At 45.5% G+C, this 144179-nt stretch overlaps 1 protein-coding gene across 7 annotated transcripts; it reads right to left on the minus strand.

Annotated features, from left to right (window-relative positions):
- Window positions 1-7730: 7730 nt before the first annotated feature.
- On the minus strand, window positions 7731-79374 carry PHF21B (PHD finger protein 21B). Of its 7 annotated transcripts, none has more exons than XM_083181272.1 (13): window positions 78851-79374; window positions 41996-42280; window positions 30433-30525; window positions 23266-23610; window positions 22861-22992; window positions 21912-21963; window positions 20472-20548; window positions 17488-17539; window positions 15680-15702; window positions 13440-13598; window positions 11099-11171; window positions 9705-9808; window positions 7731-9077 (listed from the first exon to the last, which is right to left on the minus strand). In XM_083181272.1, the coding sequence occupies exons 1-13, from the start codon at window positions 78902-78904 to the stop codon at window positions 8853-8855; spliced, it is 1674 nt and encodes a 557-aa protein (XP_083037398.1). In that variant the 5' UTR covers window positions 78905-79374; the 3' UTR covers window positions 7731-8852. The 7 variants fall into 7 exon arrangements, with proteins under 7 accessions (XP_083037398.1, XP_083037396.1, XP_083037399.1 ...); XM_083181270.1 differs by having other exon boundaries at window positions 41996-42283; window positions 78851-79373; XM_083181273.1 differs by having other exon boundaries at window positions 22870-22992; window positions 41996-42283; window positions 78851-79368.
- Between the last annotated feature and the right edge of the window lie 64805 nt (window positions 79375-144179).

A 144179-nucleotide genomic window follows, 5' to 3' on the forward strand; every position in this document is an offset into this window, starting at 1 on the left:
CACCCACTTTACATGGGAAGTGGGCAGCTGAACAGCAGAGGGGCACCCTAATCCGGGAGCCTTGCCCACTTTGCCACATACCCCAGTTTCAGAGAGCCAGGCAGGGAGAGAACTGACTGCCGCTGCAGCAGCCTCTTTCCCCAGCCTAGCAACTACATAATTCTCCTTTCCTTTTAAAGGAGGATGTACGGTCATGCCCCTATTGGTCACCCCCATTTTACCAGGGCCCGGCATAACTGTCGGCATCCCTGTTTATTGTTCGTGGAAATTCATCCACATACTCCGCATGTTCAACATTCCACCCATAATTGCCGACACACGCGGCCCAGTTATCAGACTATGAAATTGGGTTCCCCACCGTCTATTTATAATACTGCTTTAGTAACTGCTCTCATAACCTGATTTGGTTTATATTTTATGCCGCTCATTATATACTCTGGGAAAACACTTCAAAGTTCGTTGAAGAGTGAGAGGGGAAGAACAAGAGAGCGTCTCGCTGTTCTATAATGACTGTTACTGCAGACACTGTACATATGCAGACTATTCCTTCATTATAAATACCACCATTGTAATCAGCGAGGTCGGCTATTTGGTGTTAGACTTTATTGTTACACTGCAATTTATTTCAGTTTGAGCACATCCCACCCAAATCTAACTCTCTGCACATGTTACATCTGCCCCCTGCAGTGCAGCACGGTAATGCCCGTTTTCTTGCCTTTTTGGTTTTGCTAACAAAACGGAATGAAGCCCGTAGACACTTAAGTTGCCAAAATCATACTACTCCATGTGGGCCAATGCATTGTGGGTATTTCCCATTCCTAGGATCTGCCTAAACATTCGAACGTAACGTTAGCTTCTGCCCTTTGGCGACTATTAATGGACCCGCATCTTTTCATTTAGTTTTAACTGACCAAAACCTGCAGCAAAACATGTGGAAAAGAGCTCATTAAGACCTAATTATAGGATGGTTAGCCTTAATGATCTAACACTAAACAAAAGCTGCAGAACCAGCGGGGGACAGATCTATAAATACCAGGACGTAACTGGTCAGAAAACACGTCCATGGCGTTTTATATTAATCTTAAAGATACCATTCCATTGTGATAAAGACCTTTAACCATGAATCAGGAGAATGGCTCCGTTTTCTGGTAGAATGTCACATCACAAAAGACCTTTTTTTCATCATCCGTTCGCGAAAGATATTCACAGATCTCTCCGGATGGGACACCCAGAAATAATTTAATGACCCGGCTGTCAGCACAAATCCACCAGATTAATACATAGATAATAACTATTTTAGGACTACATTTATTTTAGGAGTATTGCTGAGGTTAAATAAGAACGTATTTAATTAAAGGACTTTAGCTAACCCTGCAGCCAGGGCTTAAAGTGGTCCTGAAGAGGTGGCGGAACTCTTTCCACTGCCCCCTCCCCCCAATAAGGCGGAGCCAGGGCCAGGGATCTCGGCAACTCCCTGCAAACTAAAAAATTGGGCCCTACCTACTGTACTTTATAAAGGGACAGTGGTCTCACAACAAAGGGATGTGGTTACATAACAGTACCCCCAATTCAAGTTATGCCACACAGTAGCACAATCTTATTCACATTACACCATGGTTGCCTACCTGACCCTCTCCTTCAGGGAGAAAATGCTCTGTTCCTGGGCTTCCCTGGTAATGTAGGATTGCCATCACCTGTGGGGAGCTGGGTAATTGGTAAGAAAGGTGTTTCACCACAGGTGATGGCAATCATACATTACTAGGGAAGTCCAGGAACAGAGCATTTTCTCCCTGAAGGAGAGGGTCAGGTAGGCAACCATGCATTACACCTCATGTAGTGCACCTGATTCATATTACACCACATAGTAGTGCCCCTTATTCACGTTATGTCTCTGTACTGCCCCTTATTCTTGTTATGCCACTCCCCCAGAAGAACAGGCAGATCTCCTGCATCCTGCCCACACCCTTGTGAAGCAGACAGGATGTAGAGGTGATCACCGGTATTTGTGGGCCAGAGGTGGGCTAACATACCAACTTCATTTTCTTGAAGGGCAGGGGGTTGGGTTTGATGATGTCAGAGCAAGGTCCCACCCTCCCCTGCTGATTGGTTGCTACTGGCAACATCTTCACTTCTATAAATCCCTATTCACAGAACAGAGCGCTGCAGAGTGTACAGGTCCTGTGCAAATGTTAATAACAATATTATTATTATTATTATTATTATAAGTAATCACTTATCATATTTTCGAATTCTAACTCAAAAGCCACGAGCAACATCCAGGATCTGTGCACCAAATGCCATTAAAGGAACTGCAAAAATAAGTTTACGCTTAGAATGCAAAGTTGCATTGAGGTTACAGACTAATAAGCGTTAACGTCTAGAATCGGACAGCATTGGTAGCCAATTAACCTCAGCCGGATGCTGAAATTTTAATAAGTAGGGCGGAAAAAAAAAACAACCCTTTACAAAGGCGGCGGTAGACCGGCTCTTCAGAGCAAAAACAGAATTAGCATACTGTGTACATCACAGATAAAAAACAATTACTTTCAAAGCATCTAGGGAACGCATCAAGACATTCTGAAAAAGCCCCATCCATGCGCTTCCTACCTAATCATAAAAAGTGAACTAAAAAAAAAAAAAAAAAAAGGAATACAATATATTCTTCAAGCAGAAGGCACAATTAGCTCCTGCAAGTCCCAATTTTGAAGTTCCTTACAATAACCAGGATGATAAAACTCATGACTGTTGAAAGTAACTGACCCCTCCGGAGTGTAAGAAGAAAAAAATATGAAAATATTTCGGGAGATTAAAGCTCAGTAAATCTACATTTTCTTGAATCCACATTAATTATTGAGGCACCCTGCAGTGCAATGTAATTGGCTGCTGTCTGTTAGCGGAGTTGCTGAGTTTTTTAGGTTAACATTACAAATGTATTTTGATTTTCTTTAAAAAAACGACTTTGGTTTTAAAGAGATTATTTTAATGAACACACAAAGGTCCGCCCGGCAAGGCATCGACAGGCTCACAGCTGTCTTATTTTTTATCCTTTGGTCTCTGCTGGTCCAGCGTAAAAAAAAAAACACAAAGTGGTAAATTTGCTGCCACAGCTTCTGTAGGGCAGGCCCGGAAATGCTAAGCTTGGCAAAAGGAAAGCGAGATTTGCAGGCACATTTTCGTTTGTAGCTGTGATCAAAGCCTTGTTAAGTCCTGTTGGCAAGACAGGCTTCTTGTTTACCCTTCCAGGAACAATCATATATTGTTCATTTATGTGACTAGACATGCTGGTGTCCATAGCCACCGTGGGGGCGGCCATTTTGTGGCCTAAGAGGAAATTCACAGGGAACCAGCGACAACTTCATCGCTGAACTGGAGTCGTCCTATGAATTCATTTCTAGGGAACCGACAGGCTGTATACTCATCAAAATAATTTTAGGCCACAAGATGGCTGCCCCCGCTGTGTTTTTGTGGTGGGTATAATTTAAAGGAACAATAAGCCAAAAATCTTAAAATGTCAGAATTATCTATGAAAGCCTGATCTTTATTCCCTGCAATAGCTCAGATTTTCATGGGACGGTCACAATTTTCGTGAATGATAATCGGACGGGGAGTCAATAAATAGGGCGTGATAGAGAATTAAAAGTGAGTATAACTGAGTTGGAATAATAATTGCTCAACAAAACACAGGTGTAAATTGCATTAACTAAAAGCAAAAACAAATCTACCATTAAATGCAACTATGGCGAAACGCGTGCAGGCCAGCTCAGTAACCTCACAAAAAAATAAGAATAGTAGCAAAAACTCTGTCCATTGTATAAAAAAAATGCTTAAAAGACAAAGCAATGAAGAAATTGCCTATCAGCCTCATAACACACTCACAATCAATTTACTAGAAGTTGCGTCAGTCGTGATCAGCAACTCATTAGCACCTTATCCATGCAAAGAAATGGCTCTCAGGCATAATGAGACTCTATACAGGTCTGGATATGTTGGCAATTGTGCAAATGTCTACATTAAAACTCAACTAACATTCCCTGCTCCGATTCTCCAATCATCGGCTGGTATAGAAGTATGTTCGGGTTTCTCTACAAATGGATTGTGATTTCTCATAAGATATGAAAACATAAGTAGTTCTTAACCAGCATCCACCGACCCGTCATACCCAAAAAGATGTTGGTGATTTACGATTTTATGGATAAGCTTTACGAAGTATATATATATATATTAACTGGTTTGAAGGTTTATAAAATAGAATTACACCAATAAATTACACAATACTTTAGTATGAGCTCCAAGGGGTAACTTTGTACTGTTTAGCATTTTGGATGTGCATTTTAAGGGAGAAATAATAATAAACAAAAAAAAAAGGGGTTTGGTTTCATGCATTTAGTTTTTTATGCCCTTTAAATCAAGTGGCTTAAACAGTTGACAGACTGTTTTAAATCCACTTTTTAATAATTAATTCCCCCCCACCCCCTAAAAAAGAAAGTTTTGGAAGTGTTTTTTAGGTTGCTTGGAATTAAAATCCATATTGACCATAGAAAATTGGTTATGAAGAAAAAAAAAGATTTTTTTATGGTACTTTTTTAAACATCAATACAAAAATAAACTCTATTTTATTGATCTGGAGCCATAGTTTTCAACGAGAGACCATAAACACTACAGAAAAAACCACCGCAGTTCCTCCACAAGGGACATATATTAGAAGCATTAAGGAAGACCTGTCACTGCATTCATTTTTACGTAACAGAAGCTCGATCAGGCCTCTAGACTATACCAAGTTCCTACTGACTTTTAAATGCAGAGGCCCTTAGAAAAACACATTTACTTTGAAAGCATAAATATGGGCCAATTCGGACCCCTTCGTAATGGGCCGAATTCGTCCCTGTCCCCAGTTACCGGTACTGTTACTGTTGATGCGGTATAAATATTGCATTTTGGTTATTAAGTTACCTATTGGCAACGCTTAACTCTACCCTATGAAAAAGTTGCTTCTTGCAGCGGATGATTGGGTCTCCACCTGATATTATAATTTGGAAATGAAAATGTGTAGCAGTTTTAACAATCATTAATACTGGACATTTCAATAAAAATAATTATGCCAATCTCTAGTTATTACTGTGGAACACTTTTCATATATCTCCAAAAATACATAAAAAGTAATTTGTATGAGGAACCTGAAAATCAGCTCAATTGCTCCCTACAGACGGTTGAGGCGGCCATTTTGTGAACTGGACCAATATGCGAGAGAATGCAGCCCTTCGTTTCCAAGAGAACAAATAAAATCACTTGAGGCACGAGTCCACTAGTCCTTATTTCATTGAAAAACTGAAATTTCAGCGTACTAAATGTCTGCCTCTTCTGTGGGTTGGTGCTGGGTAAACATTAAATACACAGGGATGACATACAGTCGGATGCATCAAACATTATAAAATCCTGTACATATTCACATTTGTTACTGCTTTGGGACTTTTACCATACTTCGCCATTGCAGTCCAAGAAATATCCATGCTTGAGCACAGGTGAGGAAATGACTAGGTCAGTCAATTTGATTTAACCAACTGAACTCAAACATGGATATCTCTATCTGGACTGTTATGGCGGAGTTTGGGAAACTTACTTAAGGGCTTTCCAGAGAATATTTTTGCAATTAAATCTCTAGCAGAAACGTCATAAATAAAGTTGCTTTAAACGACCCGGATATGTCCTTCCTCAAGGAACTTTTCAGCAGCGCTGAGTGTTTCCCTTCTGATAATGAGAACTTTCCAAATATCCTATTTTAAAGTGTAACAGAACGATGACTCCCACAGATATATAAGATTTAAGTGCAAAATGGTGAAGTTGTGAAACGGATGTTGGCAAGAAAAAGGTATCCACGGCGAATGATTTAGTTCTCAATCAATGTTCAATAGGATAGTGTTCCCTACGTCACTGGCTAAAACTGTCCTCCGAGAAGATTTTGCTCCCAGAATCGGAAATCAGCAATAAAGCAATAGACTATTTGGGGAGACGGGAGACGGGGGCACTAGGTGATTCAAGTATTTGTTTTCCTTATTTTAATAAAGTCATTCCTTACAAAATTGTCTACTGATGTTTTTTTGCCACGCTTGTTTACATATCAAAATTAAGTGGGAGTTCCCTAAATGTTAAAATCCTATCAGAATTTTGTCAAGCAAACTTTAAATCATTAAAAAAAAATTATTATAATTATTATTAATAGTAAAGATTGGTTTAGAATCCTGCCAATCACATGGTTTGTCAAGATTCAGAAATAACCTAATTCTTAATCCGACACCTCCATATTTGTAACAGAAGATCTAGGTGCAGTTGTTATTAGGAATATAAAAAGGTACAGATGTTCCGTAAAGTCATTTTACAGCATTGTCGGATGTGAATAAAACAATATTTCATTAAAAAAAAAATTCTCTCCATTAACATACAATGATAAAATTAATATCAACAAAAGCAACACAAAATTGTCAATCAAGTTTTAATGCATCATAGAGAAGTAAAACTACATTGTAATATTTAGGACAAACACTTTTTTCTATGCACACTAAATGGACTGTCCCGTAAATTAAACCAAAATAAATAAAAACTACTTTTAACAGTCCAAATACATTTCTTCATATATCCCCTGACATGTTCTAGCTGCACATTTTAATTTTTTTTATTTAAGAATAAAATAAACTTAAAAAACCCTTTAAACCTAAAAAACTACATTGCAAGCCATATTTAGAATGTGTAATTGGTGTAAAATAACCAATGTATAACAATTGTGTTTTTAATCAAGTTTGCTTTGTTCATCAGTAAAAGAATATAAAAATCTTGGTCAACCCATTGTTAAGTGTATTAAAATAGATCTGTATAGTACTGCACAGTTTCTCCCGGAGTTGTGAAAATGGTGGATGGGACCATTAAATGCTAATAGTAACCAACCACCAAACCGTTTTGTAAGACATTCACAACCGTGTGATATGCAAATGTACAGTAGAGCTGCCTTGCGTTGTATACTCGGCGTCAATGTTAATGTACTCTCAATATGAGATTTTTTTGATATTTTCTTTTCAAGCAGCCTATAATGAACGAAGCATATATTTCAGTGTCAAAACTTTAAAAACAAAAAAATTAAAAATGATCATAACATGCTGAAATGGGCAAGGGAGCCGGGAACACGTGTGCATATCTCTTCGAGATACTTCGTTAAAAAATATAATAAAAAAAAAATCAAATTCTTACACTGAATAAAGTGAGCGATAACAGCCAACAATTTAGGTAAAGCTACTGTAGTTTTGATTTATAAAGCAAAAATAAATGGTTTCAGCAAAATACATTTCTGGAAGGTGCTTATATCTTTTGGATTTTTTTTTTAAATGACTTTGACCATTTCCAAGCTGTTAATGTCGTAAACAATTAACTATCACATAGGTCTTAATGAGGGGAACAAAACATGTATGTTAAAATTAAATATCAGACAAGTTGCCTATCTTTTGAAATCAAACCTAGTTCACGTTAGTCTGTGGCCTATTAAATAGCTAGGCTAGGCTGACCGCTATGGTATCAGGAAGACTAGCTGTTGAAAAATAGAGGAACTAAGAATAATTTTAGAAGCAGGCTTTTAAAATAATACAAATAATAATAAAACATTAAAAAAAAAAAAAGACTTCCTTGCCTGCACAATCCCATCTACCTAATAACACAAAGCATTAAAAATGATATTTTTTCTTTAAAAAAAAAAAAACATGATATTACATCAGATATGAGAAACTCCATTTGAGGCAGTTTTTTCTGTACCATATAAGCAGATACTTCTGCAAGCGTAAAAATAAAAAAAATGCATATTGTTCCTTTCACATTTTACTTATTTTATAATAAAAATGCAGTACAAAAAAAGGTAAAGTTTTTTGGCATATTGTCTGTACTGGCAAAAAAATAAAAATAAATAATATCAATTTAAAAAAAAAATCTGTTGAAAAAACAAATAAAATATTTTTTTCTTTTTTTTTTACCAAAACGTAAATATTTTGACCTACCAAAGTTACCCACTTTGTCATTGTTAAATCTTTCAAGATGAAAAAAAAAAATATCTTAATGAGAAAAATACATCAATAGCAAAATAAGTAAAAATTAAGGAGTTTTACAGTTGTACTTTGTTAAATAGTTCGGCACGCATATACACAAGCATGAAAATACTTCAATATCCCACTAGAAATGCTAAGTTTATACAGTTTTTTTCTTTAATATATCTGCAAACCTCAGCTGTATTAATACTGGAAAAAAGTCAGCTTTTGTATGAAGGCTCTGAGAAATTTCTAACATAACCCTTTCCAATGGCCCCTTTAAACAATTAACCTGAATACATGTGGCAGATTTGATACGAAAGGGCTGTAAAGTAGTCCAAAAAAAAAAAAAACATTCGTACAATTTTTGATACCTATTCAAGTCCCCCAAAACTGGGGGTCCGAAACCCCTTTCAAACTAATTGTACTATATTTCAATCTTCAGACAAACAAAAGGTGATTTTTGAGGGGAATCTGGCAATTCCTTATGCAGTTTTTTTATTTTTCTCCATCTCTTTTAATAATTCCGAAGTGTTTTAAGGCCAACGTAAAATGAAGTGAAAAAATAAATAAATTGATAAGCACTGAAGGTGTCGCGGCATTTGGCGCGGCAAACCGCAATCTCTCTTCACCAACGCCGCAGTTGGGTCTAACCAGACACGTTCATGTGTTTGCGAGCCCTCTTGTACATCAATGCAATGGGTACGGGCGTGTTAGAAAAAAAGACAGGCCGGTCTTTTGTGTTCTTTCCTTCTTGGCAAAATTTGCTCAAAGTTATTGTTCCGTCTGGCTGTGTCAATTGTTACTGTGAGACTGCTGCAGGCCTTTGTGTAGAGTAGGGGTGGCGGAGGAGGGTTTGATCCAAGGGACCGTCAGCAAGGAAGAGGAGGTGGTTGTAGTCATGGTAACCTGAAGCATCTGCTCGTTCTGAATCAGCCTAATGAGAGTTTTCAGACGTTCCAAAGATGACTGAGTCCCCCTCTGCTGGGCCATCAAGCTATTCTTTAGCTCTAAGCATTTCTGTCACACGGGGAGAGAATAAAATACGATGGTTATATTACAAATGGACTCTACGGACGAATGGATGACACTAAAATGGACGAGTGTAATATTTTTGTGTGGTGCAATACACCACACTCAAAGATTAAGTACATATTATAGATTATACGGATGAACCGCTGGAGTCCGCTCACATCTCTAGTTGTAGGTCAAACAGCAAAACCACATTTTTGGGGGGAAAAAAAGTAATGTACAATTATTATCAATTTGGGGTTAGGCACTAGAAGGGAAGTTTAAGGTCAGGGGGAAGGAACGTATACTTATCGGACCTTGTGGACTTATGAACAAGGAGGAAGCCACATAAATGGATTCGTCCAATAAAATCACAGAAGGCTTCCGCCACTGAAGCGGCCATGATTTCACATTTAGAACTTTTAGCGGGGTTAGAAGTCCCTTGTTGCCTAAAACGAATGAAACCGCTTTATAGCTGGTCACATCGCTATGGACAATACACAACCGCATGGGTATAGCGGATTTTGAATATGGTCACTCTGTACCCAGCTACATCACGCGCAATTACAGTATCTCTGCGGAACACAGCACTAACACCAAGGCAAGGAAGCCTAACATGGCGTTTAACGTTCTCACCTTCATGGCGTTGTTCAGGAGTCGCTCTTGATCTTCGAGCTGTCTCTGTTCGTGTTTCAGTTCATTGCCTTTCTTCAAAAGCTTCCGCTTCTCTTCTTCTTTCACTGTAAAAGAACGCAGCGGGTCAGCCGGGGCTCGCACTGTACAAATACATGCTGGGTAGTGACCTCCGGAACCGAGGTTACCCCCTACTTTCATGCTGCTAGGTCTACATCTCGCTTGTCATCGAAAATGCTTCTACATGGCAATGTAGGAAAACATAGGAAAACATAGGAAAAGATCATCCTTGAGGTTTTTTTTTTTTACTTTTTTTTGCAGTTTCGACCTGCTATGTCACACCCCTCCAACTGTCATTATTTAAACCCAGCCTGTAAAACGGCAGTAAGGAGCTGATTGGCTGGTAAGACTCTCCAAGTCTTAATGAATAGACCCCTTGATCTGTAAATATGTGGAAGGTGTAGATGTCAACCTCGAATGGTATCATTTTATTGTTTTGTAGGGTAAAATATATATTCTTTATGTTTTTGTCTTTAGAACCCTATATTACTCTATGGAAGCAATGCACTTTATTTTCCATGTCAAGTCAGCAATACAGTGTAACAAAAGCAGCAAAAGTTCAGTGTTTCTCACTCACGGGACACCAAGGGGTGGAGCCTGGGCGGGCACAAAGTGTCCCACTCCGCCACATGACATGGCCACACCTCCTTCATGTGCCTTTTTATTTTTTTATTAACCCGCTTAAACTCTATTATCTTGGAATCCTAACAGTTCAAGTTATTAAGATATCTTCTAATCGGCGCCGTCTGTAGATCTGTTCTTACATAGTTACATAGTAGGTGAGGCTGAATAAAGACTTGCGTCCATCTAGTTCAACCTATCCCTTGTTGTATAGTATGTTATGATATTTTAAAGACAGATTTTGATACTTATTCGTACCCATGGATGTTTTTAACCAATAAATGTTTATCCAATCTTATTTATTTGTTCTATTATGTTAGTCAAAAAGAACACGTGTTATAGCTAGAATATCTGGAAAACATGCACTGTTAGGGCTCCAGTAGGACAGAGTTTGAGAAACACTAAGTTAGTCAAAGATACTGGAAAAGGTACATGAAGGGGGTGTGGTCATGCCATATGGGAGGGACCGGTATCCGCCCTTCTTGTATCCTGGCACCGATTGGTTGCTACGAGTTACAGCGAATTAGGGCTCTTAACACTCGGACAGTAAATAAACCTCATAAGGGCTTACCTAATACCACAGTGCAAACAGCACCAATACAATATCAGCTTTGACCAGACGGACTGCGCCAGACTGCTAAAAGCCTCTATCTGATTGGCTGTTAAGCCCCATGGTCTCTTTATGTAGAAGTAATAAGAACAGAAAAGGGTCGCACCTGTTTTATGTGTCACGTAAGACTGGACAATGGCAAGTGCCCCACTCCATGGCACGGGTTCCTTCTTTAATACCTAATGGGAAGACCGGAAGAGCGATGTTACGGTTATATGGAATGTTATGTGTTTAATCTAAAACATAAAAGGAAAAGAAGAATTAGCAGAAACAAGGTACAAAGGGGAAAGGGAACCAGCTTCTCCTGTGATCGGTCTCAGTAGGAAGTGGGAGCGGATGAATGGGGTAGAACATACTGCAAGACGGGAGCGGATATACGTCAATTGGAAACATACAACTTTTTTCGCAGTTGCTACTAGGACTACTTTGTCAGTTTACCAGTAAATAACTTACGGTATATACCGCAAGAGTGACCATGGTTACCGCAAATACCACACTCCCCACTTGTCACAGAAACCAGAAGATTTACTAAAGCTTCTAAAACAGACCTAACGTGGTGTTGCCGTAGCAACCAGATTATTTTCTAGAATGCCACTGAGAAATGATAGAGCTAATTTGATCGGTTTGGTTGCTACAGGCAACATGCCCACTTGTTTGATTTAGAAGCTTAGTAAATCTATCCCCTTGTTGTTCTTTTGTACGGTGTGGATCGGGTGTCTGTCCTGTAAAAAACATCGCTGGACTGAGGAGGAAAGTAACAGGTGTGGGAGCGAAGCCCTCGGCAATCCCTTATTAGCAACGAACACCAAGAAAGTGACATCTGACCGACCTGTGATTTATCAAGAAGTCTCTAGATACAAACATGACAGTCAGAGGTCCATGACCAGTATCATAACATCCAGGAGGTAAGTACAGGAGTTCAGGTTAGAGTTAGACTATGGGAAGGGGAGGGTAAGAGTTAGGCTGTGGGATGAGTAAAGTTAGGGTTAGTTTGGGACATTAGGATTAGGCTGTGGGATGGGGAAGGGTAGGATTAGGCTGTGGGATGAGTACTGTTAGGGTTAGGCTTTGGCATTAGGATTAGGCTGTGGGATGGGGAAGGTTAGGATTAGGCTGTTGGATGAGGAAGGTTAGGGTTAGGCTGGGCGGATCAGGCTGTGGGATGAGGAAGGTTAGGATGGGGGAATTAGGATTAGGCTGTGGGATTGGGAGGGTAAGGGTTAGGCTGTGGGATGAGTAGGGTTAGGCTGGGGCATTAGGATTAGGCTGTAGGATGGGGAAGGTTAGAGTTAGGATGAGGAAGGTTAGGGTTAGGATGGGGGGATTAGGATTAGGCTGTGTGATGGGGAAGGTTAGGATTAGGCTGTGGGATGGGAAGGTTAGGATGGGGGAATTAGGATTAGGCAAGGTTAAGGTTAGGATGGGGGGAATTAGGATTAGACTCTTGGATGGGGAAGGTTAGGGTTTGGCTATAGGATGGGAAAGGTTATGGTTAGGCTGAAGGATATTACACTGTGGGATGGGAAGGTTAGGGTTAGGATGGGGGAATTAGGTTTAGGCAAGGTTAAGGTTAGGATGGGGAGAATTAGGATTAGGCAAGGTTAAGGTTAGGATGGGGGGAATTAGGATTAGACTCTTGAATGGGGAAGGTTAGGGTTTGGCTATGGGATGGGAAAGGTTATGGTTAGGCTGAAGGGGATTACACTGTGGGATGGGAAGGTTAGGGTTAGGATGGGGGAATTCGGATTAGGCAAGGTTAAGGTTAGGATGGGGAGAATTAGGATTGGACTTGTGGATGGGGAAGGTTAGGGTTAGGCTGAAGGGCTGAAGGGGATTACACTGTGGGATGGGAAGGTTAGGGTTAGGATGGGGGAATTAGGATTAGGCAAGGTTAAGGTTAGGATGGGGAGAATTAGGATTGGACTCTTGGATGGGGAAGGTTAGGGTTAGGCTGAAGGGGATTACGCTGTGGGATGGGGAAGATTAGGGTTTGGCTGAGATATAAGTGGGTTAGTGCTATTAGAGTTAGGGTAAATTTACATACTGGGATGTGTTGGGATTCTGGCCGTCGGCATCCCGCTGTTGGTCTTTTGCAGGAATGTTGAACCCAACCCAACCCCACTCTGTGTCTTACCTCGGAGGCCCAATGCAAAATCCTTTATGACACAAATGGCATCGGTTACAACCCAACCCTTGCTATGTGATGGTACGGTCACCATAGCAATGTTGGGTTGTGCATCCAGTCCGTACTGTTAGTGAAGGTGACAAGTCCTATCGAAAGTTGAGTCACAAACATTTAAAAAGGTGGCATGGAAAAGCCATTTCATTTTAGGGCTGAACTAAGGTGATACTTTTCCTATTTATGAACCCGACCCAGGGGGTGTAAACAGGTTTACAAATAATTTTAGTACAACAACAATGGAAGAATGTCGTACACCGCTTCTCACCTTTTGGTGGCACTTTGGGCACATCCAGACCCCCTTGGGTGCTATTTTCACCGGCGAGTCTAAGCAGTCTAAATGGTAAGCTCTTGGGCAAGTGCCGCAGGGCTGCAAGTTATTGGCACCTTTGCACGCTGAGCAGTGTTCGTCGTGGATGATGTCGCCCTGTTCAAAAAGGAGAGAGAACAATGAATAGATCGATCAGAGGACGAACTAGAACAGAGGAAATGAACACGGAACCTGGGGAGCCCAGTGGTGAGAGGAGATTATGGGGCCGATGAATGGTTTAGTCCTAATTGGTGGTCTATATGCAATGCTCTGTCCGAAAATGGCAGATTTTGGGGCGGGCACTGAAGTTATTTGACGGCAGCCGCTTGCCCCAAGCACTCATGGACACGCGTTCAAAGGGGTACGTCCAGTGTTTCTATGAAATAATGGGCGGTCCCCTGCGTCCGCCCACCTAAGGCGTTCGCTCCGGGGTTTTTGCACAGGAGCATATTCACATATACGCAAACACTAACAATCGGACAGGGTAGCAAATTCGTCTCACGACGAGTGGGTCTAATTAGCCCCCTTCGTGCCAAAAGCAAACACAGAACAGCAAGGACGGGGCACGAATTACATGCGGAGTATCTATGTGATGGGTTCCCGATTCCATGCAAACCACATACAATTCCGATGTTTGCGCACTTGAGAAACAGTTCTATACCGTGTATGCGCAAAATATACGGTAAACCCCCTGGCACAAGCCTTGCCCAAAGCATTTGCACAAAGGTGCCATTGCATATAGGGGAGCTGCTACTAGAGAGAGGAGGAGCAGGTGGATTTATCGACAGTATCAAAGATGGTGGATTGGAAGCACCGATGGTACTACTAAATGCCGGGGGTGTGTGTGTATCAGGGCTTGCATTCACGTGGAAGTATCGATAGTGCAACGATGGTGGACTGGAACCACAGATGGTGCTACTACATACTGGGGGCTATCTCAGGGCTTGCATTCACGTGGAAGTATTGATAGTGCAACGATGGTGGACTGGAAGCACCGATGGTGCTACTACATGCCGGGGGGTGTATCAGGGCTTGCATTTAGGCTCACTCTTGTACACCAGGGGAACGCTGACATCATTATTTACATAGTATCGCTAGTGTGTGTCTCCAATAATGGGCAGACGCAGCAGCACCGACCCCGCAATTAGGCACCAAGTGTGTACAGAACCTTAAATCGGACTTGTCTCCATCAGCGGCTCCCATTATCATTGCATTTTAGTATATTAGTTATTTTAGTTAACGCCAGATTATATTACATAAAGGTACTACAGCCACGACACGTTTAAAGGTCGATGATAGGAAACACAGGGGGGGAGGTATAACATTAAAGAGGCTTCCTAAAATCTTCACAAACATATACAGTGGCTACGTGAAGTCATCATTCCTTCGCCCCATTACATATTCTATTGTCTTACGTCCTGGAATCATGGCGGATTTGTTCTGCAATTTTCTGACTCTGGTCTTTTAATTTCTAATGGAAAAAAGCTTCTCCTCAGCTAACCACTAGCTAAATAAGAGAACAATTTACTGCATAAGCGCTTAAGGTTCATTGGCCAAGTAATTAATGGACTGCAATCCACTGATGTGCAATCAGAGTTGTAATTCATTTAAGATTTAATACACCTGACTAATAGAGGTCCACACCGGATCTCCATCATAACAACTGATGTTTGGGATCCACCGATTTCACCCAAATCCTAGGTCTGTCTCAGGTTTCTGGTTATGGTCAGATTGTTTACGCTGCACCTTGGACACGGGTTATTCCCGATTCAGCCTTATTTAAACTGAACCAATGTCTGTCCTGCATGCCACTCCCTTGAGGCGGAGCTCTGCAGACAGCCAATCAGAAGCTTCTAAGCGTAAATGGGCCGGATAACCCAGTTCGAGCGGTATACACTGCACTCGTGCATGGGTCCAACCCTGGTAGCTAGATAGATAATCTCAAAACTGGGCCTGTAATGTAGGAGTTTGGGAACCTCTGCTTCCCCCAGACCACATTATGGCAAAGACCTTCTATTGGGTAAAACCCTTGACACTGTGAACTAGCGAATGGCCTCCGATACCAGCCTCGATTTTCCTGGGAGACCTTTAAACATGTTCTTGGCCGTGTTAATAACAGGGGGACGTAACATAAGAAGCACGTATAAGATATTTTCCCTAAAGACAGAAGGGTCTGGACAAATGCTGACAACACATACCTTAGTGCAGGGATCCAAATTCGCTAGCACAAGGAAGGGCAGAAAGACGTTAGTGGTCAAAGTAAAAAAAATATAAACTAAATGCAACAAAACTAGTACAGACATGTATTACACTTAACCCTTTGAGTGCCAAGTGAATTTGTCAAAACGGGAGTGGAAATAAATTGCCAAGCCAACATTTTGATTCATCCTAATGACCTGTTATTTTTACCTTGTATAGGATATAATATAATCTTTTTTTTTTTTTTTTACGCAACATTTTTTATTTGAATTTATATAACAAATGTGAACGACGCTGGGATTTTTATGGAGATTTTGGCATTCACAGGGTTAAGCAGTAAGTACTGAGAGATTAGTCCATTAACAAGTGTTTTAGCGTAATACACGGACACAATTCTGATTAAATCGTATGCGGCAGAGGTTTAAGGGTGGGTGAACGCTAGTGGCTCGGTCATATCGATGGTTGCGGACTATTGTGTCCACGCATAAATATAATGGGGGATAGGAATTTTCTTGAAGCCAGTTGGGGGGTTGTGCACGAAAGATTTACCTGTCAGATTCTACCATTTTCTAGGATGCAATATTTTTAGAAGCGTGATTGAATCTAGCCCTAGGAATCTGTGACATCACTGAGGCTAATTGGGGCCGTGACATCACAGGAAGTCAACACGAAGCGTTCCCAGCGCCGTACTCTACGGATCTTGGGAGCATTTGACTTCCCCCGACATTTAACTAGGAATTTCAAATTAAAATTTCCAATTTTCTGATTAGCTCCTAATCAATTAGGTCACAAAAACAGCCGCAGGTGCATTAATCATCCCACGTATTTCTCGTGTGAAGCACCCGATCATACTGCAATATTAATTAATGCCGTTACTGCTTAGAATGCAGAATATAGTTCATGAGAATATCACTCCGCTAGAACGAGTGAGAGCGTTCCCCCGAGGCACGGAGAGGTGTCTTGGAGCAAATTTCTAGGGCTGGATATAATGCAGAACAAGTCCGGTGGCTTTGGAGGATGTCGGCCAAACTCGTTTTAATAAAGGGGCGATCTTTCACAAAGCAAAACCATGCGGTGTAAATGATTGCCCTTTTTAAAACGAAACACCTGAGAGTTAGGCAAGGATCCCTCAGGACCAACGGACTCTGACAGCGCTATGTCCCGCCCCTATTCTGTATTCAGTACTGGCTGCTATTTTGTGGTGTGAACCAATGGGAGGTGCCTTAGTGAGGGGTGTGGTATAAAAGGTCAACAATGAAAAGGTCGACGGTGTTTAGGCACAAGGTCGAAGTAGACAAAAGGTGAACACAAGCATAAAAGATTTTGGTGTCAATCTGTACATTTCTTGAAATTCCAGCTTCGTGCGCCATGCTTCGGACAAGGTGCTACGCTAGGCACTCTTTACCGTTCCTTGCCAGATTATTAGGGTGCACCTGGAGAATGTGTATTATAAGGAATAACACAACGCCTACTGATGTCAGACAACAGCTCTTTAAATAGTCACCTGACCTCTTCTGGGACTTCCTCTCTCCCTTTAATGATAATAATGATTCCTTCTTTAATTAAGAGCTTTTAATTGCAAATTTCTGAGTTGGCTTTCTACATGTGACACATCATTAGGGTCAAGTTATTAAGGCAAAGTAAAATATAATAACGGGACGTGTATAGGACACTTGTCAGCTACAAGTAATGTACTGTACTGTAATAACCTGTGAGGGGGCAGTGACTGGGGGTACAGTAATGACAATGAGGTACAGTGGTTACACGAACAGTGATAGGTTCCCAGAGGGGGGGGGGGGCGACTTACCTCTCCCTGATATGAACGGATTGCTCAGATAGTGGGACGCCAGGCGTTTCCGCTGGAGACACAAAGAGAGAACGATCAAGACACAGAAATGACACATCCGCCATTGTGCTAAAAAATGCTCAGGTACACATGAATCTCAGCGGCCGGTTGGGTGAGATAATTGACCAGGATAAATATCAGGAACATAACAAGTAAAAAAAAAAAAAAAGTTCTGTGTATAATTTATACAACTCAATGAGCCTGATTCTGGTTTCCCGATGCATTGGACAATGAGCCTGATTCTGGTTTCCCGACGCATTGGACAATGAGCCTGATTCTGGTTTCCCGACGCATTGGACAATGAGCCTGATTCTGGTTTCCCGACGCATTTCACAAAGTATCGATGCTCCGTACTTTGAAAATGCGCCAGGCCCAAACTGTGCATGTGCACTCCGGGTCCTGTGTCATCGCCCGCATTACGGCTGGTGTCGTCAAGAGATTGACCATCTGCAAGTGTTTGCGGATCAGGGAAGGGTGAATCAATGACAGCCGTTTCCGGTGTCCCCATTAGATTTGCGGGAGTGCTGAGACCAGGATCTCAGTCTTATGACAGAGATTTCCCAACCTATTGGACGGAGCTGCGGCGGCCGCCGTGCGTTGGCCCCATAAGTCACCCGGGATATGGTCATTAGGTCAACAAGCATTGGGTCGACATGGGTCTAGGTCGACATGGGTATAGGTCGACATGTCATTAGGTCGATATGGGTAAGGTCAACAGTCGAAAGGTCGACATTGGGTTTTTCACTGTTTTTTGAGCCGACATGTGCCGACAGGCGGTATTTCATGCTACCCTACCATCCACCAGGGGATGGTGGGAGAATAAAATGGTGTCCCCGAAGCATGGGGAGCACAGCGAGCCATGCGAGGGGATGCGGTGCTACATTTCAGTGTCCATGTCGACTGTGTTGACATTTGGGTAAAAAAACAGTGAAAAAACTCCATGTCGACCTTTCTGCATGTCAACTTAATGGTGTCGACCAAATGCTTGTCAACCTAACTGTTGGAGACCTAATGATCCATTCCCAGTCACCCAGCCGGCCTGAAGGCGCTGCAGTGGATCACACATGCCAGTAGGAGGCGTCTAACTTATAGCAAACACCATTAGGATGCTTCCAAATAAGCACCAATAGTTTCTCCAACCGCATCTAAATCAGCCCCAGTGTGAAATTGGGTACTTGTGAGTTATCTGGGCGTCCGATTTTGGATCCGATATCGTATGCGATATCGTATGCGATATCGCATGCAAATCGCATGCAAATCGTAAGTACAAAATCGGGAGCCTCACAAGTACCGATTTGCTATTCATTTCATTACCCCACTATCCCCAAAGTGTGTCTATCAACGTGAACCCGAAGCGTGGCGAGCGCAGCGAGCCCGCGAGGGGCGGCGGTACGCGTCCTCCGACCTTTTCATGCCCTACTATCCACTAGGGCGTGGAGTGAGAATAGAATAGTGTGGCGAGCGCAGCGAGCCACCGAGCCCGAAGCGTGGCGAGCGCAGCGAGCCCCGCGAGGGGACGCGGACACCTTCACAGGTATCCGCGTGCCCTTGCGGGCTTCACAGGTGTCCGCGTCCCCTCGCGGGGCTCGCTGCGCTCGCCACGCTTCGGGCTCGGTGGCTCGCTGCGCTCGCCACACTATTCTATTCTCACTCCACGCCCTAGTGGATAGTAGGGCATGAAAAGGTCGGAGGACGCGTACCGCCGCCCCTCGCGGGCTCGCTGCGCTCGCCACGCTTCGGGTTCACGTTGATAGACACACTTTGGGGATAGTGGGGTAATGAAATGAATAGCAAATCTGATGCAAATCGCATGCTAAATCGCATGTAAATCGCATGTAAATCGCAAATCGGATCCGATATCGTATGCGATATCGTATGCGATATCGCATGCAAATCGCATGCAAATCGTAAGTACAAAATCGGACGCCCGGATAACTCACAAGTACCTGAAATTGTATTTGACCACCATAATTCCCTGTTAGACCAAAACCGACGCGAGGAGGAGAAATCTAAATTTGCTCCGACTTCAAGAGAAAAAGGAAGACGAGACTGTCCCAGCGCTGATAATAATACTCTGTTAAATAATTATTAATAGATAAATACAGGATTTTGGACCATTAATACAAAAGACCAGCCACTGACTGTCTTATAATTATGTCCACGACCCCTTATTTGCAGGGGATGCAGTTAATATCCCGGCGGTCGGGATCCCGGCGTTCAGAATCCCGACGCCGGAATCCCGACCGCCGAAATACCGACATATTCTCCCTCCGTGGGTGTCCACGACACCCCTGGAGGGAGAATAAATTAGTGTGCCGAGCGTAGCGAGGCACCGGGCCCGCTGCGTGGCGAGCGCAGCGAGCCCGCAAGGGGGGGCGATCCACGTCCCCCCCTTGTCGGCATTTCGGCTGTCGGGATTCCGGCGTCGGGATTCTGAACGCCGGGATCCCGACCGCCGGGATTCAGTACTGAATCCATTTGCAGTCAGGCCTGTATTTCCATACTCGTCAGTGGTTTTCTGTTCACAATTGCACAAGTTTTTATCCTCCATCCCTTACAATAGGAGAAGACTCAATCTGATTATTCAGCAGTTCATGTTGAAGGGGGTAAAATTGCTCTACGCAGTAATCTTGCAAGTACTGAATAAACGACGGCGAACATTACACATCATAGCTGACTGTCACAAAACACAAAGCAATTACATCGACTTCTATTCATTTGCCAATTTATTTTCCAAACATGAGAAGTCCCCCAGCTTGCGCCTCTGAATATGCATGAACGGATCATTCGATTTATCCCACAGTCAGCCCCCCTCCCTCCCCTGTACGCAGGACGCAGCACGGAGCTGCTGGCTCATTGTACTGTGTATTCCGCGTCTCTGCCTTAGCTGGGAAGCACTCTAACATTGGGTAAGACATGGAAACTTTCTCCTTATTGGTTCATACCTCTGGTTCTAGTAGGCCGCTGTACGCTGGATTGGCCGTGCTTCTCCTCTTCCGCTCATGCCGCTTGCTTTGGATTTCTGTGGACGCGGAAACACACGGTCATTGGTATTTTATATATATATGTGTGTGTGTGGCCAGGGAGAGGTATATGTGTGACACTGGCTGTTAAAACGTTTTTGTCGGATCTGACACCAACTCGATAGTCGGAATTCAATGTTCCGACTGTCAAGTGTTGGAAAGTCCGTAAATGGTCAGAAACGGATTCGGATTGTCGGAAAACGGACGTGAATTCATCAATCCACGGATGTCTCCAACAAAACAGATTAGATTTTAAAAGAGTAGGATTGGACAGCCTCCAATGCCGTCGTTATCGGCAGCATTGAATAGGTGAGTGCGGATATTTCTCACCTGTCGGGAAATATCGCCAAAGATTGAATTGCCACCAAAGTCTGTTTGTTTGTCTGATTGTGATAAACTCTGAGATCCCTGAACAGATTGCGATGCTGTTTTCATCATTGTTAATTATCCCAGGCAGGTTTTAGGCTAAGAATAATCACAATAGGGGGGGCTGTGGGCGGAGCCCTATGGGGAGGGGCCCCAGGCCCTATTCTCGGCAAGTTGGAAGTGACCGGCAGTCGCTCCTCAATAGCGACCGATGTATATATTACCAAATATCCTTGGTGCAAGAGAGAAGTCTGATATTGGGCGGAAATCTGCATTGGCGTAGACAAATGGCGTACAAACCGCTCGTAATGCCACATACATGCCCGCGGCCCGCGTGCCCTACGCGTAAATGCCCAGTCACAATATACAGCATGGCAAAAAAGTGAACGCTCAGCAAAATATCTTAAACGAGCTGTTGCATCAAACACGTAACGAGGGTAGGAAGCCTTGATAGATGTAAATATTATGCTAATTAAATGGAGTGTGGAAAGAGACGTAGAAGACCGTGAAATGGAAGGCATCTACGTACCGGGACATTGTGCTAGCGGGAGAACGTCAATGTAAGCAGATAACGGAGTTTATTACAGGCGCAAAAAACAGATGGAAGTGCCGCTGCCGTTATGGGAATAGCCTGAGCGTTAATACCGTTTACTGCAGATTAACGCATCTTTGTTTTTGTTTTTTCCTTTAGAAGTGGAGTGTTTGTTCTAAGTGGACAAAGGACTAATGAATTGCTCCCCAGGTAATGACGAGTATTGACAGTAGTCGTGCTTGCAGCAGATGTAGACTGTCAGCAATCATTACAAGTGTAGAACCCTCACACACACATACAGAGAACCACCACCCACCCAACCACCACGGACGCAGGGCACTTAAGATAGGGGGCCCTGTTCTCAGTCTATCGGTGAATTGGTCGGACCTGTTTGTAAAGGTGAAGTTCCAGGTGGTGGAACCGGGCGGTGGCCTGCTGAGAAGTTCATGTTTTATCCAACTCACCTTCCAAATGTTCCGTAGTGACGAGGCCTAGTGCTACCATGAAGGCGATTTTCTGGGGAAAGAGAGTGAAAACCATGGCGTGATATCACTGTGAAGATCATACAAATGCAGCCGCATGCACAGTGTTTGAATCGCAAAACTAACCAGTGGTGCCGACAGGTCAGACGGGCCCGGGAGAAATTGTGGGGGTGTGGCTACTGCGAGGAGGAGAGGCCTCTGGGGGGGGGCGTGGCCACATCCCATAAATAAATAAACAAGAGAGAGAGAGATGACAGGCTGCCACTGCTGTAGCTCTCCCCACACAGCACTCAGAAGCATGTGATGAGCTTCGGAGAGAGGCTGTGCTGCAGCTGGTCATCTCTCTCCCCCACCCGGCTCCCCCCTCCCTGAGGAAGCGCCCCCCCCCCCCCCCCCTCGATGGCCCTGCTTATAACTACCTGGACACAGTTATAGTACTGCTGGTACGTCTGTGTACATGTAGCACACTTACAGACCCTCTTGGGATGTTTGGGAGACCTGCGAATCTCTATGTAAAAAGAGGAATCCCTTTTAACCTTTTGCGTGCCACCATCTATATGAGAGATGTTCAAAACATCTGCTAAAAATCCCAGCGTCGCTCACATTTGTTATATTAACTCAAATATAATATAAAGAGTAAAAACAGATTCTATTTCCTATATAAGGGTAACATTACAAGTCATTACAATGGATAGAAAAGGTGTGCTCGGCAAACATCCTCTGCTGAGTTTTTACATTGGGAAGCTGTGATTGGCTGAATTATATCCCCTCCCTCTTCTAACGTGCCAATCGGGTGGAATTCAAGGTAGGGCTGAGCATATGCAGGGCCTCGTGTCGACCTTTTGACCTTTCCATTGTCAACTTAATGCAAAAACAATACAATGCTGCTACTGAAGGGTCCCAGATCCTTCTAAGCTACATGGAATGTTACCTTTCTTACCTCTGGATTCTCCTCCTTTCTCTTTTTGGAAGCTGGGGGTCCCTGAGGCGGTTGTTCATAAGGTTTGGAGCGGTCGGCCTTGCTGTCCGGCTTGCTTTGAACTTGCGGCTGTATAATGATTACCTAGGACACATATAAAGTCGGCATGACAACAGTTAAATGATCTGCACCAGTCTTTTCACATCGTGAATGAAACATGGCTGACTGAGCTGAGGCCTACCGTATTCAATGTGGGATTTCCCAGAATGCATCAGTGAGGCGCTACAGGAATCTGGTACACCACCCCCTCTACTACACTATTACATAGTACAACCACATTCCTTACAACTACAGTGCATGTCAACCGTGCCACTGATCGATAAAGATATTGTTGTTGATGTTAATCTCTCCACCCACCTTGCTGTCAGCGCTGATTAGGAGCGGTTGAACTTTGATAGAGTCGTTAACCACCGACATAGTGCTGGTGCTCAAGGGGGTTGCATTGCTGGGTGAGGTTGATATGATGGCGTAGGCCACTCCTGCGCCGCTCAGGGGCGAGGAGATCATTGGTTCCGCGGTGCTCTTCGTCTGCCCGTTGGAAGCCTGGAGGTGGCTGACTGTGTTGTTGGCGGTCGGGAGGGCCGGGCTGGGGTTTTTGATGCTGACGACTGTGGCCTTTTGAAATGTAGGGGGTTGTTTAGAAGGCTTGTCTCTGCATGGGGAGATGGGGAGGCTGTCTGGAATCAGAGTCTTTGGCCTAACCTGCAATCAAATAGATAGGTACACATGTATGTATTAAATAATGTAACATTAATCTGTTATAAGAGAAGACAATTAGTATTAATTAAAAGCAGAGACTAATTTTATTATAAGCTAGAACACAGGAGGCTGGCAGAGCATGCTGGGAGCTGTAGTTCCACAGACTGCCGCAGAGAAATCTAGAAACAAATTTGACAAAGTTGTGGGTATTTTTGAGCCCTTTGGGCGTTAAACGTAAAGCGGCTCCCACATCTCTGCCACCTGGTGGCATAATGAGTAATGTCAGGCGGCTTCAGTATTTATGAACTAGATGGTGTCAGGTCAAAGATCTAAAGACATCATTTCTGCTGGACGATCCAGCAAATATGCTGAATCATTAAGCAAGCGCGTGCTTCGAGGTGACGCTGGCTGCAGTGATTTGCTGATGTTTGTCACAGCCATGGAGGCTGCTGGGGGAAGAGGAGCGCTGGCAAACTAGCTGCCTGCAAGACTCAGGAAGAGTCCGGAGTAAATGTATGCCTTTGGGTTAACCAACCCAATTCTCATAATCACTCACACTGCGGGGGTCAAGAGGGCGGAAATGAAGCTGTCGGACCAGCGAAGCGCTTGCCAGATGCATTTTTGGGAGGTCCTGTGGAAGAACCGTAAATAAATCATGCCACAGGTTCCACGAGGAATTATTATTCTATCTAGTACAGCAGTACGGATGGTGTAATGGTTAGCATTACTGCCTCACAGCACTGAGGTCATGGGTTCTATTCCCACCATGTGTTATATATACAGGGCAGTACGGATGGTGTAATGGTTAGCATTACTGCCTCACAGCACTGAGGTCATGGGTTCTATTCCCACCATGTGTTATATATACAGGGCAGTACGGACGGTGTAATGGTTAGCCTTACTGCCTCACAGCGCTGAGGTCACGGGTTCTATTCCCACCATGTGTTATATATACGGGGCAGTATGGACGGTGTAATGGTTAGCATTACTGCCTCACAGCACTGAGGTCATGGGTTCTATCCCCACCAAGTGTTATATATATGGGGCAGTACGGATGGTGTAATGGTTAGCATTACTGCCTCACAGCGCTGAGGTCACGGGTTCCATTCCCACCATGTGTTATATATAAGGGGCAGTACGGATGGTGTAATGGTTACATTACTGCCTCACAGCGCTGAGGTCACGGGTTCCATTCCCACCATGTGTTATATATACCGGGCAGTACGGATTGTGTAATGGTTAGCATTACTGCCTCACAGCGCTGAGGTCATGGGTTCTATCCCCACCATGTGTTATATATACGGGGCAGTACGGATGGTGTAATGGTTAGCATTACTGCCTCACAGCACTGAGGTCATGGGTTCTATCCCCACCATGTGTTATATATACGGGGCAGTACGGACAGTGTAATGGTTAGCATTACTGCTCACAGCACTGAGGTAATGGGTTCTATCCCCACCATGTGTTATATATACGGGGCTGTACGGACGGTGTAATGGTCAGCATTACTGCCTCACAGCGCTGAGGTCACGGGTTCCATTCCCACCATGTGTTATATATACGGGGCAGTACGGATGGTGTAATGGTTAGCATTACTGCCTCACAGCACTGAGGTCATGGGTTCTATTCCCACCATGTGTTATATATACGGGGCAGTACGGATGGTGTAATGGTTAGCATTACTGCCTCACAGCGCTGAGGTCATGGGTTCTATCCCCACCATGTGTTATATATACGGGGGCAGTATGGATGGTGTAATGGTTAGCATTACTGCCTCACAGCGCTGAGGTCACGGGTTCCATTCCCACCATGTGTTATATATACCAGGCAGCACGGATGGTGTAATGGTTAGCATTACTGCCTCACAGCACTGAGGTCATGGGTTCTATCCCCACCATGTTTTATATATATACGGGGCAGTGCGGATGATGTAATGGTTACATTACTGCTTCACAGCACTGAGGTCATATGTTCTATCCCGACCATGTGTTATATATACGGGGCAGTACGGATGGTGTAATGGTTAGCATTACTGCCTCGCAGCGCTGAGGTCATGGGTTCTATTCCCACCATGTGTTATATATACGGGGCAGTACGGATGGTGTAATGGTTAGCATTACCGCCTCGCGGCACTGATGTCATGGGTTCTATTCCCACCATGCGTTATATATACGGGGCAGTACGGACGGTGTAATGGTTACATTACTGCCTCACAGCACTGAGGTCATGGGTTCTATCCCTACCATGTGTTATATATACGGGGTAGTACGGATGGTGTAATGGTTAGCATTACTGCCTCACAGCACTGAGGTCATGGGTTCTATTCCCACCATGTGTTATATATACGGGGCAATACGGATGGTGTGATGGTTAGCATTACTGCCTCACAGCGCTGAGGTCATGGGTTCTATCCCCACCATGTGTTATATATACGGGGCAGTACAAATGGTGTAATAGTTAGCATTACTGCCTCACAGCACTGAGGTCATGGGTTCTATTCCCACCATGGCCCTAACTGTGCGGAGTTTGTATATTCTCCCTGTGCTTGCGTGGGTTTCCTCCGGGTACTCCGGTTTCCTCCCACAATCCAAAAATATACTGGTAGGTTCATGGTCTCCCAATAAAAATTAACCCTAGAATGTCTGTGTGTGCGTGTACATGTGGTAGGGAATATAGAGTGTAAGCAGCGGAATATGTGTGCGCTATCAAAGCAATGTGTGTGTGTGTGTGTATAAATATATATTTATTTATATATATAATAAACCCGACCATCGAGGCTGGGGACTAATGCAGATCATTGCCGGTGATCCTGAATCGGCCCCACTATAAGAATCGTCCTATGAGCCACTGCTTTCATTAAATTCCCACTTGGGTCGATACGTGCGCTGGGTCTCAGCTGTATTACATGCGATCATTCCCCCTCCCCCCTCCCATGACGAACGCTATTCTGTATGGTCTGGGATTTACGTTATGCAGATAAACTGCCCAGAATTCAGTGATGTAATAAGTGGAATCTTCTAGGATGTTGTTTTGAAGAATAGAGAAAACCACCTGGCAGGATCCACAAGTGATAAGCAGCATTTAAGGGATTAATTATCTGCAGCAGGGATTAGGCCTGGAAGGAGGAAATACCTCGCGCTCACAATGATTGTTCTGATTATCAGTATCTCAGTGCTTACAGCGTGCACCTGCATTTTCTTCTTCACACTACAAGTCCCAGCTTAGCCTTCTCTAACTGTGAATACAGAGGTGTCCACAGTCATGCGAAACAGCCATTCTTGGTGCACAGGGTCACGTGAGAATCTTCTGGTCTTTAGGACAAAAATGCACCTTTGTCGCAGCGCACAAGAAGACTGTTCTGATTAATGTGTGATATGACCTTCGCATATTGTGTGCGACCGAGTCTCTAGATCCTAGTCGCACTGTGTTGCGTTTTCAGTGAAAGAGGACAGACATCGGCAGAGTTGCCCAGGACTCAGTCCAGGAACCTCTCACTGCATGACACATTGAGACTAATGCTGGGGACACACCAGAACGACTTGGCCTCAATTCCCCCAATTTCGACCGATTGTATGTACATTGGGCATGTTTTGGCATGTTTTAGATCCGACTCCGTTCCGATGCGCTGGTCGTTTGGCTGCAGTCAGGATTTGAAAATGATCCCGTCAACTGGGTACAGATCGTGATCAGATCATGTGCAGATCGCGCGACCATCGTATGATCCTCTCACGATCATGATCGTACTGGGGTGTACCCTACATAAGGGGGAAATTTACTAAAGCTTCTAAAAATGAAGAGAGGTGATCACGATGCTGATAGAAACCAATCAGCTTCTGTCTACCGATTCTTTATTGTATCCTAGACAGGATCTGATTGGTTGCATCCTAGACAGAATCTGATTGGCTGCGAGCTGAAATGCTGGTGTCTGGCAGCCGACAGTGTCAGAGCTGAGCAACAATTGAATCGCTCCACGGCGCCATCTGCTGGCGGCCAGAGCGCTGACAACTGAATTCTCCCGTAGAGCTATGAGTGGGTAGCTGGATGGTTGACAGTCAATAGGACCAGGCCGTATGGTCTTAATTTTTCGGGACACTTTCATACTTAACCGTTACCGATCCAAGTTCACATGGATGATAAAGTGTGCAGAGCCATTAACATGATGGCTACTTTAGCTTTGACTTTGAGCTGTGACAGTTCTTTGGCCACAAACTCTCCACCCCTCCCCCCAGTCCCTATCCACTCCTACCTCCAATCTCTGTATCCACAGCTCCCTCTCTCCATATCCATCAAGTTTGAAAAAAAGACCAGTGTCCCTGCAAAATTTGCTTTCACTTTTTATTATGACATCTTTTAGCACACAAAGGAGTAACTTGGTCTGTCGAGTGGTCAGTGGTGGTACTTCACCTCATAAAGGTGAGGAGTAGTTAGCTATATATATTTATATATATTAGAATTGCTGGATGCATGGTTTGCCTTTGGTAGTGTATGGCTCAGGACAAACGATGTGATATTGTGAGTTCTAGAACAGGAACCTTTGATATTAGGATGCACAGTATGAGAGTATAATCTCGCACGTACCTTCCAGTGTCAGCTTAATGACTAGGCTTCCCTACCGCAGTCCTGTCTGATATTGTTAACTCTTCATTAAAGCAGTAAAGTCTTTGTTCGAGAAATTTGCAATGTTGGCAAGCAAGTCATTAGGAAGCCGCAGCTCTCGTCCTTGTGAATCTGCCGAAGTGCCTGACTGCTTACATGAGGAGCCCCCGTAATAATCGTCTGTGCACATTCATTTGAATTTAGATGCAATGAACCTAGCAATTATACAGGGGGGGGGGGGGGGTGTTTCACCTCCATGCGAGGGTTCCGGTGAGACCCTCTAAAAGGATAAAACTCCACATCGCATCTCTGAAAGCAGCAATAGTGCACTGATATATAGAGCTGTGTGTAGTCAAGGCCATGGCCAAATCTATCATACTTCTAGGAACAAAGACGTAGGCACAGACATGTACAGGCACTGTGCTTTCTGTCACAGCCACCTCCATCACTATAAGCCTGAACCACCACCCTATGGGGAGAAGTCAGCCACTGGTGACCAGTCGTACAGCAGCACTGCGATACCCAACTGTGCGCACACCAGGCCGTTATAGAAGACCCAGCATCGCATGTTCTCCTACACATCTCAATAGGGTGTCAGGGAAAACTTCTATGTCCATTTCCCTGAAATGAGTTTACTACCCAGAATATCAGCTCATAGCCCCTTCATCGGTCTTACTAATTGGTTCCCTGACTCACTGGTGTCCCTGCACACAGATCCAATGCTCCCCCTCTATAAGCACTGGGTACACATTTCTGTGCAGAGATGGTCAGGGACAATCTATTGCATCTGGATCTACTATAAAGTCCTTATTCCCCTTTCACACCTGGGATTCGAAAACTAACTTTTGCAATGCAAGGTCCCCTACAGTGAGCCGGCAATAAGACATCATGGGGGGGCAGGGGCAGCGCTTGGAGCAGACGCTGCCTCCTCACTAGCGTGACCGGGACCCGGGTTACACGTTCACACTGCATAGCAACCTGGTTCTAACCCGGAATTAACCCTTCTTTTAACCCGGGTCAGAATGCCGAGTTGCTGTTTTTTATTTTATTTTAACTAGGTGTATGATCCACTGTCAAACATCACATGTGATCACTTACAGGATAATATTTATCAAAGCTTTGAAGAGAGATAAACTGGAAAGAGATAACGTACCAACTTGTGCATGTTACAGGCTGTGTCATGTTAAATGCAAGTTAGCAGATTATTGGTTGGTTCCTTGGAAGACAGAAACCATCAACCAGTCAGCTCCTGTTTTTTTTCCAACCGCTTGTTAAATGACAGGAGGGCGCTGGTTGGTACTTTATCTCTTCTCTATCACTCTCCAAGCTTAGTACATCTCTCCCATAATCTCTCTCCAAACTTTGATACATCTCTCCCGAGCAGAAACTTGGGAAATGTTTTACAATGTGATGATGTCACAGGAAGTTTCTCATGTGCCCAGTAAGCACCAGTAAATGGGTTGTTCCCAGTCTTAATAAAGGCCTGATTCAGACCCGCCCGCTAAGCAGCGTTCTATCGCTGCTTAGCGAGCGGGGAAAACGCTGCCCGCCGGGGTAGCGAACCAAATGCCGGCAGTTTTACGTGAATGGAGGTGTACACTCATCCATCACGTACGGCCGATGGATGTACGGCCTCAACATCGATCCCCGGACCAAAATTGCTAAATAGCGAGTAAACCTGAATCACCCCAAGTGCTCCTGAATATTTACTCCTGCCCATAAGGCAGCTGTAACACACAGTAAATGCAATTGAGGGTTACATACAGTATATGAGATATCTCTGTCAGTTGAGTGCGAGTCACTGGTCCTCCTTATAACACAATTAAAACTACATACAATAAAATCCCATGTAATATTTCAGACATACAAATCCAATATACAAATAATGGATGAAGCTTATGTTCTTGTCATGATGTCATATTTAGCCAATAACGGCCTAACAAAGGCATGTCCAAACTGTGGCCCTCCAGCTGTTGTGAAACTACACCTCCCAGCATGCCTTGCCAAAGTTTTCGCATTCCCTAATAGCAGAACTTTGGCAATGCATGATGGGACTTGTAGTTACACAACAGCTGGAGGGCCACATTTTGTCCATGCCTGGTCTAACACATACAGCGCATTTATTTTCCTGCAACGCACACATGGGCAATAAGGAGACACCCAGAACCCATCTGTGATGACAGCGGAGAAGCTGTGTATTATACATATTCCTGTGAGCGGGCGGATTACCTGAGGTAGCGCGGCTGGTCTGTGTCCTGCCAGTCTGTGCAAGGAGTGGACCTGAGGGACTTTAATTGGCACTGCAGTAATGGTGCCCAGCGTCTGTGCACAGAAACAACAAAAGAGCCTGGTTAAATCACACGGTGCTTAGCGGAGTGCAGGAACTACAATGGAACGCCATATGAAACAGTTACATTCGTCAGAATAATAATACCAGTAAGCAATGCATGGAAGCACAAAAACACAATAAGTCTTAAAGCTAAAATGGAAAAATACTAAAACGAAATTTGGGAGTGTACCCCTGGGAAGGCTTAGATAGTGCTGCTTAGCGCGTCAGCTTTCACATGCATGCAGCTAGGGTGGAAAGCCTACCCTTACTGCAAACTATGGCCCTCCAGCTGTTGTGAAACTACAAGTCCCATCATGCCTTGCCAAAGTTTTGCTATTAGGGAAGGCTAAAGCTATGGCAAGGCATGCTGGGATGTGTAGTTTCACAACAGCTGGTGGGCCGCAGTTTGGCTTGCACCTTTGTGATGCCGCTCGCACGGATGACAAGGGACTGTTTGGACAGGTAACAGAAAGTGGCAGCAAGAACGTACCCATGTCAAACCCGTTTTCGGGGCGTGCATCTGCATTCAGCTGTGAACATGTACGTAGAGAAAAATGGCGTTTACATTTCTAATGCCGCAACCGGTCTGCAAGACCATATGCTCAGTCCTGAAGTTGACACTCCTCGTTACCGACTATAACAGTGGCTGAGGCATCCGCACGGAGGGGGGGGGGGGGAGACACCCGCAGGCGGCCAGGGGGTGGCACATAGGGGTTGCCAGTATTTCCTGGTGTGCACACAAAAACGGTGGGTAAACGCAGACGTCAGCGCCGCCCCCTGTTCGCCCATCTCCGGCCCAGATAAAAGTCAGATCACCTGTATGGCCACATCCATTCGCATGCAAATGTGGCAATGCACTCGGCAAAGGGGGGCGGGCATTCGCTGATGGGCGGGCGGCGTTTAACCGCTCGGTAAGCAGCGAATTTACACTGCTGACCGAGCCATGCTGAATCGCCTCCTATGAAAAGTTTGTGCCTGAAAAGAGTAAAGTGAATTAGCGGCAGTAGCAACTTGCAAGGTCCCTGCACCGGCAGAACGCATAATAAATGAGACTCGATACTACAATGGCTGCTTAAAGCATATTAATAAAAACTTGGAGTAATGTAGACATAGAAGATACATTTGTTATTGATCTCATCTATGTTGATCACTGGAAGGGGAAGAAAAGACAGCGGACAGCCCGCACAGTCACCCTACATCACTGATATAACCATCTTCTGTACAGAAAGCTGTGTGACCACATACCAATACAATCTGGCTCATTTGTATATGATAATTAACAGACACGCCCACATTACATATTAGACAAGACACAGCGATAGATGCACAGTGACAGGCTGGTCTTTAACCTTAAACTCCCAAATAGAAATAGCTTTATTTATAAGTGACAGCAGGTACAAAAAGCGATCAGGGTCTGTAATGCCACAACCTAATGGGGTATAGTGACTTGTATTGGAGACTAAAGGTGCGCCGGCGATCTGAGAGAACGCAGTAGCTAATCTGCTTATCTGTAATACACTTCCATTGAGGCCGCTTCCCTATATGTCCCCGTGAGTTATTCCAGCGCCGTGACAGCAACACGCGTGACGGGCAACTGTACATGAAGTGCAGTTTTATTTACTGTAGCTGTTGTTTATTCAATATTGGCTGTGTGAGAGTAGTAATGCAAGCAGGGCAGCGCTGCCATGGCAACCGCTAAGACGACAATACGGGATATGAATGGATATTTACTAAAGTCATTTCAACATTCATTTCCATGCCGGAGCGTAGTGTTTAACCTTGAGCTGCAGCTACAATGGCATTCCGCATATGCCACATTTTCCTTCGTTTTAGATATTTTATGCACAAGGCTGATAGGAATAGCAAATAAAGTGATATATTCGTGTAATAACGCAGAGGCGGCTGAGGGAATACAGATTTCGGGAGAGCGTTCCAATTCCCATCTGTCATATACGCTGCATAGTGGCAGATGCTGGTGTTGCAGTAACTGCTTGCCCTATCCCTGGCAAGAAGACGTTACGTTGCCCATAACAACCAGATTCTGTCTATCATTTCTCTATTACTTCCTAGAAAATGATAGACCGCATCGGATTGGTTGCTGTGGGCAACATCTCTTCTTTTAATTTTTAGACGTTTTAAAATTGACCCATTGGGTTCACCCTCCTATCTGTTTTATAAAGCAGTGAGCGAGAAGGGGCGTGACCCTCAATGGATTTTGACACCATGGCCACGCCCAACTGCGCAATACTAAGACGCACCCCCGCACAGGTCACCTGCTCCAGCCCTCGGACCTCCTATTGCTCATCCCTCTTCTATAGAACACAAGCCCAAATAATTCCCGGTCAATCTTAAACAATTTCTAACGAGGTTATTCATGAATGAAAAGTTCCAGGACGTGTAACTCTGGCCCTCGGGAAGCTGTGAGACTTAGCCAGAAATGTTTTCCCAACGCCCTATACCCTCAGCCAGAAATGTTTTCCCTATATGTGATTTGTGTTTATACAAATGACCCCCTCCTTTATATATTGGGAAAGCTTGTGTTCCATGTAAATGCATTGCTTAGATTCAGAAAATGACATTGTGAATAGAATAGAATAGATAGAATTCCTTTATTCGTCTCACAATGGAGAAATTTCTCATGTTAAGGCGAACACTCCGTTTTATAATATCAGTGCAATCAAAAGGTCAATAAACATGAAATGCATTTATCACTTGGATAAATCTGGCCTTTAAAATTAGAATTGCTCACGTGGGTTTAGTGAACGGAGTGAAGGTGGCTTATCTGTATACTGCCATTGCTATGTTTGTATATATGCCTTGGGGGGGGGGGGGGGGGGGGCATGAAAAGATTAAATAATGTAAAAAAAATATATAGTACAGAATATTAATATGCAAATACTGTGACGTACAGAAACGGATGATCATCGTCAAATTATACAGTGCTTATCTTTCACGGATAAACCTACACTGACGTTTGTGATGCTGTTTGTCATCTTGCTGCGATGTGCAGCCTCACTTAGAATCAAGTGCCACTGATGCTGTTCCCAACATGCGAATGAATAAATGGAATGTGGAAGATCTCGGAGCATAAAGATCAGCAGCTGTGCTGCAGCACATTGCTCTGCTGAACCTGTCACTGGACCGATGTTGTATGAGTGGCTTCCAAGAACCACTGAAGGTTCTGAAGGTTCTGAAGTGTTCTAAACAGAACGTTAAAGCCTGGACCCATAATTGCCACACAGAGGTCTCTTTATACTGCACCATTGTATGAATAGATCCCACAGCAGTAACAGTAGGACTGTGGACTGCTGTCGGTGTGAGTCCTACAGCAGAGAAATGGCGGACTTTCACTCACCGGCAGAGCTTCACGCATACATACAAGATGCATCTATGTGGGTGTCATATGCCATATCTGTGGATGTCCTTGGCTCATGCCATTCCTCTGGATGTTCTTGGGTGATGCCATTCCTCTGGATGTCCTTGGGTCATGCCATTCCTCTGGATGTCCTTGGGTCATGCCATTCCTCTGGATGTCCTTGGGTCATGCCATTCCTCTGGATGTCCTTGGGTCATGCCATTCCCATGGATGTTCTTGGATCATGCCATACCCGTGAATGTTCTTGGGTCATGCCATTCCCATGGATGTTCTTGGGTCATGCCATTCCCATGGATGTTACCTCGACACGTTCCAGGTCCCTATACATTGTTGCAGACCAAGTGCAAAAGTATTCCGTTATGGCAGTGGCGCCATCCAGCAGGATAATGTGCCCGGACACAATGCAAACATTGCTAAGGACAAGGTGTTAACTTGGCCACCGTCCTCCCCGGATCTCAATCGGATCGAGCATTTATGGGATGTGCTGGAAAAACAAGTCCAAGCCACGAAGACCCCACCTCACGGCTAAGAGGACTTGGTACCAGATACCACAGGACACCATCAGAGGTCTTGTAAGGTCCATACGTTGAGGGTCACAACTGTTTTATATAGGAGAGAAAGCTGCAATTATTCCAATTGAAGTATCCACAGCAAAAAACACGGCATCACTGAACTCTATGTATCACCGGAGGGAATGTGCTTTTTGTTTACAGCTTAATTTTGTTTTTGTAAACATAGGAATGAGGAGTTTTATCAAAAAGCTGTCATTTGGTTTCATTTGTTCACAGGAAATTCTCCCGGAAGCATTTTGGCGTGTCCCAATGTGTGCGATTTGTTGTTGTTATTTCAGATTTCTTTTAGGCAAACTCCAAATTGCGCTTCCTTGTGTGTGTCCCAGCAGTAAAGGCTTCCTGCCCCTTTCCTGGGGTTGACAGCAGATGGTGCTAGCCGAACCGATGCCTGAATCGGATGAAGGCGCGGCCTCCACCATCCGACCAATCCTGCGCTGCAATAGTCAAAACAAGGTTTTTTCTCCCCTTCTTGTGGCAGCAGCCATGTCCCGGGATATTTGCCTACAGTAACTTGGGCTTTAAACATCTTACTATTCCATGCGGTGATAATGTGATTATCATTGTGTACATGCTGCTCACAATCGGCCCCTATATGTATGCAATATAGTACATTAGCATTGATATTATCCAGCACGAGGCGATACATGCTGCTCTGGTTTCCAGTAAAGCAAATGCGCTCTTCAAATACAAATATGTTACCGGGTTTCATTTGACATTATTGAATGATCCTTTTAATTTTCTTGGCTCGAAGACCGGTTTTCATACTCAGCAGTCGGCGTGGCAGGAATAAGGCAAGATATCAAATGAGTCTCCATCAGGCAGATTCCGCAGTGAGATTACAGCGATGGAAGTCACCGTCGGCTGGGAGTTACATGGAAAGTGCTCAGCAGGCCTGATAAGTACAGTGCCCTACTGGCAGCAGAGATAAGGCCTCGTTAGTCTGGAGGATGTGGATTATTAGATCGACAGGCCCAAATGTAATAGGGTGTGAGAATCAGAAAGCGAGAGATTTTGGGAGAGTTTTCCCATTTAAAGCGGCAATCAATGGCCTGGCAAAATCAACCTGGTTTTGCGGTGTAAATGATTGCCGCTTTAAAAAAATGGGAAAACTCTCCCAAAATCTCTCACTTTCTGATTCCCGCACCCTATTACATTTGTTTTCACGTTTTTTTACCTGAATGTTGACACAGTTGACATAGAAATGACACCAAGTGTTCTGCATCCCCTCACATGGCTCGCTGAGCTCGGTACACTGTTTTTTTCTCCCACCACGCCATAGTTGATGGTAGGGCATGAAATACCGCCTGTCGGCACATGTCGGCTAAGAAAAAAAATTTAAACTCATGTCGACCTTTTAACTGTCAATTTCTCCATGTCGATCTATTTCATTTGTTGACCTGAGTCTTCATAGTGCCGAACTAGGGGCCGTATCCCGTCCAATGTTAGTCCCCATTGATAATAGCTGGGACCAATAGTTATCCTTTGCAGGAGAGATCTGGGAGAACACTCAGTACATAGCAGCCATACATAACATTATGTAAACGCTGTAGTTTCTGCATAATTCTATGGATAACGGCCTTGATAAATAGGCCTTGGATGTGCAAATAGCTGCAGAGAGAACGAGAGACCTGAACAAGCGCTCTGTCTTATTAATGACAACGGTCCCACAAAGATTAATGTGACAGAGACAGTTGGCTTCCCCCCAATCACCGTCCTTTCCTGCATTAGGGATTTTTGTTAAGTGCTTCTTTTTTATATGTACATAAAGGTCTAATCTCTTTAAAGTTTTAGTAAAAGCATTTCTCGCTTACAGAAAATGACTTGTTCCTGAAAGAGAGCAGCCACCCTGGAACATGCTAAAATGGAACAACCGCTGCCCAATAACAGCTCCACTTATACATAGACTATTAAGATACATCGCATATAATAGTCGTCTTCTGATCGCTAAATATAATTACACTAGGTGATTCATCGCGCCCTACAGGCGCTCTGCACACCGTCGTAAGGGGCTGCGCCCCCTTAATTTGTGAACATTTGCATATGAGAAAGATGGTTAGAATTGTATGAAAGATGGCCTGTATTGCAACTTGAGTTATAGGTGAAATGTGTTAAATAGAGAGCATATGATGTGGAAGGGGGTGTGTATAGTAATGTTTAATTAAAAAGCGGTTACAGAGTAAGATGTGCATTGATAGTGTGGTTGGTACAGTGACATTTGTGGGTGTGGGTGTGGGGGGGGGGGGCTGTGTGTGCGTGTTGTTTAGGTGTGTGTGTGTGCAATAGTATAGTAGGGTGTTTTTGAGTCAGCGGCTCCCCACTGGCGGAGGTCACGACACAGGAAAACAGGAGGCTGGGTAGTGATAGGGGTGTGTGGGCATAAGGGGGACTAAAGAGGAGGGTGGGAGACACTGTGCAGCTTCTGCCAGTGGGTGGGGGTCCAGTGTGACAGTACAGGACGGTGGCCCTGAGTCAGTGTCTACTCCTACTGGGTGGGAGTTAGGGTGCATGAGAGCAGGAGGCTGGGCTATGAGGCATGATAGGGGTAGGTGGGCAACACAGCGTCAGCGACTCCCCAGTGGTGGAAGTTACGGTTCAGGAGAGCAGGAAGCTGGGTAGTGATAGGGATGTGTGGGCATACTGGGGGGTGCCGCGAATCGCGGGAGGGGGCGTGGTGGGTTGCCGCGAATCGCGGTAGGGGGGGGGTCGCCGCAAATCGTGGGGGGGGGGGCGCGGTGCCGAGAATCGTGGGAGGGGGGTCGCGGGGGGTGTGTGTGTGTGTCGCGAATCGCCACAAGAGGTCACGGGAGGGGGGGTAGCGGGGGGGGGGGGTGTGCAGCGAATTGCGGGAGGGGAGGTGGGTGCGAATCGTTGGAGGGGGGGTCACGGGGCGGGGTTGCCGCGAATCGTGGGAGGGGTCGTGGGGGGGTGTAGCGAATCGGGGGGGGGGGGGGGGTCATGGGGTGGGTGCGCAGAGAATTGCGGGAGGGAGGGTCGCGGGGGGTTGCCGCGAATCACGGGAGGGGGGGTCGTGGGGTGGGCCTGAATTGTGGGAGGGGCGTTGCAGGGGGGTGTGCCGCGAATTGCGTGGGGGGGGGTGTGTGTGCTGCAAATCGCGGGAGGGGTGGCGGGGGGCGCTCACCTGGTGGCTGTGGAGTAGGTTCCTGGGTAACATGGGGAGGCAGAGGGTGTCTGGCACTGTGGGCTCACTGGGCTGGTTCTCTGTCATGTGAGAGTCAGTCATGTGAGTCAGAGGCTCCACCCAGCGTTACAGACACACTCACACACTTTGAGTGACAGATGTAGCCAAATATATAAGAATTAGTTGTATAAAGGTGTAAAGAAAATACGTTGTGGACGTAAATCGAAGCCACCTGTTCAAATCTACACTGAACACTTAAGTACCACATGCATCAATCTTCAAAAAGTGATAAATAAGAGTGATAAACAAGCAGCCAATCAGCTCCTACCTGCCATATTACAGGCTGGGTTTGAAAAATGACAGGTAGCGGCTGATTGACTGGTTGTTTATCACTGTCCAAATTATCACTTTTTAGAAGCTTGATACATCTGGATCTTAGAGATAAATTAAAAATGTAGGACAGCTATTAGGCCACACCCTTAATACACACAGGCCACACCCCCTCATAGCTCAAGCAAGGATACATTTCCAAAAGCCATTACGCTCCCACCGATTTATCAAACGAGTTCCAGATTTTGCTTTAAGCGGCCTTCGAGGTTGCATTTTATAGCACAAATATAGGGCCTGATTCATCTTTGTTGACAAAGAACACATATGGGCAAAACCGTGCTGCACTGCAGGTGGGGTAGATGTAACAAGTGCAGAGAGAGTTAGATTTGGGTGGCGTGTGTTCAAAGTGAAATCTAAATTGCAGTGTACAAATAAAGCTACGTTCTGTGAGCTACATGCAAAAGCAGCCTGTATTTACCCTGCACAGAAACAATATCAATGCACTTGCTCCCCTCTCGCATTGCAACATGGTTTGTTCAGATATAAAATTAAAGTATGTCGTGTAAAATAAATAATCCACGTGATGTACGCTCATATTATTACCTAATAACATACAAACGGCGCAAAGAAAATAAATACATACGTTTTCAACCATGACGAGCAAACTTAAGCGCTTCACAGAGGTGCCTGAAAATCGGTGCAGGAAAATCCCGCTTCTCATTTCTTCATTAACAATTTCCTCCCTTCACGGCAGAGGCGGAATCTCCCATTCACTATCCCTGCAGGGGGGGGCCAGGGTCACACTTTATGAAAGGATGACAGCATGGCAAGTAGTGACATCACTTCCTTTATGTGATTATCAATCGGCGTCTTACTGGGGGGGGAGGTTATCAATGCTTCTTATACCCTGCGCTAGGTCTCCACGGGGCCAGGAAAGGGTTAAACAAGCAGCTTCCTCTGAGCCTTCAGCCTCCGAACAGCACAATAGAGGAAACGAATGCTCAGATGCCGGCAGAATATTGACTTCAAATGTCATTAGTCTTGTTAATGAAAAGCTTGTAATTAAGTCCTGTCTTGTCTGTTACACTGAACTCTAGGAGCTGGAAGTGGCCTTGTTTTCTGAGCAGCCTAAAAATAAGTCTGAAGGTTTCTGTCGCTGTATGAATCCATCTTGGTCTCATTAAATGATACATAGTGAGTGAGTATTACACTGCAGTGAGGCAGCCTCCGTTCCAGGGAGCGATTCTGCTGCCCCCTCACTATCACTAAGGGGGGGTCTCAACAATGGAGAAGTTTCATTAACTGAAGTACAAGTAGTGACACAACATTCAAATGTGAAGACTTATATCTCATATATATATATATATATATATATATATATATAATGCTTGTGTCGATCTTCCATATGGGTCGAACTCATGGCGTTATACCACTTCATACATGCACACAGGCATTTGGAATAAGTTTGATAGCATATGCTAATTGCTAGTTTAATTACATAGTCTCGTTCGATACAAAATGTTACAATCCTACAATCTGCTCGGAAACACTTGCGCAGAGATTTTCTATCTGGCAGAACCCTAAAAAATATGGATTTGATGACCCGCAGCCAAAAAATTGTGAATCACTGGGTCTGTGCTTAATTCGCAGGCTCAGCTCCAGTGAGTCGTTCAGCAATCTGAGATGCGAACACCTCCTCACGCGTTCTTCCCGCTGTCCCCCATTCTCTCCGCCATCGTCTCAACTGTGCCCCAGCATCTTAACAAGGAAAGCCGGGGCGTGTGTTCTCATATGCACAAAACGCTAACATGGTAATAAGTACGGCGTTCCCTATCTCCCGGGACGTGAGGCACAAGGGACGCTCATCGCTGATCAAACAAATCTCATTGCTCTCACTAGAAAACGAATCAGCAGCGAAATGGAATTAATTTGCAGAAAAATAATCCCATGCATTCTTATATATATAAATATATCAAGTGTTCTATTTGCTGTAAATCATTTATGCAATCAATAGGAGCCGTTCTTATTTGGGATTCCAATTTCACTGTCTGGTCGAGTGCTTGGTGATAATGGTATCCATTAACTAGCAGATGGGACAGATCACAAGTACCAGCTGACGGCACAATGGGTTTGTATGAACACAACTAGTCGTCCTGAATGTTCATGAGATTCCGGGAAGAGGGATATTCACTCGTAATGAGAACAGAAGAAAATAGATCACACTTTACATGTATTAATGGAGTGGCTGCAATTGTACAATGTCACCTCTGGTGGTGGCACACGATGGAAATGTTTAATGCATTGGGTAGAGAAAAGTGCGCTGAATCAAGAGAATGATGAATTAAATGCTGAAAAACCATGTATCACATAGTGAATATTAAATTAAGGAAACAATTTACTCACTTGTGGAATATATACACATACATACATACATACACACACATATACTATGGCCCTTATTCTGGTTCAATCGCAAAGGCAACTGCCTTCTCAAATGGACAAAACCATGCTGCACTGCAGGGGGGCAGATGTAACTTGTGCAGAGAGAGTTAGATTTGGGTGAGTTATTTTGTTTCTGTGCAGGGAAAATACTGGCTGCTTTATTTTTACACTGCAGTATAGATCTCACTTTGAAGTAAAACCCCACCCAAATCTTATTCTTTCTGCACAAGTAACATCTGCCCCACCTGCAGTGCACATGGTTTTGTCCATTTGAGAAGGCATTTGCCTTCGCGAGTGAACCAGAATAAGGGCCTATATGTACTAGAGCACCCTTAAAACGAACACTTTGTTTTCATACATTGTATTTTGTACTTCTGTCTTAAATGAATGGTTCGAAGCACTTTTCAAATTAACTTAACCATTTGAGTGCCAAGTGAATTTGTCAAAATAGGTGTGAAAGCAAACATTTTAACTCGCAGATGTATGAAGCCTTAACAAGAGATAAATGCAAGGGTGATAAGGAGAGATAAACGTCCAGCCAATCAGCTCCTTGCTGACTTTTTTCAAACACAGCCTGTAACATGGCAGTTAGCAGGTGATTGGCTGGACGTTTATCTCTCCTTATCACCCTTGCGTTTATCTCTTGTTAAGGCTTAATACATCTGCCCCAATGACCCGTATTGTTTGTCTTACATAGGAAATATAATCTATTTTTACACTTTTTTCATTTGAATTTATATAACAAATGTGAGCGACGCCGGCAATTTTTAGCGGATATTTTGCACATCTCTCACAGAGTCGTTGGCACTCAAAGGGTTAAACATCCAACTAAAACGGTTTTGGGATGCTGTATAAAGCAGTGGGTCCCAATCTGTGTGCCTAGACACCCTGGGGTGCCTCCGGTTGGTGGTCCAGGACCAAAAACAAATCAAGGGTCAAAGTGATAGGCAGAACCAGTGTTAGTGGTTGCCGATCGTAAACCACGTGGGGCAACTACAAGTCGCCGCATAACTGACGCAGACATTTTTTCAAAATGTATCGATTTAAAAAAAATAATTTCACAGCACCTAGGGGTGCTGTGAAAAATGCTAGAACCGATAGAACGCCATGATTCAAGAAAGTTTGAGAACCACAGGTCTAACGCGAGGAGGGTGCGAGCAGAAATCCACGATGAGTCATAGATGCCCCCCCACAAATGTGAATAGCTCCTGGTTACTTTAGACAGGAGCATGAGAAAAAATGTTTTAATGTCTTAAAAATAAAAAGAGGTGGTGTTGCCCATGGCAACCAATCAGATCATGTCTACCATTTTCTAGGATGTGATAGAGAAATGATCGACATTATCTGATTGGTTGCTAAAGGCAACATCCTATCTTTAATAGAACTACCATCCCAGTAAATAACTCCCCTAATCTTTGAGAAATGTTCTCGTTTTAACCTGCTGACCTCTGAACCGGCTGACCTCTGAACCTGCTAACACATAACCTCCTTATCCTGATACGTACAAAGATGAATCGGCCGGAAAGGTGAGTATCAAGAGTGTACCTAACAAAGACGTACATTAATCATGGCTTTTGCAAATATAAGCTGAAGTTGGCACCTACCTGGGCACGGGGAATCTCGGACACTCTCCTTGCTGTCATGTTTAAGGCGCCCCCCACCAGCCTGCTGGTTGTCTGTAGGTTGATCGGGGAGGTCTGCGGGGGCTCTGCGCCGCTCGCGGTGGACCCTGCGGAGGCCGTAGCTGTTTTCTGGCCATTGAGGTGTGCAGTCACCATAGTGACAGGTGCTTTGGCCGGGACGACAGAGATGGCAATGCCCTGACTGCTTGGTGCCTTGATGAGCGGGATGGGCTTGGCACTCCCCACAGGACAGGTCCGGACCGCCAGCTTCTACCAGAGAAACAGAGGGAAAAAAAAAAAGTGGTGAGTTCAAATTGCTACAGACACAAACCCAGAGACCTCCTACCAGTCTCCACGCACCTCCTCCTGCACCACCTACAACAACGGGCGCAGGCACAAAAGGGACATCTCTGCTGCAAAGATTCCCAGTGCACCATCTGGCTGCGTTATGCATTAAGCTTCATGCTCAGAACAGAGGAGACATGATTCAGACAGCTCGTCACACACAGAAGGGAGCTGAGACCAACAGCGTGCATACTCCTGATGAAACGACTCCAGCCGGGATAGCTAAGGTGGCCGTTTTGAGTCTGGTGCATGGAAATTGCTACATTTATTCCTAACTACAAGGCTCCCTCTAGGTCTCTGTGCGAATCCAGCTGAGCTGCCTGCGGAGTGCACCGGATAACAACCAGGAGGATGCATTTCCCTCGTCCCGGTGATTTGGAAATAAATAAGGAACATTTACTTGGTCTCTTCGTTTTAGGGCTGCTATAGAGGCAAATGTTGTAATGGGGCAATTTTGGGAGATTTCTGTAAAAAAATTTTTAAGGGGGGGGGGGGGGAGTTTGAGAATAATGCAGTTCCCTTTGCAAACATTTTTCATGCATTGGATATAAACCACGGTGCAAAAAATAGCATTTAAAGCCAAGCTGTGCTTGTTTCATCACCAACGTCTTGCAAACGTGAGCCTAGATTAAGTGGATTCATTATTCAAATGAACGACCGCCAAAGATCTGGATTTGTATTTTTATGGTAACATAAATGTCTGGCCTGCGTTCTTATTGTGCATGAGTGTATGATATTTCTCTTGGCGGCATGCCGCGTAAAATCCAGGTCTTTTCTGTCCCCTGACTTGGACGGTACAGATGATTATTACTGTATACAGGGCATATTTTACAGACTGTACACAGCAGCAGAAGAGTCGCACGCCTGATTACACGCCGGCTGACCGCAAGCTTTCCTGCTGACCGCCGACAATTCAGAAACAGTGAGAAATTACTACTGGATCCCTTTGATGCGTCTATATGTAAAATAAATGAAGTTCCAGCATCCCCGGCTACCTTGAAGGTCTCATTTTTATGTATGGTTAAGATTGGAATCTATATAAACCTAGTAGGTAGCAAAATGGTCCAGGAAGATCTCAATAAATAGATTATATAATAGAATTTTTTATTAAAAGGCTTGAAGATTTATTGTGATCTTCATCCTCTTTTTACTCTCTTTATTTTGCTACCTCATTGGAAACCCCCCTCCATACTCATAGAACGGAATGTGTTCCCGGGAGGATAAATTCGAACAGGTCCGTGAATTCCGGGCATTCTATAAAATACGACTTGGGATGTTCCAATATTTAATTCTTCCTACTGATATCCTAGACTGGATCCCTCAACCCGATACTTAAAATCAGGGCTGAGGAGCAACACTGGCAACCACACCGTACATGGTACAAATGAGGTCAGGAAAGGTCCTTTTTGGACCGGCTCGAAGATAGTGCCACCAACAGCCCAGTAAGGCTGTTGAGACAAGTTCTGGGGGAACCAGGGTTATTTAAAGCAGGAATTGAGTTCTTACAGATGGGGAGATGTATCAAAACCGTTGAGAACGGTAAAGTGGAGTAGGCGCCCACAGCAACCAATCAGTATCGGTCATTTCAAATGAAAGAAGGTGATTGGTTGCGCTGGGCAACTTCTGCACATGATCGTTCACTCTTTAAGTCTTGATACTACATCTTTAAAATCACAACACAATTTTCCACTATACTCTCGCCCACAGCCATCTTCAACTAATCCCATACCAATATGGCCACGTCCACTCCCCCCCCCCCCCCCACCCCATCTGCATTATTGTACCCCTGAACATGTGTAAGACAAGCATAGCTGCTAATACATATATATAAGTCCTTCCTGACTGAATGCCAGTGGGGGGGTGGACAAGCGATTGCTTCTTAATTAAGATTTAATTCTTACAATACTAGGAGCTTATTTAATGAAACCAGATTAGGAGAAGAAGAACGTGCGAGTGAAAGTCTGATAACAGCTGCCCGTCATAGATGAAGAGGACATATACACTAACCTATAGCTTGGTCTAGATCAGGCATGTCCAGACTGTGGCCCTCCAGCTGTTTTGAAACTACACATCCCAGCATGCCTTAACATAGTTTTAGCATTCCCTAATAGCAAAACTGTGGCAAGGCATGATGGGGCTTGTAGTTTCACAACAGCTGGAGGGCCATAGTTTGGACATGCCTGGTCTAGAGTCCTCTGGGGGTCACCACACTGCTGCGGATGGAATGCCACCGCCAAAACTATAGAAGCGAATCCTCCTATAGATAATGTATAGCGTGCTCTGCTGGTAAACGGGAAACTCAAACACACCCGGTCGACATGTCTCGACACATGAAATAAGTCGACATGGCTAAGGTCAACAGGGTTGGTAGGCCGACACAAGCATTAGGTCGACAATGGCTAGGTTGGCAGCCAAAAGGTCGACATGAGTTTTCACGTGGACTGCAGAGCCAGCAGCCCGGGCACAGTACAGAGATAGATCATGGTGCACGCATTGTATTATATGTTACAGATTCCATTGCCAATGACAACTTAGAGGACTGCAGAGCTAGCAGCCCGGGCACAGTACAGAGATGATCATGATTCATGCATTGTATTATTTGTTACAGATTCCAGTGCCAATGACAACTTAGAGGACTGCAGAGCTAGCAGCCCGGGCACAGTACAGAGATGATCATGGTTCATGCATTTTATTATTTGTTACAGATTCCAGTGCCAATGACAACCAAGTGGACTGCAAAGACTGCAGCCCGGGCACCTTACGGCGACGATCATGGTGAACGCATTGTATATTTGCTTCAGATTCCAGTGCCAATGACAACCAAGAGGACTGCAGAGACTGCAGCCCGGGCACAGTACAGAGATATATCATTACTAATCAGTCTATGTATGCTTTTGCTGCCAATTTATGTAAATATATACACAGAAGTTGCTTTAATTAATAAAACAAGAAGTCAAACACTTTATTTATATTTAACTATAAACCTGCAGCATGAACCTATGCATATATTAAATAATTGGGAAAATAGATAAAACAACAATTACAGTGGTTGGATTTCAATTCTAGAGACCCAAAAGCCAATAAATATAACAAAGGCGACAGTCAGGTGCCGCATACATTACGTATGCAATACAGTGATAGCTTCACAACACGGCTCATACAATATGTTGGATATAGGAACTTTGTGTCACATAAAACCACAACCGACACAACAATTGTTCTGCGTGAGTTGCACAGAAGCATTAAACAATTAATAAAACTCCCACTTTACATTTATACTCCCCCCCCCCCCCCCCCCCCCCGATGGCTGTCACTAGTGGGTGGCCAATGGAGCAATTGCTGTTTCGTTCAGGTGCGGTGTGACACATTTCTCCCCGCAGCCTCCTGAGGCGGCAAGCGCAGATCTGGGAGAACTCTGTGGTTTGAGCACCCTAATCAGGTGTTTAGACTGGTTTGGCTGCTATACACAGTTAAAATCTAGTCTATTTGGAAGCAATGGGTGTAATCATTAATGGGTGCCTGGATCAACTGAATTGCTCCATCAAGTGCCCATAAAACAATTGAAATCCTCCAAACCTATGGGGGTGGAATCAATCAGCCACTAAACAAATACACTAAGCAACAAAACCTTTATACCCAGAATTCGAACCCATGACCTTTCATATTGCAGTCAGACACCTTTCTCAGAACTAAGCAACAATGCCAAACTTCTACCACTTGGACAAAACAGCGATGGTGAACAGCACAAGTCATACTTATCAGTATTTCAAGAGACTTACGGGCACTGATTGAGTGAGAGATTACTTATGACCATCACAACCGTATTAGCCAATCACAGCTTTATCTGTACTGGTATCCCTCTCATAACCAGCCCTTGTACCGCTACCTTCTAAATAGGAAACAAAAAAGTTTTATTACTTAAGTAAATTATGTCTGGAATAGCATTAACGGCAGCACGGATGGTGTAATGGTTAGCGTTACTGCCTCACAGTGCTGAGGTCATTGGTTCCATTTCCACCAGGCGGAGTTTGTACATTCTCCCCGTGCTTGCGTGGGTTTCCTCGGGGTACTCCTGTTTCCTCCCACAATCCAAAAACATACTGGTAAATTAAATTGGCTTCCAACAAAATTAATCCTAGAATGTCTGTGTGCGCGTGTACATGTGGTAGGGAATATAGATTGTAAGCTCCACTGGGGCAGGGACTGATGTGAGTGTTCAACTTTACTCTGTACATCGCTGCGGAATATGTGTGCGCTATATAAGAAACTGTAAATCAATAAATAAAACAGCGTGAAACATTCTGAATTAGGTATCGCATGATTCAATAATGCAGAGATTATCTGGCTGCTTTACAGCACTGAGGTGCAGGGTTTCCGCCAATGGCATTATCTGTGTGGAGTTTGTATAGTCTCCCATGTTTGCGAGGGTTTCCTCCCACAATCCAAAAGATTTACACTGACTGCGCCGCAACCGCATCGTACTACATTACGCAAAGGCCGCAGGAATGACCGATGCCGGCTTCAATGATCCGATGGCTGCATCCTAAGACACACCCCATGTGAAATAGAACTGTGGCAAGGCATGATGGGACTTGTAGTTTCACAACAGCCGGAGGGCCATAGTTTGGACGTGCCTGGCTTAGAAGGAAACACTTTTTTTTACGGTCAGGGCAATGAAATGATGGAACTCTCTTCCTGGAGAAGTGGTGTCGGCAGGCACAATAAATACATTTAAGATAAGCTTGGACAAACATTTATTGGTTAAAAACATCCAGAGGTACAAACAACAAGCATCATTTGTCCAAAATGAAATATAAAAATACAAAATACACAACTTATATATAGGGATAAAACAAATAGACCAAACCCTATAACTAAAGTTTGACCTTGATGGACAGACGTCTATTTTTAGTCTCGACGGTACTTATATGTTAGTTGGGTGCCCACTATAGTTAGTACGCTCAAACCCCCACTATCCATGTTGGCGTGGAGCTGACTTTATATAGTGCGGCGAGCGCAGCGAGCCACCGAGCCCGAAGCACGGCGAGCATAGCGAGCCCCGTGAGGGGTCGCGGAAAACTAAGCAAATAGCTCAGTGGGCGCCCAACTAACATATAAGTACCGTCTAGACTACTATGTAAAGCTGGCCATACACTAGAATGACCTGATTGTATGCAGGTCATAACAGTGAGCGACAATGGTGATGCCAACTGCCAGCCCCCCACGCCCACGTCACGGCCTCAGTAGCAAGAAAACGCCCAGCGTTCTAACGGGAACGACCATGAAACGCTGGGCGTTACAATATGATAATTGGGCCGCCCGCCGTCACTCTCCGCCCCCCTACCCGCTGTCCAGTCTGCACATGCACAGAAATGGGCATGCGGAGAACAAAAACATAGGTCCCCATGGGAATGGAGAATAACCCCCCCGGTTCTGCACGTGCTAAAATCATTGAACAACAGAGATTTGCATAAACCTGAAATCGGGCCAGGTGTGGACGATGATGTAAGTGGCGAAAAATAAATACATTTACATTTCAAGCTACTAGATGCTTTTATTTTCAGGATCCGAGCACTGGCCTGCTCCTTACTGCGATAATACCGGCACCAGCTTATTGCTGAGTGTTCATTATTCTTGTAAGTAACACACACACACACACACACACACATACATACATACATACATTCATTCATACATACACACGGAGGAGTGAACGAGAGCAGATTTCTATAGATATGAAAGAAAATCGCACACGCTGTAAACTGCAGGATAATTGCAGCATCTTCTGTATTATTACACTATGATCTGTCAGCCACATTATGCAGTGTAGTGTAATATGCTGATTATCAATAAATAAAGGCACACGGTAATAACCGCTGCTCCAGCATGTACGTCTCCCCCACGTGTGCACAGCACAACAATGGAATAAAAAGTGAATGACTTAGTGGTAATTACAACTGTGCCTTTCCTGCCTTACTGTAGTGCCTGGTAATTGGGAGCAGAGGTCCATCTGCCATAAAACCATTGTACAACCGGCCAGCTGTTTCTCCTCTGACTCCTTCCCCCCAATTAGGGTCTAGAGTGGGCCGCTTGAGAGAGAAAGAGACCAGGGTATAACCGTCCCCTTGATAATATACTCTGTCCTCCATCTTTATTCATACGCAGCAACGAATGGTAAAAATAAACAAATCTGGGACAGCATAAAAAACTACCATAGGTTGAACGACACAAACAGGAAGCGATTAGTATTCCAACCGCGTAAACCGGGTTTAATTGCAAACGAAACATTCCAGCAGGTTCGGAACACACAGAATTATTCCACGCTAGAAAATCCCATCAACCGGTAAACGACCATAAAACTCCGCTGTAACAGAAACATTTTTATAACTTTCTTTAGCGCGGCCGTCTCTGGCGCTGCTCCGCGGCGGACCTAATTGCCTTGAAAAATAAAAACGACGACGCACTATGTTTATTTAATGTAATTACAAATTATCATCGTGTTTCTCAGGAGACTTCCTCCCAGGCGATTCACAGCGCGGCTTCCAGTGAACGGGGGGGGGGGGGGGGGGGTTAAACGGTTTTTCGCAAACAAAAACAGTTTAAAAAAAATAAACATCGAATGTATTTATTTCAGAGATCAAAGCGATCGTTCCTAACTCTGTAACGGGGGGCTATTACCCTGAATATAACAACTCAGCCATAAACCAGTTAGAGGCCAGATCAACTTAAGTCCAGTAAAAAGGAAGTCTGTTCGCAAAGCACAAATACAAACATAAAACATGATCTGCTGTACAACGTGTCATACAGAGGAGGGCAGACCTAGCATTCAGTAATGAGCATCCTTATATACAGTATATTTAATTGATTCAGTAACACGGTGCTAATAGGAAACACTTTTACCACAACAAACACTCTTGGCAAGCTATTATACACTGTATAATTATAATATGATACATACATGTAAGGCACCGGAGAGCACGTGTCTAACGTGACCGCAAATAATAAGGACCATTGTACCTGGCTGGGATGTTCCCTGTGAAGCCTACGCACCCTTATAACATAACTGTTACAATAAATAAAAAACAGTGTTACATAAGCAATCTGGGAGACAGTAAAGGTCCATTCACATTAGGCTAGGAAGGACGTGGGCACGGGGGGGGGGGGGGGGGGGGGGGTAGTTATCAGTTACAAGCGAAACGTGGACCTCCCACTATACGTAAACCACTAAATAAAATGTTAGGAGCTCGTCTGTAATACTTGATCAACTCTGCCCTCTACTGGTGCGGAACAGACCTACAGCACGTTCACTTCACACTATAAGTAATAGTACCTGTACTGAGTGGCAAAAGTGATCTAGTCACTGCCCGTGGCACGGCACTTTGCCAGTCCCAAGTGGTTTCATATGTGTTAATGAGGAGGCAGAACGGAAGTGTCGGGAATGACATTCAGATACCAGAGATGGGTGATTCTCTCTTGTGTCTTTAACCTGCTACATTTTTGCAGCCAGGATCAAGGTCTCCTGACCCATATCCAAATGTATTCTGCAAAATGTGCAAATGTGTAACCAGCAACGGTTCTTGCCATGACATAATACATTATTATTAACAGTTTCTTATATAGCGCATACATATTCCGCAGCGCTGTGCTGATTATAGTTGAACATTCACATCAGTCCCTGCCCCAGTGGAGCTTACAATCTATGTTCCCTACCACAAGTACAGGCACACACAGACATTCTAGGGTTAATTTTGTTGGGAGACAATTAAGCTACCAGTATATTTTTGGAGTGTGGGAGGAAACAGGAGTACCTGGAGGAAACCCACGCAAGTACGGGGAGAAAATATAAACTCCACACAGTTAGGGCCAATGCGGGAATCGAACCCATGACCTCAGTGCTGTGAGCCAGTAATATATATATATTTAGAGAGAGATATATGATAGATAGATAGATAGATAGATAGATAGATAGATAGATAGATAGATAGATAGATTTGTTAACAGATACTAAAACAAGTTTATATAGCTATTTATGCAATTTAATTATTTAAACAAACTTTGGAAACATATTTGGAAAAAATAGATTTATCGCATGTAAAAATCATAGGACACTCTTACGTGGAATTCAATTGTGGCTTTATGCCCAATATGAGCTATTCAATTGTTTGCTGATGAGACTCTCAACCTTCAGTGCTGGCAAGCATAAATCTGCCAAGAGTCGACTGTTTGGGTAGGTAGACCAGGACATTTACAAGAGGGTAGTCACTTTATTAATCTCGCTTGTTCATCCAGATGCATAATGAGTTTGCACCTGGTTGGCAAAACAATTGAATTGCGTCATTGGGTGCGCATTACCTTAGCACCGCTTAAAAAAAAAATGACTGTATTCCTCTATCTCAATTCTTTTAAACACTGTTTTAAAGCTTAGGGTTTTGAAAAAAAATCAAGGTACTTGTTTCCTAGCACGGCCACACCGATTAAGATCGGGGTGGTCGTGCTGAAAAAAATCGGATCGATCACATCGCATGCGATTTGGTCGCATGCGATGCGATCGACGCGACCGACCGATTTTTGACCCGATTTTTTTCATTGAATCCAATGTAAATTGGGTCCCTGGGACCCAATTTTACATTGGATTCAATGAAAAAAATTCCCAACCCCCCCAAATTGAAGCGCGTAAACAGCAGCCCACGATAGACGCATACCCGAAGCGTGGCGAGCGCAGCGAGCCCGCGAGGGGCGGCGGTACGCGTCCTCCGACCTTTTCATGCCCTACTATCCACTAGGGCGTGGAGTGAGAATAGAATAGTGTGGCGAGCGCAGCGAGCCACCGAGCCCGAAGCGTGGCGAGCGCAGCGAGCCCCGCGAGGGGACGCGGATACCTTCACAGGTAAACGCGTCCCTTCGCGGGCTTCACAGGTGTCCGCGTCGCCACGGACACCTGTGAAGCCCGCAAGGGGACGCGTATAACTGTGAAGGTATCCGCGTCCCCTCGCGGGGCTCGCTGCGCTCGCCACGCTTCGGGCTCGGTGGCTCGCTGCGCTCGCCACACTATTCTATTCTCACTCCACGCCCTAGTGGATAGTAGGGCATGAAAAGGTCGGAGGACGCGTACCGCCGCCCCTCGCGGGCTCGCTGCGCTCGCCACGCTTCGGGTTGGCGTCTATCGTGGGGCGACGACGGGGACATCTATAATGTGAAATGGGTCATATGGACCCATTTCACATTTTTTGACATTTTTACACCATTTCAATGTTAAAAAATTTTTTAACATTGAATCCTATGCAAAAATCGGGGGCATCGCGTCGGGACCAATGTTAATGGTCCCGACCGACGCGATGCCCCCGATATTTTACCTTTCCCGACAAGATTTAAATGTTAAAATATTTTTTAACATTGAAGTCTATGGAAATATCGGGGGCATCGCGTCGGTCGCGTCGGGACCAATGTTAATGGTCCCGACCGACGCGATGCCCCCGATATTTAATCCTAGCCGGCAAAATGGACCTGATTTCAAAAGAAATCGGGTCCATCGTGGGTAATCGTGTCCCTTAAGTAAGGGACACGATTACTCACGATTGTGGCCGTGCTAGGAAACAAGTACCAAAATCAACTAAAAAAGTTAATTACTATACTAGCAACAAGATACTGTATTTGAAATTCAAAAAATAAAAAGACCCTATTTTGTTGGATTGCAAGGAAGAAGCAAAACCACCGCACATGAAAATATCAATGCAATCGTCTAACTTAACAAATTAACAGATGTGTCTTGTACAGGGCAAAGGGGAAAGGTCATTAAAGGGCAGATCAGCAAATGTCATTTTAACTCTGGAGGGGGACTGTACACAGCACTCAATTTTGTTAAGGCCGGACAAAAACACAGTATGGGGGAACAGTTTGGATACAGGGTCCTGATTCAGTATTTAATTCCACCTGTGAACGGATCTTGCAATTTTTAGCAGTCTGTCCAAAATGACAGCCATTATGGCGAATTAGAGTGGTACAATCCGCACCTGCGGCTGGCTGGGTACAACCAGGTGGAAATGGGGCATTTGCACATAGGATAAATATTTCAGGGGCCTGTGACGGAACGTGTTGACTATTCGGAGATCCGTCCGACTTCACACAGACAGATCTCTTGCACCAAGATAAAGATGATGCAACTTTTGCTGCTGATGACCCCAACTGCGCACGTATTCATTCCCAAACATGCACAGCGGACGCAATTGTAGCTGAGGTATGCCCCTTACCCAATAGATTTGTGCCTGTGGCACTACAAAGATGCTAAAGCATTGTACTGTACATATGATACCCCTTTCAGACCGCACATATGAACCGGTATTTTGCCATTTTTTTACCGTTTCAAAACGGTAATATGTGCGGTCTGAAAGGTCCAGAGTGAATTTACCGTTTTAAAATAACTGGTATTTTAAAACGGTAAAAAAGCAGGGTCCTACCAGTTTCAGACCCGTTTTTTTCTGCGGTCTGAACGGGTCTGAAAAGGTACCCAGCAGCAGTGAGCACTATTGGTCCCCAGCGCTGTGCATATTTAGTGAGCCGGCCGCTAATTACATATGCGCATATGTAATGAACGGCCGGCATGACACTGGGGACCAATAGTGCATCTCCAGGATGCTCCTGCCATTGCCCCTGCTGTCACATCCATGCACATGACATGTAAGACGCCTGGGTGGCACAGTCCCCCTGCGCATGGCACTGGCCGGTGCTGCAGGTGAAGTGTAAGGTCTTGGGTCCGCCTGGTGCAGGACTCAGGACGAGCTATTATAGCTGGGATGGGCACACGCTGGCAGCACCGGGGGCATGCACGGCACAGGCTGGAGGGCGCCGGCAGACTTTACCGTAACATGCTGCATCTCGGTCCGGGCACCCTTACAGCTGCTGGCACACAGCAGCAGCGGCATAGTCAGGGGGTAGAGGGCGCTGCAAGGTAACACGCCCGGAGCCCTGGGATGCGTCGCGTACCCGACGCATCAGCAGCGGCCGCACATTCCACCCCAGTGTAGCCGGCACAGGACCACAACTTCCCTGCAGAGAGAGAGGGAGCGCTCATCTGCCCCTCACCATCCAGGAGCCGATTCCTGCTCACTGTGCCCAGGATGCCACAGCCAGGAGTGCACGGAGCCCCCACACACAAGTGGCTGAGACTGCAAGTGGAAGAGAGCCCTACAGAGAATGCGTTAAGAGGGAGTGGACCACCCAGGCTGGCACTGCCCACCTGCTCCTCAGCCAGGTGGGTTGATGATGCGTAGATGTACTGGTGGTCCTGACCACTGGCTTTGACCCTGTATTTGAAAATGTTTTTAAAAACGGGTCTGCCAGTGTAAAAAAACGGCATTTAAACTGTAATATACCGTTTAATAGATGCGGTGTGAAAGGGGTTTTAACTTGGCAGACCCTTTTTTAAAACGTTTTGAAATACAGGGTCAAAGCCAGTTTGCGGTCTGAAAGCAGCATGAGTGTAACATATTCTCCCACCATGCCGTAGTGGATGGTAGGGCATTAAATACCGCCTGTCAGCACATGTCAACTTAAGAAAAAGTCGACCCTTCCCGTGTCAACCTGTTTCAATGTGGGGCCTATGGCGGGACATAGATTGGGTGATAGGGAGTCCAAAGACTTTAGATTGGGAGTAGGGATGGTAGGGAAATTAGTTTAGAACCTGCAAATGTATAATTCTTGGGGCCTGCAGACATGTCTGGTTAGGGGTGGGAGGGCAGTTGGGAGCAGCGGAACAGGAGGTTTGAAGGTGAGAGTGGGACAAGAGGAGGCTGCGATCGGTGGAGCAACAGAACGGTTGTGGGATTGAGCTGCTCACTAACTACAACGCAGCCTGGATCTTGGTTGAACAAACACGATAAAACAATATTGGTCACAGCTCATTTCAGCTCAAGTCCAGTCACTGATATAAAGTTTTTATCCACGGCTTGCAGAAAACCAGGATCTCACCGCCAAGGTAGCCACCGAATAAGAACAGCCCATGTCACGGTAGAGTGTCTAGTGGAAACAAAACACAACGATACCTGAAAACAATTGAATTCCCCCCATAAGGACACTTGCAAAACTGGGGCAGATTTTGCTGCACATCCGCAGTGGTTTACAGAGGAGATTCAATGAACCGGTCTGATTGTATAATGCGCTTTAACTGTACATTTGCACCTTTACGCGGGTGTGGATCGTATTGTTGACCTAACCCGACTTAGGTCGACAGTCATTAGGTCGGCAGGCAACTAGGTCGACATGTGTGAAGATCGACAGGTGTCTAGGTCAACACGGGACAAGGTCGACATGGGGTTAGGTCGACATGGGTTAGGTCGACAGGTCGCGAGGTCAACATGGGTTTTTTCACTGTTGTTTTTTTAACCCGAGTGTCGACACAGTCGACATGGACACAGTTGGAAGTCAACCGTAGCCCCTAGCGATGGTGCGCTCGGCACACTATTTTATTCTCCCACCACGCCCTAGTGGATGGTAGGGCATGAAATACCGCCTGTCGGCACGTCGGCTCAAAAAACTGTGAAAAAACCCATGTCGACCTAATCCATGTCGACCTAACGCATTTGTCGACCTAAAACCATGTCGACCTTGTTCCAGGTCAACCTAGACACCTGTCGACCTTCATCCATGTCGACCTACAACCCTGTCGACCTTGTTGCCTGTCGACCCCACAGTGTCGACCTAATGTCTGTCGACCTAAGTCGGGTCAACAATACGACCGTATCCCCTTTACGCTTGCTACCTGCAATAAAATAGGGTTCCTAGCTAGGATCATAACCACAGAGTCAAACCGGGCCTATACAAGTTTTACTATTATTTATTTGAGCAAATAGCTTTTCCAGATCATGTAACGAATGGAAGCCGAACTACAAAATAACGTGTGCCTCCCCGGACTACAGAGCTTGCCCTTGATTCTCCTGTACAGAGACGGCAGTCTATATGACAGGCTGTGCTGTGTAGCTTTACCAGGTAGAAATAACGCGCTGCGCAGAGATTCAGCCCGTTAGTGTTAGCCCACTAACTGGGCACTCAGTCGCCATAGAATACTTTCGGCAGGAGGCGAGAAAAAAAATGAATTACTCTGCTCAACTCCATCTGCAAAACGGCTTCTCCTGTTCTGCGCTGTAATAATATGTGTTGCTAAGCTACAAGCTGTTAGCGAAGTTCATTAAAGGACGTTTTAAACAAAGCTGGCAGACATCGGAAACTAAAGACGGAGTATTTGGATCTATTCTGAAGAAGTGTTAAGACCGATTGAAGGGGAGAACTCCACAGCGACGGTTCCTTTCCGCTCTAGTCCGAAGTAATGTTTGTTTATTCGATGACGTCTCTTGGTAAACGTGTAACGGTGCCAACTTGCCGGAGTGCGCTACCTGAGAGAGTGCATTCAACAGAGAGGGCGCAAGATGATTTATGGGAGCTAAAGATAGACCACTTAGGATTTTATACAGGCATCTATCGTATCGTTCTGTTCTCCGTAGCCCAGGTTTACTCTGGAGAAAAGACTATCACCTGTCATTGATAAAAAACAATGTGCGTGGATCCCACAATCGGTCACATGACGGTGTTTACGTGCCGAGGGAAGCGGAGAATAATAGACAACATTCTGTATGGCGGGGGGGGGGGGAGACGGAACGGGTCGCGGATGGAAGTGTTAATGAAAAACAAGGCTAATAAAGCTATAAAAAGGAACAAGGTTTATTTTTGACGCCTGAGTCGTGTAGCACTTCATTTTCACATTTACACAATGAATCGGTAGGCTTAGGGCGACAATAAGCCACAATGGTGTGTAGTACAGGATTAGTGATCCACTGTCAGCACACTAGACAATGTTTAAGCAGGGCACTGCGCACCCCGCTATAACAGCCTGCCCGGGAGCGGTACCACCGGAAGGCCGCAGTGTCCTGCAGATTTACATGGCACCTGCGACCATGTTGCCCAACCATCATGCAGTGTATATTCCCAATCTATCGTTTACACACAATGGCCCTGCAGGTGGGGCAGATGTAACATAGTGTTCACTCTAGAAATTTTGTCAGGCAGGGCACCGGGGGGAGGGGGGGGGGCGGTCCGGGGCCGCCGACGTCACACTTGCGGGCGGCTCCAGGCTGCCGACGTCACTAAAGTGGGCGGGGCGGGCCGCCGACGTCACTAAAGTGGGCGGGGCGGTGACGTCACTAAAGTGGGCGGGCCGGCGACGTCACTAAAGTGGGCGGGCCCGGCCCCGCCGAAGATGTCGCCAAGATGCAGAGGAAGCGCCAGGCATCGCCGTCTAAGGCAGCGCTGGGCTTCCCCGTGCAAGCTGCACCAGGCTGTTTTAGCGGGGCACTGCGAGAGGGGCAGGGCGCATTTTGCCCTTAAAATATCGGGCAGGGCGCAGCGCTAAAACAGCCTAGCGGGAACACTATAATATGTGCAGAGAGAGTTAGTTTTGGGTGAGTTATTTTGTTTCTGCGCAGGGTAAATACTGACTGCATTATTTTTACACTGCAATTTAGATTTCAGTTTCAACACACCCCACTCAAATGTAACTCTCTCTGCACATGTTACATCTGCCCCACCTGCAGTGCACATGGTTTTCCCCATTTTGAGAACAAATTTGTACTGCGATCAGATCTGAATAAGGGCCTATGCTCATCGTATCGCCCTATGTGATGTGCTGTACTTACGACGGGACTAGGCCAGGTATAATGCCGTAACGCAACCACCCCAGCACCACGCAATGTGCCTTATTCTGGTTCACTCACTCGGATACACATTCGCACGTATCCGAGCGTACGCCTCACTCAGATAGCGAAAGCACACCCGTGAAGCCACCAAACGTCGGTCGCACAAGCAAAGGGGAGTGGCGTGCAAATGCGCGTAAGCTACTGTGCTCAGACGGATCTAATTTTTACCGCTCGGAGACTGGATAGCTATGAATGCACATTATTTTCTTCAAAAAGTCTGTGATTAACTAAATGAACCCAAGCACTGGGTTAGTATTGTGTGCAGCTGGGAGTATTTTCGCTACGGTGCGCCCAAGCGAATGCGGTGCCGATTAACTGGGTGGGTGGTGCGAGGCATGAAACCTGCTTTTTTTCAAATGTTTTGGGGCTGTAGCCGTGAGCAGACCGAGGCCACCGCCCTGCAGTTTTGGTCCACACCCATGTGTACGCCCCGGTATACGCCCAGTTTTGTCCACTTTTCAGACCGCGCCCAACGATATGCCCTCATTATGCCCATATTGACCGGGCGTGCTCGGTGGAGAATTTTTATTCACAGAGTTCCATCCGAGTGCGGTGTGCCGACATTGCACATGAGCATTGCGTACGGTACGCATGCGCACTCAGCAGAAAAACGCACTCCGGATGTGTATCCGAGTGAGTCAACCAGAATAAGGCCCATTGTGTCATTGTATGGCAGATTTTGACAGCTGGTGATGTCGCACAGCACAGTGCGTCTGCTGGGTGAACCACAAAACATGTGGAACGCGGGCCTGCATCACAAAATTCATCATGAATGACAAAAAACATTTGCTCCTGTGGAAGTCTAGTTGCACACACGCCATTTTAGGATAGTATGGCCGCCATTTTGGTTCGCAGAGTTGCGCAAATAAAGTTTCCATACCCGAGTATGTGTGACAAAGTGGACCAGAAGAGTAGCCATACTATCACACATAAATTCATAAATACATACTGACACTAAGTGAAATGTAGTTAAAGGTTTAGAACGCCACACATAGCTTAGTTAGCCCTGCATACATCTGTCTGTATCATGTTTAGTACCGTTCCGTTCCGTTCATTGTGCGAAGTATTCCGGTCATTGCGAATATTTCGCAATATACACGGCCCGATAGTTATGGACATAATCCATATTCCAGGGACAGTTTCTGTTGAAAGTATGTAACAAAGGAATCTAGATGAAACCGGTTCCTATCACTGCTGACGCCGAAACCATCAAACAAAGGACTCCTAAAGTTCACTCCCCTGGACCTAGCCAAACCAGGTGTATCATCTTACCCCCCAATCACAGCTGACCTGACATACGACCTCTGACCAATGAGAACGGCCTTTGACCTCCCCTTTCTGACCCTATAAGATAGGAGACCCAGAGCAGCCAAAGTCTCTTCGGCACATTTACCTTTCCCTGACTTTCTACCGGGCTATAGTTCATCCCTGAACGATAGCGAGCTCTGACCGGACTGCGCTTCGCATATTTGATGAGACGGTAAACGGTTGCATTTAACGGTATTTATCCTTAGTGTATTGTTGGCTGATTGTGTCTTGTATCTGTTTTTCTTCCCTTAGTAGAGCCTGTATAGTATATACTTTGTTAGACTATTGTATAACTTGTTATACCTGTATTTTCTATTTCTGTAACCCCCTTTTGTCCATTAGGGACTTAAATACATCTTTTTGTGGAGTTCCTATCTCCTTACTTCTATACCGTGGTTGTGTCTGTTATTCGCATTTAGCGATAAAGGTTTATTACGGACTCTGTCCTTAAAAGGTATATTCGCAGATCAGAGTCAAAGTACTGCGAAAGGATCTCTTATTAAGGTATTGGTTCTTTGGTGTATAATACACGAAAAAGGTACGCTACGCTGCGCTACGTTTTGTTCGCACGTAGCTAGGCATAAAGGGTACGCTGGTTACGGACTTAATACGTAACTCGCGCTTTTCACTTATTGTTTCTTTGGTCATATTTAATCGCCATTAACACTCCATAATGGGCGGACAGGGGGCGGGCACAGGGGTACTCCCTCCCAGCATTTCACAAAAACAGTGGGTGCGGTGCGCCCATGAAAACGCTGGTCATACCCCTGCTAACTACCAAGGGACGTGGAGTCTAAATTCATTTTGGATGGAATCAGAAGAAATGTACCGATTCCAGCTTCAAGATCACTCTCGTAATCAAAAACCAGCACAGCAGTGTTTGTCTTGTTCTGAAATCAATAAAGTTTTGTTCAAAACAGGAAAAAACAAGCAGTATAGTGAAGTCGAAAGATGCCCTTTCCAGAATGACCTGTATAAGTGTCAAGTCATAGAAACATAGAAACATAGAATTTGACGGCAGATAAGAACCATTTGGCCCATCTAGTCTGCCCCTTTTTTACCCTTCAGGTAAACTCAACCCTTTTTAATCCTTATTTCTTTGTAAGGATATTCATATGCCTATCCCAAGCATGTTTAAATTGTTCTACTGTCTTAGCCTCTACCACCTCTGATGGGAGGCTATTCCACTTATCCACTACCCTTTCTGTGAAGTAATTCTTTCTAACATTTCCCCTGAACCTACCTCCCTCCAGTTTCAGTGCATGTCCTCGTGTTTTATTACTTGTTTTCCTTTGAAGAAAATTTCCCACCTGTACTATGTTAAAACCCTTGATATATTTGAAGATTTCTATCATGTCCCCCCTTTCCCTTCTCTGCTCCAAACTATACATGTTAAGATCTTTTAGTCTATCCAGGTAAGTTTTGTGATGTAGGCCATGAACCATTTTAGTTGCCCTTCTTTGTACACTCTCCAATGTATTTATATCCTTCTGAAGATATGGCCTCCAGAACTGGACACAGTATTCCAGATGAGGTCGTACCAATGACCTATAAAGTGGCATTATTACGTCTTTTTTTCTGCTACTGATTCCTCTCCCTATGCAACCAAGCATCTGACTAGCCTTCCTCATTGCTTTGTTACATTGCCTCCCTGCCTTTAAGTCACTTGAAATAGTGACTCCTAGATCTCTTTCCTCCTCAGTAGTTTCCATTATAGTGCCATTTATACTATATTGAGCCTTTGGGTTTTTGAGTCCCAAGTGCATAATTTTGCATTTTTTAGCATTAAACTGTAGTTGCCATTCTCTTGACCAATTCTCAAGTTTACTTAGATCATCAGTCATTTGATTTACCCCTCCTGGTGTGTCTACTCTGTTGCATATCTTTGTATCATCTGCAAAAAGGCATACTTTCCCTTCAATACCATTTGCAATGTCACTGACAAAGATATTAAAGAGCACTGGTCCAAGTACAGATCCCTGGGGTACTCCACTGGTAACATGTCCCTCCATAGAATGCACTCCATTTACGACAACTGTCTGTTTCCTATCCTGCAACCAGGTTCTTATCCATTTAATTGTTTTATAATCCAATCCCACACTACCTGGGGGTCGAGCAAGCAGGCTGTAGGCGACGAGAGATTTCTTGTGGAGGACCCCCCCACTTCAGGATTGTAGGATACGGTTCTGTCTTTTTTTTCCTTTTATTTTATTTCTGAAATTTGCATTTAAAACTTGTGTGTACTTTTAAAATCATTGTAAAAAAGTCAGGTACACACTAGGCAAAAAGTGTGCACCAATCCGATATATGGCTTTGAACTACACGTCCCATCATGCCTTGCCACTGTTTTACTATTAGAGAATGCTAAAACGATGGCAAGGCATGCTGAGATGTGTAGTTTCACAACAGCTGGAGGGTCAGCAAACACGTGAATCAGCGAATTATTGGCCGATCCATCTGTTTTTGACGAAAATGGACGCATTTTCAAAAATTTTGCGGCTGTGATTGTAACCGTAAGTCCAGATTTTTCAGCTAGTTGAAAATTCCATACAAGATTGAATACACCCCCCCCCCCCCCCCCCCCCAATAATAATAAAAAGTGGTGGCATTTCCCATAGCAACCAAATTCTGTCTATCATGTTCTAGGTTGCAATAGTGATTTCGTAACTGGAATCGGATTGGTCGTTATGGGCAACACCATCACTGTTGATTTTTAAAGCTTTCGTAAATCTCCCCCCCCCCCAGCCAAAACATCTCAAGCATTTTGCTTCCCCAGATTCATGGACGCAGCCTCAGCAGGACAGAATTCGGGCTAGCTGGGCTTTGTACGCTGCTTATTAGGGAGATGTTGTCCTTGTGTCCGCTGTAAACTGCATCAGTTTAGAAGGAACTTAGACTTGTGTGGAAAACGTAACGGAATCTACATTATGCAGGGGAAGCTGATGAGTTTGCAGAATATATGCATATTATATTTCAATGGCCTGAAGAGGTTGTATTTAACTGTAACATCAGCGATTTTGCAGTGTCAAGTGATTATTGTGACTACAAAATAGGGACGTAAACAAAACCATTAAGTCGGTTATATCAGACCAAGATCTCCGTACTTCCTGCATAGTAAGAATGTGACAACATGGTAACATTGTAAGGAAGGTAATAACAAAAGGACAGGCAAAGGGACCTGTGGCCACAAACTAAATAATTGTTGTATTATCCTGTGGATTATTACATAGGGCCTTATTCTGGTTATGTCGTTGCAACGTACGTACGGTCCGTTTCACCGTCCGTTTCCCGTACGCGGATGGTGAGCGTAAGTCCGCCCACAAAACATCTGCACACAGACGGTCACAAACACCGACAAAGGGGAGTGGCGTACACTTGAGCGTACGCCACCGTACACGGACGAATCTCCTCTTAGCCACCGATAACTGGCGTACAACAGAGCGTACGGCACCGTATACAGACGGGTACCGTCCGTTTCCCCACCGACATCTTGCATATATCTAAGCGTACGCCACAGTGCAAGTAGAAATTGAGTCCAAAAACATCCTTGTTGCTCTTAGATGTGGTTTATGTGTCTTTTTCCTAATAAAAAACTGGTATGTTTGTGTTACAGTGAAAAAGTTGACACATGTCGACTTCTGTAAATTGAGTGTCCTGCTTTTTAAAGTATATAAAAACACTTACTGAATGGGTGTAGATGGCTATAAACTAACTACCTTGCCATATATGAGAATGAATCTTACCTAAAATGAAACCAACCTTTACATGTAGAGAAGTGTAGAAAGATATGCTTCCAATGTGTTTGAGGGCTGTGTGTGGCTTGCAGGTAGTGAAATAATGGTTGTGACTTAATAGGCTGCAGCATTGCTTATTACATTCAGGTGTATGTGTTTGACTAGTCATCAGCGTTAATTAGCAGACCCAGGCGTCCGCTCTCATACGGTATCTCTAGGGGTGGTCTGGAGCTATCTTTGACGTCCGCCTGTTTTTGGCCCAAAATGCACGGTGCGTTCGCCGATCGAGCGGTTGTAGCACCGTACATTTTTGGTGCACACCCCCATGTACGCCCATGTTTACGCCCAGTTTCCCTCATTATTCCAGCCTCTCCCCTAAAAACACCCCCATGCCGCCCACAATGTCCGTACTCTTGCGGACAGGTTTTTTCGCACGGAGAGACCCGTCCGTGAGGGGTGTGAGGTCGCCGCGCCTGCGCATTGCGAAAGGTAAGCATGCGCAGATGAAAAAAACCCCGATCCGCCCGTTTACGGTCCCACCGTTGCGAGCAGAATAACCCCCATAATACTGTAATAAATATTAGTATTGCAGCAGGGTTTGTCTAGCGTTATTCCTGGAACAGGAGGATATGTAACATGAAGGTAGAACACTCAGGGGGGGAAGGAACATGATCAGTCTCCGTGACTGCTAAGGATTTCCATTGAAAATTACTTGCAAAATGAGTAAGGTGACGGAATGGGACAACATCTGCTTACTGACAAGGAACAAGAAAAGTGGTTCATGCCTCTGGCAAATTGCACGGAACTAGCAAAGCCATTATAGGACACCATTATACATGATGCGCAGGTTCACATTTACTCGGTTCTTAGCACCAAATCAGTGCAAACGGGCTAAAAAAATGCATCTGTGAATGGAGTATGAGTGACTGATATGAGGTTACACTCATATGATCTAGAATGAGTGACTGACAGCCGGACAGACTTGCTCTCCAGAAATTCTCACTTTACTTTAGATTTATACAAAGGGGCGGGACCAGTGACATCACAGCAGCAGAAATGACTGCAGCTCTTTAAGGCCCTCACACACTTGTCCGACTTGTGGCTCAAAAAAGTCGGACCGGATTCCCCTTGAGCTCCCCCGGCAGCTCCCCGGAGTGCTTCCATCCGATTTGGCACTTGATGTGCCATTTTTTTAACATGCGATAAATCGCATGCAAGTATCGCATGTAAAAGTACTGCTGGAGAGCTGCTGGGGGAGTTCAAGGGAAATCGGATGCAATACATCGCGGGTGCTAAAAAGCTGCACATACGATTTATCTTATGTGAAGCACGTCTGATCTCCGACTTTGGACAGATGTGTACGGGACCACACATCGAGTCAATTCGGTTGTCAAACACTTGTGAGTTCGCCCGATTTCACCCAATCCGTTGGCATCAGGCCAAATCACACAAGTGTATTGGGGACTTAAGTCTGTTTCAAATCCTGAGTCTTATTAAAAGGTTTGCTCGTTTTTATTTGCACTTATTACCTATCAGCAGTGTTTATCAATAAAATAATACCGGGGTCTTCAATCTGGGGATAAATTGTCACTATCTTCAGACCTGTCTGATGGGGCTAGGAGCAGGGACCGGAATTCAGTTTCAAAAAGAAAATATAGTAATAGAGGGTGGGTGAGAAACTTTTTTTTGTCTAATCACAACATTTTTTCATTGATTTTGTTATCCCCACTTTGTGTTAATGAAATCAGGACAAGGACGGTAGTGCAACTTGTACAGATGTGAACGTTATAAAATAGGCTTACATTTATTTATTAACAGTATAGCGCACACATATACCGCAGCGATGTACAGAGAATATTTGAACATTCACTTCAGTCCCTGCCCCAGTGGAGCTTACAATCTATATTCCCTACCACATGTACACGCACACACAGACATTCTAGGGTTAATTTTGTTGGGAGCCAATTAGCCTACCAGTATATTTTGGGACTGTGGGAGGAAACCGGAGTACCCGGAGGAAACCCACGCAAGTACGGGGAAAATATACTAACTCCACATAGTTAGAGGCACCGTGGGAATTGAACCTCTCACCTTAGTGCTGTGAGAATATACAAACTCCACACAGTTAGGGCCATGGTGGGAATAGAACCCATGACCTCAGTACTGTGAGACAGTAATGCTAACCATTACACCATCCGTGCCGCCCCGTATATATGACACATGGTGGGGATAGAACCCATGACCTCAGCACTGTGAGACAGTAATGCTAACCATTACACCATCCGTACTGCCCAGTATATATAACACATGGTGGGAATAGAACCCATGACCTCAGCACTGTGAGACAGTAATGCTAACCATTACACCGTCCGTGCTGCTCTCAGATTACATTAGGACATTCTCCTGTGTAATACTTGCTGCAGAACAGAAAATTAATAAATTGCAATGAAATCAAATGACTGCCATATGTCCTCCCATAAGCTGACAAGAAGCACCTATTGCTAGTCTCTGAGCCATATGGCTTGTATGTACATCGTATAGAGTCATCTTTCATTTACACCCCCTGGCATTAAGACTCTCCGAGTGTCAGGCAGCCAGGTGCAGCTCAGATACCTCTGGAGAGGCCACAAGCTATCGCCAGGAAAACCACTGCAGAGGTGACATTATCACAGATGAAAATCACCAGCCTTCGCTTTCCTTATATCCTCATCACTTGGATTAGTTAAATGACATCAGTTTCCCAAACTCACCCATTACAGTCCAGGTTTTAAGTTTTTTTTTACTGTTGGATCAATCAAAATGACTTAAATAAGAATTAAGCCACCTGTTCTCAAGCATGGATATCCTCAAAACCAACATTAGCTAAGAACCTACAGTATCTCCATGTATTAAATATCACCTACGCAATTGTAGCAGCAGTTTTGAAGTTGGTACCAATTTTAGTAGGAATGTAGCCCACTAATGGGCAAGAAGATGGCACGAAGACCATGGGTAATTGATAGAAACCCCCCCCCCCCCCCCCCTCAAGCTACTTCTTGCTTAATGCCCCCACAGTCCTCTTCATGCGTTTATGCACTGCTGGCCCCCATAACAACTTTATTACCCCAAAAAATTCTCCCCTTGGTTCAGTTCTTATTGAGTAAGCGATGGGACAAAGGGTTAAACTGAGTCATAACGAAGAGACTGAATTTCATTGTAATATTATTGATCTCCAACTATAAAGACTTACTATGCATATAGCCTGGAATTGAAGAAACTGCATATAATACGCAGGTGTAAATTCACTAAAGGTGCGTACACATGGGGGAGATAGGTGCTATAATCGCTGGGAATATGGTCGCAGGCGACCATATTGCCAGTGATTGGGAGTGTGCCCCGGCGATAAATCGCCGGGTGCGCGCTCCCGTTTTCTGCCCCATTGTAATCGCTGGTGCTAATTACCTCTGCGGCACCCCCAGCAGAGGTTCGTTTTCAACAGCGACCATCTCTGGTCGCTTGTTGAAAAAGAGACACTGAGCAATATATTGCTCAGCAATATATTGCAAGCAATATATTGCTAGCAATATATCTCCCCCCGTGTGTACACAGCATTAGATGGAAGTTATATTGAAGGTGTGATGTTGCTCATAGAAACCAATGAGATTATATCTATTATTTTCTAGACCAGGGGAGGCCAAACCTGTCCTCAAGATCTAATAACAGTTCATGTTTTTCAGGCAACCTGTGGCTCTATAGTAGGAATGAATGCAGCAGGTTTGAAAATGTGACAGTTAGTAATGACTGCACCTGTGCACCAGCTACGTGGTCTGGGAAATGTGACAGTTAGTAATGACTGCACCAGTGCACCAGCTAGGTGGTCTGGGAAATGTGTAAGTTAGTAATGACTGCACCAGTGCACCAGCTAGTTGGTCTGGGAAATGTGACAGTTAGTAATGACTACAGCTGTGCACCAGCTAGGTGGTCTGGGGAATGTGACAGCTAGTAATGACCACACCTGTGCACCAGCTAGGTGGTCTGGGAAATGTGACAGTTAGTAATTACTTCAACTGTGCACCAGCTATGTGGTCTGGGAAATGTGACAGTTAGTAATGACTGCAGCTGTGCACCAGCTAGGTGGTCTGGGAAATGTGACAGTAATGACTGCAGCTGTGCACCAGCTAGGTGGTCTGGGAAATATGACATTTAGTAATGACTGCACCTGTGCACCAGCTAGGTGGTCTGGGAAATGTGACATTTAGTAATGACTGCACCTGTGCACCAGCTAGGTGGTCTGGGAAATGTGACAGTAATGACTTTACCTGTGCACCAGCTAGGTGGTCTGGGAAATGTGACAGTTAGTAATGACTACAGCTGTGCACCAGCTAGCGAGTCAGGGAAATGTAACATTTAGTAATGACTTCACCTGTGCACCAGCTAGGCGGTCTGGGAAATGTGACAGTTAGTAATGACTACAGCTGTGCACCAGCTAGCGAGTCAGGGAAATGTAACATTTAGTAATGACTACACCTGTGCACCAGCTAGGTGGTTTGGAAAACATGGACCGTTGGTATATCTTGAGGACCGGTTTGGCCACCCCTGTTTTAGAAGGTACTAAATAAATCAGAAGTAGAATCTGACTGGTTGCTATGGGCAACATCACATCTTTAATAGAACTCCCAACTTAGTAAATTTACTTCAAGTTTCTAGCCAAATCATGGGATATGAGTCATTGGGTCAAAGAGGAGATGCTAGAACAACCAAGACTGTTTATCCAGATAAAGTCATTTCCAGTTCTCAAGTCATTGAAAAACGAAAAAATATATTTCACACCAAAACGCTGTTCCATGTGGTACAGTTCAACACGATCATTTCTGGCAAACAAAATAATGTCTGCACACACGACGTCCTCTGAGACGGCATTCCGCCGCTGTGCGGTTCCTGCAGCATTAGGTGTTCATGGACCACGGATGATTACTAAGTCACCAAAAATAATATAAATGAGATATTAGCTCATCTCTCCGGACGGATTGGCATCTGACATTACAAACTCGGCAGCAATTTCATTTTATATAGTACGGCCATCCCAGCATCTGCCAGCGGACAAGACTTCATTTTTGGCTTCCATTTCCTTGTGGACATTTTCCAATCTCTAAATGCATGCCAGGATATCTTCATCACTCTGTAGGTTGTGCAAATATGCAGGCTGAATGCAAAGCATTTAAAAAGAATATATATATATATATCCTGTATTATCAATCGGGTCTCTCAATGGCCCTTATTCTGATTGATTCGGGCTGCTGCGTGTGCGGCCGGACGGCCGATGTTTGGTATTTGCGAATGTGCGGAGGCGTATCTTCGCATGTGCGAACGCCTCGCACGTCTGAACACGGAGTGAGGTCCGTGCAGAGAACGATCGTACAGAACCATCCGAGCAGGGGGTGGAGAGGGGCGTGAAGGGCTGTTTGGGCTCATTACCATATGCATACGCCCCGCGTTTCATGGGCGTTCCCATGCAAACGCTGGGCGTACGTATGGTAATGCGGCCGTGACGCACGTGTGGGGGGCGGACATATGACATAGCCGGATGCCAGCTACCCGCCCATATCCCTGCTTTTGCATGGAGAAATGTCAGAGTGGTCTGGAGCACTCGGTGCTGCCTGACCGCTCGGTCCAGCATTCGATGCTCAGCGACCATCGGAGGTTAGGGGAGGTTCCCACAGATGGGGGAGGTGTTCACATGAAACATCCACTCGCGGTCCGTACGCTCGGCGTCTTACCGCATTCGGACGGTGTGAGCGATCCGTAAGGTAGGCGGGGCTAATAACACTCGTTTCCTGTCCGAAATATGGCGTGCTGGGTACACATTAGCGTGGCGTTGACCCTATATGTCGGTTCCGGGAGATTCAGACCGCGATGTCACTGTGTGTACCGGTAATTTGTGATTGCACCCGCTCCCTAATGACGGCACTAGTTTTTATGTTCTTGAGTAGGCGGTGTCATTATCTATTGTACATATTTTGGGGGGATGTACACATAAGTATTGCAAAGCAGTGACTGTTAGGAGCATAGATATTGCCGTTTGCGTGGTTTGTACTTGTACAAGCTAGGTCAATGCTTCCCAAACACGGTTCTCAAAGCACCCTAACATTCCAGGTTTTAAGGATATTGACGGCTGAGCACAGATGGTTAAATCAAAATGACTAAGTAAGCCGTGCTCAAGAATGGATATCACAAAAACATGGATTTAAAAAAAAAAAAACCACACACCATATTTTGTTATGACAGTGCCCCTTTAAGACCCTGACAATGGAACACAATGGAATGATTAATGGGGAGAAGAATGTGTATATCATTAGAGAACAGTTGTACGAAGTACAAGGATTACTGCGGCTGTAAAGCAGTTTGTACAGGAAGTTGTAGACGAGAGAGAGGTAATGCTGTACGAGGGATGCTGTCGCTGCACGGGAGCTCGTGTTACCCCACGCTGTGTTACTCCGCTACGGCTTATACAGTACAAGGCGATGGGAGACGGAGCAGTGAGTCAGCCACATGGCATTCAGATAAATATCTATAGGATAGGTATACGAGAAACAGATCATAAAATAGGGAAACATTAAATAATAAACACACACACACACGGGGGGGTGTTTGCTGGCAGACCCACTCGCGGGTGGGTGGAGTGCAGGCAGACCTGCTTGGGGTGGCGGGGGGGCCAGACCCACTCGCGGGTGGTGAGGGCCGTTTGGGTGCCCTAACAGCACTTTTTCCATCACGCCCTTTAATTTAGTTGGGTTTGGCCACTTTAGGCATCTGTAAATGGCCGACAAGGCCAAAACCTACAAGATTGACCCAAGTTTTCACGGTTATTGGTGTCCACGTGCACTTACTGCGCTCGGCACACTGTTATATTCTCACTCTATGCCCACTTGGATATTAAAGTATGAAACGAGTCTGTCTACACCCAAAAAAAAACTCTTAAAAAAACTCACACCGACTTTGTGGATGTCGACCTTAAGCTTGTGTCGACAACTATCTGTGCCGACTTATGGTACCATTTCCAGGTGTAGACCATTAGTGGTCGACTTAGTGACTGTTGACATAGACATTGTCAATCCAGGGACCGCATAACATAATTAAAGGGCACCAAAACAATTGACCGGCAACACTGGGTGCCCATTATTACGACTTACCAAACAACTGAACCCCCCCCCCTCCCCCCCCAGTCTGTGCCTTTATATATTAAATTATACTGAAAAATAAAGTGCTGTTTAACCCGAACAGTAAACCAAAATAGTCTATTTGTGACAGGTAATGAAAGCGTACAGATTACCATATTACGCCATCGTTGATTGGAAAACAAACTGATTCCGGTTCATAGGTCAAAGGTGTCTAGGTCAACCCTTATTGGTCGACAGGGAAAAATTTGACACATGAAAAAAGTGGACAGTTTGTCAAAGCATAGCGAGCCGATCGAAACAAGGGGACGTATTACACTAATTCGGGGTCCATGTCGACAAATGCCAACATAGACAAAAAAAACCATGAGAAACTTGTGTTGATCTTTTCTGGGTCAGTAAACAAACTACTGTAATACGGGAGAGACACTATTTGTTTAATATAATTAATGAATTTTCTTTATTATTATTTTCTTTATACAGGTTGAGTATCCCGTATCCGAATTATTCCAAAAACCGTGTTTTTTTGGAACAATTTGAATTTTTTTTTTTCCCCTAACCAGGCAGGCCATCAGCATCCTCTCCGGTGTCTCCAGCGGTCCCAGGAGTGTTTTGCGTGAATGCGCGCGCCGGTGAGGTCACCGGCTCGCCTGGGAACTCACGCAAAGCACTCCTGGGACCGCTGGAGACTCCGGAGACTGTGCTGAAGGCGTGCTGTGGACTCCGGGGGACAACGTGGACGCCGAGGGACCACCGGGCACCACCAGGGGACAGTTAAGTATGCCTAAAAAAAATTATTCCAAAAACCGGAAAATTCCCTTATCCGGAATGCTCGTGGTCCCGAGCATTTCAGATAAGGGATACTCAACCTGTATTAAAATGTAATTTTTATTTGCCCTAAAGAATAAAAAGTATTTCTGAATTTATAAATAGAAACAATTTTTTTTTATTTGTTTGTCAAAAAAAAAAACAATCGCACAGAAGTAAAGATTCCGAATGAGACAAGTCATCGGTGCCCTACTTGTGTACAATATTCTTCTTTGGCCTTTTAATGTCACAACAAAGGGATTACAGCAATGAATTCAAGAATACAAATTCATGTTAGAGAGCTATTTTGGTACCATATACAGTATAAAAAATGGATAATGTCCTTGGAAATACAGAATACAAATGCATTTCACTTGTTACTTGTTTACAGTGATAGTTTGTACTGTTGATCTGTAGAAACACGCAGAGGTAAAGCAACACCGGCCTCAACTACTGGAACAAACTTAAACTCAGTATCAAAACTCTAACATGAAATACTGAAACCAGTCCAAGAGGAGTCACTGCCGGGAGATTTGTATAACTTGTTCATCTTATACTTTACTCATGTCTTCAATGCACTCTCAGCCAATCAGCGGCCTCCCTTCTGAGCGGCCGCTGATTGGCTGAGAGAGCTCTCAACCATTCAGAGGCTTGCCAGTCATTTGACAGGTTATTTTAAAAATCTAATACCCGCCGCTGCCTGTCCTGCTGAACACCCGCTAGTGCTCAGCACCTCACTGCCCGTTGCAGCTCCAGCACCCACCGCCAGCCCCACTTCTCCTCACCGCCCGCTGCAGCGCCAGCTCCCGCAGCAGCGCCAGCACCCAAGGTCAGACATGGTCATATGTGCAGGCTGTCTGACCACCTAATCTGGTCCAATGCGCATTGTATCGGATGTCACACACATGCGATTTGGGGCCGATTTCACACGATTTATCGGCTTAAAGTGACGAAAACGGGCGACATAGTATATGGGCACCTTTAGTTTGGCTAAGTCACTTACAAAATGACCCAACATCGGTGTGTGTGTGTGGCGGCTATAACGACAGCAATACGCGTACCCGTGCGTCGCTGGCCGAGATTGATGGGCAGTGTCCATCAATCTCGATGGTCGCCAGTGTTCTCCAGTCTGTGTGTGGGCTGCCAGCGCTGTGTGCTGAGCGACAGCGGCGCAGCAGTGCCCAACGTAGCATAGCTAGGTCACCCTACACACATTGCTATGTGTGTGGGGCCCATTAGAGCCCTCTCGCTCCTCCTAGGAGCAGAGGAAGTGCATATGATAAAGCAGTGGGATAGATTTTGTATACCGACGGAACAGAAACAACCATAAGACACAAATACAAACCACACAAAAGTAAAACATAAAAATCTCAGCATATTTGTCTAGGATGATCCAAAACACAACTTTAAGGAAATCAAAATGATATAGGCACTAATTAGAGATACGGGGGTGAAATTTACTAAGATGTGAAATACACTTCACAGTTCATATTGCTATAGGCAACCAATCAGAATCTACTTCTTATTTATTTACCACCCTCTAGAAGATAGTACACAGGATGTGATTGGTTGCCCACAGCAACATGACCTGTGAAGTGTATTTCACATCTTAGGCAATTTCACCCACGGTCTCTGGGTCGACTCTAAAAAGGTTGACATACATTAGCTCGACCACTGAAGGTCGACAGTGAAAAGGTCGACATAAGTTTTCAAGTTTTTTATATATTTTTCAGCCGACATGTGCCGACAGGTGGTATTTCATACCCTACCGTCCACTATGGTGCTGTGGAAAAATGTAATAGTGCGCCGAGCGTTGCGAGGGGTCATGGTACACTCAGATGGTGTCCGTGTCGACTACGTCGACATTCAGGACAAAATAACAGCGAAAAACTTGTATAGACCTTCTGACTGTAAACCTAATGCTATTTCAGGTGTCGACTTCAGCCCTGTCGACCTTCATTGAGTCGACCCCATGACTCTTACCCAATTAAACATGGTTTAATTACAAGGAATCACAACCCTACCGGAGATACCATGAAGTTAATCAGCTGACCATGGCGTATGAAGGCCCGTGGCACTAGCAGGAATGTATACAGCAGTCACATAACTGTAGCGCTGACAATGGCGTATGACGGCCCGTGGCACTAGCAGGAATGTATACAGCCGTCACATAACTGTCGCACTGGCCATCATTTAACGACCAGGAACTTTCAGTGGATTTCCAAAAACATGACTTTGGTTCATAGAGTAAAGAACCACGAGAGACCCAACAAAGATCAGCATCCATTCATCAAGGTACAAGTTCTTTATCTGGCTGATAAAGTCCAAACACTAATAAACTGTGAAGGTGACAATCAACACAGGAAAAACTCATATAACAACAACAATAATAATAATAATATACTTTATATAACGCAGCGAAGGGATCCGCATCGCAAAATTACAGAGTACATAAACGAATAAGCAAAACAGGAAACCGCTGAATACAATAAAGGACAACAGCGTACACAACTATAGCTGCATCAACAGACGACACTGACATAAGTATTAGCTCGTGAGATCTTACATTCTAATATATGTATAACTCCATGTATAACTGAACATGTGGAGTCAGCTGTGTCAGTGCTGAAAGGCTGGTGTAGACTACAATCATGGTCTAGATCAGGCATGTCCAACCTGCGGCCCTCCAGCTGTTGTGAAACTACACATCCCAGAAGGCCTTGCCACAGTTTTGATATTAGGGCATCCTAAAACTATGGCAAGGCATGCTGGGATGTGTAGTTTCACAACAGCTGGAGGGCCGCAGGTTGGACATGCCTAATCTAGATCTACAATCTCACCTTTTATAAAAAACCATCATCATTCCCAATCAACAAATCTGTTTCATATTGCCATAGATCACATACACATTAAAGGGACAGCAAGTTGACGTATGGGTTAATTCAATTAGGTCCTGCGAGCCGTTCTCACTGTGATCTGTGCATAAGCGCGGGCGTTCCATTCCAGCCCTGCGAATGGATCTGAATCAGACCCAAAATCTATTCGCAAACTCACTCCAGACTGAATTGATCCCATGGGGTGAACTTTCCAAAAAATCTGGCAGCATGCACTGATCATCTAACAAACATTACATAAATACATCTCATTCAACATATGCAAAAAAAATAAAACGCCGAAACCATATATAGGGTCTTTATGGGAATACAATTTAGGGACTGAAAAATAATCCCAATGTTTTCATCTGAATGCATTTACACACTTCTCCCACGATACCATCTTCTTAGGCACAGGAAAACACTACAGTCAGGAAAATCTATGAGCTAGCCGGATCTTTTTAGGCTCATGGGATATTTTCAAAAAGTGCAGCGACTACAGAACTAATCTTCCAAATGTTTTGGGCAAGTTTAAACTAGGTTTGGAAACTATGGGCCTTATTCTAGTTCACTCTTTCTGACAAAATCCTCCTTAGAAGGACGAAACCATGTGCACTGCAGGGGGGCAGATGTAAAATGCGCAGAGATAATTAGATTTGGGTGAGTTATTTTGTTTCTGTGCAGGGTAAATACTGGCTGCTTTATTTTTACACTGCAATATAGATCTCACTCTGAAGTAAAACCCCACCCAAATCTAATTCTCTCTGCACAAGTTAAATCTGCCCCACCTGCAGTGCACATGGTTTTGTCCATCTAAGAAGGATTTTGTCAGAAAGAGTGAACTAGAATAAGGCCCTATGTTTCCACACACTTCTGTTGGAACTAACAGCCCAGCATGCCCTGTCATTGAGGTTGCCTACATTACATTTTTATTACAGTATCATCTTCAGTAATTAAGAGTTCCCTGCGTTCAGCAAAGTCTCAAGACTGTATTTCTCCTCTAAACAGTGGGAACAACACCAGAAAGAGTCATTCATTGCGTGCTGTAAACATTTTCTGAATGGCTTAGTATTAGTTGGAAGGAGGCTCCAGGCAGCGGCCATTTTGCTGCACTGTAGACCAATGACAACACTACAAAGCTTTTGAAAAGAATCCAGTACCACAGATGTTACATTTTCTATGCAATCAGTGCCACTAACGTAAACTGCTACTACCGGCATCGTGTTTCAAATACAGTTTATGTGGTTGGTCTCATTATTTGACAATTATATACTTTGGGGGGGGGGTGTGATTTAATTAGGAGTGGATCGGCTCACCATGTGAGTAAGCGTACGCCTATGCAGCACATGCTGTACCCCAAACTTGCTGATTTTTGTTTGCAACCCTGTAGGCCCGTGTAAGTAAATCTGAGAGTCCTGGGCAAGGACTGGCAGCGCCACGCGCTATGGCAGCGCCAAATCTCATCTAATTAGAGGGGCCCATTTGGTTCGAACTTCCACAAAACACTGCTGCAGAGGTGAAAAAACAAGGAACCACGCAGGATATGTACTAGACAGGAGAAATGTCACATTTGTACACTGCTATATACATCAATAACATGCTCGTGATAATGTAAAAACAGCAATAAAGATTTAACATTCAAACTGTTTTAAAAATAAGTTCCAACAAGAACCATAACAGAAGGAAGAGCACAGCTTGAACACCATGTACAGAGAGCCATCTGCAATCTTGCAAACATAGACCTTGCCGATGATTTAATAAACTTAAAAGCTCCTAAATATCCACAACTTTCAATATTTGGTATTTGTTAAGCTTTCTCAGCATATCCAACCCAAAACCACACAATAATATATGAGGTTAAAACGAAAAACAAAACAAAGGGACACTAAAGACAATCGAAGCAAAATTTAATGCAAACAAGCAGCTGGGCTTTAAATCCCCGAAGAACGCTGCAGCAACTTGTTCTTTCCCAAGCTCCATATGTAAATAGCCGTGTGTTGTGTGACAAGAATGAAGTCAGGGCTGGGGTGGGATGACAACACAAATCAGATTATTAGACCTTCGCCCGGGAAGATTAATAGAGCAATGATAGAAAAAAATGTAGCAATGAAGTGAATAGAAATGGGCGACAATAAATCACTTCCTCAGAGTGCAGTTTATGAAGCGGTTTTATCAACTGGCGCAGATAATGACACGGGCGATGTACACAGTGCAGGCACTCTACAGTCGAAAAAATACCATGAAAGCGAGATGTTTTTACTTAGCATCCATGGTGATCTAGGCTTGTTGTATAGCGTGCGTGCACAGTGCATTACACGTATGTGCGTGCTGCAACGGTACACCTCCAACCAACGTAAGCACAGCTAATCTTCATGGTCACTAGAAGATGGGTTTTAATAAGCAAGTACCACTAAACTTATACGAGGGATGTTTATTTTGGGTGCTGAGCCTGATGCACTTTTTATAAAGCAGAAAAAAAAATACAGGTTTAAACTCCCAACTAACAAATGTGTCTAATGAATTTATTCAGTTTTTCTGCAGAATATATCAAAAATTCAATATGTGCGTGCAACTGTGCCAGCGTCACGGCCAAGTCTGAAGTATTTATGTACTTATTTTAATACCGGTGAAATGACTGCAGCTGCTCTCTTTAAAAAAAAAATGTTCTTAAAGCAGAATATAAAACGCGCAGCCTGCATTGCATTGTTGCAGTCAAGGAAAGGGAACTGGAGTCAACAGCTTGCTTCTCTTTTACTCCATTAAAGGACTGACAGCCTTAGGTATCAGGCAGGGGAAGATTTGCTTGGCTGAAAGAAAGTATCTGGTTTCTGATTCCATGCAGTGATTAAACATCTTTGTGTGTTGTGTGAGTGTGTGCATGGGGGGGTGGTTGTTTTCCCCTCCCCCCTTTAAAAATGGCATCAAAGCAATCAAAATGGTAATGTTCAGCATGAATGGGGGCCCCATCCCCCATCTCAAACTCTGCAGACTTTTCTCCATGTTAGGAAGAAACCAACACCCCCTTCCCTTACAAAATGGAAGCTTCCACTACCAAACTGAGAGTGCTGACAAGCCCTCATTAACGTGACGAGGCTTCTCCAAACTCCTACAGAAGTGGGAGCTGAGCCTTTAATCGTGCACCCAATGGGTTAAGGGGGTAGCAGATGCAGTGCCTGGGGAGAGGTGCACGGGTTTTTTTTATAGAGGAGCTGTCCCCAAGTTTGGTGCTGAAATGCTTCTGCATTCCAGAGGAAGCGCGATCGATGCATTCATTGCAAAAGGGGGGGAGGAAGAAAATCAAATCAGCACAAATTCGCCCTAGGGTGTTGCAAAAACACCACCCAGGAACGCGTCCCTTTTGCAAAACACACATAACACACTCAGGGTTACAAACACAGCTCTTTGCGCATTTCACTACACTAGGAGATGGGGAAGAGGGGGGAGGTGGAGTTACAGAAGCTTTCAATGGCATCTGTCCGTGGTGCTGAAAGGCGAACGGCCACATAACACTCCTGTGCCTGCCCCCCACCCCCCTTCTTTTCGTCGTTCCATTTCCGGCATAACACAACCAGGGACCTGGGGGGGGGGGGGGTGCGCTGCACTGCTGGCAAACAGAGAGTTAACTTTGTGATGCCAAGAGAGTAAAAGTGCCTCCATAGAGAAAGTGCTGAATGGATGGGCTCAGGCTGCTGCAGAAATCTGCAACAAAGGGCGCACTCCAACACCCATCTGCTGACCCCCCCCCCCCCCCCTCTAATCAAAGTCACCCGAAGAGGGTGCACTTTGCTACCCGTGTCCAAAATGGACGCCTTGGACGATTACAAATAAATAAATGAAAGCAAAGAAAATTGAGTGCAAGTAAAAGTCCTCTGTACACAAGTCTCTGTGGGTGGGGGGTGGGGGAATGCTGCACAGAAAGCACTAACCTGGTTGACTTTTACAGAGAGAGGGGGGGGGGGGGGGTTTGGAAAGTATGGCGTGAGCAGAAAGGGAAAGACACAGATGAGTGGGGATACAATGTAACAAATGTGTTCCTAGGAGAGGAGAACTTGAAACAGATCATGCAGCACCCTAGATAAAGTGCATCTGCTACATGCACAACAGCTTCCAGAAGAGATGGGAGTCAAGAGAGTCAAAACACATTAATGCCAATCATCGGGTGTAACATTAAGGGCGATAGGAAGGGCTTCTTTACACCCCCCTCCCTTTCCCCAATCTTTGTTTTTTGTTTGTTTTTTAATACATATACACACAAAAATAACCAACTGGGGTGTCATTTCTCTCCATGGGGGGGATCTGAGCATTCTAGATGCGAGCCGATAAAGTTTCCTATACTCCCTCCTCACAGCTTGCACTCCATCACAACACAACAAATCCCAGGGAACCGCACGAACTACAAAGGGGTTTATTTTTTTTGCCAAAAAGAATCAACCTACAAATCTGCAATTTACCTGTGGATCTTGCTTCATCCGTGCAAGTAGTTTATGAGGGGTGGAATAACAAAAAATAATGCTATTTATTTCAAGGTGGGGGGGGGGGGGGATTAGGAAGAAAAAAAAAAGAAAAACAAGAAGAAGAAGAAAAAGAAGTGTCACATGAGGAGGAGGAAGGAGAAAGTGCTTCAAGTTTGATGGAAATGGGGAGGAACAAAGAGGCAAGTAAACACAGGGAGAGTGCCAGGCAATTTCCCCCAAGCCAGCTCATAAATATTCAGGTCTCGTCCTAATCTCCACGCAGCAGCACCGCAATATTACTTCCAAATCCTTGTTGCTTGCTCCAGCAAAAGACAAGGGAGGGGGCGGGGAGGAGAGGAGGGAGGGGAGGAAGAAGAAGTAGTGTGAGAGAGAGAGAGGGGGGAGAAAATGGGGAGGGGGGATAAGTGGGGAGTAGGGGGAAGGAGGGGGATAGGGTAGGGGAGGAGGGAGGGGAAGAAGTAGAGTGAGAAGGGAGAAAATGGGGGGCTAAGGGGGAGTGAAAGATGGGGAAAGGAGGGGGATGGGGAGGGAGGAGGAGGAGAGGAAGAGGGGGAGAAAAAGGGGGGGCTAAGGGGGGAGTGAAAGATGGGGAAAGGAGAGGATGGTGGGGAGGAAGAAGTAACAGAGAGGCAGTATGGGGAGGGGGGTTATGTGGGGAGTAGGGAAAGGAGGGGGAGTAAAAGACGGGGAAAGGAGGGGGATAGGAGAGTTGGAAAATATGGAAGAGTAGGGAAATAGGGGGTGGGATATGGGAAAGTTGGAGGAATGAGTGAATGGTGGGGAATTAGGGAAGAGGAGGGGTGCAACATGGGGTGATTAGGGGTGAGGATAAGAGGGGGGATAAGGAAGAGGAGGAGAAAAGTGAAAGTGAGCACAGAAGTGAAGGAGAAAGTAGGAGACGTCAGGGTGGGGGCAGCTGGAGACATGAAGTTGTCAGAGAGGGCAGAATGGGTGGAAGAATGTGACAGAATGAAACATGACAACAAAGTAAAAGTGACGCTTGGCACAAGAGCAGGCTGGCAGCAGAACATGGGGCAGATGGGAGTGTGCATGGGGGCAGATGGGAGTGTGCATGGGGGGGGAGGGGGTAAGAACAGAACTAAAGTGATGGAATAAATCACTGATGGGGCAGAGACAAGATACTGAATTATGAGACGGATAAATAAAGCTGCTGACATGAGGGAGAATGTGGGGAGGGGGTAGATGAGTGGAGGAGGGGGCAGTACACTGGGGCAGGTGTGATGCATAGTGGGAAGGGGGTAACTAGAGGGGGTGGAGGTAACTGGAGGGGGGGGCTGGAATATAGGGGGGGGGGGCATAGACAATAGAGCAGGGGACTCATGTGGAGCTGGGAAAGTAGTTGCAGAAGATGCCCCGGGCCGGGGCAGTTGGGGCATTACCTGGTGGCACTGGATCTCCACTTGGATGGCCTCCTGCAGGCTCTGCACCTCCATGCCGCGCACTTTCCCCACCGCAGATCCCAGCCGCCAACTTTCCGGAGACAAATCCAAACCCGCAGCCGGTCCTCGTCCTGTCCCCGGCCGGCGGGACACCCCGGTCCCCGGGCGGCAGGGTGAGATGACCGGGTAAGGAGGAGGAGAACTACTCGGAGCGAGCAAGTTGTGAGAGGACCGGACTCATCACTCACACTCACACACCGGCTCGCCTCCACTCAGGGGAGTGATGCCCCGGGGCTCCTCTGCCCGCCGCCGGTCCCCGCTCTCCGTGCCTAAGCCGCCCGGCTGCCCGGAGTTTGGAGCGATCGCGGAGGAGGGACTACTTCCACAGACCGGAGCAGCGCGGAGTGATACAGCCGAGGCGCAGTGAAAGCTTGAGGAGGAGAAAAAGTTGGTCCCACCACGGTGCTTGATGATGCTGCTGCTGCTAGAAGCGCGCCCCCGGCGCCTCGCTTGCGATGCCCGGATGCGAAGGCAAGGTGGGGAGGGGGGCGCGCTCCCGCCGGCCGGGGAGTTCGCGGGAGGGAGCGTATGGTGTGCGCGCACGCGAGAGAGAGAGAGAGAGAGAGAGAGAGAGAGAGAGAGAGAGAGAGAGAGTGAGTGACGTCTGGACGGTGGGAGGAGCCCTGCCCGGGGGAGGGGGGAAGGGAAAGAGAGCGGCGCATGCGCACATTGTCGGCGTCCCTAGTTGGGGATGCTGAGGAGAGGGAGGGAGAGGGGATGCTGCTGCACTCATGTGGGCGGGATGCAGAGAGTGAGGGGCCGGCCACTGGCTCCTGCATGCATCCCATATTACAGCACAGTAGTGGGAGAGGAAAGATGGAAGTTATGAAGTGTTGTGCACACACAAGTGCAGCATTGTTACTGTATTATACACTGACAGATACATAGCCCATAAATAAATACATACATGCTTGTAACACTTATAGGAGGGGTGTGCGCGTTTTAGGGTCTGCTTGCATTGCATGGTGCATTAATGTTCTATCTATATAAAAACACTGTCATCTGTTGGCAGCAAGTGAAACTACATCTACTAGCTTTCGAAGCATTTGCTTCAAGCAGGCTTACTATTCTATCTCTCTCTCTCTCTGTATATATATATATATTTATATATATATATATATCACACATGCGCAAACACAGAGGAAATCACAAGGTAGCAGATTAGCTTTCGAAACATGTGCTTCGAGCGGGCTTAAGCAGCCCATACACGCTGCGATCCTGGTGGGTCCGATGTGTGCTTTGAGGTGCGCGCTCCCGCGGCACCTCATCGCACAGTACAAAAAGTATGTGCTTGCACATACTTTTTGTACTTAGTTTTTATCACATTGCATGCATAAGGCATGCACAGGCAATGCGATGTGATCTGTGCTAGTTAAGCACGGAACGCACGCCCGTATCGGGACGTGTATGGGCGGCATTACTTTTCTATCATCTTTAGTCCTGTCAATCTTTAATTCCTGTCAACCTTGCAGCTTTCCGTCCTGCTAGATATCTCATAGAACATCTCAGATGTCGGTCAGGGACCACTGCTAGCAGTTCCTAGCATATGCAGCCAGTTAGGACAGTCGAATTCAGGGCTGTGCAACAGTGGCCCTCCAGATGTTGATGAACTACACACCCCAGGATGCTTTGCATTAGTTTTGCTGTGTGGCCATGCTGAAACTGATGCAAGGCATGCTGGGATGTGTAGTTCATCAACATCTGGAGGGCCGCTGTTGCCCAGATCTGGTCTAATTGGTTGTCATTGTCACAGAGTGTCTAGCCACCTTTAGAATATTTGTGGCTCTGGCCAACACCTGTCATGCTTTCCTATATTCCCAGAACAGCCGGGTGGCTCCCAAAAATCGTCCAGCTCTGCCAGTCCCCTGGAAGAGTTGCCAAGTCTCCCGGAGATGGCTGAAGTTACTTTACTTGCAAATTTTTTTTATCCTATCGAAGAACATCAAAGGGACTTTGGGAGTGTGGGCGGGTCTAGGTGATGTCATGATGTCACGCAGTAGGCGCGCAATGCTTCTCTGGGCACATTTTAAATGGCCAGGATACCTTTATGGGGCCCTTTGGCACCTGCTGGGCCCTAGGCAGACGCCTAGGTTGACTTGTGGAAAATCCACATCTGCTCTAGACCGGAATGGGGAACCTTTGGCCCTCCAGCTGTTGTTGAACTACACATCCCAGCATGCCCTGCTACAGTTTTGCTATTTGGCCATGCTAAAACTGTTGCAGGGCATGCTGGGATGTGTAGTTCAACAACAGCTGGAGGTTTCTGCTCTAGACCATGGCTAGATTAAGAGGGGAATGGGACGCAGGGGATACAGTACCATGGGCCCCCATCTGGCTGGGGCCCCTTATCCAGAGCACAGTGACATCACTAGCTCTCCTGGCTCCCAATGTGTAAGTCAGGCATGTCCAAACTGTGGCCCTCCAGCTGTTGTGAAACTACACATCCCAGCATGCCTTGCCATAGTTTTAGCATTCCCAAATAGCAAAACTGTGGCAAGGCATGATGGGGCTTGTAGTTTCACAACAGCTGGAGGGCCATAGTTTGGACATGCCTGGTGTAAGTAGTACAGAGGCTGCTGCCATTCTTGCATGTCTGTCAATTAGGGGAGGTTATAAACAGTTCCCAGCCATTATTAAACAAATTCATTTAAATCTAATATAATCCAGGCCCCCAAATGCCTTAAATTGGCCCTGCTCCAGACAGTGTGGATGGTGCTTTATATTAGGTATAATTGTGACACTATTCCTGACATTCCCTTGTAGCAGGAGCAGGTGTAACTTGTCTGTGCTCTCCCTCTTTTCTTCCTTCTTTAAGTTAATATACATGATGTTGCTAAGAGACACTGCACCGATAAGGAAGGCTTGTGACATATATGAGTGATGTGACATTGAATTCTGCAAGAGACATATACTATTTACTGCAATCCGAAAGGATACAAACTCTCAATTATTAATCCATTTAAGATTTGTGTATTTAATTTTTTCCAGCAGACTCCCGCAAGTAACTCACATTGTCATATTGTGGGTTGGATATCTTACCGGCTGAGGGAAGAATAATCTGGGCATATACACGTAGAAATGAAACTCTTCAAGGGACTTTTTTTTTTGAGGGGATGAAAGTTTGGAATGGCTGAGAATTGAGAGGTGAAGGGCCTGAGGCGGATGGGGTGTACTGCTGTGTGCTCGCTTGTGTACTTCCATGCAGCTGAATGTGCAAGGACTGAGATTCCCATCTTTAGCGCACGTACACACAATGACACCGATCGGTGCATCTTTGTACACCACTCTTGGTCACACCATCGGAACGTGCTGCAGCGCTATGGCAGGGAAGTTCATTTGTCTGGCCTCCTATGCAGTGGCGTAGCTACAGGGGTCGCAGCGGTCGCACCTGCGACCGGGCCCCTGAGCCAGGGGGCCCAACCCCCGCCACTGTAACCCCCGCCACTATAATAGGGCAGCCGAGCGTAAACACGCTTCTCACCAAAGACGTCACTACTAAACGACGCCCCTGTGCGCGGCGACGTAACTGTACAGAAGCACGCTCCTTTGCGCGGCAACGTCACTGCACAGAGCCCAGTACGTTTGCTAGGCAACGGCCGCTGCGAGTGCGTACTACATGTTTCCGCCCCCTCCGCCGTGCAACGGCCGTCTCTGAGCCCCGCCCTCCACACAAAGAGCACACCCCCTATATTTGAACTTATTCTGTGGCGCGTTTACGTACAAGGTGAGTCTGAGTCATGCTCCCCTCCCTCTCCCGCCGCTCTGGCCCTGCCCCCCCCCCACTTCCTCCCCTCAACCGCCGCCTTGTCCCCTGTTCCACCCACCCATCCCTCACCTTCTGCTCCGTCCCCAGCTCCCTCCTCACCATACATGCCTTCCTCTGACCCTCTCCATGCGGGAGAAAATGCTCTGTTCCTGGGCTTCCCTGGTAATGTATGATTGCCATCACCTGTAGTGAAACACCTTTACCTAGCTCCCCACAGGTGATGGCAATCATACATTACCAGGGAAGTCCAGAGACCTGGGCCTCTCCAGTTTTATCATCTTTGTTCTTTTAATATTTTATTTAAATAAACTACTATCCTATGTTTAAATGTTAGTTCTATTATTAACATAATATACTTGATGTATTAAAATATAAACAGACCGAGATTTTAATTTTGTTGTATGTAGGGGGGGCCCCAAGCTGACCTTTCGCACCAGGGCCCATGAACCCTTAGCTACGCCCCTGCTCCTATGCCAGTGGTTGTGCGGCTAGGAAAGCCGCCACATAAACTAATACGGCCCTGACGTTCCTATCGCCCACTGAACAGCCCAGTTTTTCTTGCCTTTCTTCCTACCTACCAGTCAACACTCAGGAACGGCCATCACTTTTCCACGATAACTCTAATATGACCGTCTCGATGGCAACAGTGTTGGGGTTGACTCGCGAGTCTGCCAAGTCCACCAAGGGCAGTCCGCCACCCGAACCCTCGCAGGCATTCAAATGGTTAATTTGCATAATCAGCCATTCGCAGCCTCGGGTGCGGGGTAGAAATCATTCGACTATCGAATGATTTCTTCAGCGCTCGCAGATCTGAGACACCTCTATGGCGTCTCAGACATGCGGGAGCCCTGTGCGAGGACAGGTAGCTGACATCCACTGACGTCAGCTGCTCGCACACCGCACCCGCGTCACCAGGCAATATGCAAGGGAACGCCCAGCGTTCTAATGGTAGCGCCCATGAGACACTGGGCGTTCCCATATGCAAATTGCCTGGCCCTCCCCGCCCCCCCCCCCCCCCCCGCCCAGACTTCTGTGTGTGTGTGAGCGCTGTGGGTGTGAGCACACAGCAGCTGCACATGCACATAAAAACCGCAAACACGCGGGGGACCGAATGAATCTGGATAACCCCCATAATGTAATACTACTACTCCTAAAGATGGTTGAGGACAGTAGTCCCCTCTTAAATTTTAATTTGAATCTTGAATTTTTCCGTTTTTATAATAAAAATTTAGGTTTAACAACTACTTTTTGTTGTTGTTGTTGTTGTTGTTGCCGGGGTGTTTTACATTGTCATTTCATTTGACAGTTCTTTGTTCAGAGACAATAAAGTTGGACTGTATATATCAGTGTCAGGTTTAGAGAAGGGTTCGGGCTCTGTCAACATACAGAGTATCAACATTACAACCATCTCCCCATTCTCTGGAGCATTTGTAGCAAAGTATGGAGAGAGATAAAGTGGAGAGAAAGAAAATACCAACCAAGCTGCTCCTAACTGTCATGTTACAGGCTGTTTTTAAAAAAATGACAGGATTTGATTGGTTGGTAATTGGAGATAAACTCTTCCCACTTTGGGGGGTATTAATAGCCGCCGTCGCCTATTCAATTCTGCCATTTCCAACAGCGTTGAAGGCAGTTTCCGACAAAACAGATCCAACTTTAAAACAAGTCGGACCTGTTTTGTCAGAAACGGACTCGGATTCGCAGCCATTTTCGACAATCATCGGACTTTCGGACACCCGACAGTCGGAATATTGAATTCTGACTGTCGAGTTGCGGTTGAGAGAAGCAGCCTGGGATTCCGACTGTTGGGACGTTCCGACGATCAAAATCCCGGAATGAATACCCCTACTTTATCTCTCACAAAGTTTTTATACATAAAGTATGCCACTGAGAGTTATAAGCTCAGAGAGGAGACTGTCAGCAGCACTTCAGGGGGTGGGGCCTGATGCATCAAGCCCCGCCCTCAGCACTACAATTTCAGGAAGGGGTTGGGGCTAAATGACACAATTTGCATATTTAGCCCCGCCCCTCCCCAGAAAGCTGCGAATCGCAGAATTTTACCGCTGCGGCTTGGGATATTCGGGCGGGAGGTGGGGGAGCGTGCTTCCGGTATCTGGGAGGGGGACCCGATTTTTGGGAACCTCCAGGCCATTTCGGGAGGGTAGGCAACCCTGTCTTAAACACCTAAACAAACCTAACAGGTTAGGGTATTTGGTTTCCTATACCAGAGCTCCACTGGGGGGAGTTTGATACATTTCCGTAAGGAAAGCGCGCTACTTTCACTGTGTCTTGTTTTGCTACTTGCGTCAAAAATCCGCTTTGTAATCCGTCCTTCTAGCATCTGAGATTCATTGCAGACTGAGAACAAAAGGGAAATGACGTTGACCTGATATGTACCACACATTTTGTGTAGCAGCTTAGTGTCAGACATTGCCGCACTACCTTGCTCTGTAATGCATCAGAGGCTGCTCTGGAACTAACGGATTCAGTTGTCCTCCCATTTGTCATGTCTACTGGCAAAGTATTCCAGCAAACTGTCCTCCCCCCTTCCTCCGAGAGGGAGTAAGCTGTTCTTCCACTTTACAAAACAGCACAATGGGTCTGGGAGAGAAAGATTGAGCCTTTGATTCGGGTTCCCTACATTTAACTCTGAAAACTAAGAAGATAGAAAGAGAGGGAGCGTTGGACACATTGCAATCTCCTGGAGTGCCATCTATGCCTCGGATTACATATTACCCTTTTATTTCGGCACCTGGGGGAAATGTACTAACAATCATGAATGTATTCAATTTCTCGGGAGTCTTTAGACTTTTTTTCAAACTCGGATATTCAGTCACCGTCAAATGATTTGCCAGTCTGTGCAAGTGCGCTGAACTCTGACACCGGACACTCCCAGACACCGGCCTGGCTCCACCCAGAAATGGCGCTTCCTCTCAGTCATGTTGCGAGGAGGTTGCGAAAATTTTTTGTCATTGTTTGGCCTCGCTGTTCGATTATCGAACAGACATCAGCACTGAATAAACCCCCATATAATAAGTCATTGTACCGTGGAACTAGCTCACATGTACTGCCAAAGAAAAGAATACAGCAAAAACATTACTAATAATAGTATTTATACATAGAAAACTGGACACTAAGGGGCCAATTCAGAAACATTTGTTTACCTGTCACAGCCACTATCGCACCCCTGGCCTGGCAGCCGGCGACAGATGACCCCCCCGGCTGCCGTTGAGGGGTGCAGCCGCAGCCAACATCCGAACCTCCCCCGTAGAGGGGAGACACGACACGGGGACAGGGGAGGGGAGAGACAAAGCAACCCTTCCATTAGCTTAGTTGACAGGGGCTGCTGTGATTGGACTGCAGCCCCGTCAATGAAGCACTTCAAGAACTGCCGCTTTTGCCTTCATTTGCTTTACCCTTATAGTACACTTGTTTGGGAGGCACACTTATCAGTGCCTCCCAAACTATTTTAAATATTAAAAATCCTAATAGAATATAAAGAAAAAACTATGACACAGAATATGTGTCATACTGTAGGTATATTCTTTGTATTATTTTAAACTAAATGACAGGGGAAGCACTGCCTCCCTGAATGCACGCCCCTGCTACATCACACTCCCCGAAGAGGAGACTGTCAGCAGCACTTCTGGGGAGTGCCTGATGTAGACGTCATCCAACCAAGGCCCCCCCCCCCCCCCCCCCCCCCAGTAACGCAAATCCCACAATTTGTGTCTCTTTGAGGAGGAGGTGGAGCTAAAATGGTGTAATTTGCATTTATAGCCTCGCCCCTCTCCCCAAAATCCTGCAAATCCATGTAGCATGTGAAAACACATTATTAAACATATATTTACAGTACATGGCACCTAGCGGCGATTCATCCATTCAAAACCGGGCGAATGTGCCACGAGTTTGCCACAGTTTTCTTGGTGCCCTTGTTATTGGTGATGGCTGCAACGAGGCAAGTACGGTATTACCATTGATAAATATTCAATCTGCTCTAGGCCCAGGGCTGTAGAAATTGTTATAATGTAATGATCCTAATCCTGATTTCTAGCACTTTATACGCTAAACAAGACAGAAGCCTGAATTTCACCAAAAAAAAACATGCAAAATTAACATTTTAACAAGTTAAGCCGTCCACGGATGCTGATCTGTTTTTATTAAGGTATAAATTTTTAATCTGACTCCACTGACGGGCTGATTGCTTTCTTTAGCTTAAGTTCATTATAGATACTGAGAAGTGCATTAAGCAGCCAGACTGCCAACTGTTTGCACTGGTTTCTACGGTTCCCCCCATTGATATTATCACTCCGGAGGCCTGTGTATTATGGAGAGCATCGGGGATCTCGTGTAGCAATAATCAGGAACAAATGTGACTAGGGAAATAAATACTTGTTAATGAACCCGTCAGACGTTTTCTGCTCAGAAGGATTCAGCCTATCAATGTGGTGGGAGTTAAAAGAGGTCATGTGATTGGCTGTCAGGTGGCAGCCAATCGTATGCCACTCTGCTCAGCCAGGACTTGTAAAAAGCCTGTATTTATGGTTGTGGCTTGTGGCCTTTCTGCATATCATTAATGGAGGCCAGAGAGAGGGGGTGAGGATACTAATTACCTGGGCCCGGGTCTACATTTTTTTTTATGATGCATGGCCACGCCTCCTGCAATTAGGCTACGCCCCTTGAAAAGTACCGGTGTCCAGAAAGGCTCTTTTCTGCCCTGCATATCTGTTCTTCTGTATGTGTCCTGGACAACAAATTTGTGGGGGCCCCCCCACAGATCACGCCGACGATGCCCCCTGTGCCCCCCCCCCCAGATTACGCCGACGATGCCCCCCCCCCCAGGGGCAGACATCAGTGGGAGCAGGGCAGACAGGAGCGGGCGGGTGATGCGTGCCGGCAACAGCAGCAGCAGAGCCAGCCGGAGGGCGGGCGGCCGCACCTGCAACAGTACTGGTGAGGTCTGAGGGATCGCTCTGGAGTGGATATGGGCGGTGCGGCCTGCGCAGAGTTACGGTCAGAGGTCACGCTGCGCAGGTCGGGCTGCCTATACCCGCTTCAGACGCGGGCCGGGGACCGAGAACTCCTGGGCAGCGTCTGAGCACTCGCTCAGATGCTGCCCGGCATCATTTGGCAGCGGCGCCGTGAGTGTGGGGGCCCCCTGATGTGTGGAGGCCCCTGGGCGACCGCCCCTAGGCCCAAGGGTTTATCAAGGGGAAGATCTGGGCAGGCCGCTATTCTTCCTGAATTACAGTCGTAAATTGGCCTTAGATCTTTTGGGCTCCAAATGGAATGAAAGAAGTAATAAACAGGCCCTGGAATCCAAGGACACGATCGTCACTGGCCCCGCCCAGAAAAGACATCATATTTATTATTTCTTTATTAACATTTTCTTATATAGCGCATACATATTCCGCAGCGCTGTACAGAGAATATTTGAACATTCACATCAGTCCCTGCCCCAGTGGAGCTTACAATCTATATTCCCTACACACAGACATTCTAGGGTTAATTTTTGTTGGAAGCCAATTAACCTATCTGTATATTTTTGGATCATATCAATATAGCTCAGCCCTAGGTCCCGCCCCTTTCCCCCTCCCCGTCAGCTGCCCCCTGTCTCAAGAAACTTTCTGCCCTCTCCCGGAGAGGGGCGCATAAAAGTAGACAACCCTGATAAAGGTGCCTTTTGTTAGTATTTCCAGTCTCTCAAATAACTCACTGCAAAGTGCTCTTACTGTGAGCCGTAGCATTTTATACCCTCTTCTTGGGAGTTTTATTTTATTTGAAACTAAACATTTTTCTGTTGATCGGTATAAAAATTCCAGGAAAGAAAGAGGTTTAAACAGGGGTCAGTACAAATAAGCATTCCGGTCAGAGGCAGCTCTGTGTACACATTCGGCATAGCACACACAGACATCAGAGGCAAAGTGATGATCCAGCTGAACTTTTGGGGCTTAGTCATAATGAACTGTACAAAGGGTAAAATTAGCTCATCCCGGGGACGGCAATTACAGCTCTGTGCACTGTTTTATTTATGTATTGCGACATATTAGCATTTTCCCGGTTGGTTGAAGGGATAGGCATACTGTAGGTGTTTTGTTTTATGCTGGGCACACATGCAGAGACATGACTGCCAATATTGGCACAGTTAGCTCCATGGCCAAGAAAAGTCTGGTAAAAATTGATCGGATTATTATTGGGGACGAATTTACTAAGGTGAGAGTTTTCAGAAGTGTGAGAAGTTGCCCCTAGCAACCAATTCTTTATTTATCTTGCACCTTCTAGAGCAGTGATTTTCAACCACTGTGCCGTGGCTCACTAGTGGGCCTTGAGATGTTCTCCAGTGCACCCCCAGATTTAGAGATGCCCAAACCAGTTTACAGCCACCACCAGTTAAACTGTTATATACTGGTATCTTCTTTTCATGTAAAGGGACAATAAATGTGTTTTATTTTTTACCTGTGGGGACCAGTGTGATTGTTTTTATGTGGGGTCCGATTGGTTTGGTTTTTTCCTGTGGGGACCAATGTGTTTTGCTCTGTGGGGATCTCATGGTGTGCCTTGGCAATTTTAAAATCTTATTTAAGGCCCATACACACTTGCAGACTTTGAGCTGAAAAGCGCTCAAAACAGCAGTTTTGAGCGATTTTCAGCTGAAAATCGCCTAGTGTGTATGACCCCCAGATTGCCGACTAGCGATGATGCGCGCTCCCGCATCATCGCTAGCAAGGTGGTTCATCTGCTGGTTTTACCAGCAGATGTAGCTATGATGGATGGTTTACCATCCATCATCGCTGTGTGTGTACTCTGCCGGGCTGAAAGATTAACCACTTTCAGCCCGGCGGACCACCCCGCCCCGCGCCGCCCCCCCGCCCCCGCCTGTCATAATACTCACCCTGTCCAAGTGCTGCTGCGCCGGCTCCACGCATCCTGCTCCGAGTCCCTGTCTGCTTGTCCCGCCCTCCTGCTCAGTGCTCACCACGGAGCACTTCTCCCTCACCCGGCAACACACTCTGCTGGTCCCGGCCCCCCCTGCTATGCTTAACACAGAGCACCGAGAGCAGGGGGCACTGCTGGCCACCAATGTTTAATGTTTAAGGCAGTAATATATACATTGCTGGCATATGCCAGCAATGTATATATTGCTGGAACCACTGGGCACCAATGTTACATTTTTAAGGCAGTAATATATACATTGCTGGTATATGCCAGCAATATATATATATTGCTGGTACCACTTGCCACCAATGTAATGTTACTTATAAGCCAGTAATATATACATTGCTGGCACAGGCCAGCAATGTATATATTATTGGCACCAATGGGCACCAATGATTATTAATTTGCTTGCCCACAAATAATTATGAATTAGCCAGTAATATATACATTGCTGGCACATGCCAGCAATGTATATTTTACTGGCATCACTGCCCACCAATGTTACTTACAAGCCAGTAATATATACATTGTTGACACAGGCCAGCAATGTATATATTATGGGCACCACTGCCCACCAGGGTTAAAGTGAGCAGGAACGGGGCGGAACTGCGTTCCATCTGTTCCATTTTGGAGGTGGAATGGTTCCGCCTCCGTCCGCATCGCTAAACAGCTGACAGCCGGGCAGAGCGGTGGGAAATCCGGATGTCTCAGAGCAGGTCCATCCGTCCGTGGCGCAGCTATTTTAAAATGATGTGCCAACTCACGGCTCGTGAGCCAATCAGAGCTTGTGGGACGGCAACAAATGAGCAGCTGCTGGGCCGCGAGCACCGATTGGCTCGCGAGTCATTTGAAATAGCCGCACCACGGACAGATGGACCTGCTCTGTGACATCCGGGTTTCCCACCGCTCTGCCCTGCTGTCTCCTTTCCCACACAGTGCACACCTCTGGCACTGGGCATGTTACCCCTGGCACTGAGAATGTAATATCTGGCAATGAGCATGTATTTACATGCGGCACTTATGTGGCATAATAAAAAATGGGCATTACCATGTTTGGCATATTGTGAAATGGGCATTACCATGTTTGGCATATAGTATAATGGGCATTACGGTGTGTGGCATAATGTGTAATTGGCATTACTTTCTGTGTCCCTGTCCCATAAAGCCATGCCCTAAATTTTTTGGCACAAAATGTTCCGTTTTTATTAGGTGTTGGGTTGTTTTGCACTGTGGGGCATCATTTGAATCAGGGAAGGTATTATGTGGCCCACATTATTATTTTCCTGACTGTGTGGCTGTGACATAATGGGGGGGGAGAGTCAGGGAAGCGAATTTCACCACCTCACCAGGACCAGGATTGCTGGTCACCAATGTATAGTGATAATAGTTATTAATGTAAACACTGCTAGAGCAGACCAGCAATGTATATGATACCGCTGCCACTGGCCATCAATGTATATTTTTATGGCGTTAATGTATACACTGCCGACGCAGGTCAACAATGTATATGTTACCACCGCCACTGCCCCCCAATGTATATTTTGTTGTGGCAGTAATGTATACATTGCTGGGGCAGGTGAACGGATTTCTCCCTACGTGCACGGTGGCAAATTAAATCGTAGTTGTGCACATGGGTGGGATTTTGCCCAGTCGGAGAAGAGTCAGGTAGCGTTTACCTGTTTGCTGGCCTCCGAATATAAGCCCAGCGATCAGTTCTGAATCAGGCCCCTAGAACACAAATGCACTGAATAAAATGGCCCCTGCTTCCACCCTTGGAATTCAAACCCCGCCCATTATGTAAATAGCCTTTTATATGAAAGATTTTCAGCAAAGTCTTTCGCCTCATGAAAATCTCTTGCTCTTTGGGGAAAGTAGCTCAGTGTGTACGCACTACTTTGGTGACAGATATATCTTTCACAGATTTTGGCAAAGTCTTTTGAAATGAAAATCTTCTAGTGTGTATGGGCCTTTAGTGTGCCACGAGGTGAAAAAACTGATCTAGAGAATAATACGATGGGCAACATTTCACTCTTCTAAAAACTCTCACCTTAGTAAATTTATCCTGGTAGCGGCTGGTCAATACTGCTGCTTTCGTCTTTGACCACCGGGGCCTTCTACTGCCCTTGACACATTCGCACTTCTTCCCTCCGCTTCTAAACCCCACCTGGCACCGGCTGTCAGCGGTGGTTGCTAGGTGACTGCTCTCTTCCTGTGAATTAGGTGCCACCGGTTGTTCCTGATGAAGCTCATTCACTTAGCAGGATCATGCGATAAGGAGGCTGGTTCCCAAGAACTCTTCTTGTTGGCACTTTATACTCTCTGTTGAGCTGGTGGCAGTTATGTGTGACATAAGGCATGATTCAGATACTGACACGTGTACATCACATGCCGCTAAGTACCAATATACCCAGTGTAGCGAGGAGCTTATATGCCGGTACTTTATCTCTCTCCACTTTATCACATTCCAAGGTTTGAAGCCCGGGTAATATCTGAGCCTCACAGAAGAACCCACGGCTGCCTGGGCAGGAATTTACATTCTATAAAATGATTGCTCCATTTTGAATGGTTGTTATTGGCAACATCACCTGTCTTCTTTTGAAGGTTTGATAAATATGCACATTTTTCATTCAGGGCAAACACAGGATTTGCTAAAGCTTTTTTTATATATTTATTTTACTTCCAGAGGCAACAGCTATTTTCGGGTTCAGGACCAGATAAATTGTGTCATTGTGGGTGTATGGGAGGGGGGCAGAGTCTACATGACACACGCAAATCACAGCATTGCTCTGTAAGGGGGTGGGAGGGATTATGATTGTGGCCAATCAGGAGAGTTGTTCCTCCTGCCCCTCACTCAGTCTAGCCCCACCCTCTATTTGTTCACCCACATCTCTGATGCACTGTCCCACCCACACTGAACCCTTCACTACTACCCCCTGTCATACCCTCCAATTCCAATCCTCCCTACTCTGTACCATTCCCCTGGGGAGGAGCAGGTACAGTTTACCCGGGCCCAGGCCTGTCAGGGGGGGTCTGGACACACAGTTTTTTTATTTGGTGGCGAGTGCGCTGGGTCTGAGAGCGCCGTAGTCAACTTTTCAGCGGAGGCATTGGGAGTGCGGAAGTGGGCGGATGTGGATCGGCATGGGGGCAGCAGCATCACAGGGGTCCATCCACTCTCCGACTACAGGGCCTGCTGAGAGCCCACCACGTGATTTGGAAGTTTACTCCTGGCAGAGCATGTAACCCCTGGCAGAGCAAGTAAACCCCTGGCAGAGCAGGTTAATCCCATGGCAGAGCATGTATCTCCGGGCAGAGCATGTAAACCCCTGGCAGAGCATGTAAACCCATGGCAACGAGCATGTTAACCCCTGGCAGAGCATGTTTACCCCTGGTAGAGCATGTTAATCCCTGGCATCAAGCATGAAGCACATAGCAATGAGCATTTAGGCAAGTGAAACTTACAGGGGTCAACAGAGTGTGCGGGGAGCTCCGTCCATGGGGGGCCCCAGGAAGTTGTTGTACCGGGGCCCAGGATTTCTCTTGGCGGCCCTGTTCCTGCATTGCGATGTTTCTGTTTTATATTCTGAGTAACGCTCACGTAGGATATAATAATTGTATTTCTTTCTGGTTTAATCAGCTGCGAATGCAAACTAAAAGGACTTAAACTAAAACACATCAACGTGAACCAGTTTTCTCTACAAAAAGAACATATTTTATATAATATGGTTCGTTAATTTTTTTATTACTCTTTACAGTTTAAATTGAATCCAAAGCTTAATTTGTTTTATACATTTTGGTTGTAAAGGTGTCCGCAAAACTGATACTTGGAGATGAATGACTTTTACTAAGTAAATTGGCAGCACGGTGACAAGGAACGATGCCATCTCAGTTTGATGTGCAGCGGGCAACAAAGCATTATGGGGATAACGCAGGTATGACCGGATCGTTTTCGGTGCGGCTGTGTGATGTCACATAAACATAAAAATGTCAATGGATAGTTATCTTCCATCCGCCGGCTTCGGGATACCAACTCCATACAGACAATTTAATAATTTAGCTTGCCATTCAGGGGCAGCTATACTAAGGATTGGAGAGGGATAAAGTGGAGAGGTTTATATTATCAACCAATCAGCTCCCATCTGTCCTGTTACAGGGTGTGCTTGAAAAATGTGTTCTATTACCTGACGGCCATGTTTTACCGTGCGACCGTACTATTTGGTTGGGATGGCGAATCATACCTGAAACTGAAGGTTAGAATAATAAAGTTTCAATGAGCGTCAACGTCTCTACTGTAATTTGATGTTTGCTGTTCAAATATTTGAATTTTAAAATGTTGTTTTTCACCAATTCGTCTGTTTCTGTTGCAGGCAAACCGTATGTTATGCTAATTCCGGTACTCTTTACCTAGCACGGCGCCCACGATTTTGATCGTGGGCATCGCAGGTAAAAAAATCGCGGGCATTGAATGCACTAAAAATCGGGTGCGACGCGACCGACGCGATGCCCGCGATTTCCCATAGGGATCAATGTTAAATTTCTCAATTGACCCGATTTTACTGTTCAATGCCTCAATTGACCCGATTTTTCCATAGGAAACAATGTTAAATGGCCCACAGAGGCCAAATAGCCACCCTGAAGTGTGAAATGGCCCCCACAATTGTTAACGCCACCCCACGATCAACGTCAACCCGAAGCGTGGCGAGCGCAGCGAGCCCGCGAGGGGCGTCGGTACGCGTCCTACGACCTTTTCATACCCCCACTATCCACGTCGGCGTGGAGTTGAGAATAGAATAGTGTGGCGAGCGCACGCGGATACCTTCACAGGTAAACGCGTCCCTTCGCGGGCTTCACAGGTATCCGCGTCCCCTCGCGGGGCTCGCTGTGCTCGCCACACTATTCTATTCTCAACTCCACGCCGACATGGATAGTGGGGGTATGAAAAGGTCGTAGGACGCGTACCGCCGCCCCTCGCGGGCTCGCTGCGCTCGCCACGCTTCGGGTTCACGTTGATCGTGGGGTGGCGTTAACAATTGTGGGGGCCATTTCACACTTTAGGGTGCCTATTTGGCCTCTGTGGGCCATTTAACATTGTTTCCTATGGTAAAATGGGGTCAATTGAGGCATTGAACAGAAAAATCGGGTCAATTGAGACATTTAACATTGTTCCCTATGGGAAATCGCGGGCATCGCGTCGGTCGCGTCGCACCCGATATTTTAGTGCATTCAATGCCCGCGATGGCCGCGATGGGCGCCGTGCTAGGTAAAGAGTACCCTAATTCCCAGTATGTACATTCATTTTAGGGATCCATACAGGGGTAATGGGATAATACAGTAGTTATTCCTAATGTTGTAGGTGTTATGAATTTATTTATTATTTATTTATTACCAGTTTCTTATATAGCGCACACATATTCCGCAGCGCTTTATAGAGTATAGTTGAACATTCACATCAGTCCCTGCCCCAGTGGAGCTTACAATCTATATTCCCTACCACATGTACACGCACACATAGACATTCTAGGGTTAATTTGTTGGGAGCCAAATAACCTACCAGTATATTTTTGGATTGTGGGAGGAAACCGGAGTACCCGGAGGAAACCCACGCAAGCACGGGGAGAATATACAAACCCCACACAGTTAGGGCTATGGTGGGTATGGAACCCATGACCTCAGCGCTGTGAGGCAGTAATGCTAACCATTACACCATCTGTACTGCCCCGTATATATAACACATGGGGGGGATAGAACCCATGACCTCAGCGCTGTGAGGCAGTAATGCCAACCATTACACCATCCGTACTGCCCCGTATATATAACACATGGTGGGAATAGAACCCATGACCTCAGCGCTGTGAGGCAGTAATGCTAACCATTACACCGTCCGTACTGCCCCGTATATATAACACATGGTGGGGATATAACCCATGACCTCAGCGCTGTGAGGCAGTAATGCTAACCATTACACCATCAGTACTGCCCCGTATATATAACACATGGGGGGGATAGAACCCATGACCTCAGCGCTGTGAGGCAGTAATGCTAACCATTACACCATCCGTACTGCCCCGTATATATAACACATGGTGGGGATAGAACCCATGACCTCAGCGCTGTGAGGCAGTAATGCTAACCATTACACCGTCCGTACTGCCCTGTATATATAACACATGGTGGGGATAGAACCCATGATCTCAGTGCTGTGAGGCAGTAATGCTAACCATTACACCATCCGTGCTGCCCATACTGTTCATTAATATCCAAAACTCCCAAGTAGTAACAAAGAGTTTCTAATGACTTCAATTTGTTTATATATATTTGCCTTATATCCCATATTAAGTCCATTATGGGGATTGAAAGGTTATCCAGGCAACAGGAGATTAATCATCTGTTGTCAGCTGTAGTCATGGCGGCATATATACCTTCACTGCCATCTCAATATGAATAGAACATAATAGAATGAGTTTATTATTTACAGTCAGATCTGATAGGGCAGAATGGCCACGGATCCCGGCTACACTGTTACAAGGAATTATTTTTTTGACACTTGCACTTCCGACTTCATTTGTCTACGGCATGACAGTCTATGGCAGTAGCACTCGCTAGACATTTCCAAGAGACGCTAATAAGTACTAACGGGTAGAAGTCAGCCGCCGCAACCCAACTGCATTATGGTCAAGTAAAACATTTTTTAAAATGTTTATAATGTATTGTTACAGCGGCAGCTCCTACCTTATAGTAGGAGGGGGGATGCCGCTGGCTGCAATGCCACCAGTGGCAGCCCCCCCTTCATGGTTGGGAAATCAAGGTCCCGGCGCCTGTACAATACAGATACCAGGCACCAAGACCGGCGCATGTGCAGTACCAATGTAGGTACTGTACATGCGAATGCCCCTGGTTCTATGGGCTGCTTCGGCTGCAGACCATAGAAGCCAAAGAGGCAGTCCCGGAGGGAGGGATCACCACCCAATAGGAATGGTTAGGTGTTCACAGCGCATCTTGGCGCTCCCAGAATTCATCACTTTCAGGTAGCGCTGTACATGCTACCCTCCCCAGGCAAACACTAGTAGTCTAGTAGGAAGCTATCATCTGTCTCATCCAAGGTGGCGGCCATTTTTGGTGTTCCGTTTTTAAATAAATTCCATGCAAACAGCCAGACCGCATGGAATATGATGATAGAGACCCTGCGTCCCGTGGCACTGGCTCTCCGCCACCACCAATTGGGCTGCAGTGGTTTAGTTATGCACTGGACATACCTTGGAAGTGCCTGTAAGTTACAATTGTGAAATATATGGTGTTGGGTATCTACAGGTAGAGTTGGGAAAAACTCCAAGCGAGTCTGACTTCTGGTCTACTAGCATTGCAGACAATCAGTTCAGGCAGCATAGGCATTGCTATGGGCATTCCTGCTATCGATGATTTCCATCGATAGTGATGGTAAAAGAGACTGCCGATCTGGATGTCGTCGCAGGATGGCGTCGCCGGCAGCCTTCTGCGGAGTACATTCCGCTGGAAGTTGTTATAATATGGCACATGAATATACAATGGTGAAATAAAATGCACGGCACAGCATTCTCGTCTTCCATGAAGACGTTATCGTTTTGTTTCTTTGAAGAGGAATCCTCGCGGTTCCTCCTGCCCCCCTTTACGGAGGTCAGAGATGGGTCAGAGCTTTTCCGGGGGGGGGGGGGGGGGGGGGGGGGGGGGGAATAAAAACTTCTGAGGCTGTCGGTTTAGTACAAACATAAATCCACACTTGGAAATCATGTTTACACCCTAGTGAAATGGACTAGTAACATTTAGACACATTAACGCCCGAGAGTGGCCCTCTGTAAGTGTATAACACCTCTATTGTCTCCCCTGCTGCTGGAATTGTGAAGCTGGTTCTGAGTTGGGAGCAAAACGGAAAAGCCAGCAACTTATCTAGCATCGCTCAGTCAGAACTCTCAGCGCGGCGTTACCATGGGAATACAGGTACAGTAGATGCGTGCCAGAGGTTTCCCGGCAGCCGCAAAAAATACGTCAGTCTCCACTGACTTTACATTTGCGAACCCAGGAGAAAACATTCGATGGTCGCCGACCATCGAATGATTTGCCCTGCTGCAGGCAAATGTGAGGGGATGTGTTTTCGCACACCCACTAGCAGCGGCGTAACTATAGCACCGCAGCCCCCGCCACCGCGGGGGGGGCGCTGTGCATGTGGGGGCGCCGGGGGCTGCGGTGCTATAGTTACACCCCCCCCCCCCCTATCCCCCGCAGACTTACCTTTCTCGCTGGTCCCGGCGGCTCCGTTCTTCTGCTGAGGACCACTACAAAATGGCCGCCCCCATATAGCACACAGTTCTCTGAAACTGTCTGCTGTATGGGGGCGGCCATTTTGTGGTGGTCCTCAGCAGAAGAAGAACGGAGCCGCCGGGACCAGCGCGATAGGTAAGGCTGCAGGGGATTGGGGGGGGGTTTGCATGGGCGGCGGGGGATTGGGGGTGCTTGGCGGGGCGGGGGGGGTGGAGTCCCCCCCCTAACGGCGGGGGGGCGCCCAAAACTTAGTTACGCCACTGCCCACTAGCATTGTTGCCAGGGGATATAGCGGCGGGGGAGGCAATTTTTTTCCGGGGGAGGCAATTTTTTGCCGGGGCAGGCACTCTGGGATTCGGTGAGCTGCGATCTTTTCTGTTTACCCAGTCAACCAAAATCAAGCCCATTTTTTGTTCTTTTTTTTGGCCTTTGCAAATTCTGCTCATTGTATACGGGTGACCAGGGCTGCCATCAGGAATTTTGTGGCCCGGGACTCATTTCCAGTCTGCCCCCCCTCACTTGACTTACCATAACCCGGCTCCTGCTCCCCCATCTCCTCTTCCGCTGAGCTGCAGCCCGGAGATCCCGGAGCGCAGGCTTCTTCAGCTCAGGATGCTGGCACCCAATTCAAATGCAGCCATGGCTGGTGAACCAATCAGAGCTCGTGTTCCAGCAGCCACTCTGATTGGCTGCCGGTATGCAAGCTCTGATTGGCTCAAAAGCCGTTGCAGCATTTTAATTGGCCGTCAGTGTCCTGGGTTGATTAAGCCTGCGCTCTTGGACCTGCTTTGTTCAGCGCAGTGGAGGCAGTCGAGGGGGGGGGGTTGCGGTGGGCAAAATGAGCTAGCCGGGTCCTTCCAGAGTCCGGGGCCTGGGAGAGCTTTACCCACAGCACCCCCCTATTGGCGACCCTGCGGGTGGCACCTGCTCTGTAATAAGGCAATCTCACTCAGAACCTCATTTTAAGTGAGTTTAAAAGGCACGTTCTAGTTCTAGTAAAAGGAAGACAGAATCGCTTGGTTGTCTTCACACATTGTAACTATTTCTGGTCACAGCCAGCAGAGCTAATTCTACATCAGTCACACCAGAGATACAATGTAACACACTAATAATAGAACAGACTCTATAGAACTCCTATAGAAATGTAGCGTAGCTGGACCATGTGACTTGGCTTTCTCCGCGCTCATTGGATAACGTTGCTGTGTGGGGACCGGGCCTTGGGCCGCTTCCTCCCAGCCCTTCAGAGGCACAATTACATTTATTTTTCTTTTCATGTGTGTAGCAACTAGTTGTCATTATCATGGCGCACTCACAATACAATACACTTTATTATACCAGTGTATTCGGGGATGCCGCGAATATAAAATGATAAATGGGCCCCTAAATATCAGCAATCGGAACATATTAAAGTTAATGGTCTACTGCTGCAATCCATTGTGTTAACCAGGTTAGACAAACGCAGGGGGGGTTCTGGTTGCCCAAAACCCCCCTCCTCCTGGCATGTGCCTTAAATTATGACAACAATAGCTGGTATATAATATGATCAACAGAGCTGCCACCACATCATGCAGTGTAAGGGACAGAGCAGAGCTGCAGCACATGCCCAGTGTACCAGCTTCTTCTACCATTTACTGTATGTGTGGATCTGAGCCCTCAAACATAGCAATGTATCAGAGAGCAGCTGCCAGGAGGAAGAGACAGGAGCCTTACCATGAAGTGGGAGATTGTGAGCTTAGAAAGTGCAGTACTGGTTCTATTATGTTTGTGTATTTATATATTAGATGTTTAAACATTTCCTGACCACTTATCTTATTTAAATGATTAAAACAGCCTATACTATAGACCATCTGTACTGTTAAATATTAATACTGTATACCATACAGTATCTAGTTTATAAAAAGACCAATTTTCAGGGCTGTTACCGCTCCCCCCGACTCCCGTTCTTACTCCAATGCGTTGCAGAGTGCGAGATTTTGGATTACATTTGGAAACCCCCCACTAAAAATCCTGCGTTTGCCACTGCTGCTCATGCTTACTGGATGTATAGCCAGCCTGAAATCACAAGTTACACACGGAGAGAAACAAATAGTCACAGCTGGTAATTCAGATGGTGGTTGTCAGCAAGTTTTATGAATACACAATGAGCATAGTGAAGTAAGAATATTTGCACAAAACGACCATGTCCTGGGACTCCTCTTTGCACAGATGTCCCAGATTTACATTACAGGCTGTATAAGAATCAGGCAAAAGTGGGCCAGATGTATCAAGCAGTGATAAGGGAGGAGAAGTGAGCCAGTGGAGAAGTATCCCATGGCAACCAATCAGCTGCTCTGTATAATTTTATATTATGCAAATTATAGATGTTACGTCAGTGCTGATTGGTTGCCATGGGTAACTTCTACACTGGCACACTTCTCCTCTCTCATCACTTCATATGTCTGCCCCAAGTGTTGGTTCACACGGATTTCCAACATGTGCTGCAAATTAGGATGTTTCAATAACAGAACTTCCAAATTGAACACTTTTTGATCGAATAACTCATCTTTCTAACACAATAAGCAAATTAAATGTAGAATTTTGATGGCAGATAAGAACCACTTGGCCCAAACATGTAATTTCACACACGGGTAATTTTTTTTTAACATATTTTTTGTTGGGAGACAATTAACCTATCAGTATATTTTTTAACTGTGGCGGGATACCAGAGTACCCAGAGGAAACCCATGCAAGCATGGGGAGAACATACAAACTCCACACAGTTGGGGCCATGATGGGAATTGAACCCATGAACCTTCACCCTTCATAGATGGTAGCTCCTCCCTTCTTTTCTCCCTCCCATTCTTATGCTGATGAGAGGAAAGAAATCCAGTCAGACTCTGACCCTTTACAGAGATGGATGGTCCCCAAAAGGGAATGTAAAGGTGTTCAATAAAGTTTTTTGAGTAATAAAAAAAATTATATATTATTATTGTTGTTGTTGTTGTTGTTGTTGTTATTATTATATGTGTTGTTAATATTATTATTATTATTATTACATTTATTATTATTATTATTATTATTACTACTACATATATTATTCATATTTTTATTTTTTATTATTTTTATTACATATATTATTATTATTATTACATATATTATTAATATTATTATTATTATTATTATTATTATTATTATTATTACATATACTATTATTATTATTATTTTATGTGTTGTCGATATTATTTTTATTACATATACTATTATTATTATTATTATTATATGTGTTGTTGATATTATTATTTTTATTATTACATATATTATTAATATTATTGTTATTATTATTATAATTATTATTATTATTACATATAATATTATTATTATTATTTTATGGATTGTCGATATTATTATTTTTATTATGACATATTATAAAAAAAATATTATTATTACATATATTATTATTATTATTTTGTGTTGTTGATATTATTATTATTATTACATATATTATTATTATTACTATGTGTCCCGATTTAAATGCAACATAGCGCTTAATATATTTCAGCCAATGATTGTCCTATGATGAAAGCCAGCGCCGAACAACAGTTGTTTAGCAGTTGTGTCTAATTGCGTGAAGCTGTTTGAAATGGATTATTCTGTGTACACAAATTGACATTTGGAATTGTGTCCTTTGGCTTTGGTATCTTGGCAAATATCACTAAGTCCGAGTCACCCAGCCGGCAAGGATTTCCTCGACGATGCAAAATACCATGTTGACAGCTGTATGATGTTCACTGGACTTTTCAGTAGAGAAATGCGTAATTTGCAGATTTGGTCCCTTCTGCGAGATAAGCAATAAGAAGCTTTGTGTTAGTGGAAGTAGGCGAGCAGCGAACATGCCAGGGGGCGACCAGGAATACAAGATCAACTTAGCACTTGTTACTTTTGTATACAAGTCATGTTTAATAGATAGATCTGTGAATGTTTAAAGAAAACTGCGCTTTTAGCGTTCACGTGTAGATCTCATTGTTTAGGCAGCTTCTGGTTCCATATTGTCCTTCCCGATTACTGCGATCTGTAGATGATGGACTCTTAGCAGTGCCTAGAACCTCCCCTAATTTATATGGGGGTTGAGCTTTTGGCCATGCGGCTCCAACTCAATGGAACTCACTTCCCCGCACAATTCAAGAGGCCCCACTCTAGAATCCTTTAAAACCTCAAGACTTTCCTGTTTACTCAAGTATTTCCGTAATTCCTTCAAGTATCTCCATGTTCTTTGTAGTTAATGAAAAGCTTTTCTGTACTTCATTGTTCCCGTACTGTATTAAATTCATTCTATCTGTTAAGCGCCTTGAGTCCTATTGGAGAAAGAGTGCTATATAAATAAAATTATTATTATTAGGCAATAAAATGATTTGGTAGAATTAAATTACGCCTTTTGGCAACTTTTTTTGTTTGACCAAATATTTGAATGATGATAATTTATTGATTTATCTCTTCCGTATTTATGTTTCCCAATGACAGAAGTATTTTAGGGGTGCTATTCTATTATTCCCGATGCCATTTTTCCCAATAAAATGAATCGATATCATGATTAGTGGCCATTTTTATGGTCCGAAAATGGATCCGCGATCAGGCATAAAACACAGGGGATATTGGACAAGTCCCAGATCTCATGTGTTATAGCAGGTCCGATGACTGCTAATTGGGGATTATGTTTTGTGTGCCTCAGGCATGTGAAGCGCAATGCCTGATAACAGCAGGTTAAGAGAGAGAGATAGAGATGTCATTGGTCTTACCAATATGGGCACTGTGTATCACCAACTGTCACATTTTAAAAATCCACAGGTGACCTGGAAAACATGACCCGAGTGGTAGGGTGGCCAATCCCAGGATCGGTGGGATCGTGGATTTGGCTCCAGAATCGCTGGGATTTCAATCCCGAGATTGGAGTTGGCAAACCCAAAATTTTGGGATTAGACTGCGCATGAGCAGTTTAATGCCGGGCAGCATCTGAGCACTTGCACAGATGCTTCCCGACCCGGCTCTGCACAGCATGATGTGATGTCAGGTCAGAGGTCACGCTGTGCAGGTCGCTGTCGCTGTCACCCACCTGCCCACTCAGTGCGGCACTCCCGCAGCGCCTGCCCCTCTCCCTGGCTGCACCATCCGCTGGACCGCCCGACCATGTAAGTAAATGTGCGCGGCAGTCGGTTGGGGGGGGGTTGCGTGAGTGTTTTTTTATTTTTTTATTAGGGATGCCAAGCCTGGGATCCCTAGAATCCCGGGATTGAGTATTTTTCAATCCCAAATCCCGGGATTGAACCCCCCCCGGGATTGGCATCCCTACAGAATGGGGTCCTGATCACAGAGTTTAAGAACCTGTGCCCTAGCTTGATAAGAAAGATGAACCCGACCCGCTGTACATGAATAATAAAGTAAATAGGACTATGCAGATCTAACGGAACCCTCACATCCTAGGGACAGGCCCTGTGCAGTGGCTGTTCCTCTTTTGCAGAAGCAACATACACAGTTATCCTCAGAAACGGATTCGCTCACAGAGACGCTTATTAATTCAGCACAATTAAACAAATATGATTTTCCACAAGTGATAGCAGCTGTAACCCTTTCTGCGCGCTGCAGTGCCGGCAGCTTGGGAGAAAACATAATATTTAACAAAAAAAAAAGATTTCCAGCGAGGGCATTAGGAACCATTTATTTATAAATAGTTATTTATATGGTGCACATGTATTCTGCAGCGACATATCTGCAGTATTACCGCCACCCGTATCAGACCGTGTCTCAGCGGATCTTTACAGCCCAGCGATCAGGTACCCGCCGCCACGCCAGAGTGTCTGGTGAACAGGGGGAAATCGGATTTCCCCCTGTGTGGAGTCGTCAAGTAAGTCTAGACCTAGTTGGCGCTGCAATGGACGCGTGGAGATGGAGGTCGCTGCTGACGCCAGTGGCCCTCCCTCCCAGCGACCGGACGCCGCCTGTGTTTTCCGGGGCACTAACAGAAAACTCTGTGGTGCCGCCCACAAATGGCCGCCGCCTGTCAATCCACTTGTGCAAGGCCAAACCATCGCTGACTTTGTTCGCAGGGGGGCCCCGAGCATGCACACGGCATACCGTGCACATGTGCAATCGTACGGTAATCAGCCAGGCCCTCAGATAGGGGATGCTCCTGCGTTCTATTGAAGATAGGATATTGCCCATAGCAACCAATCAGATTCTATATATTATATTCTAAAAGGTAGAATCTGGTTGGTTGCTATAGGAAACATCCCATCTTCAACAGAACTCCCTTCTCAGTCATTTTACCCCTATGTAAAAGCACAACCTGATTGGTTGCTATGGGAAACATCCCATCTTCAACAGAACTCCCTTCTCAGTCATTTTACCCCTATGTAAAAGCACAGCCTGATTGGTTGCTATGGGAAACATCACATCTTCAACAGAACTCCCATCTCAGTCATTTTACCCCTATGTATAAGTAGAATCTGGTTGGTTGCTATGGGAAAAATCCCATCTTCAACAGAACTCCCATCTCAGTCATTTTAACCCTATGTATAAGTAGAATCTGGTTGGTTGCTATGGGAAAAATCCCATCTTCAACAGAACTCCCATCTCAGTCATTTAACCCCTATGTACCAGCACGTCCCAAATCAATCATGACACCTTATTTAATTGAATTTGTTAGAGATGAGCAAAACCTTTAGCCGAATTTCCAAACCCTGCGAACGTTCCCATTTTGCAGTTGGAAAATGTGACCGCGCTGTAAAGAGTTTTTGACATTCAGAACACTAATGTTTTGGAAATGTCATTTCTCAGTAGCATTTGCTTTTTAGTTATTATGGATGATTTTGTACAAAAATTCTACCAAGTAAAAAAAAAAAAATAATAATAACATTTTTATACGGGTAAAACCTGATTAAATGAAATCTTGATCCGGTCATGCAGGATTTTGAATCAATTTGCTAAAAAATGATAACTATCGGCTCGACGCTTCAGCGAGGTAACCCGGTGCCCGGATCTGCCCATGTCCTGCCACTGTGCTGGTATCGGCAGATACGGTCGTCGCATGAAATAAGTCGACATGGCTAGAGGTTAACTGGGTTGGACGGTTGACACAAGCATTAAGTCGATAATGGGAAGGTCGACGGACAAAAGATTGACGTGAGTTTTTCATTTTTTTTTCTTAAGCCGACTTGTGCCGACAGGCTGTATTCCATACCCTGCCATCTACTAGGGCGCGGAGGGAGAATATAATAGTGTGCCAAGCGCGGCGGGGCACTGTGCCTGAAGCGAGGGGATGGGGTACACTGACGACACGTTGAAATTTGGGACAAAAAAACTGTGAAAAAAGTTATGTCGACCTATCTCATGTGTCGAGCCCTGTCGACATTTAGTGGTTGATCTAATGTATGTCGATCTTAATAGTGTCAACCCTATGGCCCCTACCCCTGGTATCTCTTCTGGATCTGCTCTGGAGCTAACTCACAAACCCAAATTCCTACCAAGAGGAACCTGAGGAAAGCGTTTGCTGTGATGTCTCCTGTATGAGCTAGGCTTTGGATGCATGCAAGTCTGCAGAAATCTCATCATGAAGCTCGCGGGGAGGCTGTAAAGTGACAGGTCCCCAGCAGACACATGTCAGGAGTGGATATTAGAGAGCAGGGGTGATTTTCTATTTACAGGGACATTAGCACTCAGACTGTGCGACAGTGCGCACGACTGATGGCTCTGACTTACACAACCTGCCAGCTGGTACTTTTATAAAGAAAAATAGACAACGCATTTGCCCGGGGCACGGTCTCCGAGGCGGAATTTGTAGCAGGGGGCCCCCGGGAGATTGGCGGCGCAAGGAGGGGGGCCCGGAACTCTTAAAGTAAAGTGTATAGGGAAGAACAGTCATCGGTTGTCATTCCCACGCAGGAGACAGCTACCGGGGCTATGATTTGTTCATTGCATCCTACAGGATGTTGTTCTAACATAGGAACAAATCAGTGTCAGGGGCCATTTTGTAGTGACCAAGAAGGGCGGATAGTGGCCCTTATTCTGGTCTGTTCGCTCGGTCCACTTCATTCCCAAGGATCACCGGATGTCAGCTGCCCGCCCACTTCCCCCCAAGCATTCACGCATATATAAGCATGCACATTCGCCATCAATACACTAACCACTAGCCAATGACTCCAAGCTGAGAGTTCGTTGAACATAATTGCCACCATGTTGTGGTTGGCTTTGTACGTTATCTGCTTGACTGGATTCTATTTTGCAGACTGTCCACCAGAGTGGACAATACATGGTAGCAGTCATAAGTGTTACATGGTTCCCCCTAAAGTGGCATCTGTCCTGTATGCAAACCACCGGAACTGGCTGAGGTTCCCACAGCTGCCACTAGGAATGGAGCCGGCTTTTTAAACTAACCACCACAAAGGGTTTTTTGTTGTAGTCACCAGAATAAGGGATTGGCTCGAGGGGCTGTGGTTTTATAGATCTACATGAAAAAGGCAAAAGGCAACAGGTCGACAGTAGAAAAGGTCAACATGTAGAAAGTGCCAACGGGGCCAAAAGACTGGTATGAAACTGGTCGTTACAAAAATGGTCAATACAAAGGTTTTTTTGTGATATTTCACCATATCTGAATTAAAATTGTGGAAACGTGTACCCCGCGTGCAAGGCGCCCTGCTGCGCTCAGTACAGGATGGTATTCCCAATTATAGTACATGTACATGGTAGATTAGGATTTTCTCACCCATACCCCTTGATTAGGCTTTCCATTTATGAGTACTTTCTTTTAATTTTAAATATCCACAGTACTTACTAGTGGACTGGAAGTGAGCGGTATGCGTGTCCTTATATTAAGGAGTAGCGGAGGAGAAGGGTGCGGTCAGGGGTCCCTCTGTGTCTGGCCGCTGGCTGTGTACTATCTCTAGGGTCCCCGCTAACTCCTGTAGGATTAATGCTACTGGTTTACCCTAGCCAGACCGGTACAGATGATCGCTGATGTCCAATGGCAGCGCCGGCAGCTCCCAGTGGATTGCTGATTGGGCAAAAAGAGCACAAGAAGATGCTGATGACGCTGCAGACGGAACCGGAAGTGACACAACATGGTTCATCTCCATGGTAATGGGAGACTTTTTCCGCCATCAGGAGACTTCTTCTTCCGCCATTACCAATATTTTTTTCATGTACCCCCAAACCGTCTGCAGCATACCCCAGGGGTACAAGGAGCCCACGATAGGAGCCGCTGCACTAGGGAAATGCAATGGTAGGAGTCCATATATATATATATTATAGGTGTGGCCAGTCTCCAGAGTGGGTGTGGCCAGTTGCCACAGAGGGTTGGTAAACCATTAGAGAGTTAATGTTTTGTTTCAGGAGGTGGCTGCCTGGTGTCATTTTTGTATCCCGTAGCCATAACCCCCAGACTTTCTCTGAGCAGCAATCTTTTTTTTTTTTCAATGTTTTTGTGGGGCAATGCCTTTGCCTTTTTTTCTGTATCTGTAGCATTTTTTTATATTTTTGTATTTTTTGTAACTTTGTAACTTTTTATTATTTTTTCATTTTGTCTTTTTTTAATATATTTTTTTAATTTAGGAGGCATTGTAGCTCAACTGAATTCCAAACCCTCACAATTTTGCTTCCAAAACCATTTGCCACCCCTCTGTGAAGTTTGCCCACTGAAAGGCCCACAACAGGCGCTCCTGGTCAATTTTCTGCATGGCTCCCACCAACAGGAAGTCACACCAGGAACCCAAGCAATCAGTTAGGCATCACCATTTGTCATCCGTCGGTGACATTTCCATTGAAATCTATCTAATGAAAGGCCCAGAACATGCTCCCTGGGTGTCTGCCCGGCGTACACCAAGTTGACATGATGAGACAGAGGTCTCGGCCATTCCAATAGGCATCCAAGATGACTTACCATCCCTCTTTAAAGCTCTCAGCCAAATCTGTCCAGTGGAAGGCCCTGAACATGCTTCCAATGCCCATGGTGTGCCCAACATATACCTCTGTGTGGTAGGCTCCCGGATCTGGCCACAATTTTTTTTTATACCCCATGTCCCCTAACCCCTCTATGTTATGCCATATCTTGCATCGCTGACTCACTTTGTGAAGTGTCCAGGCCCCTTTTTGAGTCCCCATGGGTCGGGATTGGGGGTTTTAGTGGCCGTGAACCTAATCTAGACCCAATCTTTTTTTTACTTAAACCCCATGTCCTCTACTCATTCTATGGTATGCCATATTTTGCTTCCCTGACCCACTTTGTGTAGTGGCCAGATCCCTTTTAGTGCCCCCACGACCCCCACGGGGTCAGGTTTGGGGATCTTAGTGGCGTGAACCTTATCTGGGCCCAATGTTTTTTTTCTTGAACCCCATGTCCTCTACCCCATCTATTTTATGTAACTTTGCCATATCTTGCTTTCCCTCACCCACTTTGTGTAGTGGCCAGACCCCTTTTTGGACCCCCTGGACCCCCACCAAGCCAGGATTGGAGGTCTAAATGGCCGTAAACCTAATCTGGACCCAATGAAGACACCTCAATTTGATTTTGTCCAAATCGTTCCAACAGTGTCCAGATGCGTACCGGACAGACAAACCAATAACAGACGGAAAAAATGTAAGAGATGTATAATTCAATTACACAGTCTGGAACCTGGTCGGGAGAAGAAGAGATGGGCACCCTGGCAGTGGGGCCCACCTGGGGTTACCCCCATGGGCCAGTTGCAAAGTTGGCTCTTGCTCAATGGCCTCTAGAATTAAACTGTTCATCGTGGTTTTATACTTATCATACACCTAAGGCAAATATTTTAGCACTATGTAATTTTTGGCTGTGCCAAATTTATTTTCCTAAGTGCTCCAATCTAGTTTAGTCAGTGACGCTGACATCATCCGCTGACATCATCCGTGTCACTATAACCTTAATTATAGCTGATTGATTCCTCCATTCCTGCACTCCACTCCCCATCTATGTTATTCTGCTATTTGGCAGCTCTCACTCCATGCAATGTGTATGACAGACTCTTCCCAGCCCTATATCTTCCCCTCCGCTCGCTCTCTTATCGTGATTTTATAACATTCAGTCGAGACGATTAATTCCCTTCAATCACCCGTTCCTCTGTTGTGTGGTGAGGCATGGCGCTCGCCAGATATGCTAACTTCTCTTAATAATTACACAGGAATCAAGCAAAGTTCTATGTAATTTCATTGTTAAATGTCATTTTGATTTAAAAGACCGCGCTTTATGCCGCTGGAGATAAGAGGAGTAATCGCTGTTCTCAAGAAGTTACTTTGCGGCAAATTGTTTCTTACGAGAGTCTGCAGCTCATCAGCCGCTATATTTAACAGTGGATAGAATTGATACTGGCGTAGAACAGGAGAAGACAATCTGTGGTGCCCTCGCTATTGTTACGCTACAAGTCTTGGCACGCTCTGCCAGCCAAGCGTGGCGCGGCGTGACCATTTAGCTTCTGGAGGAGTCTGCGACATGCTTGGAAATTCGCCATTTGTCAAAGGAAATGTAACGTAACACACATGACGTAGGGGAATGTAGTCACACGGCAGGTAGGGTGCAGTGGGATAGGCCGCAGGATGGGAGGGTTAGGGTAAGGCTAGGGGAGGGTTGGGGTGAGGTACGAGGGGAGGGGTTTAGGGTGAGGTATGAGGGGGGGGGGTTTAGGGTGAGGTACGAGGGGGAGGGTTAGGGTGAGGTACGAGGGGGAGGGTTAGGGTGAGGTACGAGGGGGAGGGTTAGAGTGAAGAACTAGGGGGAAGTATGAGGGGGACAGATAGTGTAAGGTGCAAGTGAGAGGGTTAGGGTAAGGTACAAGGGAGAGGGTTAGGGTAAGGTACAAGGGAGAGGGTTAGGGTAAGGAACTAGAGGGAGGGTTAGGCTATAGGAGAGGGTTATGGTAAGGAACTAGGGGAGGTTAAGATACTAGGGGGAGGGTAAAAGTAAAGGTGGCCATACACTTACAGATTTATTGTCAGATCTGGCTGGTTGGAACAAAAATCTGGTTATTTCTGAATGACAGTTTGGCAGTTTTCCAGCATTTCCAATCAAATGGTCAACTGTCATTTGCTCTCATCTGTAACCATGTTTTTGTTCCAACCAGCCAGATCTGACAATAAATCTGTAGGTGTATGGCCAGATTATGGCTCCGGGAGGGTTATGGTACAAGGGGGAGAGTTAGGAAAAGGTACAAGGGGGTGGGTTAGGGTAAGGTACTAGGGGGAGGGTTAGGATAAGGTGCAAGGGGGAGGGTTAGGTAAGGAACTAGTTCAAGGATTAGGGTAACATACAAGGGGGCGGGTTAGTGTAAGGTACAAGGGGAAGGGTTAGGTAAGGAAATAGGGGGAGGGTGAAGGTAAGATACTATGGGGAAGGTAAGGTACAAGGGGGAGGGTTAGGTCAAGGCTTTGGAAGTGTTCTGAAAAGATATTAGGGGAAAGGTTAGGATTAGGAAGGTAAGGGTAAGGTACTACCTGGGGGGGGTAGAGTAAGGTGCCACCGGAGGTAGAGGGCAGTGGCGTAACTATAGCTCCGCAGCCCCTGTGGTGGCGGGGAGGCGCAGAGAAAGTTTGGGCGCCGGGGGTCTGCGGGGCTATAGTTACCCGCCGCTGTCTGCTGGTACCTGCCTGCGTGCCGGCACAGTCCTGTCTCTCCCAGCGCTGGCTCCTGCTTCTATAATGAAAACGGACATTTAGAAAATGGCTGCTGCCATACTGCAGACAGTTTTCTGTCTGCAGTATGGGGGCAGCCATTTTCTAAGAGTCCCTTTTCATTATAGCAGCAGGAGCCGGCGCGCCGGGAGAGACGGGACTGTGACCGGAGATGCGGCTGCGGCTGGGCAGGTATGGGCATGGGGGGGGGGGGCGCCGAGGGGAGGGGGAGTGGGAGAGGGGGCGGTAAAAAAATATGCGGCGGGGGGGGGGGCGCAAAAAAGCTAGTTACGTCACTGGTAGAGGGTTTAGGGTAAGGTACTAGTGGGAAGGTTAGGCTATAGGAGAAAATGTTAGGAGGGTGATTAGGATTAGGAATTAAGAGAGTGCCACTAAAATTTTGAGAGCCTCCAAGCCGTTCTGAGGGGGTAGGCAGTATGCCCCAAGTTGACATATTAACTCATAAATGGCAAAAACACATGTAGCATATGTGCATAGAATATTCACAGTCACAATGCTAAGATGTGACGCCATATTGCTTATTTCATCACCCAGTGTGTACGGGGCGTTAGATTTGGGTGGGGTGTGTTCAACTTCAAACTGAAATATAAACTTCAGTGTAAGAATAAAGCAGCCAGTATTTACCCTGCACAGAAACAAAACAACTCCCCCAAGTCTAAAGGTGCGTATACACTGGCCGATATATCGATGCACCATCGGCCAGTGTGTACCTTCGATATATCTGGGAACGCCGTCGTTCAGATATATCGTTTTGGCTGTCCAACATATCATGCTGTGTGTATGGGCGATCCGCCGACCACTCATACAGCTGTGCAGGGAGCCGCTGTTGATTGACAGCTCATTTGTAATGTCAGTCCTGACGGATCAGGCAACGTGTATGTAAATCTGTAAATATATCTGCAGATCGATTGATCTGCAGATATATCTACTAGTGTGTTATTAGCTTAACTCTCTCTGCACATGTTACATCTGCCCCACCTGCAGTGCAGCATGGTTTTGTCCATTTGAGAAAACAAAAAAACATGTTTTGTGATCCAGTCTAAAACTGTATAAATGGAAGTTGCAAACTTTCAAGACTGCAACTGAAATCTATTAAGCTGGTCAATAAAGGGTAAAACTCTAATTAAGCTGCTTCCTAATAATGGCTTGAACAGTACAACACTTTGCTGTTATGCTAAATTAGCAATCAGGTCAACAGGCAGATCTACGCTCAATTAAGTAGTGTATTATTACTTTCTGCAACATAAATCTATTTCCCCGACCCTGGGTCTTTCTCTGCAGCTTCACCTGTTAACTGTGTAAATAAATACATGTGTATTCTGAGCATACTGTACTTGCCTACTTTCTTACTGCCCTCCAGGGCCGCCAATAGGGGGGTGCTGTGGGTACAGCTGTCACTTGCTCTGACCTCTGGAAGGGCCCAGAAGCTCATTTTGCCCACTGCAATCCCCCTGACTGCCTCCGCTGCGCAGGGATATTCAACCCAGTACGTCAGTGGCCAATTAAAATGCTGCATCAATTTTGAGCCAATCAGAGCTCATGTACCGGCAGACAATCAGAGCGGCTGCCAGTAAGCAAGCTCTGATTGTCTCACCAGCCAGTGCAGCATTTTTATTGGCTACCTGGGGCCCGGACTGGAAATAAGTCCCGGGCCCCAAAATTCCTGATGGCAGCCCTGCTGCCCTCTCTGGAAGAGGGGATGCGAATGCAGGTGGGCACCTGCCTGCCGGGGTGGGCGGCTCATATCACAGGGTGACAGCCGCTGTAGAAATTGTTCGATGGTCGGCGACCTCTGAATGATTTTGGGCCCACACGCTACCCTGTAAATGGATGTTTATGCAAAACATACATTCATAGTACGGCGGAGACATTCGCTGGGTGGCGGGGGCAGGCATTTGTACGCCCAGCGGGCGGCGTTACACGGCTCGCTAAACAGCGAAACACTGCTGCTTAGCGAGTCTACCAGAATTGGGCCCCAAGTTCCCTGCAGCACAGATATCAAGGCCAAGCGAGCAGCCAATGATGGCCATGCTGAGCGTGACGTCACGAATCATACGAGTGGGGTGAACAGCAGGGCCTCCAGGTCATGCCATGTATAGCATTTTTAACATAAATGCAACAAATTTTAGAATTTGCCATAAATATTTGTCAATAGTAGGGCTGCCATCAGGAATTTTGGGGCACGGGACTCATTTCCAGTCCGGGTCCCGGGCCCCCCCCTCCTCACTTGACTTACCATAACCCATCTCCTCTTCCGAAGGTCCCGAAGTGCAGGCTTCTTCAATTCAGGATGCCGGCAGCCAATTCAAATCCAGCACTGGCTGGTGAGCCAATCAGAGCTCGCGTATCGGCAGCCGCTCTGATTGGCTGCCGGTATGCAAGCTCTGATTGGCTCAAAAGCCGGTGCAGCATTTTAATTGGCCTCTGGAATCCTGGGTTGAATAAGCCTGCGCTCCCGGGCCTTTGTTCAAAAGTATACAAACACACCGGGCAAACTTGGCGAACGGAATGGACACACGCCTCCGCCAAACCCCTGCGACTGACTCACCGAACCCCTGGGGTTAAATCGAACTCAAGTTAAGAAAAGATTTAATAGAGTAATGGTGATGTACAGCTAGCGCTAGAGTACAGGATTCCGCCAGCTGCAGTGTAAGCTGTGTCGGAGTTCCAGTCCCGGACTTCTCATCAGTCTTGGGGTTCTCATTTCCAGTCTGGGCCCCCCCTGGGCCTCCTCTCCTCACTTGACTTACCATAACCCATCTCCTCTTCCGGAGGTCCCGGAACACAGGCTTCTTCAATTCAGGATACCGGCAGCCAATTAAAATTAAGCACCGGCTGGTGAGCCAATCAGAGCTCGCATATCGGCAGCCGCTCTGATTGGCTGCCAGTATGCAAGCTCTGATTGGCTCAAAAGCCGGTGCAGCATTTTAATTGACCTCTAGAATCCTGTGTGCCGGCATCCGGCACGCCGGTATACTGTCCGGATCGCATGCTATGGACTCTTTCTCACTAGTCCACTTTGTAGAAGGATCTTACTTTTGCCTGCTCCTCACCCAATATTCTGATGTAAGTTGAATTTCTAGAATATTGTCTCGCTTCTAGCAAAATATAAATGATCTTTGGCTGCATTCTCAAGGTTAATTATGCTCCTATCAGTCTCCAAGCCATAAATAAAGGATCGTCATATCTCCGTGTTTTCAATATCCTCACTGAAGCAGGTCGGCATCAAGGCGAAGCAGTCAAGTCAACTCCATTAATTATTGCAAACATAAGGGCAACCGTGGACTATGAGGCCAGTAAGGACTAATCACATTTCTCTCTCTCTCTAGCTGGATAGTGCGCATACACTCGGTACAGATCGAAAAGAGGTAAGCACAGAATCCAGGACATGTCTTTCATGGCACAGGACACCTTGTCCATGTCACACCTTGTAAAAGTTGGCTATTCGCCAACATATTTCGGGCTGAATAGCTGTTTTTCAAGGTGTCACACCTTGAAAAAGGGCTATTCAGCCCGAAACATGTTGGTGGTGAGTGGAGTGACATCATAGATGGCTTGGACCTACCTTTTGCCATCTGGTATCGCTTCTTTCCTTATCCGGATAAGGTATAGGATTGCTGGATCCAGGCCATCGTGGTGTTTTTTTTTTATATGTTTTTAAATTTTTTGCTTTTATTGGCTGTATCACCATTTTCTGAATTAAAAATTATTTTTATGGATCGTGGTTTCCTTCTGGATTGATGGTGCCAATTGTGGGACATCTACTAAAAGAAACCTTTTGAGGGCCTTATTAAGAGGTGAGTTGTGGTCCATATGCGTAGTGATGATTGATGGCTGGGACAGAGTGAAACATTTACTGTTACCTGAAAAATAAAGAAACCCCTATATGTATATGGCTCTGAGTGGAGGTCAGTATTTGCCTAGAAAGAAGTACGGACCACCTGTTAAAGATACCCCCTACGTGGATGTAGGGTCTCTTTATAAGGTCAGTCTGGTAACCAAGAGAGACAGGCAGACAACAGAGGGGATTCATTATTGCCAAACCTGTTATCAACAAGATCCTCGTCAGTGTATTATTTCTGTTAAAGGAAGAGCCAAAGGCGGTTCTCCCATTATGATATGCGCAGAAATGTGCTTGCGCATACGCAGACGCACAACATCGGTCCTCCCTGCGAATGCACGGAGGACCGAATGCATCTGAATAAGGTCCAAAGTATCAACTAACCATCTCCTAACTGCCATGTTTCAGACTGTGTTTGAAAAATGACAGTTAGAAGCTGACTGGTTGGTAATTTATCCCTGTCCACTTTATTTTTGTTGAAGGCTTGGTACATACATCCCCAAATTCCCAGCAGATCTCTAGCCTGAGATACCTAGAAGAGGGATGTTGGGTTTGGTGCATTAGGTCAAAAATGAAACGGTGGACAGTGTGTAAGTCGACCCCAAAAGGTCAACATGACAAAGGGTCAGAACAAGCAAAAGGTCGATGCGAGCTAAGCAAGCAATGCAAGCTTACCATTCCCAGCTATAGTCCACCTGGATAGTAAAGTACAAAAAAGTTTTTAAAAAACCATGCGCTGTCTTGACCATGGTCATGCCGACCTTTTGATGATCACCATGTCAACGAATACATGTCAACCAATAGTGCACAACTTATTGACTGTTGACCTTACTACTGTTGACCTAAAGTCCAGATGACATTCTTGTTAAGGACTTGATCCTGAAGACCCAGATGATTCCTGACCTATTTTTCTGTTCGACTTCAGAGAGAACTGAGAGCAGGAAAAATGTCTGGTTTGGAACAAATGTCTTCCTAAATTACGAATTGGAGAGGAGGAAACCATAACAGGCAGATAATCACAGACAAAAATGAAAGTTAAAAATAAATAAGGGAAAGTCTCTATTATATACTCAAACTACTGCACAATCCTAGGCATTCCACAAATACATGATTACTAACAGAAGCATAACTGGGTATGGTGACACCCTGTGGGAACTCTTTATCACCGGGCAAAAGGGGCATGGCCTAATAAAAGGGAACATGACCTTGATGGGAATACTAGTGACAACACACCAGGGGAAGCCCAACATTCCGGAGATGCTGGCTGCCTCCGGAGACTAGACTGACTAAATTGAAGGCTGTTACTCTGTGACAGGAGCCAAGAGCTGCACTGCAGCACCTGGCTCCTTTCACTGTGGAGAAGCCGGCATTTTGGTGTCACTCTCTCCGAAATTGACACCCGTGTGCAGCCCATCCATCCTTTGGACATCACTGATTACTAAACTCGAGAGCAAGCAATTCTGAAACAGGGCCAAAGAGTGTCCTCTGCTTTATTTTAAACTCAGTCTGCAATGACTTAGCGGGGGGTAGTGTATCGGTCAACCGGGACTGCTGTCAATGCACTCTCTGGGGGCAATTTGCATCTTCTTGACTAGTAGTAGTAGCACGTTTATTTATAAGGTGCCGCAAAGTGTCCGCAGCGCCGTACATAGCAAACAAAAAACAAATGACAAGGTAACGTACAGGGTGTGTTGAAAAATACAGTATAAATAGGGGTATAGCTGGTAGAAATAAAATCAGCATCAGTTCAGAAGTAGGTGTCAAAATTGTTGAGGAGACTGAAGATGAAGTAGAGGAAGGGAAGAACAGGGCAGGAGCACAGGTGAGGTAAAGAGGTAGGGTGAGTACGTGAGGCAGGAGGACCCTACTCATAAGAGTTAACATACTAAAAATAGGTGGGTGGACGAACGAAAAACAACAGGATAAGTAGGAACGGAGGGGAACGGAGGCAGGATGGAGGATCAAAAGAGGTTAGGAGGAGGTATAGGCTAGTCGAAAAAAGTGGGTTTTGAGTGAGTGCTTGAAGGAGGTAAGGGAATCAGAAAGCCTGATGGGTGGCGGGAGGTTTTTCCAGTGCAGGGGGGCAGCGCAAGAGAAGTCTTGGACACGGGAGTGGGAGGAGGTGATTAGGTGAGAGGTCAGTCGGCGGTCAGCGATGGAGCGAAGAGGACGGGAGGGAGTGTGGATAGAGATCAGTGAAGAGAGGTAGGGAGCTGTGGAGGAGGAGAGAGCCTTGAAGGTGGTGGTGAGGAGTTTAAAGAGAACTCGGAAAGGAATGGGGAGCCAGTGAAGAGATAGACAGAGGGGGGAGGCGGAGGACTAAACAGGGGGGGGGGGGGGTTTCATGCCACAATGCCATGACCCCTAATCCATGATGGCATGTCTTAACCCATGCGGACACACACCCTGTTTGCTGCACCAGATACATATAAAGGTAGGGCCATATGTAGGTAATTGTAGTAATGAAACGTTTCCTAATAAATATCCAAGAAAGAAAAACATGCGTTTAAATAAAAATCCCAGACCAAGGTATAACCTATTTATAATATGTGAAAAGGTCAGACAAAGTACAGGCCAAAATTCCAGGCAAATCTCTTTATTCGTGAATACAAAAAGTTGTGATGGGTAATTTATAGCGGGGGAAAATAAATCATCTCTTATATCATATCCAATTTTATTTTATCACTTTTGTTTCCAATTGTAAAGCGCAACGGAATTTGCTGCGCTACATAAGAAACATCAATAAATAAATAAGTATCTTTGTAAGCTGGTTACTGGATGTGTTTAGATACATTCCTTTTATATAATACCCTTTGTATTGCAAAGTGCACATGGCAAATGTAAACATAAACAGCTTACAGTTGTACTCAACCACAATCTCATTCATTCATTCATTCATTCATTCATTCAGTCCGCAGCTTTGTGATCCCTCAATCAGAGGCCAGAGTGCAATTTACAGGAGAGAAAGGGAGCAAGGAGGATGCTGGGAAATGCAGTCTCAAGCTCTTACTGCCTATGCACTAGAACAAAGGAGTAGAACAATCATCATTTTTCAGCTTCTACGTAGCTCATGAATGATTTCAGCTTATTTGTAAAAAAAAAAAAAAGCAGAGCATTCTGGGAAATCACTACAAACATACATTCAGGGGGATAAGAATGAATGTGCATCAACGAGAGCAGTTAGGGCACAGAACACTTACCAGAACAGGGGATTTAAAGCAACCATGCCAAAAAGTTTGTTTTCATACTTTTGAGCAAATACTCTGAAATTAAAATGAATGGGGGGAAAAAAAAATATATATATACATATATACATTCATGTAAGTGGATTGTCATTGCTTTAAACACATAGATCTATCTAGAAAATGCAAGAATTTTTGTTTAAATAGCATGCACACTTATATTTTCTTTCAACCCTTTTTTCATGTAAAGTACAAAAAAAAATTAAGATTCATTTTTTTTTATTACAAAAACATCTCTTTTTTTTCATGTCCGACTCATTGAATAAAAATCAGGAAGTCGTTGAATTTTAAAACCTCCAGGCAATCAGGGGTATAAAAATGCAAAGTGTACTAAATCTCAAGGGGCTGCTTGCAGCAGTTAGATCAGATGCTTTGACAAAATCAGTAACTAAAAAACATTGAAAAAAAAAAATCAATAAATATTAAACTTCTATAGGGAAATGCAAAATCATTATTTTCTAAATATATTCTTGCAAAAGGAGCAAAGGAAATTGGGAAAATAAATGCAGTTTTTGTTACACTTTTGCTCAAGAATCCCCTTTAAGTTTCTGTGTTTTCCCCTCCCCCACTTTAACCTTGGGTCCTTCCAGCTCCTCAGAAGCTGCCTTTCTCCTCTACATCAACTGTTACAACCCATTTCATGGCTGGCTGGTGAAACTCTTCAACTCCTTTTTTCTGGAAATGTCCAACCTGTTTTCTTCCCCACAGACATGTTAGGCGTGCTCAAGTACTCCTCTTTTATCCAGTTAAACCTTCCATGCCAAGTTAATAAGTGGCAACTAGGATATTTCTGTGTGCAGTTAGTGATTTAAGTTTTCCATGGTTAGTGCGTAAAAAAAAAAAAATCTACATACATGTGCAGGGACAGATGAGGCCCAGCAAACTGTCATTACCACTAACAAAATCCCTTTTGACGTTATAGTCAACAAAATAATTATTCAATCATTTGCATTAAAAACTAACTGCTCCTTTAAAGGTTTTCTTGTTTAAAAATGTAATTAAATTACAATAAAAAAGATTTAAAAAAATTTCAATTTATTGTATCATTTTTGACACGTTAAAGCAGTGTTATGTAATTTAATATATTTATTTGTTGCAATTATTTAGCGCTTCAGTAAAGTAAAGCTATAAGATTGTAATATATAAGATAATATATCTTATGTATATGTTTTATATTTAATTTTTAAATATTAATTTAATATTAAGTTGTATTATTAGAAAATATAATTTTGAAGATATAGTATCTAGAGAACATTTTACTGCACATGTTATTTTAATAATAATCTAGTCATTTTTTTAAATTTTAGAATCAAATATAAGTTTTATCTAAGTAGCGCACTTTCTCCAACAGAACTCACTTCGCCATTAATTAATTATTTATATATTTATACAGCACGTTTGAAAAGACCTCTTGTGCCATCTTTTCTAACACCGTATGTATGTATATATATGTATATATATATATATATATATATATACACACATGCAGTTACTGAAAAGTGTGAAAGCACCAAATTACTTTCCATTCTATGATTATTTTCTTCCAATGTAAATCTGGAATCAGCTAGGGAAGTAAATTACAAAGAAGACCGTCCAAGCACTGCCTATAATAACACAAGTCATATGCCAGTGAAAGCAAATAATTGGTAGCGCAAATCCTCAGGGCTATGTCTTTCATCTGCTCATTTCTGCGGCCATTCTCTGCAGTTCTGCATCGATATACAAAATGTTTCTGCTATTTTGGTGTCATTATTTAAGACATTGCTTAAATTGCATTGTAGGTTGTTAAAACCCGAAAAGCCTTTGGACATAATTAGTTGTTATCAACTTGGAGAAGTTGTTTTCGGAGCAATGGGGAGTATTTATTAAAACTAAACCATCTATATGTATTTGTTACCTACTGTGCAAATGCGATTTCTGTTGTATATACACAAGTAGGCCGCTACAGCAGAAATGTGAGACAGTCTTCATCGTGTGGATCGAACTTTTCCAAATGCAATTAGGAATAAACTCATTAAACGATACCCTCCATAACCAATTACTCATCATGGGGTAGGGGGCTCCAAAGACGGGGATTTAACCCATAGCAGGCCAATCACTGTCCAATTCCATGTTCCGTGACCCATTTAACCATTTCATTCCCAATGGTCAGTAACACTGGCAGTACATTGGCCTGATGATAATTGTTCTTCATTTCTTATTAAACAAAGTAGAAATTGCTGTTTTGGGAACGATCAGGAGTTGATCTCGTTAGCGCAGCCAGATAAATATTTCATATACCGAGAACTTGAATTTTGAATTAGAATTTGTACTCAGTGTTTGAACAAAAAAGAAAATAAAAGCATTAGAAAATGAAGGAATTTAAGCAGAACATTTTATATTTTATAGGAAACGTCAAACGCGAGCTGTAAATGTCGAACTCAAACTTAAACTTTAAATTTAAGTTAATGACTTATCGGATATAAAAGACATATCCATCATTTAAAAATTATTTTGCCCGAAAAGTACAAGTGGGTCGAGCTGATCAGGTTGGTAGTATTTTAATCTTGCTTGAACAGTTGCAGTATCTGTAATTATAATGCGGTGTATAACAATTTCTATGAGGATTTATTTTTTTCTAACCTGTTTATCAAAACTCTCCCCATCTTAGTTGTTCAAAGAAATGCTGCACTCGCCGCACTACTCTACACCTACAGGGAAATGTGAACTTCGAATATGACAAATACTCGATAGACTCCAGTCCCAGACCCTCTTTCTGCCTGAGTTTACCTATATACAGCAGTGCAGCAACCCCTCTCCCCCTGGGAATACCACCCTGGACTGCTACAGCAGATAGAGAGCACTTCCCATTGGAAGCCACTCCCCTGCCATAATGTCAGCCCTATCTGGCTTCTACTGGCTGCAGCTGATGCAGTCCACAGAAGCCAGGTTGTTATCTGCCAGTGCTGGACTTAAGCCCCACCCTTAGACTTAAGCTCCATCCTCCATTACCACTGAACTTAAGTCCCGCCTTCCAGTGACAACGGCCATTAGTAACTGGGAGGACAGGGCCAGGGAGAAGGGATGAGACATCTTTTTTTAAATTCTATATATTTTATTTTTTTACTGTTTTTGTAACATTTTTTTAATGTTATGGTTGTGCTTGTGTGAAAATTACATAAGCATAAAGCCATAAGCACGAGAGTCTACTAAATGTTTTCTGAAAATACCTACAGGGGGGATTCCACTATGGATGAAGACAGCCGGGCAAATCACTGTGGCAACAGCTGCAGGTTACAGCAGCCCAAACTCGCATAACAACGGTTTCCAGCCCCATAGGGTAGCGAGCACTTTTGTCCTGTCTATACATATATTGCATTTACATTTCCTATGGGCATTGATGTAAGGAAGTGTAAATGATAAGATATTTTTACAGTTGTATAAGGTAAATTGCTAAGATATAGGGGTTTATTTTCTCATTCTTGGAGAGTGATAAAGTACCAGCCAATCAATTCCTAACTGCCATCTTACAGTCTGTATGACCAGTGCTGGTTGACCAATACTTCACCTCCATCCACTTTATCTCTGTTCATGGCTTAGTAAATAGCCTCTAAAGTACCAACCAATTTGTTGTAGTTGCAAACTGTCATTTTGAAAACATTGGGGGTTGTAGTATCAGGGAATGAAAAGAGAGGAGAAATGGGTCAGTTCAGAAGTTGCTGATAGTTGCATCTCAAGGGCCAAAATCCCAACGAATCCCGATGGAAAGTACTGGGGTAAATTTTTAGATTTAGGGTTAAGTTAGTGAATAGGGAGAAAGTCAGGGCCGGCGCCACCACTAGGCAAATCTAGGCATTTGCCTAGGGCTCTGGCCACTGGAGGGCGGTATTTTGCCCCCCCTTGCCGCCCGGGTACCTGTCCTGCGGCGTATATGTGCGTAAAAGCTGGCGGCGGCGGCAGCGGGGGGTCCCCGCAGTCAATAAGAAATAACGAGCGCTATCCGCCGGGCTATGCGGAAGCGCTTCTGTTTTGGAAACACTGGCCGCACGCTGATTGGCTGAGATTCAGCCAATCAGCATGCGCCGTGCGGCCAGTGTTTCCAAAACAGAAGCGCTTCTGCATAGCCCGGCGGATAGCGCTCGTTATTTCTTATTGACTGCAGGGACCCCCCGCTGCCGCCACCGCCGCCAGCTTTATAGCACCGCAGGACAGTTACCCGGGCGGCAGACACCGGGGCGCCCCCACCCCGACTTGCCTGGGGCACTCTGGTGCCTTGCACTGGCCCTGGAGAAAGTTAAGCTGAGGGGGGCAGTTAGGGTTAGGTTGTGGGATGGGTGAAGTAGCGCTATGGTTATAATACTCCCTGGGAAGTCATATAAGAAAATATTTTTGCTTCTATACATTATTATCTTCCCCCATATTGTTTTACTATGTACTAATATCAGCTACTAATAATATAGCTATTTATTGTATAGAACATTTGGCATAGTGTGATGTTAGATCCACCAGGAGGATAAATAGAAAGCAAAAAAAGGTGTGATATAAGGTGTCCTGCACTGCGCCATAGCTGAATTGTCTCAGACATCAGGCATCTGGCAGTGTAGCAATTACACCTAGCAGGCCCTGTGCATTATCTCTCCATGTACAGATAAAACAGGAAACACATCTGCCAGTAGATCCGGTAATCCGTCACCTGCTGATGACTTCCGCCAGTGCTGCAATTCTCCCTCACTGTGTATAGCACCTGTGTGGATGTCACAGTTTCATATAAATTGTTATTGAACTTATTATTATTATTATTATTATTATGCAGCTTACTCTGCGTTCCTTCTTATGACAAGGTTGTATATTATAAACATGTACTGGTCAGTGTGGTGCAATGGGGCGCTTCTGCTGCCCTCCGCCATTCTAGAAGACATCACTTGACCTTTTTTGAACACAGAAGTAAGTTTCCAACTGCCATCAAGATTCGAGATATCATTTTAGAGAATACTAGATCCATAATTCTCAACTTTGACTCTTACTGAAAGTCCCCCAACAGGTCATGTTTTTTTTTAAATTTCTGTCTGTGGAAGCAGGTGGGATAATGACCGACCCAGCAACATAGATTAACTCACCTGTGCTGGATTAAATAAACCCAAACAACATGCTCTGTACTTGAGAACGCCTGTACTCAGGGGCGGACAGGTGCTCAACTTTGGCTTCCACCTCCCCTTTGCACAGAAAAGGGGTGTGGTCACACCTCATAGACACATGACATGAGTGCCGGGAGGTGGAGTTTCCCGGTGCTTCTTAGCCAGACCTTGCCACTCTGGCCGTGGCTGTACTAGATAAATGACAGCTATGATCTGATTGGTTGCTATGTGCTACATACAGACTTATTGACTTTTCTTGCAAGAAATGGATTTTGCTACTATTTCAGCACATCTAAGTTTCTCATGTTCTTACAATGTTTGTCACCTCATGGTATGTCAGTGGAGCTTTAATAATACAGTGGGCCTTATTCTGATCTGTGCGGCCAGATCAGAATATGCGGCCAGGACCGTGCAGGCGAATCCCCGCCTTCCATACGGATCGCCACCTCCGTCCGTACGCGGATATGTGGCGGTCCGCATGAAATTGGACGGGGATACGCCTCCTCCATCTTGGGAGCAGCCCCTGCATTCGATGGTCGCCGAACATCGAATGCAGGGCCGCACGCTCCACCAGCGCCCGCCACCCTAGACCACACGGACACTTGTCCGTATGAAATCATGTATGGGGGCGGGCAGCTGACATCCGGCAATGTCAGATGCCCGCCCCCTACACATGCGTCACGGCTTCATTACCATGCATACGCCCTGCGTTTGCATGGGAACGCCCATGAAACGCGGGGCGTATGCATAGGGTAATGAGGCTTAGTAGCCCTTCACACCCCTCTCCGCCCCCTGTGCGGCGTGTAAAGAATACGTGCGGCGAAACCGCCTGCACATGCGCAGAGTGACCTCTGCACATGAGCAGTCGGAAACCATCGGCGGTACGACCGCATGCGGAAAAATCCGCACCGATCAGAATAAGGGCCAGTGTGACAAGGACTCACATACACTGGATCAGATATCCTCGTCTTTATTTTGTAGCAGGCAAACAGCATATTAGATAAACAGCAAAGGCAAGGATGGTTACAGCATTGCAGCATACAGGTGTCACAGCGTAGTACAAACTCCTCAGTATGTTCCCTTCGTCTCTACCACAGCCCACACCCCGGCCTATCACCTGGGCAGCTTTTCCACCACCAGAAGCAATGACCTCCTGCCCTGGAAACATATATTAGAAAGACACAGGTGCTGCTAATCAGCCCAACCCTGATCACATCAGATAAGAAAACTGGACTGGATCTCATTTTGCTGCAGCTGCTCTAAAACCGGGTCTGGATTTTCTGCATTATCTTTATGGCAAAATATGTTGTATCTACCACATTAATATAATTTTTGTTTTTAAATAATAATAATCTTGTATATACATTTGAAAATGTGAATCGCTGCAGAAATGAATACTTTATTTGTCTTTTAGATGTCCCATGTAGTCACAACTTCATTGATCATGTTGCAGACAGTGTATAATACAGTAGTACATCAATGTAATACTTAGAAAGCACAAGGTTAGCCCACCCTTCCGGAATGTCAGGGAGGCTCCCGAAAATCGGGCCCGGTCTCCTGAAAAGGTGGGCAATTCCCCCCCCCCCCGGTTTTTCGAGGGAGGGCGGGCTAAATATGCAGATCGTGTCATTTAGCCCTGCCCCCTCCTGACCCACGAATTGCATTATTTTACATACTGGGGGCGGGGCTTGATGACATCTACAGTAATCAGGATTGATGTATACCTTTATTGCAACATGAATATTTAAAATTATTCTGTCAGTCTGTGTTTTACAGGTGTGTGGGGGGGGGGGGGGGGCAGCACAGTTCAAGATTCATTCAAATAGAGGAACCCCACCCACTGCCACCAACTGCCATTCCAAACTGACTCAGTTAGTGATTCTCGACTATTTGAACTGTGAACTGTGCTACAGCCCTACCGCTGGAGCCGCCACTGCTTCTGTCTGTTGCCCAGTGGACAAGCAGAACATCAGGAGGCGGAGCAGAGCACTGGGAGGTATACCAGCTCAACCAAGCTTTTAGGGTGGGCCCATTGCGCCCTTCTGGCCCATAGTGTTAGATGGGCAGTTCAGCTGTGGCACTGTGTAATGGTTTGGCAGCAGTATGTCTGTGCATCACCAGGATGGTGAATGAGTGCACTATTCCTTGCATGCAGTTTACAATGTATCTTATGTTCTTTTAAATTAGATTGATAGCTAGACATATAAAATATAGGGAACGCAGAGTTCCCTGTTTTTTTCTATTAGCATGAGAATGCCCAACGTTTCCATATGCTAATGGCCAGCACGGCGCCCCCCATGCGCCCTCCGGCTGCAAAGAAGGGTGCCCAGCGAACGGTTTGTTCGAAGTGGGTGCACACACCTATCGCATGCGCAAACACTAAACATCGCGGCCAGCCGAACGGAGCTCAATAAGGTCCTTGGGGTATTAGTAGGCACCGTCAGCGTGTATGTAAAAGGTTCTGATAAATATATCTTTAAACACTGATATCTGGAGAGTAGTGAAAGTGCTCAGTGTGATGATGACGGACACTCATTAACCAATCACAAGAGGTGTTGGTTTTACATATGAAGCTGTAGCCTAGTCCCTGCTCTCCCAAAAATAGACGTGCATCTCTAGCTACGGAAAGTCGTCCACCCTAGGGGGGTACATTTCTAAAACGGAAATGCGTTTTTTTTCAGCCCAACGATTTTTCCCATCATCAGTCACCATACACACTGGGCAAAATCACACAGTGATGGACCTTAAGTGTAGACTAGAGATCCAGGAGCTTCTATCCGATTGCGCATCAGATCGGAGCTTAACCACATCTGGTTTGCTAATATTCATCTGAATTATCGCCCGATGCGTCGAAATCTGATAAAATCGGGCAAGTGTAAATTTTTCTTTTTCGGTTTGACCAAACACTTTTATTATACCCAGGAAAACAAGTAAGGGAACAAGTTCTAACTCTCTGTTATTAAGAACAAAACTATAATAAAAGAAAAAAAAAGATCATATCTTTACCCATGCAAGGTCTTTCCGGCCCCCATGGTACACGGTGCTGCTGCTTGTAGCCCTCCCTGACTGTTGTTCCGGCAGACATTATGCCGCCACTCACGGCAGGTGCAGCAGGAAGAGACCCCCAGCTGCCATTCTCCCCCCAGCAGATAAATCCTGACCATCATTACAGAGTGGAGTGGTCACAGAACTTTGTTTGATCGCTGCCACTTTCTGATGACCCCTCTCTTGTTTTCTGATGTCTTTGGTAAAGTCTAAGGGTGAGATTTAATAGGATGAGAGATTCAGAAAGTGAGAGATTTGGTAAGAAATCTCCAGGGTTTTTTTTTAAAGCGGCAATCATTTAAAAAAACAGTTTGTTGCTGTGTAAATGATTGCCGCTTTAAAAAAAACACCTGGAGATTTCTTACCAAATCTCTCACTTTTTGAATCTCTCATTCTATTAAATTTCAACCGTTTTGTACCTGCAATAGATGCTAATAATATTTACAAGATAAAATCTATTTAAATTAATTAATAAAATCAATAAATAAAATAGCCATGTATGGCTATTTAGGCTATTTAGGCCAATAGCAAACAATCTTACATCATTACATCATAATTTTTTTATTTATTTTTTATTTTTAGAAATCTGAATGTGATTCTTCTCTACGTAAATCTGCCCATAAAACACACAGTATACCAAGTGGACAATGGGTAACAGACTTTATTGCAGTCCCCATAAAAAAATCCCATCTATGAAGAATTAATATTTATTGGCTGGGGTAATTGTTCCCTGTGATTAGTTTTATAGGCCAAGATGACGGAAGACTTTCAATAAACACAGCGGCAAAAATGATTCCGATCAGAAGAGAATAGAAGAGAACAGGCCTTCGCCGTATTTACGGGCATCCTTCAAAGTTGGGAAAGACCCCTGACGTGTTTAAAATGCTCTGTTATATTTCAATGCCAAAGTACCTAAAGCCCAATCTGCCAGATAAATGCTGCTTTTAACATATGTATGTGTCATTATTACGCAGTAATGGTTAGTATTACTGGCTCACAGCGCTGAGGTCATGGGTTCGATCCCCACCATGGCCCTAACTGTGTGGAGTTTGTATATTCTCCCTGTTCTTGTGTGAGTTTCCTCCGGGTACTCCGGTTTCCTCCCACAATTCATATGAACCCTAGAATGTCTGTGTGTGCGTGTACATGTGGTAGGGAAAATAGGGGCAGGGACTGATGTGAATGTTCAAATATTCTCTGTACAGCGCTGCGGAATATGTATGCGCTATATAAATAACAGATAATAAATAAGTATGTGGAAAGTGCTGTAGTACCCTGCCAACCCTGCACAGCACTGATTTCCTTACCACAGCTCCCCTAGTGTTAGACTATGGGTGAAATTTAATAAGATGTTAAATACACGTCACAGGTCATGTTGCTATGGGCAATCAATCAGAAGCTACCTCTTATTTATTTACCACCCTCTAGATAGTAGTCAGGATGTGATTGGTTGCCCAGCGGCGTAGCTACGTTTTGGGTGCCCCCCCCCCCCCCCCGCTGTTAGGGGGGGCGCCCCCCGCCACCCATTCAAACCCCCCAATCCCCCGCAGCCTTACCTTTCGCGCTAGTCCCGGCGGCTCCGTTCTTCTGCTGAGGACCACCACAAAATGGCCGCCCCCATACAGCAGACAGTTTCAGAGAACTGTGTGCTATATGGGGGCGGCCATTTTGTGGTGGTCCTCAGCAGAAGAACGGAGCCGCCGGGACCAGCAAAATAGGTAAGCCTGCGGGGGATTGGGGGGAGGTGTAACTATAGCACTGCAGCCCCCGGCGCCCCCATATGCACAGCGCCCCCCCCCCCCCCCGCGGTGGCCGGAGCTGCGGTGCTATAGTTACGCCAGTGTGGTTGCCCATAGCAACATGACCTGTGAAGTGTATTTCACATCTTAGTAAATTTCACTCTATATGTTTACATGGTATCCGGACAATGGGTAGACAGCTAAAAGGTCGACACCATTAGGTCGTCATGCTTTAAGGTCAACATGCAAGAAGGTTATTATTTTTATTGTTTATTTATTGTATTGCTACTTATAGATGGTAACCAGTTATTATTCAGAAACATGTTTGGGCAGTACGGATGGTGTAATGATTAGCATTCCTGCCTCACAGCACTGAGGTCATGGGTTCTATCCCCACCATGTGTTATATATACAGGGCAGTACGGATGGTGTAATGGTTAGCATTACTGCCTCACAGTGCTGAGGTCATGGGTTCTATCCCCACCATTTGTTATATATACGGGGCAGTACGGACGGTGTAATGGTTAGCATTACTGCATCACAGCACTGAGGTCATGGGTTCTATCCCCACCATGTGTTATATATACGGGGCAGCACGGATGGTGTAATGGTTAGCATTACTGCCTCACAGCGCTGAGGTCATGGGTTCTATTCCCACCATGTGTTATATATACGGGGCAGTACGGATGGTGTAATGGTCAGCATTATTGCCTCACAGCGCTGAGGTCATGGGTTCTATTCCCACCATGTGTTATATATACGGGGCAGTACGGACGGTGTAATGGTTAGCATTACTGCCTCACAGCGCTGAGGTCACAGGTTCTATCCCCACCATGTGTTATATATACAGGGCAGTACGGATGGTGTAATGGTTAGCATTACTGCCTCACAGCGCTGAGGTCATGGGTTCTATCCCCACCATGTGTTATATATACGGGGCAGCACGGATGGTGTAATGGTTAGCATTACTGCCTCACAGCGCTGAGGTCATGGGTTCTATTCCCACCATGTGTTATATATACGGGGCAGTACGGATGGTGTAATGGTCAGCATTACTGCCTCACTGCGCTGAGGTCATGGGTTCTATTCCCACCATGTGTTATATATACGGGGCAGTACGGATGGTGTAATGGTTAGCATTACTGCCTCACAGCGCTGAGGTCATGGGTTCTATTCTCACCATGTGTTAGATATACGGGGCAGTACGGATGGTGTAATGGTTACATTACTGCCTCACAGCGCTGAGGTCATGGGTTCTATCCCCACCATGTGTTATATATACGGGGCAGTACGGATGGTGTAATGGTTAGCATTACTGCCTCACAGCGCTGAGGTCATGGGTTCTATCCCCACCATGTGTTATATATACGGGGCAGTACGGACGGTGTAATGGTTACATTACTGCCTCACAGCACTGAGGTCATGGGTTCTATTCTCACTATGTGTTAGATATACAGGGCAGTACGGATGGTGTAATGGTTACATTACTGCCTCACAGCACTGAGGTCATGGGTTCTATTCCCACCATGTGTTATATATACGGGGCAGTACGGACGGTGTAATGGTTAGCATTACTACCTCACGGCGCTGAGGTCATGGGTTCTATCCCCACCATGTGTTATATATACGGGGCAGTACGGACAGTACGGACGGTGTAATGGTTAGCATTACTGCCTCACAGCGCTGAGGTCATGGGTTCCATTCCCACCATGGCTCTAACTGTGCGGAGTTTGTATATACTCCCCGTACTTGTGTGGGTTTCCTCCGCGGTTTCCTCCCACAATCCAAACATTTACTGGTAGGCTAATTGGCACCCAACAAATTAACCCTAAAATGTATGTGTGTGCGTGTACATGTGGCAGGGAATATAGATTGTAAGCTCCACTGGGGCAGGGACTGATGTGAATGTTCTAATATTCTCTGTACAGCGCTGCGGAATATGTGTGCGCTATATAAGAAACTGCTAATAAAAAAATAAGTTTCCACCTAGCAATGTATTCTCCAGCTACAGTGATGAGGATCTTACACTCAGGGACAGCACCACCTACTGGCCGCTCAGAGGTACTTCTCTAACACCACAGGCTCCCTGTTTACACTCTGAATTGTTCTTGGAGAGCTGCATGGAGTGTTTAATTTAAAACCCCTTCTTGCTTTGTGGTGAGCAAGAGGCTCTCATGCAGATACTGTGCCGCTTGCTATATATTGTTCCACGTTTGGAGATTAATAGGTTACATGTAAACAAGGACATAACGACTCTGAAGAGTGCGGATGAATCACTTTCATAAATCCTGTGAATAAACCAAGCTGGCAATTATGAACGGGTGCTGTGTAATGTGAGTGAGCGGCTCTCTGACTGCAGAGCACCAGTCTATTTGTTGGTAATAGATATTATATTCCTATAAACAAGTGACATTGTACAATTAGGGACTCTTTAACATTGGAGGGGGCAGGGGCCTAACAATAGCTCCATAGACCCCGTGGTGGCTTGGAGGCGCTAGGTAAGTTTTGGCGCCGCGGGGTCAGCGGAAGCTATTGCTCGGGATTAATGGGGGGGGGGGGGGGCAGCCAAATATGTCGCTGCTGACAGGGCGCCCTCCTTCTCCTCCCCACCACTGCCACCCAGTCCACTGCTGCCTGCCGGGAACAGCAGATCCTCCCGTCCCGTTAGGATGTCACTTTCAAAATGGCCGCCCCTCACAGTAGATGGTTACTAAGGATGCTAGAGGAGGTGGCGATCTCCTTTTGCATCCTAAATAACGGTCTGCTTTAAGACGGCGGCCATTTTGCAAGTGACATTCAGGAGGAGCACCGGGTCCACAGACAAGAGGATCTGCTGGTCCCAGTGGGCAGCAATGGATCAGAGGCGGAGGTGAGGAGGGGTAGGGGGCACAAACTTTAGTTGCGGGGGGGGGGTGCCCAATTCAAAGTTACACCACTTGGAGGGGGGCTGGTGTACATCTGGGACAAAAACAGGAAAAACTCATGTCGACCTTTTGACTGTCAACCGTTCCATCCTCTACCTAATGCTTGTATTGGCCTTCCAACCCTGTCGACCTTAGCCACGTCGACCTAGTTCTGATGTCATCGCTTGTATTTAGTCAACTCTGATGTCATCATGCATTGGGCAGGTTTGTGTACTATGACTCATGAGGGACAGAGATGGGCAAACCGACTGTGTTTCGACCGTCAAAACCAGTTAGTTAAATTGGTTCCAAAATGTAAATAATTTCTCCAATTGTAGCACTGCTAAAAACAAAAAAATATAAAAAGTTGAGCAATTTCCGCCATTTGACGGCGTTTGAGTCGGCTCAGACTCGCACAAGCAACACAGGTTTCATTGTTTTTAGTATTTATTGCAAACCATAATGGCGTCCAACCGTTTAATGTCGAAATGTGGTTCTTGTAATGCTTGATGTACTAGGTATATTTCTATGTTAGCATTAGTTACAGTAATCTGTTTCCAGTATAGGTGCCATTGTTTGAATTCTCTTCCACACATAGGGGGAAATGTACTACGATGGGACTTCTATTTCACATGGGATGTTGCTATGGGTAACCAATCAGAATCTACTTCTTATCCCACCTTAGTAAATTTCCCTCCATAGTCTGCTTCCAGAGCTGTGTCTGGCAATGTTATTCAGCAGTGATGGTCCTCTTACTATACAGTAGTTTATGGTGTGGTTTAGCGGCAAGGCATAAGTGTGATACAAGTGTCATTACTAAGGGTTATGGCCTCCGTTCTGTATTTTCTCAGGCAGCAATAACTTTAGCTTAGCTTAAGAGGTACTGCCCCCCCCCCCCCCCCCCCCCCCGCTAAGTATTAGGGTTAGGGGTCCAAGCAAAAGCCAGGTGTGGACTAAAAAAACAGAAGTAAAGAGTAGGTCATTAAGTCAACACCAGATGGTCAACAGGTAATAGTTAAACAGGGTCAAAGGGTCAACATGTACTTAGGTCGATGGGGTCAAAAGGTCAACATTCAAATGGTCAACAAATAAATTTTGTTAACGTAATCTTAACCCTTCCCCTGGTGCCTAACCTTAATACCCCGCTTCCAGTGCCTAACCCTAACCCCAGTGGCGGCTCTTAACTTTGTGGAGGAGGGTGGCTGCTGTGATGTGGGCCTCCCCCATCCGCTGCAGCCGTCGCTGTGCTCGTGGTTCATGCCGCCGCCAATCCCGGTCCCCGCCGCTGGGCCAGCGCATGTGCAGTAGCTTCTATGGAAGAGAAGAGTGGCTGATTTTACCTGGGGGGGGGGGGGGGCTGCAATCCTACAGCCCATAGGTAAAAACTGCCACTGCCTAACCCTAATACTCCGCTTCCAGTGCCTAACCCTAATACACACTTCTAATGCATACCCCTAACCATCCCCCTAGGGCCTAACCCTAACCCTTCACCTAGGGCCTAACTCTTAACCTCCCTCTAGGGCTTAACCTTATCTCTTCCCCTAGGGCCTAACCCTAACCTCCCCCCTAGGGCCTAACCCTAACACTTCCCCTAGGGCCTAGCCCTAACCCGCCCCATAGTAACTAACCCTCCCCCTAGGGCTTAACCCGTCCCCTAGGGCATAACCCTAAACCTCCCCCTAGGCCCTAACCCTTTCCCTAGGGCCTAACCCTAACCTCCCCCCCTAGGGCCTAACACTTCCCCTAGGGCATAGCTCTAACCCGCCCCATAGTAACTAACCCTCCCCCTAGGGCTTAACCCGTCCCCTAGGGCATAACCCTAAACCTCCCCCTAGGCCCTAACCCTTCCCCTAGGGCCTAATCCTAACCTCCCCCTAGGGCCTAACCTTAGCACTTCCCCTAGGACCTAGCCCTAACCCGCCCCCTAGTACCTAACCCTCCAACTAGGGCCTAACCCTTCCCCTAGGGCCTAGCCCTAACCCACCCCCTAGGGCCTAACCCTTCCCCTAGGACCTAGCCCTAACACACCCCCTAGTACCTAACCCTCCCCCTAGAGCCTAACCCTCCCACCAGGGGCCTAACCCTAACCATCCCCCTAGTGCCTAACTCTCCTCCTAGTGCCTAACATTAATCCTTCCCCTAGTGCCTAACCCTTACCCTAATCCTTCCCCTAGTGCCTAACCCTTACCCTCCCCATTGTGCCTAACCCTCCCACCAGGGGCCTAAGCCTAATACCTAATCCCCTAGAGCCTACCCCTAACACCCTGCCCCCCATTACCTAACCCTAATACCTCGCCCCCTAGTGCCTAACCCTTATACCTCACCCCCCAGTACCTTACCCTAATACCTTGCCCCCCAGTACCTAACCATAATACCTCGCCCCCAGTGCCTAACCCTCCCCTGGTGCCTAACGCTAACTATGACCATCTGGTGTTGACTATTAACTATCTATTTACTATTACTCTTCCAACAGGGATACCGCGAAAGCCTTTCTAGCTATGTCATGACTTTGCCGGGTTCTAGCGCCGTGCACATGTAGACATCACGCACATACATGAGGCATCAGCCCGTCATCGTCAGCGGCAGGCTGCCATAAACTCTGTGGAGGACATAGCCAAGAAGGCGGATACTGCCAATGTCGGCAGGTGTCCAATGTCGGCAGGTGTTGACAATAACAACAACAAAAACAAAACTCTTATCTACAAGATAGACCTTTTGTTAACCTCAACCTTCTGGTGTCGACCTATTGTCTACCTAGAATCTGTAGACGGTTCCATCCACACCCGCCTGCACAGAGGTATAACGTGACATAAACATTAAACTGTAATATTTATAAAGAAAAATAAGGGGGTACCGTTGATTAATCTATGTATAATTGTGAATCCCGTCAAATATAATTGAGGGTTAATATCCGCTATAACTACATTAAGAGGACGAGATTCAATAACTCGGCGTTTCCAAGACAGGAGTAACTGAATCTTCCGGATATTTCTCTATCCCTGACTTTCTTAATCAATCACTGGGCTGAAACCTCAGTTCTCCGACTCCCAGCTAATAGCGCCGAGCCGGTTCCAAAGCTGTCGCATATTTGTTATTAAATGAGGAGTTCCTAGGAGAGAGTCAGTATCGTATTGTCAGGCCGCTGCGAATGCTAATCCCGCTCAATAACGTCTCTTATCATCACTGAGTATTTGCAGATATGAGTGAGAATACCTTTCCCTGTGTATAATGTATATATAACGCAGGATTCCCGGTGGATAAGGAAGGAGGGAAGCAATGACTGAATAGTAACGAAAGGGAATATAAATAAATCTATTAAATGTACTCATATAGGAAAAGTCTCTGTATAAAGTATGAAAATATAGGAAATGTGAATCTACTATTTATGAGCGATATTGGAGAGTGAAGATTGGAGAGTGACGGCTTTTCTCATCATGCGGTCTGCACATAAATATCGGCATGAAAATAGGCCGAATCCCGCCTAAAATCATTCTATGTATTATTACCAGTTATTTATATAGCACACATTGATGCGGTTACGATGTGGTAGAAATCCCGGTGCTTGAATCCCAACCCGGCAGCTGGCATCCAAATTGCATGTTGGTCGACAAACATTAGGTCAACACCGTTAGGTCGACATGGGGAAAGGTTGCCATGGTTCTAGGTCGACATGGGACAAGGTTGACACGGGCCTCGGTCAACAGTCAAAAGGTCGACATGTGGTTTTTCACTGTTTTTTTACCCGGATGTCGACACAGTCGACATGGACACAGTTTCCAGTGCACCGCACCACCTCGCATGGTTCGCTTCCCTCGGCACAATATTTTATTCTCCCACCACGCCCTAGTGGATGGTAGGGCATGAAATACCACCTGTCGGCACATGTCGGCTCAAAAAACAGTAAAAAAACCTTTTGACTGTCGACCTAGGCACTGTCTACCTAATGCTTGTGTCAACCCAATGGCCTGTCGACCTAAACCCATGTCGAACTAAACCCATGTCAACCTTGACCCATGTCGACCTATCCCCATGTTGACCTAGCAGTGTCAACACAATGATTGTCGTCCAACATGCTGTAGACCAGGCATGTCCAACGTTGGCCCTCCAGATGTTGTGAAACTACACATCCCAGCATGCTTTGCCACAGTTTTGCTATTAGAGAATGCTAAAACTATTGCAAAGCATGCTGGGATGTGTAGTTTCAAAACATCTGGAGGGCCAACGTTGGACATGCCTGCTGTAGACCAAATGAGCGTATCCCCTTTCGACTGAAGCTATCGAGGGTTAGGATTAGAGGGTAGGGGGAGAGGGTAAGTGTAGTTACCCTGCCAGGATTCTGTTCAGTCGGATCCTGCTATTGGTCCTCTGATGGCTGACATCCGTCCACCAGTCATGTATACTGAATCCGCACACACACGGGGGTGCATTTACTGAGATGGGAATTCTATCGCACATGGGATGTTGCGCATAGCAACCAATCAGATTCTACTTCTTCTTTATTTAGCACCTTCTAGTAGATAATATTAATGACCTGATTGGTTGCTATGGGCAACATCCCATCTGCAATAGAACTCCCATCTTAGGGTAATAGGGAAGAGCTGGGTTTTCCAAGGTATCCCAATGGGCCAGCCTAAGGGTCAGATGTACTAAGCTTCAAAAGTGATAAATTGGAGAGTGATAAACAACCAGCCAATCAGCTCCTATCTGTTATTTTTCAAACCCAGTCTGTAACATGTCAGGTAGGAGCTGATTGGCTGGTTGTCCATCACTCTCCACTTTATCACTTTTGAAGCTTGATACATCAGGCCCTAACACTGCAGAGAAGTCTTCAGTATGGAAATTAATCAGTAACAGATCTGAGCGATGTCACCATTTAGTTTGCACTGAGAAGCAGCATTCTCACAAATATAGGTTCAAGCCACAAAATGGCCGCCTCTATGAATTTTCCCTCATGTCTCAATAAAGTGTCACTGAGGGACCATTATTGTCACATCATTGTCATGACTACACTTGAAATACTCTTTATAGATTCCAGCACCATCTTATCGTGAAAATGTTAGAATACTTCCTCGTTGTAACGTTAAACAAATGTTTTCTAAAATATGGATGTACCATTATTTTTCACAGCCAGATAGTTCATAGAAAGTGCCTATTTAGTAACATGGCACACTGTGGTGACACATGCTGCTACCCACGCTCTGCAACCAGCTAGTTGTTAGGTCATATTTTGATTTCTGTGACAGAAAAATGAAAGCTGCAATCTGATTGGTTGCTCCCAGTAAAGGCCCATGTTTGCCCGTTGCATCATTCCAATAAATCATTTATGATAACTAATATTTCTTCTATAGTGGATTGTACCCCAAAAAAGACTCCAATATCTTCCAAATACCGCAGACGTTACGGCAGCCATCTTGAGCATGCTTAGTTAGATGTCATTTTATTTTTGTGTGCATTTTTAGCATAATTACTCTGCGCGACAGAAATACGTTTGTCGTTTGACAACTAAATGACAATATCATTTTCTTTTAGGAATAATAAACACCTATTTATAGGGCTTTATATCTAAAGTAAATGATTAAAGTGATTTTACTGCGGTACTTAAACAGATATATACTTTGCGAGTGTGCGGCGGAGGAGGGCAGCGAGCTCGCGGGAGGCGTCAGTGTAGTAATCACACGGTATCTCTGGTGATAGATCAGTCGCTGCTAGAGGCACAGAACAATATGCGCGTGTTATCTCTGGCAGAACAATGCTGGTATCATACGCCAAATGCACTCCCCTTCTGCTTGTAAAAAGCCTGGGCCTCGTAAAGGCTCTTTATATTATGTTTATGCATATGTGTGACATCGCTGAACATGATTCCTCTAGTAATAAACATAACGTTACGGAGGTAATCAACGGCTCGCGGAAGCCAGGCCCCGCTGCTGATCAGACCATGCATTGGGCCTAATTCAGTCCTGTTCCGCTAGGCTGCGAATGTTCGCCGCCTAGCAAACAGATAAATGGTGCCACCCGACCGGCCGAACACGCCCCCCCCCCCCCCCCTGCAGGCGCGTGCAAATCGAACGTGAGAGAAATCATTTGATAATGTAAGTCAGCCTAGACTGACTTTAAATATGGCCGCTATCTGCCAAATTTGGGGCGGGCACTGGCGTCAGGCACCCTAAAATGCTAGGCGTTCCCCTACTGCCGGACCTCCCTTCCCAGAGCAAACGGCTTGGCGAGTGTAAAACTCGCCAAAGCCGATCGTGCATGCGCAAACCCCAAACGTCGGGGACGAATTCAGACCCAAACGAACGTGCCAGAATTGGCCCAATTGTTATATACCGTAGCTTGTTACCCATTCCTGATGCCGAGGGGTAAAGCTTCTGAAAATGAAAAAAAGTTGATGTTTATCATAGCAACCAATCAGATCCTGTCTTTCATTCCTCTATTGCTTCCTAGAACATTATAGACAGAATCTGATTGGTTGTAACGTTATCTCTTTTCATTCTTTTAAAAGCTTTAGTAAATTTACCCGAGACTGATTTTTTTTAAAACTCTGGTACCAAAGTCCGAATCTAGACAAACCATCATACACATGCAAACAATTGGCGTGTCTGGCCTGGACAAACATAAAAAATGGTCATACGCCATACCTCCCAACTTCTAGGGAGACGGAGGAGGGACACTGAGAAGTGCGCCTCAGGCGTGCCGACAGGGGGGGATGACGACTCCCAACAGCCCCCGCCGCGGGACACTACTGGCCGTGGGAGGGATGCGGGAATGTCCCCGAAAACCGGGGCGTTCCCACGGTAATCTGGAATGTATTTTATTTTTGTTACCTGTGGGGACCAGTGTGATTATTTTTTCATATGGGGGCCGATGGGTCTTTTTTTTTTTCCTGTGGGGGCAAATGTGTTTTTACCTGTGGGGTCTAATGGTGTGCCTTGACCATTTTAAAATCTTGTTTGGTGTGCCGCGGGTTGCAAAAGGTTGAAAATCACTGAGTTAGTAACTTCTAGAATATAATAGATAATATCTGGTTGCTAATGGCAAAATCCCATTGTATTTCCGGGGTCGGTGAATGGGATCGCATAGGATACATCTTATGCAAAATGACTGCATAAGATGTATCACATGTTCTGGGGCAAAATGTACTTTCCATAAGATAAGTTTTATTTTACAGTTCCCTGTGAGTGCCTTCATTTGTAAACACAATATATAGATATCTCTCTCTCATCCACAGACCCGGAGTTCCTGGACCTATTTTTTTCAGAAAAATAGTACTGGATGTCGCAGAGTAGTTGCAGTTTGATTGGCTGGAAGCCGGCGTTTATGTGGTGGAAACATGGAGTTTTATTTGGGTGTGTTTATGAAAACGCAGGCGTGCCCAGGTGTTTTCTGGTGGGTTTCTGATGTCAGCGAAGACCACTTCCAGTCTGGTTCTTGAGCAGATTAGTGGAAGCCCTAGAATGGCGCAGATGGAAAAGATTGTTCAATGGTTTGGGTTTTAGGAATGGATCTGCGAAAATATCGAAATTTGCAAAGCATTCGCAATTTTTGCGAGGGGAGTTTTTTATTTTTATTTTTAATACACAAAGTTCAGCGCTTACATAGAACTTGTCAGTCTGTGTGGGTGACACAGAAAGGCCTTGTGAATCCCTTCACCCTATCCCCACACACTACAGAGGTTTCTGTCACCCGGATGCAGACCCTAGTTCTATCCCATCTGTCACATTCTTCACTATCTCTGAGCCCCCTGACCATCTGGCCAAATTCTACTTTACATTCCAAATAACCCGTTCACTGGTGCGGCCCCGGGATGTATTGTGCTCCTGACAGACAGTAAAACGCACCCTTATAGGCTATTGTGATAAAGTTGTGTCTGACTGTTAGTGTATAGCCCTATCTGAGAGGTCCGCACCTGTCCCCTATATATATATTTATTATGGGCTGTTTGTCTTTCTGATCTATTTTTTTTTTTAACAATATTTTTCTTTATTGAAGCATGACATACAATAAATGTGCAACATAAATGCATTTCCATTGTGTAGATCACAATCTGCAGTCATCACAAATTTGTACACAAAAAGAATAAACAAATTGTTACAGACATTTCGCAGCAGTGTCTTTTGTTGCAAACAATAAGCACAATGTATAAAAGGGAAAATGGAAAAGGGTACTTGTGTATTATCACGGCGCCCACAATATTAAGACGCACGACATATAATCGCACCGCTTGCCATACACCCGATGCACACCGATGCGATGCGATTTAAAATTGTATAAGCACCCTAATGGGGGCTTACAATGTTAAATGCACCCCCACGCCATCCCCACTATGAACGCCAACCCGAAGTGTGGCGAGCGCAGTGAGCCCACGAGGGGCGGCGGTACGCGTTCTCCAAACTTTTCATACCCCCACTATCCACGTCGGCGTGGAGGTGATTATATATAGTGTGGCGAGCGCAGCGAGCCACCGAGCCCGAAGCGTGGCGAGTGCAGCCAGCCCCGCGAGGGGACGCGGAATACATGTAAAGTAATACGCGTCCCCTCGCCACACTTTAGGCTCGGTGGCTCGCTGCGCTCACCTCCACACCGACGTGGATAGTGGGGGTATGAAAAGGTCGGAGGACGCATTCCGCCGCCCCTCGCCGGCTCACTGCGCTCACCACGCTTCGGGTTGGCGTTCATAGTGGGGGTGCTGTTGGGGGTGCTTTTAACATACTAAGCACCCATCACGGTTAATTATGTTATAGGGGGCACTTTTAACATTGAAAACCCCATTAGGGTGCTTATACAATTTTAAATCGCATACCATTGTATATGCGATACTATGGCATACAATGCCATACAATGCGATGGTATACAATTTAAAATTGTATAACATCGGCTGCCATCGCGTAACATCGCATCGCATACCATCGTATGCCTTATGGTCTGCGATGCGATGGGCGCCGTGCTAGTACACAAGTACCTAGAAAAGTACTTCTGGATCTGATCTATTTTTATGTTTATTTGCGGTGGATTTTATATGGAACTGTCTGACTTAAGTCCTAAAAATAGACCATTTTATTTTATTTTTTTCAGTAAAAAAAAAATGAAATAAAATGAAAAAAAAAAAAAGCAATTTTAGATAAATTTTGGGTTATTTTTTTTATCAATTTTTAGTAAAATATACAGATGGGCAAGTAAAAGTTAACTTAAAAATTTGAATCTGTGCTTCAAGTTACCTTGTGGTGAATTATTATATAGAAAGTAACGGGCTCTACTTATTATTTTCTGTATTCCGAGAAGTATTTCTTGGTACTTAATTTCTGGTTCTGTATCCCCCTCTACTACATTTTGATTGGCTTATTACTACACATTGGCTTATTTCACCCACCTCGCTTAGGGCATAGTTATTATTCCCAATAGATGTCCACATGAATATTAACGCAAGGATAAAATGGGATATTGCTGCCCCACACACCCCCCTTACATGTTTAATCCGTATTTCCTCACCCCTTTCCCCCCGTGTCTTCACATGACTGTTATTATACAGTACAGTGTAGGACGACAGATTAAAACTTGGGCTAAATCCGACAGTTCCCAGCAATTCCCATTACATGTTCTAGAACACTTAGGCCATGAGGCGTAGAACATCATTTCTCAGTCCTGTACCAGTCGGTGTATTGGAAGGTTGCCAGTAGGGCTCTTGGCCCGCTCCCAGGATGTACAGAACGAGAGGAGGCCACGCTTTGAACAATGTTCCTGCGTGAGCCACTCTCTGTCTCTCTCTGAGTCCAACTTATCTAAACACAGCAGCTCCGACACAATTTATTGAGTGTCGGTAATGGAGACAGCACTTTACCGCACCCATTCGGCCAGTAGACGGCTGGTAGTGGTGTCAGACTGGTGTAGTATTGTTATTAGAGATTACATTCCCTCCACCGTTCCCAGCTCCGGCTATGTTCAGCTATTCCAGTCAGATAAACTTCAGCCAAAGCTGGGCCATGTTCCTAACCAAGTAATTAGGGCAAGGTTCGTTACCGACACTTCTGATGAGTTTGTGTAAAGCTTGGAGGGAAGGAAGGTTGGGGGGGGGGGGGGTGTTATAATAGATGTACAATGTCTAGGTAGATAGGCCGACATGCATTTGATCGACAAGTACAAAAACAATATCACAGATAAAATGTAATAGGACGAGAGATTCAGAAAGTGAGAGATTTGGTGAGAAATCTCCAGTTTTTTAAAGCGGCAATCATTTACACTGCAAAATCAAAACTGCAGTGTAAATGATTGCCGCTTTAAAAACAAAACAAAAAAAACTGAGATTTCTTACCAAATCTCTCACTTTCTGAATCTCTCATCCTATTACATTTCACCCACATATGAAAGGTCGACAGTGGTTAAGGTCGACAGGTACAAAAAGTCAAAAAGTTGACATGATAATGGTCGTCGCATTTTGTTTTTGTTCTTTTTAGGCCACATCGTGGGTATTCCATGATGTGGCCACCATCAGTAGAAACTAGGGATGCCACTCTTAGGGAATATTTTCAATCCCGGGATTGGGGTTTGACAAATGATCAATCCTGGGATTGGGTCACCCTTCTCCCCTAAACGGGCCATCATGCAGTCTTACTTTAGCGGAGCTAGTACACGCAGCATAGAGAACAGGGCTGAATCAGGCCCAAAGTACCAGCCAGCCAACTCCTAACTGCCATTTTTCAAACATAGCTTGTATCGTGGTAGCTAGGTGCTGATTGGTTCAGACTTTGTGTGCTTAATTCAGCTTCTAATGACGATTAGTGAAAATCGCTATTAGGTGAGTTGCGATAATCTGCAATCGCATTCTGGAAAATAGGACCGCAGTCTGTGGGCCGGCAGAAGGCGGAAATGCAGCATTGGGATGGCGTCAACGCGATGTTGGGGGTGAGAGGTCCACACACTGCAGGTGCATCCAGACTGTTTGCGGAGTGGGTCGCGTTGGCTGCGTGACATCACACGCAGCCGCTGCAACCAGTGGCGTAACTATTATATATGCTCCCCCCGCCACTAATTTTGACAGCGCCCTCCTCCCCCCTTACCGCTCGACATAATGCCGCCGGTACCTGCCGCATCAGTCCCGGCTCTCCCGGCTCCTGCTAATGAAAAGTGACACTAAGAAAATGGCTGCCCCCGTAGAGCAGACCGTTTTTAAGGAAGCTAGAGGAGGCGGCCGCAGTATGGGGGCAGACATTTTCTAAATGTCACTTTTCATTAGCAGGAGCCGGGAGAGCAGGGAGAGCCGGGACTGATGCACTGATGCGGCAGGTACCGGCAGCGGCATTATGCCGAGCGGTAAGGGGAGGGAGAAGGGCGCTGCCAAAATAGAGTTGGGAGAGCAGGTCCCGGGCAGACGGCAGCGGGTAACAACGGCCCAACACACGCCACAAACCTACAACTCACCCTGAATTAGGCCGGTTATCTCTGTCCGCCTTGTGGACACTTTAATTGTGTTCCTTGCCGAATGGGCCGCAGCACATAGATCTGAGGGAAGGCCTGAGGCCTGTCCGTGGGGCCTCCACACCATAGACCTCCCTCGCCTGACGATGCATTGTTTGTGGTTTGTGTTCCTCTCCAATAAATAATAACCCACAAATCCCGCCGGATCTGTCCGACACCCCTCATTTCTCATGCGCGTATTCACTATTTATGTTGGAGGAAGCCATATCATCTGTCTGGGCCGGGCTTTTCACACCTCATTATCCACACGCAGTCACTGAGTGGCCAGGGCTGCCGCTGAAAGCCCGTTCCCATCGTGTTTGTCACTTCACTCCAAGTACTTTTTGTGTCAGGAAATGATTATGAAAGAAGGAGGCCTCGGTTGCCATGGCGATCCCCCTCCGCCAATACTGCAAACCTTCACCTCGTTCCATGAACCTTTGTTCCAATTGAAATCCCCTTTAGAAATCCTGATTGTTTCACTCACCTATTTGTTTTTGCAACTCCCAACCGGAGTCAGTGTAGGCAGCCGAGTGCGCCGTGCAAGGTCTCCAGCGCTACACAATATTATCATTCACATTCCTATCGGCACGTGAGGTTTCACCAGGACAGCGTTCAGCTGTGTTTATCATCGAATAGATGGCTGGCGGCACACGCAATAACAAAAACTCATCAGCGGCCGATTTACAGAGCGATTTGTGGCTACATAGGAACATAACATCCGAGTCGGATCAATGATTAATATCACGTGTTGATAACAGGCCCCTAAAATGTGACCCATTTTACCCAGGAACAAATCCCTTGCATCCGATATCCCCAAATGTCCAATTGCCCTAACCAGCGACGGATTGACGATTATCGTTCATTAATCTGCAATCGGAAAAGAATTGGGAACGTTGGTCGCTGATGTATAATAGTCGAAGGAGTTTAACCATCAGTTAAGTATTAGGTTGACAATGGCAAGGTCAACAGTCAAAATGCCGACATTAATTTTTGAAGGTTTCTTATTGAGCCGACAGGCGGTATTTCATGCCCTATCATCCACTAGGGCGTGTAGAGAGAGAATAGAAAAGTGTGCGGGGCGTTACACTTTGACGGAGTCCATGTCTACTATGTCGACATTTAGGACCAAGAACCGTGAAAAACCCATGTCAACCCTTTCACGGTCGACCTTCCAACCCTGTCAACCATAGTCACGTCCACCCATTTCATGCAATAGGTCGACAGTGTCAAAATGTTGATGCTAAAAAGGTAGACACATGACAAGGTCGACATGAATTGTTCATGATTTTTTTTTTTAACCTCCTTGTTCTTACTTTAACATCTACGGTGGCCTAGAGGGACAACATAACGTGAGGCACGGATCAAGGGTACGCGTTACACTAATTGGGGGTCCATGTCGACAGTTTGTCTACCTTTCCCTTTTTCATGTCAACATTTTTACCCTGTCGACAATTTGACCCTGTTGACCTTTCCGATGTTGGCCTTTCCAAAGTAGATTTTTTTTTTACCCTGTGTTTTGCGTGTCAACCTTTTCCCTGTGTTTTGCGTGTCAACCTTTTGGGGTAGACTTAGTGAATATCTATGCACTGTTGAGCTAATAATCAAATATAAACGCTGTGGCCATTCCGGCAGAAGAAAAAGTTTTGACGTTGCCCACAGCAACCAGTTAGCTACCTACCATTTATTTAGTGTGGTCTATAAAGTGACAGAAGCTGAGGCAACTTCAATACTTTACCTCTCTAGAAGGATAATACATCTCCAGTTGAGATAATGCCCATTGTAGGACCAATAAGAAGGCAACAAAGACCATGAAGCACGAGGAGGAGGGCTACCTGGTCTCTGGCAGCCATTTATTACAGAACTCCCAGAAGAGTAGGGGTGGCCATCTGTGCAGTCGCCATCAATGGCAAAACTGCAACCAGCCATCGATTGTAACAAACTATGTGACGGATAACCATCGATTGTTTTAGCTATTGATGGTCATCCATTTCCTTTTGCTGATTGACCTGTGGACCAATCAGAATGTGGGGGCGAGGCTTCAGGGTTGTCAGGAGCAGAGCTATATCTGTGTCCCGGTACCTTGGGCAGTGGCATAACTACAGAGGGTGCACTGAATGATATTAGTGCCGCCCTGGCAGAGGCTGCGTCACCGTCCTGTTACTCCCCCCTTCAGCGTTGGGTGGGGCAGCGGCAGCAGGAGCCTATATGAGGATTGAGGACTCTAGACCTCTCACTACGGCGGGTGGGAGCAGCAGGAAGACCAGTGGCTGCCGGCCC

The sequence above is a fragment of the Crinia signifera genome, chromosome 4 (assembly GCF_055691185.1).
Source record: "Crinia signifera chromosome 4, ASM5569118v1, whole genome shotgun sequence".
Lineage (NCBI taxonomy): Eukaryota > Metazoa > Chordata > Amphibia > Anura > Myobatrachidae > Crinia > Crinia signifera.

Coding starts and splice junctions, on each gene's coding strand:
- PHF21B (XM_083181270.1), bottom strand. CDS start 78,904: ATGGAGGTGCAGAGCCTGCAGGAGGCCATCCAAGTGGAGATCCAGTGC. Junction 21,964..22,860: donor AGAATCCAGAGGTAAGAAAG/GTAACATTCCAT, acceptor CTCTTTCCCCAG/AAAATCGCCTTCATGGTAGC. Junction 9,078..9,704: donor TCCTGAACAACGCCATGAAG/GTGAGAACGTTA, acceptor CCCGTGTGACAG/AAATGCTTAGAGCTAAAGAA.